The sequence below is a fragment of the Malaya genurostris genome, chromosome 2, assembly GCF_030247185.1.
Source record: "Malaya genurostris strain Urasoe2022 chromosome 2, Malgen_1.1, whole genome shotgun sequence".
NCBI classification, from domain to species: Eukaryota; Metazoa; Arthropoda; class Insecta; order Diptera; family Culicidae; genus Malaya; species Malaya genurostris.
Window position 1 is genome coordinate 46,990,460 of NC_080571.1, and position 128,171 is coordinate 47,118,630.

At 38.1% G+C, this 128,171-nt stretch overlaps 6 protein-coding genes across 16 annotated transcripts; 2 read left to right on the forward strand and 4 right to left on the reverse strand.

Moving 5' to 3' along the window:
* Positions 1-507: 507 nt before the first annotated feature.
* Positions 508-28,074, reverse strand: LOC131427098 (titin-like). 2 transcript variants are annotated; one of them, XM_058590019.1, is made up of 8 exons: positions 27,636-28,074; positions 25,751-27,065; positions 24,320-25,686; positions 17,306-18,695; positions 1,796-1,989; positions 1,585-1,736; positions 1,313-1,522; positions 508-1,251 (listed from the first exon to the last, which is right to left on the reverse strand). In XM_058590019.1, exons 1-8 carry the CDS (start codon positions 27,685-27,687, stop codon positions 790-792), a joined length of 5,142 nt encoding a protein of 1,713 aa, XP_058446002.1. In that variant the 5' UTR covers positions 27,688-28,074; the 3' UTR covers positions 508-789. The 2 variants fall into 2 exon arrangements, with proteins under 2 accessions (XP_058446002.1, XP_058446004.1); XM_058590021.1 differs by lacking the exons at positions 508-1,251; positions 1,313-1,522; positions 1,585-1,736; positions 1,796-1,989 and adding an exon at positions 9,397-11,001.
* Positions 28,075-31,680: 3,606 nt separating this feature from the next.
* On the reverse strand, positions 31,681-106,894 carry LOC131432847 (NPC intracellular cholesterol transporter 1-like). Of its 6 annotated transcripts, none has more exons than XM_058599397.1 (8): positions 106,545-106,894; positions 82,263-82,593; positions 82,062-82,203; positions 57,972-58,631; positions 34,695-34,941; positions 34,552-34,637; positions 33,808-34,492; positions 31,681-33,747 (listed from the first exon to the last, which is right to left on the reverse strand). In XM_058599397.1, the coding sequence occupies exons 4-8, from the start codon at positions 58,229-58,231 to the stop codon at positions 31,945-31,947; spliced, it is 3,081 nt and encodes a 1,026-aa protein (XP_058455380.1). In that variant the 5' UTR covers positions 58,232-58,631; positions 82,062-82,203; positions 82,263-82,593; positions 106,545-106,894; the 3' UTR covers positions 31,681-31,944. The 6 variants fall into 6 exon arrangements, with proteins under 6 accessions (XP_058455380.1, XP_058455379.1, XP_058455381.1 ...); XM_058599396.1 differs by having other exon boundaries at positions 106,497-106,894; XM_058599398.1 differs by lacking the exons at positions 82,062-82,203; positions 82,263-82,593 and having other exon boundaries at positions 57,972-58,628.
* LOC131432848 (uncharacterized) lies at positions 36,092-38,770 on the forward strand. The gene is made up of 8 exons (XM_058599399.1): positions 36,092-36,238; positions 36,300-36,406; positions 36,470-36,589; positions 36,668-36,778; positions 36,841-37,110; positions 37,204-37,563; positions 37,616-37,769; positions 38,184-38,770. Exons 1-8 carry the CDS (start codon positions 36,169-36,171, stop codon positions 38,660-38,662), a joined length of 1,671 nt encoding a protein of 556 aa, XP_058455382.1. The 5' UTR covers positions 36,092-36,168; the 3' UTR covers positions 38,663-38,770.
* Positions 65,026-72,789, reverse strand: LOC131432845 (uncharacterized). 5 transcript variants are annotated; one of them, XR_009229979.1, is made up of 3 exons: positions 65,643-72,789; positions 65,459-65,572; positions 65,026-65,381 (listed from the first exon to the last, which is right to left on the reverse strand). XR_009229979.1 is itself a non-coding variant. In XM_058599390.1 (3 exons), exon 3 carries the CDS (start codon positions 71,923-71,925, stop codon positions 65,773-65,775), a length of 6,153 nt encoding a protein of 2,050 aa, XP_058455373.1. In that variant the 5' UTR covers positions 71,926-72,063; positions 72,141-72,254; positions 72,325-72,789; the 3' UTR covers positions 65,458-65,772. The 5 variants fall into 5 exon arrangements, 3 of the variants coding, with proteins under 3 accessions (XP_058455373.1, XP_058455374.1, XP_058455372.1); XM_058599390.1 differs by lacking the exon at positions 65,026-65,381 and having other exon boundaries at positions 65,458-72,063; positions 72,141-72,254; positions 72,325-72,789; XM_058599391.1 differs by lacking the exon at positions 65,026-65,381 and having other exon boundaries at positions 65,458-72,063; positions 72,141-72,254; positions 72,373-72,399.
* Positions 98,257-106,481, reverse strand: LOC131432849 (uncharacterized). The gene is made up of 2 exons (XM_058599400.1): positions 99,734-106,481; positions 98,257-98,802 (listed from the first exon to the last, which is right to left on the reverse strand). Exon 1 carries the CDS (start codon positions 104,979-104,981, stop codon positions 103,977-103,979), a length of 1,005 nt encoding a protein of 334 aa, XP_058455383.1. The 5' UTR covers positions 104,982-106,481; the 3' UTR covers positions 98,257-98,802; positions 99,734-103,976.
* Positions 106,895-112,137: 5,243 nt separating the features above from the next.
* LOC131428609 (protein patched homolog 1-like) lies at positions 112,138-119,659 on the forward strand. The gene is made up of 6 exons (XM_058592654.1): positions 112,138-112,228; positions 112,526-113,370; positions 113,426-113,722; positions 117,882-118,446; positions 118,504-118,646; positions 118,706-119,659. The coding sequence occupies exons 1-6, from the start codon at positions 112,138-112,140 to the stop codon at positions 119,486-119,488; spliced, it is 2,724 nt and encodes a 907-aa protein (XP_058448637.1). The 3' UTR covers positions 119,489-119,659.
* The last annotated feature ends 8,512 nt before the right edge of the window (positions 119,660-128,171 follow it).

Consider the following 128,171-nt stretch of genomic DNA (forward strand, 5'->3'; position numbering starts at 1 on the left):
TTAAACCCCTTAACTGTCAACTTGTTCATTCTACTCTCGAATATTGCTCTTTAATTATGAACCCCTGCTACCTAAATGATGCTAATAGAAAAGATTTGTTCGCTTCGCTTTTAGCCGAATGCCGATCCTTACCAATACTAATTTATGAAACTCGGGGGTTACTATTCGGTCTAGACACACTGAAACTGCGACGGGAATTATCACGCGCTTTAATAATAGTTGGTACCTTCAACGATAGGGTTAATTGTCCCGCTTTGCTCCATAAAATCAATATTAGTGTGCGAACCAGAGATCTCCGTAACAGTGCTTTCCTTCGATGTCAAACATGACGTACCAACCACGGTACTGTCATAAGTTTGCAGAGATCATTCAGCCGTATGTAGTCTGGATATAGTTTTTATCCATTAGTCTGTGTGTGAAAAGCGTGCAATAACATGAAAATAGACACTTTATGTAAAGGCATTTATTAGATTTATTGGTCGATTAACAGTATTTTCAACAAAAAAAGTCATTGCAGTAAATGTACGTTTAATACTATTTTTAACTATTACACATACGGTATCCATTTACCTCTAATATAAATTATTTCAGTTGTTACAGATAAAACTAGGTTCAGGAACATATTAAATCGCTACGATTTGATTTGCTTCCAGTAGATGTCAAACGAAAATAGGCTTAATAAGCACCCAAAATGAACATTAGAACACATGCTCTAGACGGTTTACAGAACGAGAAATAGTAACAATAACATTAAATTCAATACGAAGCTACAGTCTCGATTCAGGTGCCTTAGTAATCATCGTCCTGGTATATCTGAGTTAGCTTCTCATGACTATCAGGCTGACGAATTTTGCCAACGATCAGACTTTGCACTACCCACACCGTAGATACGATTAGCAACCCGTATCGGGTTGCGCTTAGTTTTATATTCTCTGGGAACTCCTGGTCCGTTAACATGTAACCAGACAAGTTTGGTGTTAGGTCCAGTTCGGACTTGATAATTCTAATGGTAGCACCAGCCAATTTGCATACCCTGCTCCAAAATTCGGTAAAGTCTTTGTTGAGACTTGCAATCTGAATGCAATAACCGGTAAACGGGTTCGCAGAGGATCGTTGATCGATGTTTCGTCCACAATTCCAACGAATGTACCGTTCCTCGATTAGTGACCAGCCGGCTGGCAGTGCGTACGGTTTGAAATCGAGCAGTGTGAGCTTTCGGCAGCACTCGATGATCCACTCATGCGATACGGCCTATGAATCGGGGAGAACAATTATGTTAACGAGATTGTGACTCGAATTTAGCGATACTTACTGGAATGTCGACTGCTAGACATTGCACATATTTTGCAGTTGCTGACGGATGAGGAGCAATCAGCTTGCACTGTTTGTATTTCGTTTTTGGAATGTCCTCGAAATGCACGTAAACTTTGCCTCCTCCAGCTTCGATCTGTTGTCGCAGATGTTCCTTAACGAAGGGCGCCATACTGAAACGGTGATACTTGTTCTTCATGGAGTCTTTGTCCTGAAACCAAATTTTGCCTCAGATAACCCGCCTGTTCACTAAACGAAAACGATAACAATTACCACATTGGTGGAACTTCCTCTGGGTGGAATGGTGCATGTAAGGATGAAATGTTTATTTTTAAACAAAATCTTACTGCCTGGGAGGGGTCCCAACAGCTCTTCCAAACCACGGTCGTGACCATTGCCAAGATATTCTGCTACGAGATACATTTCTGAAATTTGAATCCAAATCATTACTAGATCGAAGAGTATGATTTCAATTAGAGTGTACTTCTAATTTCGGATTCTTTTTCTGTTCGCTGCAGTTCAGGCTGCACTCCATCTACAGCTTCGAGACCAGATTCTGGACTAGGCGGTGCGGGAACATCCACTTCTTCGAGCGTGTCCGAAATGTCGCTGCTTTCGGAAATGGTACTCGCCTGAAGCAAGATCTGTTGTTGTTGCTGCTGCTGTTGTTGCGCTTTACTGGAAAAAGTAGTTTAAAGATTAAGTTTGTATTATTTATAAAAAATTGTCTTTTCCCTGTTCAATGAATGTGACCAGTGCCCATGACCACAGTTGTTGTCTGTCCGGTGAAGATATATACATGTTTATTAAAACGTACTCTTCATTCTCGGCAGCCGGCCCACAGACATAAATTACCTAAAACGTTATTAACGGGTGATTATTTGTGGGTATCTTTTTGGGAACACTGTTTTTGACAGATAACGCGTGAATCATGTCGTGAGCCATTATAAAACTTGTTCAGTTTGTTCTATAATTTAATCATAAATGAGCGCTGGCAAAGTTGGAGAAAGAACCACTTGCTTATCGAAAAATAGTGTTCAGCGACGAAGCCCATTGCTGGTTGAATGGATACGTCAACAAGCAAAATTGTCGCATCTGTAGTGAAGACCAGCCAGAAGCATTGCAAGAGCTACCAATGCATCCCAAAAAAAAATCGCGGTTTGGTGAGGATTGTGGGCCGGTGGCATTATTCGTGAAATACCGGCCGATATGTTGGAGAGAATAGACCATAGTTGGACTTTGAGCATGAAATCATCTTCAAACATTAAATTATATTGATCGTTCTATCGATTCCAATAAAGATTTCATTAATTTCCTCAAATTTTTATACCTTATACCAAGTCTTATACCTCTAAAATATCACCCTTTAATTATCAACGAATACGACCAGGATCAGGAGGTACATTTTGTTGGTTTCTAAAAATCTAAATCAGGGACGTTGATTTTAAATATTTTCACATGTCATCAGCGCGTTCGTCAACGACCAAGACGCTCGATACATTTATTCCTCCCATGCTCAGATGAGCAGGAAACGTCAGATCATTAACGACCAACAGTATTGTTACACTTGATTTTTTTTTCAGGAAATCAATCAACGTCTTTCGTTGAATACAATCACTTTTCAGTAATTGACGTCTTGGAGTCCCAAATAATATCTGGAATTCTACAGGGAAGCCACTTCGGCTACTGATTTTTGCTGTACTTCACACACAGCTGCGAAGATCATTCAATAGGGTATCATTTGGGTCCGACTTCTATTATTCACAGTCAATTACTTGCACTACATCACAGTTTAAGATAACACATAATCTACAATTGTACGCCACAATACTCGGTTTGTGGAAGCCGCTCTTCTTCCTCGATCACGTTCGATGTTCACCAGTTCTTACCCGCTGCGCTCCACACTTTCAGGATCGCAACATTTTTCAGGATCGCAACACAGCGTTCTTCTGCACATCGACGAAAAAACTTTCAGTGCTTGCCGCTCCTCCTCAAGCATGATCCATGTTTCGTATCCGTAGAGGATAACCGATCTTTTGCACATGGTACATTTGGTACGAGGGTGAATCTTTTTAGGCCGCAGTTTCTTTTGGAGCCCCTTGTAGTCACGACTTCCAGGATTCATAGTGTCAGTAGGATCGTAGTACCACAAACGAAATTCCAGACATGACAGTCACGAACTTTTTTTGGCGGACATCTACGGTCCTCCGTGAAACTGGCACCAATGGTGATAAATTGGTTGCACTGCTGAGTTCCCATCATACATTCATAATGCAAACGTCAAACCGTGAGAACCCTTTCGATTCGGTAGCTCATTTGTATATATTAAGATTTTATGGCACACTTTGGTTGAAATGATAACAATGCAATTATTCTCGCGCTCCACCAAGCGGTGAGTGCGGTCATTTCAGAAGGTACCGGGAACGAACCACATTTTTCACAAATATTTATATGCACGTACATGTCTTTATTATTTATCTTTGGTAGTACTAGCCATGCAATGATTCTGTACACTAAAAATCGGCTGCGAAGTCTGTTGAAACAGAAAGGCCAAATTCTACGAAAGGAATGTAATGCCCAGACTTTGCTTTGAACTTAATTTACATACATTGTACTAACTACTGGAGGTTGTTTGGTCTAGGCATTTCTGCTTCACGTCGTCCATGAAAACTTGTACAGTCATATCCGGTACCTCTCATTCATTGATTATTTACACCCTAAGAATTTTATTGTCATCGCTTACTTTCTACTTGCTCTGTCTGAGTTTCTGTTTAATCATGACCCAATAGTTCTCGATTAAGTAGAGTTCAGAACAGTTCAACGTATTAATAGTTTTGGGGACAAAAGGCACCGACTTAGCTTTTATACCGTTCCAGCAAGCTTGTTAATTAATTAGTGGTATGAAGCTGAATCAGATCAAAATAGTGATTTTTTGTGCTGTTCCGCTACCATGGCAAATACATTTAGTGAGCGCTTTAGTCTAGTAAACTAGTGGCGCGATGTAATCTAAATTTATTATTTCCGATGTACAGCCTGTTAAATAGACAAGAAGTCACTGTAGTGAAAATTCGAAAAGAAATAAAACGAAAATTGTTTCAAATTCTATTTCTCGTTTTTTTTACTTTCATTCAATTACGTTAAAATCAGGTGCAATCTCCTACAGCGTCAATATAGGTATGACTGCAACCACCAATTTTTCTCAATTCGACGACAAGCTATTTCAAATTACAGGGACAAAGAACAGACATCCAAGTAGAGATTTCAATCTGTGTAAAAAAGAGAGAGAGAGGCTTTCTTCAAAACCTGTTTCTGTCGGGTTCGCGCTTGTTCGCGACAAAATCTGGACATACCTAAACACGTATATCTCTGGAAATACTTCATCAACGACTAAAATATTTCGCAGATTGGTCTGTTTATCGTGTAAAATAAATTTTTAGTGATTCTTCGAGCTTTCAGATGGCGTCGAAAGAAGAGCAAGCTCTAAAAGTAATTGTGTGCGAAGGTAATGAAAATTCGGTACTGTCAGTAAAAGGCTTGGTTTTCCCTAAGACAATACCTGGTAACTGCAGGCTGTCTTTGTTCCAATTTTATGTCAGAATGTTTTGATAACTCCGTCCAGACAATAAGGAAAATAATAGTCCCGCTATTGAACGAATTTACTTTTATATTCTTAATGTTTATTTATGATTCTGGAAACCCACATTATCACCCCGATTCTGAATTTCGTTCGAATCGGATTATTTCGATCGATTGCAAAATTTTGCATTCTGTATCTTGATTGAGTTCGAGTTTTCCATACAAAATCATCACTCGATCGAATTACAGAATGCAAATTTTAAATCGAAGTAATCCAATGATTAGGATGACGATAAGCAGAACGATGAAGGAAGAATAAGAAGCCAGCTGTCAGGTCTTGTTTTAAGATTTTCCTGCAAGCACTGTCCATAACGTTGTTAAATCTTGCGATACACGTTTGACAACAGCCAGAAAGGCTCAGAGCGGAACAAAAACGGATTTCAGGAACCACCAGAAAAACGCGAAGGTAAAGCAAAAAAAAGGCCAGATCTTTCGGTACGTACTGTGGCTAGAGAAATAAAAAATGTCTCCAGCTCTCTTTCATACTTCCGAACACCGGCAAGGTGACGGCTAAACCTCGGGCCCGCAAGATGTATCGCGATTATTTGAAGTTTTCCTGCGATATAATGGACGATGAAACTTATGCGCTGGTAGACTTTAGGCAGCTTTTCGGAATACATTTTTATACTCCCATGCAACGGAACGGTGTAGAGGAGCATTTCAGTATAGATTACAACGGTATGGTTCCACCCCACACACAGTCAGACCTCCCAATCGTATCGATTTGGACGTGCGGTCGACGCTGAGGCTTCACACGATTGAATCAGTGCAATCAAAGAGAGACGGATATCATCGCAATAACAAAAACCCGGCATGGCTCATTTAACATAGAATCGACAGCAGTGCGAGAGCGAATTTCTCTCGATGACATTTTTGAGAATCAAAGGTTAGCCCGCTGCTGTGGGGATCCTCTCTGAAGCAACAAATGGTCGCTTATTCTCGTTTCGCGATTCGATTCTATACAGGCAGTTGATAATTGCGATAGAATCATTTTACTATTGCCGCTTATTCTAACTATGTGCATATAACCTTTGTATAAGTTGTGTCTATGAAAATGTCTGTGAATGCTCCACACAAGGGTTTTGAAATATTGCAACCTAGTATGGAATCATCAAGTTGAATCATCGACTCGATTTTCTGCGATAGTTGTCAACTTGCGATTCTCTCTTGGGAAATTCCACACAGCAACGATCATTATCAGACTGTACATTTTTTTCAAGGGCGTTAAATATTCAGAGTATGAAGTGGAGCGGAGAAATGTAGCAAAATTCTCTCACGGTGTTGTATACAATATAGATAGCAATATAACAGCTTCTGTCAAATTTTCGGCAATTACCAACACTGATAATGATTTCAATCGAGCGCCATTAAACAATTTTCACTTTCCGGAGCGTGCGACGTCGTTAAGGACACAAGTACCATCTTTGAGTTTTCGAAATCGAGTTTCACAAAAGAATCCGCAACTGTGTTTGATGAGTCATACAATTTCAAAGGCTTTCGCTTTAACAAAAACAAACTGGAAGTCGTTCTGATCACATATGTATGAGACCCTTTTCAATATCCATTTGTACGGCACCACAATTCACAAGGCTTGCGATGATGCGATATGTTTTTAGATAAACTTCCTACACAACTTTAAATGACGATAATTCACTGCATAGACCATTTACGAATAGCATTAGAAGGAACGGTCCGAGGTGGCTCCCTTGTTTCGACTCGTGACAGAAAAACAGAAGAAGTCTTATTAGGGCGCATGAAAACTATTCCAATTTGTAGGTCATATTAGTTAATATTCTCTGCGGTTCCTGGTTTCCGGTTTGAAAAGTAGCGCTCAGAACTCTACAATGAAGTTCACGTGATCCGGCGCATTGTCTCGAAAACACGAATTGTTTCAGATTTCAATCGCTTCAATAATACACACTTACACTTGCTGTTGATGGTGTTTTTCCTTATTCGAAGTAGTCCCCGAAAACTATACCTTGACGTTGCCAAAGAACCGATTTCATGACGTTTCCCTAGACCGCTTTGGAGCACTGTTGGGTAATCTTTCAGTTCTCTGGCGTATAATAATGGATTCGTCAATCGACACCAAACGTTCAACCGAATCTAATCACATATCCGAAAATGCTTGCGAAGTGTGCTCGCGTTCGTCTTTTTAGTTCTGAGTATTAGAGATGATCGGGTTTCGAGTATTTGTACCTGAAACCGGTATTGGTCGGGTACGGGTGACGATTTTTTCATTTTGAACGAGTTTGGGTCGGGTTCGATTGAAGAACAATTGAAGAAGTTTCTGGTATTTGAACCCGTTTTTTCGGGTTCGGGTCGGGTATGGGTCAATTTTAATTTTTTTTATCGGGTACGGATCAGATTCGGGTTTAAGAAATTGAACTCTACTGAGTATGCATGTGCGGCACACAGCAGCAGGATATCTTTTTCATCTGTAAAATCGAAGCCACTACTTCCGGGTGTACTCTGAAGGAGCACTAGCACCAAAACATTCATCCAGCTTTTGTCTCCCAAAAATGTTTTTTGAAGATCGAAAATCTGTTTGTCTTTCTCATATAGAAAGGTTATGCGAAAACCGACTTTAGAACCGTTGTTAGGAGGATCAAGTGTAATATAAATTTCAAATTATCATTTGAGGTAACGATGCTAAAGTTCAAATTATTATCAGTAGTTAGAAAGGTATCATTACACCACTGGGTAGATCAAAACAGGTTTTAATAAAGTTTTATATGTATGAAAACTGAACGTGGAAAAACGAGACTTTATCGAGTTACAGAATGAATGTGCAATCGCCCATTGCAAGCCCTGTCAAAACTTACCTCATAATACTGAAATGGAAGCTATCTCGCCCACAATACAGTCCAGATCTAACACCTTCCGATTGCTATCAGTTCTGACAACTAATACCTTGCTGGCAAACAGTTGTTCTATTAAATGGAAGATACAGGGTCCGGCACTCGAAGTGTAACCAATTAAAAAGGCCATAAATTCAGTTTGGAAAATTACTTTTACTTAATTCAAAGTACAAAATGTGTAAAAATAATACAAAATTCAGAATCAATTCACTTTTGCTCGATATGACAACCTTTTGCCTTGACTTGATGACTTGAGAGAGCGAAGGAGTTGCTTCGTTTGGCCGAAAGCGGTCAATTTCCGAACATTGTATTTTCTGACGAGAAAATTTTTCCAATTAAGCAATTCGTAAACTCTCAAAACGATAGGGTTTACTTGACCGACCGTTCATACGAGAATTTGAGTCATCGATTGGCCACCAGGAGGCAGCACCCGCAACAGATAATGGTTTGGGCCGCTGTAACCGCAGATGGGCGCTCTCCAATCGTTTTCATCGAGCCTGGCGTCAAGGTAAATGCGACATATTATCGAGAAAGTATTCTGGAGGTTGCTTTGAAGCCGTGGGCAGACAAACATTTCGGTGGCAGACCATGGACGTTTCAGCAGGACTCGGCACCGTCTCACAAAGCTCGAGTGAACCAAGAATGGCTGAAAAACAACGTTCCGAACTTCATCACGTCCACACAATGGCTCTCGAATTCACCAGATGCGAATCCAATGGATTATTCTCTTTGGACCATTTTGGAGAGCAAAGTCCGAACTAAAAGATACACCAGTCTCGAGGCGCTGAAAAAAGTTATTGTCCGCGAGTGGGCCAAAATACACCTGCAAGTCACATTCGGCCAAACGAAGCAACTCCTTCGCTCTCTCAAGTCATCAAGTCAAAACAAAAGGTGGTCATATCGAGCAAAAGTGAATTGATTCTGAATTTTGTATTATTTTTACACATTTTGTACTTTGAATTAAGTAAAAGTAATTTTCCAAACTGAATTTATGGCCTTTTTAATTGGTTACACTTCGAGTGCCGGACCCTGTAAAGAAATTGCTCGCAGGCGGGCAAAACTTGTAGAAAGCAATGAGCAGTACTTTCAATGAAATTCGTTCTATCAATTTTCTACAACAAAATCATGGTTTCAGCGGAAAAGGCCTTAAAACCTGATTTTAAACCCAATAGCATTGAAACTCGAAGTTAAACGACCCCCTTTCCTTCGAAGGTATTTTTTTGCGAAACCGTTAGTAAGTCTACGTCCCTTGAAGAATCTGAAAGCCCAACGAAGAATTTTTTTTCTGCCATTTAAACAGGAGAGCGTCGAGACAAGGGTCGGAAAAGAGAATGACTGTTGCCACCGGGAAAATTTTGGAAGTAAACGTACAACAAACTTACAAACGATACTACAAAATAAAAATGGTCAAATGTTTTGGCATTCCCCGTACACCAACGGGATCATAATTCTCTTTTCCTTCCGTCATCTAACTCTCGTCCATTTTTGGTTTTTCTATCCTAGACCATAAACCAGGGAATTGTCGGATAAACGGGTTCTGCATGCAAACAAACTAAAACTAAAACGAATCAGTACACAACGAATATGATTTGTTAAGAATATTTACGTTTTATTTTTGTATTCTTTAATTTTTAAAATTTCTATTTCCAGTATAGTTTCTTGCTCCTTTCAACGCTTATTTAGTTAGCGTTTATTTTTTTTTCTGCTTGTTTGTTTATGTACTGTATATTCTGATTCTACTTAGTGTCCTTTAAATAATACCGATATAGCAGTTGCAAGAGATTTTTCACACCTTTTCACTCGATTTAACGATCATAAACAGCGACCACTGCTGGGACTAATTTAGTTACGTCAATAGAGAGTGTGTACTACGAGAGTGTTTTAACTTTGTAAGCCAATTTTGCATTTGTTTTGGAACGTTTCATATTTTTAGTTCTCCGCTTAGTGCCCAACGAGAAACGAACATCCATCTCTATCTGCTGTTTTATCTGTATACTTTTTTTCTGTTGCTGGTTGCTGTCTCTCGATTACCCTGCTACAATAGAAGATACGTTCATTCTCTTATACGCTATGCTACTAGTCGAATTACGACGGAGATTTGTAGTTTTGTTTTGTTTTTTTTTATATATTATCCTGGTCTATTGAAAAGGAGTCTGGAACATTTACCTCACACTGCGCGTTTTTTTTTTCTCCCGCTTTCCTTACTCGGTGGCTTTGCTAGTAAATACTATGCCCTGTCCAGTGCGGAAGAAATTCTTAGAACCATCGGATCGAGGGAAGAAGAAAAAAAAAGAGACTATCATAGAACACAGATTGTATTGTTTCGTCACAAAACATTTCACTTGTTTAGATTTCTAAAACCTAGTACATTCGCTGTCAAACTATCTCGTCGTAAATGGTACAGTAAGAGACTAAAAGATAGACGAAGATTCACACGCTTTGTCATTGAAATAAATCCGTTTCCGTTAGCGTGCGAACTGATTGTAGAAATGTTAACCTAAATCTACCGTTTAAAAGTAGTAGAAAATTATAAATAAAGTCAATTTGTTCCGACCTAGTTTCTGTTGGTTTGTAGGAATGCCAAAAAATCTGACCAAATTCATTCGCGTGTTTGTCACTGTCGCGGTGTTGGCTTGCGAGTAAAACTAAGCTTTCTGAGGAGCACCGCCTTCCTTCTCTGAATCGCAGTAACACCGAAATGCAAAAATTGGCGAGCCTTCGTTTGATTTTCCTGGATGCTAAAACATGACACATTCGATCTGCCTAAATCACGCCTAGTGCGAAATTTGATATTCTTTATAAGCTGCGCCAAATCGCGACGTTCTCGTTATGTTCAGTATAATTTAGTTAAGTATAGTATTATTTCAATAATACTCTAGAGCATGATTGGTGACTGTTGTGTGGTGGCAGGGTTTTTCTTTATCTAAAAGTTAATTTCCTTTTTTCTTCACTTTTCAGCGACGCTCCCACTGCTTTGTTGCAGTTGTTGTTTGTTTGTTTGTTTTTTTTTTGTCACGGTAGCACTTTCCTCAACTTTGATTATGATTGGAATATAGCTAAAATTTAGTATTTGTTGCTTCTATTGACTATAAATTGTGTTGGTTTTATATCTGCATATTGATGTCATATTACTTATGTAAACTACGTATGCCGGGCTTGAGCATCGCACCGAAATGGGGGCGTTTATGAAAGCCTAGAAGTATAGAAAATTGATTAAACTTTTGTCGGTATGGGTTGCGAGTTGAATGGTGAACGGGGACTGTTGTTTGAGAATATCATTCCGGGAACCATTTTCTGATTCTGAATTTCTGGTAACTGATCGGTTTGCGATCGTGTCTCGTTCAATACAGTCATAACTTGTTTACGACTGGGACGGCAGAAACAAAGAATCAGATAGTGCTGTTATTCATAAGACGATGTAGATATTGGCAAACCTAATGAAAAAAAGACTCCTGCAATGGTGTTCTCGCGACCAGAGTCAATCATCAACATGTCGGTCAATGAATCCCCGGTCCGACAGACAGAAAGTATCACACTTATTTAATCTATCCAGCGTTAAATAGAGACAACGTTCAGATGTCATTTGGCAAAAGTTACTTTTGAAAATTAGAAACAATAGAAAAAAACTCTTCTTAATCCACATTAAAGTGTGATAATGCCTTTCTCTAAGCGTTTAAATAGTTTCATTAAACCATTTATATGATTATAACTTCACTACAAATAGTGTTTGCCATTAGTATTGTTAGGCCTCAAACGCGTCTATAATACCTTATGATCAAAAAAGAACCGGAATTTTCATTTTAAAATTCCCGCGCTTGTCCAATCGGTAAAGTTTTATTCTCTCAACGTTGGCAACACTTTTATACACATTCTGTCAAATTTTGACGCATATCGGACGATTAGTTTTTGTTTGGCGTCTATAACATTTTCAACGTTTCGGAACACTTAAATTCATTTGCAACACAAATTTGATGCACGCACGTTGTTCTAAATTTTCATCCATTATAAAAATCGCCACACGAAAATTTTTCAACTTCTTTGTATAGACGCCAAACAAAAACTAATCGTACGATATGCGTCAAAATTTGACAGAATGTGTGTAAAAGTGTTGCCAACGTTGAGAGAATAAAACTTTACCGATTGGTCAAGCGCGGGAATTTTAAAATGAAAATTCCGGTTCTTTTTTTATCATAAGGTACTTTAGAAATTGATTCATGCATTTCAGAGAAATTTTTTCGGATACGTAACCTATAAGATTACATCTCCCGAATCAGACATGCTTTCATGCACAAAATTCGGTTCAACCTAAGAAATGGCTGCTCCAAGCAAATCAACCATTATTGCATCTCGCTCTGACCGACCAAATGAGGCTGTTGGTCCGGAAGCTTTTTCATAAGTTTATATTACACTGCGGTTTTTTATGCAAATTTTCAGAGTTATGCGAGTTCCCTTCAGCGGTTTTTTTATGCAGATTCAGAGTTATGCGGTTTTTTAATGCAAATTTCAGAGTTATGCGGTTTTTTAATGCAAATTTCAGAGTTCAGCGGTTTTTTTTATGCAGATTCAGAATTATGCGGTTTTTTATGCGAATTTTCAGAGTTTTGCGTTTTTTTATGCGGTACGTGAACTCGCATAAAAAAAGACTTCAATGTATACTACTCTTCTTTTCTTCTTAGGTGTTTTTTGTGCTATTTCTTTAAGGCGTTTTTTATGTTATTTTTTTAGGTGGATTTCCGAACTTACGTGATTTTTATACAGATTTCTGAACTAACACAATTTTTCACATGGATTTTAGAAGTTACGCCTTTTTTACGTAGATTTTTCAAGTTACTTGTTTTTTATGTGTTTTTTGTGTGGATTTCCGAAGTTACGCATTTTTTTTTCACGTGGATTCCCGAAGTTACGTGTTTTTTTACACGGATTTCTTAAGTTACACAATCCATATGCGCGGTTTTTTTTAACGCTGATATCTAAAGTTACACGTTTTTGCAATTTTTGATGTTTTTTTTAACAAATTTTAGATGTTACGCGTTTTATGCGAATCTCCGATTTATTTTTCACGCGGATTTCCAAAGTTATGCCCTTGTTACGTAGATTTGCGTTTTTTTCACATGGATTTTCGAAGTAACACGATTGTTTTGCAGGCGGATTTTCGACTCACGCGTTTTTTACAAGGATTTTCGATGATATGCGTTTTTTTATGCAAATTTTCGATGTTACACTTTTTTCACACGGATTTTCAAAGTAAAGAAATTTTTTATGCGGATTTCTGAAGTTACGCCTTTTTTTCACACGGATTTCTTAAGTTACACAATTCTTATATGCGTTTTTTTAACGCGGATATCTGAAGTTACGCATTTTTTACAATTTTTGATGCTTTTGTAACAAATTTTAGATGTTACGCGATTTATGCGAATCTCCGAAACTACGCGTTTTTTTTTCACGCGGATTTCCAAAGTTATGCCCTTGTTACGTAGATTTGCGTTTTTTTACATGGATTTTCGAAGTAACACGATTTTTTTGCAGGCGGATTTTCGACACACGCGTTTTTTACAAGGATTTTCGATGTTATGCGTTTTTTCATGCAAATTTTCGATGTTACACTTTTTTCACTCGGATTTCCGAAGTAAAAAAATTTTTATGCGGATTTCTGAAGTTACGCCTTTTTTTCACACGGATTTCTTAAGTTACACAATTCTTATATGCGTTTTTTTAACGCGGATATCTAAAGTTACGCATTTTTTACAATTTTTGATGCTTTTGTAACAAATTTTAGATGTTACGCGATTTATGCGAATCTCCGAAACTACGCGTTTTTTTTTCACGCGGATTTCCAAAGTTATGCCCTTGTTACGTAGATTTGCGTTTTTTTACATGGATTTTCGAAGTAACACGATTTTTTTGCAGGCGGATTTTCGACACACGCGTTTTTTACAAGGATTTTCGATGTTATGCGTTTTTTCATGCAAATTTTCGATGTTACACTTTTTTCACACGGATTTCCGAAGTAAAAAAATTTTTATGCGGATTTCTGAAGTTACGCGTTTTTTTTACACGGATTTCCTAAGTTACACAATTCTTATCTGCGGTTTTTTTAACGCGGATATCTAAAGTTACGCATTTTTTACAATTTTTGATGCTTTTTTAACAAATTTTAGATGTTACGCGTTTTATGCGAATCTCCGAAGCTACGCGATTTTTTTTTTCACGCGGATTTCCTAAGTAACACGATTTTTTACGCGGATTTCCAAAGTTACGCCCTTGTTTCGTAGATTTGCGTTTTTTACACGGACTTTCGAAGTAACACGATTTTTTTGCAGGCGGATTTTCGACTTACGCGTTTTTCACTAAGATTTTCGATGTAACGCGTTTTTTTATGCGAATTCCCGAAGTTATACTTTTTTCACACGGATTTCCGAAGTAAAGTGATTTTTTATGCGGATTTCAGAAGTTACGTGACTTTTTTTCACGAGGATTTCCGACGTAACACGATTTTTCCCGTGGATTTCCGAAGTAATGCGTTCGTTCGGGCGGATTACTGAAGTTATTCTTTTTTTGCGCGAACTTCCTAAGTTACGCAATTTTTTTTTCATGCGATTTTCCGAAGTAACACGATTTTTAACGCGGATCTCCGAATTTATGCAAAGTTACGTGAATTTTTTACGCGGATTTTTAAAGTTATTTAGTTTTTTATGCGTTTTTTTACACGGATAACCGAACTTATGCGATTTTTTCATGTGCATTTTAGAAGACGATTTTTTACGCGGATTTTCGGAGCTACACGGTATTTTACAAAGGTATAATGAATATTATGATTAAACATTAGTATTTAGAACAAGAGTAACTACAACACCTATAACTAATAACCAATCGTATGAACAACAAAGATGAAGGGCCAATGGATCAAAACACTTGTAATGTAAAACGTTGATGTACTACACAAAGATAAGATTAAAGAGATATTTTACAAAAAAATTGAATTAGTATATCTTGATAAATAACATCGAAATTTGGGAAAAAGAAATTGTTCTCATTTCTGTAACGTTTCACAGAAAAAAATTATTTATTAAAAAGAAACAAATATTTGTTCGGTTATAAACAAGCATAATCTACAAATCGAAATAGTTTTGATACAAAATTAGAAGTTTTTTACATTTTGCAGTGTCACTCTGAATGACGGTTTAAAATTTCAAACCAGTAGTTCCGGAATACCTTTTATTTGGACCTTAGCATGTGAAAATCGGTTGTGTCATCTCTGTGAATGTGAAATGAGTTTCTTTTCGGAGTTTTTATCTACTATTTCTGGTACTTGCAGAACAGGACCAGTAAATTGAAATAGTTTTGAACCAAATTCTTACATCATGCACATTAGAACAAAATTCTGGAATTGTGCAAAGGATCGTGAAACCTTCCATATGAATCTAAGTTTGAAAAAAAAAAGAACCGATTGAGCCATCACAAAGAAAAGTGAGTGAGCTCCACTTTGTGGGCTTGTATGGTTAGTAACTTACAAGACTTGTGAGCTTGAAGAATTTTACTATTTTAGAGAATTTATCTGTTCTTCAATAAAAGCAAACTGTTGAATGTGCAGTAGTAATTCGGGAACCGGAAGTTAGATACAAATGGAATTCGAAAAAAAAATCTTTGGAAAAATAGTGTCTTTCGTTTGCACCTAAGTTAGTAAAAATCGTTCCAGCCAGCCTTCCCGACTTCGATTCAAAAGTCGGCTTTCACATTAATTGCATAGCTTTTCTTCAAAAGAAAGGCAAAAATGTCGTTTTTTGTCAAACCGGGAACTCTTTGATTGCCATGTGACTTTCAAGCGTTATCTAATATGCCCTGCAGTACAAAAAAAAAACGATTTTTTCAAAGAAGTAAATGAATCTTGATGTAAAGAAAGTAAAGAAATTCAACTTAACAAAGTTTAATGCTCAATTTATATACAATTTTTAGCCTAACAGTAAGCAGCTCGATTCGAAACTGAACATACCAACTAATGTGGAAAATAAAACCATTTGATGCTGCAAGGTAGTGCCCATACATTCAGTAAAGTGAACATATTGAAACTCTTACCAAGTAAAGAGCATCTGCGGGAAGTATTGATTCAAAACTTTGCTTAAAAAACAGTGCTGCTCAGACCCGTCGAATTTCATTGTGTCAAATACAAAGAACAAACAGGTCAACCCAACAAATTTGAAGATACCGAAAGGCAAGGACTATTGCAAGAAGATAATACTCACTCAGAAACAAGTGACGGAGAGGTTAATCATTAGTCGCCCAAGTTTACTATTCGTGCACATGTCATTGGAATGATGTAGAATGGGGTTCTCCATTAGCTGAGCGTTATTCAGCAGGAAAAGCGAAGAACGGTTAGCGAAATCTTGCTTTCTCGCCATCAAAGAAGTGTTCCCTGCATTGGATCGTGGCGGGATCTCATGCGCAAACGAGCACTACGAGCTTTTCGAACCAGGGGAAACTGTAAATTCTCAGACTTGGCTTTCCCTTTCGATCATCATTCACCTCGATTCGGTATTTCATTCGAATCGTATTATATCGTTCGAGTACGAAATTTTGCATTGAGCACCGTTGGCGGTATTCGTAGTGTCAGTAGGATCGTAGCACCAGCCATACAATGGTTCTGTACGCGCTGAATCGGCTGCGAAGTCTGTTGAAACAGAAGGTCAAATTCCACTATAGGAATGTAATACCAAAGCGAGGATCCCAAACGACAGAGCCGTACTCAAGGGTAAAATGCACAAGTGAACAATAATGAAATTGGAACCAGTATATATTAGTAAAATAGTCATTCATTCTCATATACAAATCATACACCCCGAGAAGCTTTGAAAACTATATAGCTTTACGAGAAAAAAAAAACATTAAGGTCTTCAACGCATGTCGTACTATTAAGGATCATTCCAGAAAGTAGCCGGAATGAAAGGTTCCCTTTTCTTGGTAAGCGTAATACGTAATTTACTCGGCCTTTGAATATAACAATAAATATTAACGTCATCAGCACGCAACACTATGGATGAAGACCACCAGAGAAAATATAATGTAGTTAAAGTACAGTAAGAATATTAAAGGCCCAAGATGACTACCTTGCGGAATTCCGGAAGAAACGCAAAACTCATTGGAAACGTAATTGTCGATTCTCGCTGCTAAACGTCGATTCATCGAAGGATGTTTGAACCGAACCTAAGTCTTTTTAATCCAACAATAGTAATATCTTGGGTAATTATATCGAAGACTGAATTTGACAAACCATTACTTAAGTAGGATATAAATTACAATAAAATGCATTGTAGGATGCCACATATAAAATATCTTTTTTGAAGGTCATGATTTGATGTTTTTTTAACGTTGTCAATTTTTGTAACATCTTATACAGATTGGTGCATCAGAAGGAAAAAAAACAATCCCTCTCTGGTTCGATAAATGACCACAAGGCTGAATTCTTTGTAACGATGAGACTTCGTCATTCAAACAAATCTTACCTTCGACCACGCCGTCCCTTCTTGGCGACACCGCCCGAGTAGCCAGCCTCCGGTGTGACCGGTGTCTGCGGTTTGTCCCCACCTCGCTTGCTCCTGGTTGACCGAGATCCCTTCTCGGCACTGGCCACCAACGGTTCGTCCGGAGTTTTGAGAAGTGGAGTGTTGGCAGCGCTTCCACCCCGTTTTCCACTGCTCTGAGGTGATTGCAATTCATCGCCGGTTTCCAGTGCCTTGCACGCCTTGTTTATCGCCTTTGCCTGTTCTTCAGTCAGATACAAATCGGAGGCAGTCACTTCGACGGTTCCCTCATCGAGAAGCACTGCGTACACCACTTCGTTGTCTTCATTTCGCTTGATTTCCTGTACGAAACCGGGCTCGTACGTGTCTCCACCCGTTAATGCATGGACGGAGTGTCCCTTGATTGGCAGTGTGTCTTTATCGCCAATCACAATCACGTCCTTTGAGAGCGCTTTGGAAGCACCATCCTCGAATAGTACCATATATTTGTTGTCACCTTTGAATCCCGTAACCTTTCCAGCGTAATACTTCCGATCGGACCATCGTGCCAGACAGCAGAGGTAGTTCGAGGTGTCCTCCTTGGGGGTTTCGTCGACTTCGGGCGATTCGGTGACGACGGACTTCTGACCCTTTTTCGCTTGCTTTGCCGATTGTTTCGCTTTTGGTTCTTCCTCTTCGGCAACGTCCGAATGTGTCCGCTTTCGTCCGGCAGTGGTCTTCTTCGCAGCAGAAGAAGGTCGACCCTTGGGCGTTTTCATTGCCGTTGACTTGTCCGGTTCAGCATCGGAAAGATCATCGTCTTTGCCGAGGGCTCGTTTAATTTTGGTGAACTCCTCAACCATCAGACTCGCAAGCGCCTTGGCACCTCGTACTGTATGTTTGCTTTTGGACAGTGATGCCTTGAGGTGACTCGTTCCGGAGGAGCTCTCGGTTGTGCTCGAATGTGACATAGCCGAATCTATTGCCGGACGGGGCGGTGGAAGTGAAAACGGACCGAGACTACCGACGCTTCCGTTGGAGGACTGTTTTGAGGAATCGGTTAGGTCATGCGTCGAACCAGTCACTGCCGTTCCAGCAGCAGCACCAACTGGCGGAGATTTGTGTTCCAGTCTTTCGACGGACAAAAATTGCAGCTCTGTTCCTTCGAACCAAACACTAACCTCGTACAAGGCTTCCTCGGATGTCAAAGCCGCAGTAAGGTCCAGCTTGTTGACGGTCGTGGTTGTGGTGGCTGCTGCCGTCGTAATGCTCGTCGATGGGGCGCCCGATTTATCGTCCAGCTCCGAGCCGGAAGTGGAAGAGATGCCGTTGAATTTTCGCGCATTGGTGGCGTACATGTTCGTCTCGTCGGCCGTGTTGAGAGCGGAAGAAGCTGTAATGTAGAAGTAAAAAAAAAGTTGATTATGCATCCATCACTATTATTTTGTATATACGTTTCGTCTTTAACTCGTCAGCACACAGCAGTCCATGTTGAACTGCCACGCCACTCAGTTGATCAGTGTCTTTATAAGAGTTATGGAAATAAATAATGATTTCGAAAATCGCTACTGAAATTTTTCGACCAGAAAATTCACTGAAGCAAAAAATTCACTGATTTTTTTGAATGCGAGATACTCACTGAAACTGATCCTACGTGGGAATGAATCAGTCGTGAAAAGTTCACTAGCGAACATTCTCCTCGATCTTTAAGAAAAAAATTCACACATGAAATAAATCTGAAATGATTTTTGTGCAGAAAATGAATTTTCATATCCGTTATTACTCAACCCTTAGGAGAACACTTGATGAATAAATTCGCCGTTGAACATAAACTGAACTCTTGCACAATGATGCTTTGTTGATTAGTGAAAAAATTGATAATTTCAGGTATTTTTAATAATGTAGGCTGGCCCAATACGAGAAAATGTAATATGTTTGACTATTTGTAATGCTCTATCTATTAATAAATCAATAGCACTTTGTATTTTGAAATTTTAACATTTTTAATAAGCGTAGAGTGACTCAATATGGAAAAATGTAAAATGGTGGTATAAGTCCAAATTGTTTCAACTATCAATTGATCCACTGGTTTCCTGCTCCATGTCGTAAAAGGCCACTAAAACAGGAGCTCGTAAGTCAAGGTGTATCGCCGTGCCGATGACTAATTGGCTGCATGTGCTTAAATAACACAATCGTAAACGGAACATTAGTGGGCTTTGCCCTTGCGGAACTCTAAAATCCCTGTCACAATTTGGCTGACTAATTGACAACTAAGACAGAAAGTATGTCTATTGGTCGGCCTATTTGCCGCAAAATCTTTATCTTTCTTAAACACTGACGATGTCGTTTATCTGGTTCTGCAAAGAAAATAGCTTTTGGTAAGTTGGATGAGCTTGCAAACCTGCGCTGAGACAAAAGCATTTTTACCACATTTGAATCTGGAAATATCAAAACGCCGACCGTATTTTTCCAAGGATCACCGCTACTCTAATCAGAGCTCTGACTGGACATAGCGAACTTCACTATCACATGGCTACTTCTATGGATATCATGTTTTTTTTCTAGATATTGAACTAAACTATTTATTTTTTACAATCTATCAACAGACACAATTTTGTCTTAATGATAATTCCGTCGATCATGCCGTTGTATTGCCTCAATTCTATTAGCACCGTTCAGGCAGCAGGGATTCCAAACTGCCGAGCAATATTCGAGAGTAGAACGAACATGCGAACAATGAAGGGATTTTGGACTGTGTACGTCTGTAAAGTGCATAGAATCCTAAGCTACGGGAAGTTTTAGCTACAATGTAACTGATGTGTTATTTGAATGTATACCGCAGGGTAGTCATCTCGGACCGTTAATAAATTTAATGTACTTCAAGGATGCCAAATTTGTTTTGGGAGGTCCTTGCTTATCGTTTGCTGATGATTTTTTTAGATATTTTTATTCAGGCCTATTTGCGTACAAGCTTTACGTGGCCGAATTAGCCGATTTTTTTAATAAAGAATTTTTTTAAGTGGATCTCGTTGTCACTCTTTTTCTAGGAGAAGAGCTTCCATTTTATTTCTGCGAGGATTGAGGGGCACTTTGTTCGTGGCTCGTTTCGTCATCCATTGCCTCATCGGTTGTATTGTTGTTGGTGTTCGTCTTCGTTTCGTTTTCCTTGTTTGCAGTTGCTGGTTGGTTTGATGGTGAAACATGAGTACTGCGCTCACCAGTTTTCGTTGTTGAACGGTTGACCTTGTCTTTGTTTGAAGATGTCTTTTTCGCAGTTTCAGTGCAAGGTTTACCGTAGTGTGCAGGTTGTTCACAAAACTGACATGTAACCAGCTGATTTTCATAGGTAATCAAAGTTTTACACGGACGTGTCCCACCTTGACCACAAATGATGTAAGATGGAATTGCCTTACGTAGTTACATACGCACAACTCGCACGCCATTCCGGATGCCGGGGAAAAAATTCCGCCACCCTTCGATGGAAAGGATTTCACCGTACTGCGACATATTCTCCCGAACGAACTTATCGGTGGCCTGCGGGGGAAGGTCATGCACGCGTACTTCTATGGCATTGTCTACCATGTGCACAGGGATTTTGTTTTTAATGTTGTCACACTCAACGCTGTGCACCTTGTTGTAAACCGAAGCGAATGCAAGTGCATCGCTTTCACGTTTAAACATAATGTACACACAGTTAGACGCCTTGTTGAATTGAATCTTACTTACATTATTAGCGTCTAGATGCATTCGTTCTTTAAGTAAGATTTCAATTTCATTTGCTGCTGTTCTAACTTTGCAACGCTTGAAACCTATACAAATTGAATTCGGTCTTGCAGGCCAAGTTTCAGGCTTTGTTAAATCGTATTTGACCATTCCGTACACTCTATTGTTCACTGGCGTATTGTCTTTGTTTCTGTTGTTTCGACCGTAAGCGATTTTCGACTATGTCGGGTGAGATGCGAACACGAACTGAGTTTGCTGATGATGTTAAAACCTACCACATCAACCGCAACTTAGAAGACGCAGACTCTTTTCAGTTGTTCATCGAGATGGATGCCAAGATCCTTAACGATAGTCGACCTTCCTATCAAGGATCGTCTATGTAGAAAGTATTCGACATGGAATGGCACTTTCATCCTAGTGAACGTAATGGTCGAGCACTTGTGATTAACTTTCATACGGTTAACTTTACATCACTCTGTAAAGATTAACAATTGCCGCAGCAAGAAGGTAGCGTTTTCTAAGTTGCGGATGATGTGGTAGACCTAGACATCATCAGCAAACGATAAGCGCGAACCTTCCAGGGCAAAATTGAAGTACAGTGAAAATATTAACGGTTCGAGGTGCCTTCCCTGTTGTATCCCGGATGATGCGAGGAATTCTCCGGAAGTGTGATCTTGTCCAATTTGGCAATGTGAGTCTGTCCAATTTCGCAATCGTGATATCGTGGTTGTTTATATCGAAAGCGGAGGAAAGATCTGTACAGATAACTTCCGTTCGTAAACCGTTAGACATTACATCAGTCACATAAGACAAAACCGATAGTTAATCTGTGGTTGTAGAGCGGTTAGGCATGAAACCGTATTGAGTGTCGACGATATATTGCTTGCAGTGATTGAAAATCTGTGTCAGTATAACCTTTTCGAAAAGCTTTGGTTTATTGCTGAGGGAAGTAATACTGTGGTGGTAGGAAGCTTCCTATAAATTGGGGAACACTTCCGTAGCGAGGTGACATTCGAAATAAGGACCTGGAGTAGTCTTCGTCAATATTGATGCAATTCAATGAGTTATAGATATTTAGGCACTTCGGCAGTTTGCCATGGTGGATGCCGGGTCTGCCGAATCGATCGTTTCGGTACAAAGTAGTCGACTGTGTAGCTCATTACATTAGAGAACGTCTGCGCAGCAGTGCCGTCCGTTGTAATGCTGACATTCTGTAAGCAATTAAAATCGAGCGCAGTATGTGATAGATAATGATGTACAAAATTCACCAGAGGGAATGGCGAAGCGCTAATCGTTGATGCAACATTTTCTCTACTTGAAAAGCAAAGATCCAACTTCCGATTATATTCATCGCATACTATTCAACGTGCTGAGTATTATTCGTGTGATTGCGATTATGGTACTTCATATTATCTGATATGTAACCGTCCCGCATTGATGCAATTACGTATCCGGGGTTTTAATTCTTCATACATGGTTGAATCTGTGTATGGAGAGCTAAAATTGAAAGATAATCTATTGTTTCTCACCCAATGTGGTAAGGAGGTACAGTCAGAGGGTTTCAACGTTCTTCCTGGAATGAATGAATTCTTTCTGTTTTTACCCCTAAATGTTTTAGCAGTTTCTCCGGGAATGCAGAGTTGTGTCGAGTCCTTTCACGAGTTGGAGGTTTTATTATTTAAAAGATATTTTTTTTATTCAGGCCTATTTGCGTACAAGCTTTACGTGGCCGATTGAGCCGATTTTTTAAATAATTTTTTTTTTTGAGTTGGATCTCGTTGTCACCCTTTTTCTAGGGGGAGAGGAGCTTCCATTTCCCTCCTGCGAGGATTGAGGGGCACTTCGTTCGTGGTTCGTCTCGTCATCCATTGCCACATCGATGGTATTGTTGTTGGTTTCATTGTTAGTTGCTGGAGATGAGCTTTGTTGTACATTGTTTGCAGTTGCTGGTTGGTTGGATGGTAAGTTGTTCACTGCCGCTAATGCACTTTGTTCTATAGGGGATACGTTGGATGGTTTCGTTGAAGGGGATGCTTCACTGTTGTTGGTGACTGTTACAGGTGTACTGGGGTTGCTTTGGGTTGGTGTGACGGAAGCACTGTTGTCCTTTGGTGTACTTGTCTCCTTGTCCAGTTTATCACATGGCTTACCGTAGTGAACAGCTTTTTGACAATACTGACATGTGGCCATCTGATTGTCATAGGTAACAAGTGATTTGCACGGAATTCTTGTATCTTGACCGAAAATCACATAAGAAGGTATAGGCTTCTTCAAGTGTATGCGTAATAAACGTACGCCATTTATAATACCGGGGAAAAAATTCTTCCACTTTTCTTTTTCGATAGAGAGAATCTCTCCGTATTGGGACATAATTTTGCGAATATAAGAATCGGTGACGCTTGAGTGAAGATCATGCACACGCACTTCTATAGCACTATCATCCATATATACTGGAATGTTGTACCTAATGTTCTCGTGTTCCACATAGTGCACATTATTATTGTCTTTGGCATATTGAATTGCATCCAACTCTTTATAAAACTGGATGTACACAACATTATTCGTCTTATTGCATTGAAGTAAATGCACACGTTTAATGTCCAGCTGCATTTGCTCCTTAAGCAAACCTTCAAGTTCTCGTATCGAAGGTCGAATTTTGCACTGCCTGAAGTCAACAACAATTGTATTCTTTCGTGTCGACGGTAGCTTTTGTTCGTTTGGTTCACTCATTTTCGAGGTCTATTGTTCACTACACAATACTGTACTTGGTTTCTTCTGTTTCCAACGTAAGCGGTTTTGTTTATCGACTGACTTGGATGAGATGTAAAACCGAACTGAGTTGGAGGTTTTATGAAATGTGCACTTTGGCAACTGCAGATTGTTCAGTATTATTTCGAGAATGCAAATCGAGGTTGTTTCTACTTGTTTTGTGTTATTTTCCCATCTCATCCACTACACCTCCCATCAGAAAAATGATGATAAGACATGGAAAATGCCACCGCAATCGAGTGATAATGAAACATTTTTTTTTCTGATCATGATTTTGCCAGCACTAGTATTTACTTTACGTTCTGAACTTCATCAGTAAAGGTACTGTGACTCGGAACAAATTGAAGGCTTGCAAGTAGAGATAGCTTCACGTCTGTTTAGCGATTACACCAATTAGCAGTTCAACATGAAATGTTATGCACGAATGATTCAAAGATGAAACGTAAATGCAAAAACAATAGAAACAGTCATGTTTGAAAACAAACCCTCTAGATCAGTCCCTCTTTCTCTCCCCTCAAGACTTACCGGTACATGAATCCACCTCGGATGATTCCGTTGTCTTCAAACTGCTCTCATCTTTGACAACGGTGACCGTGTCCTTGGTCGCGGTGGATGTTTCCTTTTCCATCTCGGATGAACCGGTAACCCCCGATGTGGACGCAACTGTGGTATCCTTTTCGTCGACGGTGGAATTGTCCGCAACAATAGCGCTGTGTTCGTCTTCCTCCTGCTGACTGTTATCCACCGAGTGGCGGGTAATTTTGCTTACATTTTCCGAACTGATTTCAAACTGCTTCTGAATCGGTGTAGAATTGTAAACATTGCTGGAACTGACGGCAGTATTCGGTGTGCTGCTTCCATTCGAGATCATATCCAAACGTTGCTTCAGCCGATCGGCCAGTTTATCCGAACTGGAAGTTGGTAGTGAACATTCAATACTGTCATCGAGCAGTTTCGCTGTGTCCACTTTGGATTCACTCTCGGATCTAGCCGTTGCATCCAGGTTTTTGTTATGCGCTGATGTTGTAGCAACATCAGCATCACTCTGGCTGTCGGCAACGATGGCTGAGTCGGCCTTGTCAAGAGATTCGAATGCCTCGTCGCTGGTAGTGTTCATACTTTCCGTCACATCTCCATCGCTGGGACCGCTTTGTGTAGGTACTGGATCGGAATCAACCTCCATGGATTCTGCCTTTTCGATTGGGTTCGAAGCGACGGCAGCTGGTTTCGGGGAAGGAACCGACACTACATCGTCTTGTGCTGAAGTCGTTTCCTTGACCTCTTCATCATCCTTATCTGTGCATTCGAAAGCTTGCTTTTTAATGCAAGGAGCTTCGGAAACTGCCACCTGAGAAGGCTCTTCAATCGTGGGTTCCACATCTACTTCCATGGCTTCGTCGGATTCTTCCGGTTGCTTGCCAACAACAGCAGGAACTGCAACCTCCACTTCGGGTGTTGAGTCAACCTCTACGACTGGATCTGCATCCACTGCTGAAGGTTTCTCATCGGAGCTGGTAACCGTGTCGGCTTCGGTAGGCTGTTCAGCTGACTCGATCGTGTCGGTGGAACTTGTTTCAACGGGTTCCTTCGGTTCCGAGGAAGATGTGATGGTGTTTTCATTTTTCAATTCGGATACCGGAAGTGAGCTAGATGGTTGCTCTTCCACCGGAGATAGTTTTGGCTCCGTGTTAGGTTCGGTATCTGGAAGCGACTCGGATTTCGGTTCTACTTCGTTTTCCTGCTGGGGATCGCAGGATGGCTCCGGTTGGGCATCTTCTTTTTCTACCGTTTTAGGAACATCTTCTGGCGGGGGGTTTAATACGGATGTTTCTTCAATGACTGGTGCTTTTTCAGGCTGTACTTCTGCGGCGGTTTCGATGTTGTCCTGTTTGCTGTAATAAAGGATATATGAAATTCAAACCTAACGATTCTATAGTTTATCTGTAAACTACTTACTCTTGGGAAGAATGATCGTTTACTTCTAGTCCATCTTCAACATTTTCGTTGTCAGCAACGTTGGCAGATGTTTGATCTGGTTTTTCGTTGGAAACAACTTCTTTTGATTCCGGATTTTGATCGACAAGTTTTTTCTCTTGTTCAGCCTGTTCTGTTTCTGTTTTTTCCTGTGGTTGATCGACTGCAATTGATTCTGATTCCACTAGTTTTTCGGTCTCAGCCGGAGATGTTAGATCCACGTCGGACTCAGTAGATTTAGAATCACTTTCCAGAAGCTTTTCCTCGTCTATTATTTCTTCCGATTCTGATCGCATACTTGCAGGTGCTACAGAGTCTGTAGTTTCTTTTGGTTCCCTGTCATCAGGCGAAGGAATGTCAACCACACTAGGATTATCGGGAGTTTCCTTAATTTCCGGTGAAGCCAAGTCCACAGGATCCGGACCCGGTGGAGGTACAGATTCTTCTGCAGGGTCATGTGTCTCCGCTTTCGATTTATCATCAGTGATCGATGATTTTTCTTCCACCAAAAGTTCTGGTTCTACAACCGATTTTTCTACTGTTTTATCGGCAATTGCAGATTGCTCATTTTCGGTTGGAGATTCCTCAACTTTCTCTGGTTCAGCAGTTTTATCGCTTTCTACCGTGGGTTCATCGATTTTTTCCGTCGGCTTTTCCGGAACTGGTATGTTTTTTTCTACCGGATTTTCAATGCTATGAGTGGAACTTTCTTCTACATGAAGCTTCTTGCTTGAAGGTTCAACCGCTTCTTCGTCTTCTGAATGTCGTCGCTTGACAGAGCTCGATGGTTCATCCGGTTGCTCATGATCTGGTCCACCGTTCGTTGTCGTTCCTACTGCGGCTGAATCAGACGAAGAAACATCATCCTTTTTCTCCGTACCTCCATCGACGATATCCATTTTGTCATCGTCGATTGCTGGCTTTTCTTCCTCCGATAAAGAATCCGCTTCGTTACTCTTTTCCAGTCCATTCTGATGGGCCACATCAGCAGTCGCATCGTTCATTTTCCCGCTGTTGGAAGCTGTTTCTTCTTCATCACCTTTTTCCATGGCTTCCAGCCGCTGAATCAGATCATCGTTCTCCATATCGACATCGTTGTCGGGATTTGCACCTCCAGCTGCTGGTTTCACAACTTCCGAACTAGCTTCAATACGATCTAGCTGTTCTAGGAGATCATCCTTCTCAGGTGGAGAATCCAACCCGTCTCCACCGCCCTTCATCGTGGCAGCTGATTTTAGCTCATCGGCAACCTTTTCTTTTAGCACAGCCGGATCAATCGGCTCACTCGGTGTGGGATCTAAGGGAAAAATAAATTTGATTATATTAAAAGTTGTTTAATTAGCCTAAAATAAATTCTGTTGGATTTTCAAGATTCGATCGTTAAATTTTCATTTCGATATGCAATTTCATACCATTTGTTTTTGATATTTTTTTAAATAAAAAATGGCAGTTTTGATTTTCAATACTTCAAAAACAGTTTTATCATACTAATCCAATGTGTCAAATGAACCCGAACCAAAAAAAATCCAACTCGCCAACCCCTCGGTGGCATCAGGAAATTTGTAAGCAAAAACACTCGCTTTAAATGCAGCAGCACACATACAAGTGATTAATAAAAAAAAGGAAAGCCACACTAGTGTTGGTGCAGCAGCAAGCAGCGCCACAGTTCGTTGTCAAGATTTTTGCAGAAGCTGCCTCTGAAGCCGAACAGTGGTGAAAAGAAGAACACGAAGAGCCCGTCAAAGAGACAAGGGGAAAATATTACCTGTTGGCCCCGCCATCAACCCAGGGAATATAAATCAATAGTGACATTTTCTCGCCGAAAAGCTGCTCAGCCGAAACATTACCGTCGTAACGTGCAACTTACCACTATTGGAAGAAACGGTGATCTTCTCCGTCAAGTTCGATTCCGCATCCATTTTTCCTTTGCTATAACGCCGAAACTTTTTCTGGTTTACTGCCTCGTCGTCGTTTCGCTCACTCCCGGCAAGTTTTACAATCCGGTATCTCTTTCACACCTACTAAAGCGATGGAACGCTGTCCCCTTATGCCAAGTATTTCACACAGAACGAAGAAAGATGTCCAGCAGCAGCCCAGAAGCTAAATATTTCCCGGCAGTTTTAAACATGTAAATCCACTTCCACCAATCAACTTTCACTGTTTTCACAATCACTATATTGATTTGCGCTCTCTTTTAACTTTTTCGACACTGATTTCAGCGAAAAACACAGTTAATTTTTGTTTAGCCGAGCCCGAACGAGTCGCTTTGCTTTTTCAATGCACGCGAGCCAGCGTTGCCAAGAACGGTGACAACTCAACTTCAGCCAGAGCTGTCAGCTCTAAACTGTAGAATTTCTATTCAGAAACACAAAGTTCCAATAGAACCAGAACCGATTGAATCAAAACGCATAAACGCATTTCATACAGATAATTGAAAAATCAGAGTAAAATTGAAATAAATAGTGTCTTTTGGCACAAGCCACCGAATAAAAATTTATAGCAAAAATGTAAATATTCGAAACCGAACTGGTACCACTGCGGCGAAGCCGCCTTTCAAGATGGAGGTCGGGTTTGCGAATCTTGATGAATGCCGCATGTGGTAGAAATTTTCTTGAAAATTATGATACGTTCGCAATTCGCTTTTGGATGTGTTAGTGCAATGTGTAGCTGTGAAGCCGAATGTGAAGTTTGTCTATACAGTATGTTGAGTTTGACGTTTATCGCACTCACTGTGATAAATGTACAGGTAATGAAATAAGCCGTTTTGGATTGTGTTGATACTTTTCCCAATTGTCGAGTGCTCCACTCATCAGGCAAATTGAGTAGTGAAAATCATAAGGCAAATCTTATGATGCATCAAAAACCACCAAAATCATCATTTCATAAGATTAATATGAAAAATACACCTCTGCAATATACATCTCATCAAACCCTGTCAACTTGAAGCGAAATCAATTTTCAGTTCAGCAACGCCATCGCACGGCATCACATTCAACATATCATGTCAATTGTATGGGTTCGCAATTATGGTGCGCACGAATTTGACATTTATCTCCCTTACTCCTATATACGAGATTCGATGTGAACTCGCCCGAGGGCGCCCTGCTCGCAAAAAAGTTGTTGTCAATGATTTGTTCGGGAAATATGGGAGCTGGATGTCTTGCTAATATGATGTCTTTGACCTCATCTATATTTATTATAGTTTCCATATGAACAAATTATGAATTCCACTGTATATGAGAAAAGTTATGTTTATCATAGAAATTTTGTACAATTTTGCTAAACATTTCGTGTGAATTTCATAAGGCTTTTCATTGGAATTCCAAAATTCGTGGCTTCATACGGTGGTCTTATGATACGCATACGATATTTTTGGGGCTAATACGAAATCAACCGTCGGGAACCGTCTCAGCTAAATCTGCCAAGTAACCCAAGTAAGCTTAAAAAATTCGCGTAAAATTCGATTAAATGCATTGGAGTTACACATGTTTTTACAATGCTATTATAAAGCTGAAAATGGCGATTATTAGACTCTTATAGGATTATTACTCTTATAGTTATTATTAAAGTTTCGTTGCTTCAAAATATAGCATTGAATGTCGATACACAGCCCGGCGGAAGGTTGTTGTAAAATAATGCTCAGTTACGTTTTGAATGCAAAGTGTAATTATACATTAATGAAAGTGTAATTATACATTAACAATGTAAAAATAGAATTGTAAATGTGCAGTGATATAATGCATATGGTTACTTGGGCTTTAATTACTGAGAACCTTGGCCTTATAGAATTTGAACAGTCAATAATTAATTAGTTTTGCAATAGTGTTAGCATGATTAAATTTATCGAAGGCTAATGAAAGATACGTGTAAATAACGTCTGTTTGATAATTATCGACCTAGCATCTATAATACGTTAGCGATATAAGATCGTAAAATCGGTAAAATAATTGCCGAGTACTCGGTAATCATTTCGGCAAAAAATAATATTAGGGAATTTCGACAATCTAAAATTTTACAAACGTCAGTTATTACCGAATTTGTCAGTAAAAAGTTTACTGTCTGTTCGACATAACCTTTACCGAATGTTCGGTAAAAGTAACGATGTCAAATTTATGAATTAGTGAGCCTTCAGTAATTAAAAGTAAACTAAAAACTCGTTTTTTATAGTAAATATTCAACTGGGCATTAAGATTCAATTTTATTTCTTTATAAACATACGAAAAATTTACATTACATGTTTAAGAAAAGTACAAAATATGCAATTTAGACTGTTGTCGAATATATTGATTGACATGTCGTTGATGTTATTTGACATATCCTATAATGACTTCTCGACAGTAAAATCAGCATCAAGCAGGTGATTTCTATTAATAATCAACATCTAGTTTTATACTTACTGGATATATTAAAGACTAAACTAATTCCGGAAATTTGCAACAACTGTTTCTGGCAGAGAATTTCTCCTAGCAGATATTAACGGTTCTGTTTCTACTGGATTCTTGCCATACAAGACTGGCAGAACCGTTTTGAATCGGTTCTACATTTTTAGCACCCTAGTTTTATTTTTTCAATAAAAAGTTCATATGAAGGGCAATAAGTTTTTATATATATACTTACTATGAAAAATGTTATTGCCAATAAGATTGCTTTCTCACTACCAAACATACTCATATGTTATTTCAATCTCATTTACCTCGACTCAAAATGCATTTTTTTGTACGTACATGCAGGATTGACGAATATCAAATGAAGTCGAACAAAAAAAGATGTAAGAACGAAAAAAGCAAGACACGTCCGGAGAGAGAATGACGCAATTTCTCCTGGGCAATTTTGACAGCAACCGGAATGTAGCAATTTCTCCTGGGCAATTTTGACAGCAACCGGAATGTAGCAATTTCTCCTGGGCAATTTTGACAGCAACCGGAATGTAGCCAGGCTTCTGCCGGTTGCCAAAATTCCTCTCAAGCGGGCAGCGCAGCGAAGATTCCGAGCGACGTCAGTTCAATTGTCACCTTGTATTATTGTTGAATTGTCATCTCTTATTAATTACTAACATATGCAGTCTACATAACATTGGAACACTGTGAACTTCGCTGGAGCAACATAACAAAGGGAGAGGGACATCGCTTCCGATTGGCAGAGTAAACAACTAGTAGTGGAAAGTTCAAATGAAACGAAGGATTAAAAGCTCAGATTTTAGCAAAAGTAGTTTATTATGTGTGATCGAACCACCTATTGCACAACAGATCTAACCGCTTTCTCACGGTGTTATTAGGAAGCCGAACGGCAACACAGGGAAAATGATTCTTGAAACAGATCCGGCAGGCACAAGAAAAAGAGAAGTACAGGAGGTAAGGTGGATCGATCAATTGGAAGGTGATTTACGAAGTCTTGAGTGGCTGGCAAAGAGCGATCATGGATCGAGTTACATGGAGACGTTTGCTAGATACATAAAGGAACACGACTAGTTTGATAGCAAAGACATCATATTAACAAGATATCCAGCTCTCACATTTCCCGAACAAATAATTGGCAACATCCTATTTTGCGAGCATGTCGCCCTCAGGTGAGTCCGCATCGAATCTCATATATAGAAGTAGGGGAGAGAAATGTCAAATTCGTACGCGCCAAAATAGCAGGGCTGCGCACCCATACAATTGACATGACATGTTGAATGAGACGCCGTGCGATGGCGTTGCTGAACTGAAGATTGAGATCGCTCCAAGCTGTCAGGGTCTGATGATAGGTAAGGTGATTTCTTGACGCTGAGTTCTAAAATGACCGCATATTTAAAAATGAGTGCGCCTTACTTGTTAATACGACCATATGAAAACGTAGCTCAGAAATTATGAATGCCTACGGAAAAGCTGATAGTAAAATTTCGATATAGTTTTAAGTTAGAAATTAGACTATTAATTTTTCATCATTTATTTTTTTATTCTAGTTGACCTAATACATATAATGACTTCTCCAAAAATTACTTAATACTATTGCATTTTGATTAGAATCACAATGGCTTCGCGTGGCCCGTATGTTGTATTGCCCACCAATACAGCATAAAAATTGTTAGTGCGTAAATTTCTAATTGTGCGGTACTTTGCATGTATCATGCGTGTCTGGTGCGTGTCATAAGTTTTCGTCATGGGTAGCTATTTTGGAAAACGACAACAAAAAAGTTAAGATACACCTGCTTCCTTGATAGGCTGTTTTTCCTCCTCGCTTTGAGCGAGTTTTCCGTTCGTTCGATTGTGCTTTTGACTGTCTGTGAAGGATAGCATTTCTTTTCCGTGCTCACTGGGGAATTTGCTGGGTTCGTCCAGGAACCCATTGTATGGGGGTGGACCTACGATACTGAGAATCACTGGCAATAGCACCAACCCGTGGAATAGACCAAGGAAGATTACGAGAAGGAATATTTTGAAAAATGTCCGATAAGTATACGCTTGAGAGCCAGACAGAACGCTCAAGGCAAGAATTGTGGAGCCTCCTCCGTATAAAACGGCAGCACCGATATGCAGTACAGTATCCAACACCCGTCGATTGCGGTCCCTATGGCTTATCGTAAGGAATGTGTGCCCAATATGAGCAGCGTAATCCACACACAACCCGACGGCGAGCTGCAAGGCGATACAGGATACCAGATCCAACGTTAGTCCCCAGCGTTCCATAAATCCACCGACATTTACAAGAGTCAGAACTACACAGATAAAAATCCAGAAACAGATCTGTGGATTGACGATGAGTACGATCGAACATACCATCACACCAATCATAGCGATGGCAATGTTCCGATAGATTTCTGTATCTATGATTTCGTCGGTAACCCAGTTACCGAAGATCTTTGCCCAGAGAGTATTGAACTGGGTACCAGTGGACATTTCACTACTGGCGAGTAAATTTTCCACCGCATGTTTTGCCGGAAGATACTCTTCGCGTTCTTTGAATGGACGGAACTTAAATTCGATTGTACTGACTGTGATGTTCGGTACAGGAGATCCACACTTTAGCTTAGCATCGAACTTAAAGTTGATTTGATAGCGACCGCCGTCATGGCTGAAGAGAAATTTTGACAGGTAATCTCGGAAGTTTTTATCGCTGAGCACCACTTCTCCGATATCTTTATCATAATATGTGTGAACAAAGTCTTGAAACGGTACAACCCACGAATTGACACTATGCAGAATATCGGTACGGTTTTCCAATTCACTGGTAATCTGGAGTAAATCCTTGAGATGAGCGGTGTAATTGTAGTCGCCGAACAGTAGCATCGCCTCGAAGCCCATGTTTGGATATTGTTCTCTACTTTTGACAAGGAACTGGTTGAAATACGTATCCTCGGGAATAAACCAGTTTGGATCAAATTTCTGGCGAAGATTCAGTAAACTTTGAATGTTTAGTCCAGTCATGACTATGGCGGTTAAAATGACGAAAGTTTTTCCAGGTTTCGTCAGGATGCCTTTAGAATAGACGGCGTTAACAAAGCGATGCATAAGATTATACTGACACCACAGTTTTGTCGATTTTTCATCATGGATTATCCACGGAGCAAACGAATTTCTCCTTGCTGCTATGCGCTGTTCGTCCAAGGTAAAAATGGCAACATGGAAGGTGATTACGAAGAAGTACATCATAAGCACTCCGGCCGCCGCGTAGATGCAGAAGGACTGTAGTGATGGCAACACTGTTATAGAGCCTACCGCGAACGCTACGATGTCGGTGAGGGACGTTACCGTGATGGATGCTCCAGCATGCTTCAACATTAGACCCATCCGTTCCGGTAGTGGCAGATGAGAATGAGTTTCGCGTATCTTCCGGTAACAGGCCATCATAACAAACATATCGTCTACACCGAGTCCCATCAACAAGAACGGAAGGCATGTGTGAACTGGTCCGTATGACACACCTAAAGCAGCAACGATACCGCATCCGGCCACGAATCCCATGCCAATGCTTAGCAAACCGATAGAACCCAACATTATCTACAAGAAAAGAAACAGTTCATGATTTTGTTTACTAGAAATTTTTGACCATAATCCTACCCTAAATTCTGTACAGCTAAATCTGGACAGCACTAGTTGCATATAGATAAACATAATGATGCCTCCGAAAATTAGTTTATCCATATCTTTGAACATAGAATCAGCGCTAATATCTCCATAACTGCGACCAGCCGCGTAGAACAACTCAATATCTCCATGGGTATAATTTTTCTGGATACTTTCCATCTTAGACAAAAAGGCAGCCTCCCAGGCTAACGCTGTCTCGGTAACCCAATCTTCTGTACCGGCCATATTGCCGCTAATGTCGTGATCCACCTCGGTGTAGTTAACGTGAACCATCCAGTTGGACTGAAGTGAGGTTGCCGTAACTATGTGGCCACTCCAGTCCCGCTCGATGCCACCCAAAAGCTCCGAATAATCTACGGTGTGTCCCGTGACGGGACTTATTTTAGTTTTGTTGAGTTTATCTACAATTTGCTCCTTTGTCAACTGAGCAATCACCTCCCGATCAAACTTCCATAATTCTAAAATACTAAATTCCATACAACCGACCGGTAACCTCTCGATCATTGGACAGTACATGAAGGATGGCAAATCAACACTGGGATTGAAGAAAGGCTTCGGTTTCTTCGAGTGCCCGGTACTAGTTCTGCTGGTGTCGGTAGCGATGGCCGAATCTCGTTTGCGACGGCTATTAGCAGTATATTCAGCTATCAAGGGAACGCTGTAAAGAAGAATGATTCGATTATTTAGGGAATTAACGGTAGCGAAACAGTTGCCTACTTGAAACAAACATCGTTCCAGGTAAATGCTTTACCCTTACTGTCGAATGCTTTCTGTGCGACGACTTCCTCAGTGATAGTTACTAGCTAAAATTTCAAATACAATTAGTTGGATACCAAAACTGGACATATGGCGTCGATTACCTGCAACAGAATTTCAGGTGTCAGCACGTCCGGGGCTGTTATCATTACCGTTTCAATTCGATTGCCTTCCTTGAAATGGTCAATCAACCAGTTCGTGTCATACAAGAACTGTGAATTTTGTGGAATCCATAGCTTCATCGGGCTCTTTTCATTGTGGAACCGTAGAAAACCAAGACTACAGCAGGCCACGATGATCCAACTAACCAGAATAGTTTGCCATGGATTTTTCGCGATGTTCCGTCCTAGCCTGTAATAATAAAACGGTAAACAGGTATTATTTTTCATTAACTCCACAAACAAAAGTATATAAAAAAACATTTTATAAGTAAATTTCACATTTAAAATAAAATCAATTTACATTCATTCTAATCAATTGAAGTGAAAATCATGAAAGACTGTACTCGAAAAAAAACGACTTTCATTTGTGTTTAACTTTTTATTGTGTGGGTGAAAATTGATGAGTTTTGTCGTACAACTAGTTTTGAGTGTTACTGATGCAAAATTTGTCAATTTGGCTATTGGCATATTGTCACAAAACTGAAATGAAGAGGCGCTGCTTGTTTAGAGATGATACTTTCAGCAAGAGCTGTCAAATCAATAGGGAAATTTTTAATTTTCTTATAAAAACAAGCAAATTCATTTGAAAAATTATAGTAGAAGTTGAAGAAAAAGTTTTTACTCTGCGGTGGTAATGTTGATCTTAATTCATTGTGCGAATACAGACCCTATCAGCTTGGAGTGAAATCAATCTTTAGTTCAGCAATGCCATCGCACGGCATCACATTCAACTTATCATGTCAATTGTATGGGTGCACAGTACTGCTAGTTTGACGCGCTCGAATTTGACATTTCTCTTCCCTACTTCTCTGTACGAGATTGGATCCCAACTCGCCTGAGGGTGCCATGATCGCAAAAAAGGATGTTGCCAATGATTTATTCGGGAAATGTGAGAGCTAGATATCTTGTTAATAGAATGTCTTTGGCGAAAACTAACGTTTATTTAGAATGGAGCATTAAACTTGATTTAATACCATTTTTCAAATCCCTGGAAATAACAGATAAAGTATCCAAAATAAATGGTACTCGATCGCTATACATTCTAGTACTACACTGCTAAAAATCAACATCTTATTTTAAAGTGTTTCACAAAATACATTTTATGTTTCTAGGTACACTAAGATATCAAGTACTTCTCATTTGTGCTTCAAAAGCGTAAATCATAAATATCAAGTGTGTTGTCACATAACCCAAGTGAGTGTCATCACATTTGAGTTTGAAGTGTGGACATGTTGATATCGAATTTTTGACACATAACCGTCAATTCTGTAAATTCATGATACAGCCCTGTTCCATCACATGTCAATTTGAAGTGTCCGCATATTGATGTATATATGTCTACGCATTGTTCTTTATTTTCGCTGGCAATTGCGGCAATATTAAGTGTCAAACATATAAATGAAAAGTGAAAAACAAAATGGCTACGAAAATAAAAGCTGAGCTGATTGAGCTAGGTTTTCCGCAACGTATTTTGGATATTTTAGACAGTGAATATTTATATAAATTGAAGTTTTTTTCGTGTTTGTTTAATTTGTAACATGTTTCCAGATAACGAATTAGTTGAAGACGATATAAACAAGGCTATTGAGTTCCTCAAAGAAAAGGGGCTTGTGTCTGTTGATGAGAACGCGAATGAAATTTCTTTGATATTTCCGGTAATAGTGCAGCAGAGATTTTTAAGTTTTCAATCTACTAAATTTCTTATTTCTGTTTTATAGGATGAGGAAATCGTTAGGGGTCAAGACAGTGCATCAAATTTAATTGATCCAGAACAAATGCTAGTCCCAGAGCTTGGTGGTTCATCAACTCAGAATTTTACTTCGTTCCAAGTCACACAGGTATGAGACTAGAGGCCCTTCATTCATTTGTAAAATACCCCAAGAGTTGTTACAGCTAAACGTCCGTTTTTTATATAGAATCGAGTACTGCTTTCTCCACACGCATCACCTTTGGAGGAGGTTACAGCTAAGGAAAACGTAATTGTAGTTCATCGTAATATTTCGGCAAAAACAAATAACACACCGGAGGTGTGTATGACTTCGATTTTAGCTATTTACTAATTATCAACCATGTCTATTTTGATTTTCAGAACAACAGTTGTACAGACTACGGGAAAGAGAATACCCTGCATACGAATACAGAACTGACTCACGAAAGTCTATACAAGATACTATCGGAATCCTTAACAGGTAACGATATTCTCAAATTGGCAAAAGTTGGTCCATTATCAGAACGTAGACAACTCGAGTTGGCTGGAATTCTAGCACAATGGCACCTGCAAAATAAGAAAAAGCTTGTCGAAAATGACTTAAGAAAGTATGCGCAAGTAATAACAATTTTATTGAAATACGAAAAAGAGGTACTTTTTAATTTATTTTCATAAAAAAAAACAAACACATGAAATAAACCCGAAATTTTTTTAAATAAATTGTAAACATGTTATATATTATAGGACACATATTTTCTCCCAAGGAACGGCGATAAGAAAAATCCCGGTGGGAAAATTTATAATAAAATTTGCAACTTAAAAACAAAATTTCGAAAACGAAAAATAGATGATTTAAATCATCTACAGAAGTACAGCAATTCCCGTAATATACGACAAGATAATTCATTCGAATTGAATCAGGGCACTGCATGGGAAGCCTTGGAATGGCTTAACCATAATGATGGCCCCTGGAGTACAGTCCTCGACATGTGGAAGGCAAGTTTCTCATTACGGAAAATCTATATTGGCAAACCAAACGCTAAAGAAAATTTAATAGAAGATAACCTGTGGCGATTTCTTCTATCGGAATACGGTTATCAGTTGGTATGCAATATTAATATTCTAGATTAAGAGTTAATTTTTTTTTCATTTTAAGATTGATATTGATTATCAATTTCTCAAATCGAATCGAGCTACGGAAAAGTGGGATCATCTACTAGCGGTGGCAGGAAAATATATCCGGGAAAGGTCAATTGATGACTCATCCTGTGAATTAGTAGATATCTTTAGCAATAGTACTGAGGCAAAGGGTAAGAAATTCAATATAGCGCACTTATTTAAAAAATAATAAGCCACACATAGAAATTTTCTCAAATGTGCAATTTTAGGGTAACGGAGGTATTTTGGCCAGTCTAACACATTTTGGCCCGGCGCCAATAATGCTGGTTCTAATGAAAATGAAGTACATATTTATACTGAATATGTTAACGAGTTGAATAATCTTTTAAATTCTTAGACACGATGTAATTCATTTTGATTACATCCAGCAATATGTACGCCGGACCAGAATACAGTGAGGTCAAAATACATATTTTACCCATACTCAGCCGAGTGCTAATCTCAATGGCAAAAAAGCCTGTGAACCATTTTGATTAGATTTCGGCAAGCAACTGAGTGGCTCCGATGTCTATCATGTCAAATGTTAAATAAATTTCAAATTACAGATTTACGAATTTGTGCTCTATTGCTCTCACTAAACTGCGTACTTCATCCACAAAAGGTTACGGTATCCTACAAACCAACGGTACTGAATGGACAAAACGATACTGTTTTGTTTGCAAATTCTGATGACGAAGCTAAAGTCAAACTTGCTGCTGTTTATACACAATATCAGAGTTATCGGATTCCACTAACTCCAAAACTGATATTTTTCGGAACTCAAGCATCGTTAACTGGAGTGTTCAGAGTATACTACGAAGATTTATTCTACACTTTGCCGTCAGCTTCTCGTGCCATCGATGTGTACATAAAATTATGTGAGGTACTGGCACTGAAGCATTCAAAAATCAGTAAACTGATTTGGCTTTTCGTTCAACACTACATTTATGATTTGGATATACCTGAACGTTACGCGAGTATCGATAGACTTGTGCAGTTTTTAAATCAACCTGCGTTAAGCAACTTGGAACAAGATGATGATTGAATGTTTCATAGAACATTGTGCAGTAAAATTCAAATCGTCCAACGAATATCTTTATCACCTAAATGAGTATCACCAAGTGCCTCGAAATTACAGATTTATTTGCACGTATCCGTCATGTATTTCAATATTTAGTAAATTTTATAGATTTAAAGATCATTTAAATAGACATAAGTTCCGTGTGTCAGAAAGCAAAACCGTACACGATAATCAAATTTTAGAGAGTGTTCACAATAGCTGCATCGATCAAATCACTAAAAGCCCACCCTCTGACAGTGTTGAAAATTCACAGACAGCGAACAGTTTGGAAAATATTTTAGCCTGCATAAATACAGAGACAGTGAAGTTTTCATTAAATTTATATCATAAAAGCAATTTGACTAGAAGTGATGTGAAAATGATTCAGTCAGGATCACAACAAGTGTTCTATAAAATAGCTGAAGAATTCAATAAATTGCCTATTTCTATAAGCGACCCAGGCACAGAATATAAGTTCAAAACTTTAATGAATAAGCTAAAAACAACGTTTGAATTTATCGATACAGATTTTAAATTTTTTAACTATTTGCAAAAAAATAACTTATATAGTCCACCAACTGTAATTACAATTCAGAGCAATAAAATAACCGAGCATTCAGTTGTATCTTCTGAAAATCTATTAACTAACGAATACAGCAAACATCATATTGTTTTACTTGACATACAATTTCAAATAAAGTCGTTTTTTGAAAAACCGGGCATATTTAGGAAAATGATCAACTATTTCGAATGTTTAGAGCAATCTGATCGAATAACAAACTATATTCACGGTACCACATGGAAGAAGATTAAATCAAAATATCCTGCTCAATATGTCATTCCTTTATCATTATACGCAGATGAATTTGAAATTAATGACAACCTATCCTCTCACAGTAAAAAAGATGTCATTTGTGGCATTTATTATAACTTTTTAGTAATTCCTGAAATATTTTCATCTAGATTATGTAATATTTTTGTAGCTGGAATAATTAAAAAGGCAGCTATTAGCGAATTTGGAATGAATGAAATGCTCAAGGAAATAATAGAAAAATTCAAAAGCATGGAGGAAAACGGTATTGAAATTAATGTAAACAACACTAAAACATTGGTAAGATTTCCTCTGGTATTAGTTCAGGGCGACAATTTGGGCGTTCACACTATGCTCATGCTATCTGGAGGTTTTAACGCAAAATTTTATTGTAGGTTTTGCAAAAGACCTAAAGAAATGTTGCAAAAAGATGATCGAGAATACTCAGACAGTCTGCGCGACGAAGTAAATTATTTAAGAGATATTAACTACGGAACCCAAAAAAATACTGGCTTGAGAGGAAACACTTTGTTCAATGAGCTACCATCTTTTAAAGTAACTAATAATAAGTCGGTAGACGCTATGCATGATATATTTAGCAATGGCATATGCAAGTATGGTTTTACGAATGTTTTAAATTATTTAATATATGGCAAAAGATACTTATCCTTGGAATACTTTAACAGTCGTAGAAGAATTATAAGTAAGCATGCTTTAGATGAATCACTGTCAAGAATGCCAGATATCGAAGAATGTTTAATAAACAAATCAAAAACTGTTAAATTACGCATGACAGCATCTGAAATGAGATCGTTTTGTCATTATTTCACATTGATTGTTGAGCAATTTGTACCAGTAAATGATCCTGTATGGAATTATGTAAAGCTTTTAGTAAATTTGATTGATTTTATTTTAATGCCTTCTTTTTCACTCTTAGACTTAGAGCAATTGAAAATTATGACTTCAGATCACCACAAAATGTTTTTAAATTTATTTGACAATCAGCTTTTGAAACCAAAGCATCACCATATTGTTCATTATGCAAATACAATACAAAGTAGTGGGCCTATATGTAATTTGATGTGCTTCCGATTTGAAGCTAAGCATAAAATGTTCAAACAACATGCCCACATAATGTCATCACGGAAAAATATATGTTATACGCTTGGAATTAAAGCTTCTCTTAAATTTAGTGATAATCTGTTAAACAACATCTTTTTTCAAATTGAATCATTGAATGGTTTTAGAAAAGAAGACATTACTGATAAATCTTATTATACAAAAATAGTTTGCTCAGATTTAAAAAAATTCACTCACGATATTTTATTCTCACGTAATTGTCAAATCAATAGAATCACGTACAAAAACGGTTATTTTATATCTGTCACGCAAAATGGAATAACAGAATTGTTTGAGATCGAGGAAATTCTTGTAACATTCGAAGAAAATTATTTTATGGTAGGAAAGTTATGGGAATGTGGACCATACAGTGATCATTTTTTGGCCCACGAAGTTATAAAATGTTAAGAACTTTTTAAAATTATTGAATTAAACGATATTGATGGCCCACCTATTATGATACACTCAATTGCCGACCGTTTGTATTACCGAAGGAAAGTTGATTTTATGAAAGGAGAATGCTTTTTGTAATTAGCTATTAAGTGCAATTGCTTAAGTTCTATGTATAATAAATATTTTTTTTTATAACACACATGGTTTTCGAATTTTTGGTATTCATATATTATTGCATTTGCATTTCAAACTTTTAAAACTTTTACTTTAAAGAGAAAAACAATGTTTGTCAAGTCAGTTGATACTTAAAACTTAATTCAAAACATTTCAATGACAAATGTTCATTTATTAATTTGTATTTATGTATTATATGAAAATTATGTGTAATATGTATTGAAATCGAAGAGTTTTCATATGTTTATTTGTATTTGTCTGTCAATTGAATCAGAAGCTTCAGGCCTATTCAATATTAAGTGTAATACATTTGAAATAAATTAGCTGTTTGGTTTATGCAATTCAAGTGTAATATCCATATGTTTTAACAGGGTTTCATTTTAATGAAATTTGAAGAGTTTTACACTTGCATTTAATGTGTCGTGTCATATGCGGCGAAATTAAGTGTAAAACACTTCAGCCTAACGTGTCGATTTTTATCAGTGTAGAAATTACACTGGTTTCTGTTTAAAAAAAATGTTGATCCGAAAAAACTTAACCTTACCCAATTTCACCCATTTTTGAAGATTTTCCATGTTTAATCATAGTTTACACTAAAAAATTGTATTAATCACTTTGAAGTTGATTTTCTTCTACTCCAAGTGTATTTTTATTGCTGATATCTATTTGTGCTATCGAATAAATGATGAAAATGTTGCACATCACTACCACAGACTAACAGACATGACAGTATGAGTAAATTCTTATAAAAATAATTTTCCGTGATGCACTAGTTCCACCTATATTGTACTGCGCGAACTATTTACTATCTGTACACCCCTTGTGTTATGTACAAGTTTTTTTGCTAGTTGGTTTCCCCTCGTTTGTCAACACCGATCAGCTGTTTGCAGGGATGCCTGATTTCATCCAAATATTTGAAAATGAATAGTCACAATAAATTATTGGATTACGTTGATAATACATTTAACTTTTTTAGCGATGTTGGAAGGTAGCCATTTATTTGACTCAGCGTTGTTCATCTAGTTTATTTTATTGTAAGGACCTACTTTCACTTCACTTGTTTTTCACCGTGAAATGATACCGGTAATAAGGGCAACTACCTCAAACCCGTCGGCTCGGGTACGAGAAAGGCAAGCAAGCGTTATCAGTTTTCCTCATTGTTTCCAAAAATTTGAGAAAACCTAATTTTTGAGTATTTTATGTTATCTCACACTGTTTAAAATTTTATCATAAATTACTAATCATATCTGATGGCATACACACTTATTTTCGGATTTTCAGTTCGGTAATGTTTTTGCGGAAAACATCATCACTTTGGTCCAAATAACCGAATTGTCCGCTATTCTTATAAAAATTGACGTATTCCGCATAATTTTTTCCCGAAATTCGGTTGTCTAAAATACATGTACCGAAAACTTGAAACTATAAATGCAGAAATCTACCGATCTGAGTGTCTCCAGAAGAGATTGCTGTCTTTATATAAGAAGCATAGTACACCTGAACTAATTGCGGTACGTTCAGCTGAGTAAAAGTCGGTAAAAATGTTGCTGAGTTCGGTAAAAAAATTTAGTACGTGGAGAAAGAATTTTGTTTTTGCGTTCAGTTTAACTCGAAATATTCACGATGAAGTCCTGCCCATTCTTCCACAGGGCCAATTTTGAAAAGGCATCCCACAGTGAAGTAAGACATCAAAACACGCGTGATATTCGTAACCTGAATGCTTATGAGTAGCCACAAAGAAATACGTAAATATGTTAATCATCAATACATCGATTTGCAACAACCCGCGTGTGAGAAATTCTGGTAACCGACAGAAGCCTGGTTGCATTCCGGCTGCTGTAAAAATTTCCCCGGGCGAAATTGCGTCATTCTCTCGTCGTACGTGTCTTGCTTATTTCGCTTTTTCTTCTTTTTTTGTTCGATTTTTTTTGATATTCGTTAATCCCGTATGTACATACAACAAAAAACGAATCTTGAGACAAGTCAGGAACATATCAGTACGAGTATAAAAAGTAAACTATGTTTGAAAATCGGAATTCATGGAAATCCGAAAGAAAATTTCTCGCCGATTCGGATTTAATAATGTGGGTGCAATTGCATTCATGTCCAATTCGATGACATTCACATAATACGAAAAATCTTCTAAATGTTACTTCTTTGGATCGAAAACTTCGAAAACGCAAACATATAAATAGCAAGTCCAATCGCCTTTAGCGTCAATAATGGTTTGACACTTTGCACCCTGTTAGTTTAGAGAGAAATCAGTCTTCAGTTCAGCTACGCCATCGCACGGTATCACATTGAATATATCATGTTAATTGTACACGTGCACGAATTTGACATTTATCTCACTTATTTCTGTGTAATAAATAAATATTTATCTACTGCTTGATAATGGAGGATGAAACTTATGTGCTGGAAGACATTAAGCAGCTTCCCGGAATGTCAACAAAACGGCGTAGATAGGCGTTCTAGAACGAAGAAAAATGCCAAGTGTCGAAAAAAATATTTAGTTTGGCAGGCAATATGCAGTTATGGTCGAGCAAGCAAAAGATCAATCACTACCGGAAAGCTAAACAAGGAAATATACCGTGACCAATGCCTTATAGAAACGATTGTAACCATTCCTACGCAGCCATGTCAATACCTCGCTATTTTGGTCTGATTCTTGTCACTATGCCAAAGATGTTTTGGATTTATATAAAGCGACTACATGTTGCTTCAAGCCAGACGAATTCATCTATCTACCCGGAATTGCGGCCTATCGAGAGGTATTGAGCTTTCGTGAAGGGAGAGCTCTCTCAATATAAACAACAAGCTACACACTACAGAAACATTTCTAAAATCTTGCACAAAAGCAGCTAAATCGGTTGTAGAGAGGTCTGCAAAAACTCTAATGGCTGGAGTAAACTCAAAAGCTTTTTTTTAAAGAAAATTTTTGAATTTTCGGACTCATAGAATCTTTTGCGCAATCGTTATTTATAAAGTTTATACACATGAAGTTGAATTTTGTCAATAAAATTAATTAATATTACATGTGTCAGCTGAAGTGAAATAAAATGGTGTACGTCACACTCTCAAAAGATAAGCAACAATTCAACGATATTCAAAATGTTGATGTCAAATGCTTTCATCAATCGAGTGAAATGGACAATCGAGTAATAATTAGTCGTCCGTCTGGAAAGCAATGTGTAGAGATAAATTACGATATTTTTTGTTAGAATAGTGGCAGTGTCATTTGAAGTTTGATTTAAACAATCACACTCCAACTTGAAACAACCGAATTCTGGTTTTGAATCCATTACTTCCAGACTTGAAACAACGCCATTCCGGTTTTAACCTATAGTATCTTGGTTCGGAATTCTGGGATGGTTAGACGGCTAGTCATTTTATTAATTTACATAAAAGTCGTGTAGAAGAGAAACGATTTTACGTAAACGACCAAAATCACAAAAATAAGAATTTGAAGGAATCTATGCAAATTTTTTGAAACAACCAAAAAAAAATGGGAAACTTTTAGATTACGCGAATCTTACTGTTTACATTCTGAGCCATCAACAATGTTTGCTTACATCAATATCGGGTTTGCTTTTGTCGGGTTTCCCTAAAACTCTATTTGCTCTGCACAAATTACTGTTTGATGATCACTCTTTGTCCGCTCCCGCATTTAACCGGTGTCGAAATAATGTCTCATTTTAGTTTGCGTCATAATTCCTGATTTTCCGCTGAGACACAGAGAACAAAACTGTGGTTGGTTTTGTGTTTGTTACCTAGGTATGCTCAACTTAAATTTTGACGGTTGTTCGGTTTTTCATGGTGTAACCGTGGTAAGTTGGCGTTATTCGGTGACGTATTGAAGAGTTCAGATTCTGCTCGATTCAACATGATGAAATAGCGGGGAAAAATAATGGAAATTAGTGAATAATTAAAAACATTTTGTTACAAAAGTTTCCTACTCGAATTACTGAGCAGTGTTAGAAAACAAAATTCGCTCTGCGACAATCACCTATGCACCTTTTTCTTACTGTGCCTATTAAACAACTTGTCCTTGACTTTCAAACCCAATAAAAAAAATCTTTTACGAGCGAGAAACGTGACTTCAGCATTACGAGCCGGTAATGAAATTCCACCCAATCCTAATCTCATGGAACGTCTTTTTCTCGTTTTTTCTTCTTATTCGTAAAATGATTGACGCGCCGTAAGCCGGTTTGCGTTTTTTTGTAACCGGCTTTCAAATCGCAGTTACGGGGGATGGGAGCACGGCATAGGTGTGTTATTTCGCGGTTGATCTTTTCATCTTTTGTTGTGATTCATCATATGGCAGCCTCGTAAGCTAGTTACATTTATTTCCGCATGGGTCATTCACCTACTGTAGCGTTGAATGCATTTGGATGTTTATTTAAAATTTTAACTAATTTTAGAATGTGTACTACAGTTTAGTAGTACTGTTTTAAAATTTGAATCCGAGAATTATAGCAACAGAAACTGGCAACTCCAGCAGCATTAGAACGACATTGTACACCAGATTTCAATTTGACAGTGGAACTGTTCGAACAAACAAAATGTTTTTTTTTGCATTCCCAAATACCTAAACGGGTTTTTCAAACTGAGTTGCACTTGTCCGACTTTAGTATTCAGTTGTTCTTCTTTTTCCGTTGCTCATTTTATTTTGTGCGAATGTTTGTGACATTTTGGCTTCGGATGTTGGCACGGAAACTATATTCAAATATGAATTCACGTTCGATTCACTTGAAAAATCACGTAAACACTAATGTCAAATGTCAAATTGAATGTTTTACGTGACGAAAATGAATGTTACACGAACATCCCCTAAAATGAATAGTCATCACATAAGATTTACGTGAATTGACCAAACGTCAAACATTCTACGTAAATTTCCAGTGTGAAAAACACGATTTTGAAAATGGCGAACAGTGACCCTCAAAGTGTGAGTAGTGGGAATATTTGCAAGAAATGTTAATTAATTACAATTTTTTACTACATGGACCGGACCATTCCAGTATGAAAGTTTCCATGTGTTCGACTGGACCGAGTGCCTGCGTGAGTCTCCTTCATGCTTCAAACAGGCCGTTGGTCCACCGAAAAACGAGTTCAAAATCGGTATGAAGCTAGAGACACTGGACCCATGTAATGCGAACTCAACCTGCATCGGTACTGTTGTGGGAGTTCTCGGATCTCAACTTCAGGGGAATTTTTTGGATGGCAGAGTGATAATAAAACGATTTCTGGAGGCTTGTCGGTTCGAGATCCCACGATGTTATTAGTTGCTTTTTATTTTCAGCCGTTAACATTCTATGCTAATTTTCTGACATAAATGTTTTATTTTTCATGGCATTTTTCATTTTTCAGATTTATATAAAAATCTGAAATCTCCCTTTTGACTTCAACCAGTATATAAAATAGTAATTTTCTGGTATCTAAATTTTATATGAACTGATAGATAAATGTGATATGAGCAGTACATTATATTTTACCTATGAAACACGTAGCTTCTACTGGATTATGCATTAAACAGTTTTTAAATGCTAGTCCATTAAAACCTACGTGAAAAGAAGGGTGAAAAATATTCACATAAATTTTCACGTAACTATAACATGATTATTTTTTTGAGTGTTGAAAAATCGAATCGACCGTCCCACGACAAAAGGGCCTAACTGCAAATGACAGTTTCACTTTGTTTACTTTTTCTTTCACGATTTACTGAACTGATTTTATATTTAACGCTTTATTCTTCGCAAAACTTTTAAGGTAAAACTACAATCTTTCGATTCATATTGAAAACTTTAGAGAATTTGCAATAATGGCTCCGTAATAATCAAAAGAGAAAGTAAACAAAGAGAGGCTCTCATTTGCAGTTAGGCTCTTTTGTCGTGGGACTATCGGAATGTAAAATCGTGTGATATCATTCCCTATTTTCTATTGCTCAAATTTCGTACGTGTGCTTAACTTCGTTGGTAATTTTGTGAAAATATCTTTGGCAGCTACTATTGAGGCAGAATACGGAATACAGAATAATTGATGAAATTGACACTGAAATGGCGAAGAAATTGCGAAATAAGGATTTAGCATAAATGCTACACAATTGTAGAATAATTCAAAATGAAATTTAATTCAAATTTGAGTGTTTATTACTCAATTTTTGACTTATGTACAAATTCAGTTCAGCAAAGCCATCGCACGGCATCACATTTAACATGTCATGTAAATTGTACACGCAGAGAAAAAAGTTGTAAAAATAAATAAATTTTTGTTTCATGCAACGAATTTTTTTAATGAAATAGTGACAAAAGAAAATCTGATTTGATATAGCAAATATTACTGCTTGAAACTGAAAAACATGATAATTATTATTTCACAGTGAATTAGTTCGTTTCAATCAATATTTTGATAAAAATTACAAATATTTTACTGGTCAATTTCTGGACAAACAATTTCACAGTGCATTGAATTCGAAACATTGTTTTCAAATGAACTAACTATAGATCAAGTTAATAATAGTAGCGCTTTGAACTTACAAATATTTTAGTGGAAATAAATGAACTTGAATTTAGGGATGTGGAACTGTCTTGTTGTAATCACATGTCAGGCATGTCCAATTCTTTCATTTTGGCCAAAAACACGCCAACCATCACACGGTAGCGCTCGCCATTCACAGTAACGTTCCGCCCATCGTCGTCTTTGAAGAAGTACGGCCCGATGATGCCACCGGCCCATAATCCACACCAAACAGTGACTTTTTTGGGATGCGTTGGTAGGTATTGCAATGCTTCTGGTTGATCTTCTCTCCAGATGCGGTAATTTTGCTTGTTGACGTATCCATTCAACCAGAAATGAGATTCGTCACTGAACACAATTTAAAAAAATGTGGATCTTCCTACAACTTTGTCAGTGCCCATTCACCAAATATTAGATGTTGTAAGTCGATTCATGATTAAATTATAGACCAAACTGAACAAGTTTGACAATGACACAAGACACGATTTACGCGTGAGCCATTTTGGTTTTCGATTACCAGTGAAGGTTATATGATAACAAATTGAGATTAATTTTCATTGATTATTTCTGTGGTTCAATATATATTGGACATTTCAGTTCAAGAGAACATGCATATTCTACGGAAAATCCCATAGTTATATACATATTTTAGATTAAGGCATAATTACATAATTAAATAATCAATAAATTTTACGTCACGACAGACCTAACCTAAATAATTTCTCATCTAGAAATGATTCAGAAATAAATGTATGAGCCGATTTCAACAAGATCAATTTGAATGGACCAAGCTTTCAAAACTTTCGTTAATAAACCCGCTATGTATCATAGCAACAAACGAAAAAAATGCGCACTTGTTTATTCGTACTGTAACACAGGGATCAATAAGTCCCGAGACTAAAGCAGAGATGGCGCTCGTAGTAAACCGGTAACCAAGCAGTTTATCGCTATTTACTCGCAACAAAAAAGATTTCTTGCGTCGTTACGTGACCATGGACGAAACATGGATACATCACTACACTCCAGAGTCGAAGCGGCAGTCATCTGAGTAGCGCACAGCTGGCGAAAGCCGTCCGAAGCGTCCGAAAACGCAGTAGTCAGCTGGCGTCAGTTTTTTGGGATACGCATGGCGTGATTTTTATTGACTACCTCGAAAAAGGTAAATCGATCAACAGTGATTATTATATTGACTTACTGGTGCGTTTGAAGGAGGAAATCGCAAAAAAACGACCGCACATGCAGAGAAAAAAAATCCTTTTTCATGAAGACAATGCACTCCGCCTCAAGTCGATGAAAACAATGGCGAAATTGAACGAATTGGGCTTTGATCTGCTTCCTCACCCCCCATACTAGCCAGATTTCGCCCCCAGTGACTACTGGCTCTTTGCTGATCTTAAAAAAATGCTCCAGGGAAAAAGATTTGGCTCAAATGAGGAGGGCATCGCTGAAACTGAAGCTTATTTTGAAGCGAAAGATAATTTTTTTTATAAACATGGTATTGAAAAATTGGAAAAACGTTGGAACCATTGTATCACCCTAAAAGGTGATTATGTTGACGAATAAAAAAAAATCTTGCAAAAAAAAATGTTGTTTCCGTTGTTAGTCTCGGGACTTATTGATCCATGTGTTATCTATAATTATGGTTATGTTAAGCTTTAGATTTAAAATTAGTTCTAGACTCCCTTTACCGAATTTCAATGCAATGTTTTAGTTTAGATACATTTCACGTAGATAAATCAATGATTTTAACTATGACTATCTTACTCGCAAATCAGTATCTCAGTGACTTGAAATTTTAGTTTTTTTTTGCTTTCTACTGTTATTGTCAATCCTCCGGAAGGGTCAGAGGTGTGACCTAACGTTATTTATATGACGAGGGGTTCGCTGACTTGCTTGACCCTATTGACAAGCTGTATGCTAGCTGATTTCAATTAAGTTAATAACATGGCGGGTGTCCGACGTAAATACTCCGAATACGTCGCCAGCCATTAATTCTTGGTCGAATAATCAGATAAAACAAATGCAGAGAGTAGAATAATGAGTTGACTGTTGAACCCGTTGCCCTATATTAGCTTTGTTCTCCAATTCACTGTAGATTAACTCAAAATCAAGTGAAAATTTTTGTCATCCGACCTGCCTTTAAGTTTTCCAACGAAATCGAATTGACGGTTATGTCAACCTTGAAATAACCATCACAACAAGAAAGACAGCATTAATGACCAAATCACCAAAGCTACAAAAACTGCTGAAGTGATTTATAGCACTCCGCCACTTGGCCGATAGTAACGTGCTGGTGGTTTTTTATGGGGATCGATGCCGGTTGATGTCACACCTGAATCACGCGCGGTCGGTGGTGCGTCACGGTATGTTACCTACCCCGGGGCAGTTGGTAAACTGTGTTTTGGCTGGTGTTACTAGCCACAATGATGAATGGTTTTTTCTTCTCTCCGGATGCCCTTGAAATTGAACTTGAAAGTCACGTTATAGCATAGGGGAATTTTTGTTCTTCCGAAAGCACCAAGCTTTGCACCAAATAAACTCACGGGCTACTTCGTTTGAGTTGCACGTTGAAGCTTCAGTTACCATAATATACCGCCACAGTGTTAATCTACATTAGGCAACATCATTTCCGAACGGATTGACGTAGATCATCAAAGACCATTGCGTGTCATTCGTCGTAGTCCTTCGTTCTTAAGAGCAGCAGGAAAGGTTGGTAGGATGCATTGATTTGACAATGGTTTCTGTCGGATCAAGATTGAAGCTGAGTAATAATGACTAGGCATATTTCATATGTATATTGTGCGGTTGTGCCTAATGTTCGCGAATCGATCAACAGAGCAGAAAACACTTAGGAGCACACCATTGTCCTCGATTCTTCCTCTACTGAACCATAGAACTGCTCTACCAGTTTTTTCGCTCCCAAGGGTGTTAGTCAGTGCTGTTTCGTCTTCTTAAACGGTTTAAACTGGTTTTGGCAAGAAGCATCCGAAAAAAAGTTCGAATCAAGCTGATTTTATCTAGTCTGGGGCTCATGAACCACGCTTCTTGTTCCTGCCCATGGGTCATAAATAAGAAGATCCTCATTTGCTTTGGAATTCTTCGCCAGATCTCGTAGTGCCTGGGTGGATTGATTAATCGATATATGGAAATTGGCGAATCTAAGGTTTAAACTTTTCACCACAAGGAGAGTTAGAGCGAAACAGCTTAAAAACTGCGTAGTACAACGGTTCCAATGCTTGAAATCAGCAAATTTTCAAGCGCGTAGATACCAAAGTAAAGCAGATTCTAAGGCTGTGAACCATTTCGCGGTTAATTTTAACTTTTGGTTAAAATCTGACACTCGAGTGGTTAATTTGATGTTGTCAAAAATAACCCTGCACGCTTAAAAATAGTTACTCAAAAATGAGTAAGATCTCACTCATCTACAGAAAAAGTGGAACAACTCTTATTTTGAGTAACTCCGAAGTTACTCAAATTTGAGTTCTTTCACTGGAAAAAAACTGGGTAAAATCTACTCATTTACTGAGTAATACTTTATTTGTACATGTGCCAAAAAATAGAGTAACTATCACTCAAATTTTGAGTGAAATTTAATTTCACATATACCAAAACCAAACTCCTTTTCTGAGTGTATTGTATTAAAATATTAAGTAATTGAACTCAATACTATATCAAGTGGTGGTCGCTAGGAGTAGTGTGTCAATCGCAAATTAACATACATGTTAGTTATGCTCAGGCACCAATCAGACACTTATTCCTCATAAATGACATTTGAGCATATTCGTTTCCAGTCTAAAGCACAGCACGGAGTTTATCATTCCGGTTTTTGCAGACACAACACCGTTTGTGTTGAGCGACTCACCCTCGAAAAACGCGATCTCATTAACAAAAAATACAACCTGTTGCTACAAATAGTTATTACAACTTTTAGACTGATCTTGCGAATAGTAACAAAAAAACGAGTTCTTGCGTTAAACTCAAACTTAGAGTAGGAGTTACTCAATATCATTGATGATAACTACTCAATTTTTGACGTTTCCATGTATCATTTGAAAATGAGTAACTAGTACTCAAACTTTGAGTAAATTTTTCTAAGCGTGTGCTCGAGAGCATGGTTATTTTTGACAGATCGATAGTTATTTTCCATCACTGAAAAAAATGTTGCAATGAAAATTCTAATACTAATTCTTTAGTTGAAATTGTTTCCAGTGGAAAATAAATCCAAATAACTTTTCGTCCGTCAAATTTTGAAATGGGCCACAGTTTAAGTCAAATTTAACTACTCGACACCAAATAACCACTCAAGTGTCAGATTTTAACCAAAAGTTAAAATTAACCGCGAAATGGTTCACAGCCTAAGAAATGTTGCTTGATTGTATTCTCTTAGTTTTAGTTTATGATTTATACATTCCTATACGTTTCGGGTACATCAACTTACTAAATAAATTGAAAATATTAGGTTTCATTTGATTGTTAACATGTTGGTCGTCGATATCATTTTACTTACAAATCATGAAAAATGCAATTATTAAAAATTTTTGGTGAGACTCGACATAAATGTATTTCTGTTATATTTGTTTCCCTTTCTATAATACATAGGTAAAGAATTCGCTCAAACTTAAGAGAAAAGTTCCCGAAGTGTGAAAAAGCAAGACACTTTTATTCGTATTCACGTCATCCAGTTATGTGGCCCACTCCGATCCTATAAAGTTTGTCAGTTTGAAATAAAATCTCGGTCGGTTTTTTTTTTATTTTCAATCGGCTACCGTCGAACTCCGGGTGGTGATATTTTTTTTAATCGGGTACGTGTTGGGTTCGGGTTTGAGAATTTGCATATCCGACCTTCTCTAGTTGCAAGAAAACTTCGCCCGTTCCACAGTTCTTCGGGCTTATTTTGGCTGTTTTTCGAGTACAAATTTATAATTTGTTATCGATAGCGATCCTTCTTAGCCGTTTCACCGGGTCTTCACACTTTTGTACTAACGAGGCACAAAGTAAAAGTCAATCTTATTTGAAACGAAATCGTAAGATCCGCGACGTTTCGTCCGATGTAATCTTGTCTGTCAAAATACTGGGGCAGCGAATTCGAAATTGTGTGAATCAATTAAATTTTCATTTATTATGCAAAGCCCATTGTTCTACCTCTACAGGGTAGATCCTTTCTCAACATTGAATAATTCCACCAGTTTCAACCGATTTCGACAGATAGTCATAATTCTGACGTTTCAGTGCAATTTCAGCCCTGAGTCGACACCAGAGATGCCATTTATACAGATTTATCTGTATTATACAGATTTTTAAATACGCATACAGATTTAATACAGAATACAGATATTATACAGATTTTCTAAATTTTATACAGATTTATACAGATTTCACAAAAAGTAAGAAAGAAAAAAATAAACTATTTCGCCTGAGCTATCTATTAGTTTCTATTTCTTCGCGTTTCGTCTTCGGCTTGTCAGTGCTTAAAGCAGTTCAAATTGAACTGCCATCTCGCGCTTAGCAGATCAATCTATACCGTTAAGCATACGTAAAGTTGGCACTATTTATGCAATCCTCAAATGATATTGTACAAGTGCCATATTATTTCTGACGTCTCAGGCGTAAACGAGTGACGGCTTAATACTGGCCGTCGCAAAATGTGAACATTTAAGAGTTTTATTGGTTTGTGCAAAAAGCACATATTTTGTTTCTATTTTTTCGCGTCAGTGCTCAAGGCAGTTCACATTTTCTGCACAAACCAACAAAAACTCCTAAATGTATCTATTTGTATTTGATTACAGTGACGAGATAAAAATTTATCAGTCAACGGACTAAAATACATGTATAATTTGATACCAATTAGAACTGATATTAAAGGAAGTCATGGCATCATGGAACTTTGTCAGACTGAGAGTCGTATGACCTGACTTCCATGTCACTTATGAAGTCAACATTTTCAAACTATTAATTTCGTCGATGAATTGTAAGCGCGGCAATGACTTACGAAGATATGAAGAATGAATACTCATTAAATCTGTTATTCTTTAATCATAATCTATTGGAACAACATCTTCTAGCATTATTTTATTGAAGAAATTTCATTTTATAAGTGTATACAGATAAATACAGATTTTTCCGCAAAGCAATACAGATTTTCTATGAAAATATCTGGCATCTCTGGTCGACACCCACAAAAATCCCGCTGTACATTGAAAACTATGCGTGCCTATCGTAAAAAATATGGCAGGCGTTCCTGAACTTAAGATCGTTAAAATTAATTTTAAGCGGATTTCCGAAATTTTGCGGATTTCCGAAGTTATTCTATTTTTTTCATGTTTCTCGTATTCATGGCTCAAAAGTTCTTCACTGTTTACAAAAAATAGAACGGCAGCGTGTAAAAGTTTAAAATTTGACATTAGAACTGTTCAAATAACTAAAACCAAAAGGATTTGCTGAGAACTTGCTTCAGAGTATTTATGCTAGTTTTAAAATATGAAAAACTGGCCACCCCATGAGCGTTTTATTCGTGTTTCTAATATAGAAAAACAAAAAACTGCCAGCTTATGCCAGTTGCACACTTGACAGTAAAAATGTTCTAATGTATAAAACTAAAACTGTTTGCTGGAGATATGTTTGTTCCAGTTTCAGTTCTATTGTACATCTCCTATATTATATTTGCAGCTGTTGAACTTGCTCTAACATTCGGTATTATCCACCCGAATCGGTGAGCAATTTTCATTCGGAACTCCACGTGGAAATCATAATGAATTCCGGACAAATTCCTACTCCAGTGCAACAACCGATTCCGAGTGAGAAGATGCGGACTGAATAGTCAATTCGTTTTCTTTTTATGCTTTCCCGCTTTTGCATGTTTTCGTGCTGATTTTCAGTTTATTTCTAAATAAAAACTTTATATAATTGAAAATATAAATTTAAATCTTCAAGTTCTTCGGATATACAGATCTCGTACATAACTAGCTCTTCTTAGGATGTGAACAGAGATGCCAGATCTGCAGATTTCGTGTGTAGTGCTGCAGACATTTTTTGTTGTGCAGACTTTTGAAAATCGAGAGTTTTACAGACTTTCGGCAAAATTTACAGACTTTTGAAATTTCCGCGAACTTTTTTTTTTTGCTCGCCAAGTCAGTTTTGCGTATCTTACTTTATAGAGAAACTGCTGCCAGCAAGACATACTTGCTGAAAGAAGATTTTTTTTTTGTATCAATTATAAAGGTTTTAACCTTAAGGTCATTCACCTCTTCGGGCCAGAAAAGCTTTCTGACCCTATGTGCGGGGTTGGGGATCGAACCCAGGTGGGCTGCGTGATAGGCATCGACTTACCCATCACGCTATACCCGTCCCCCTGAAAGAAGATTATTTTTCGGATTTACAGACTTTTTCTACCCAGTCTCCAGATATTCGAAATTTTTACTTGTCATCTCTGGCTGTGAACCATTTCGCGGTTAATTTTAAATTTTGGTTGAAATCTGACACACTAGCGGTTATTATGATGTTGTCAAAAATAACCCTGTTCGAAAGCATGGTTATTTTTGACAGATCAATGGTTATTTTCCGACACTAAAAAAAATCTTGCAAAGAAAATTCTTTAGTAAAAATTATTTTCAGTACAAAATAAACTCAAATAACTTTCCATCCGTCCAACTTTGAAATGGGCCGCAGTTTTAATTAAATTCAACTACTCAACACAAAATAAACGCTCAAGTGTCAGATTTTAACCAAAAGTTAAAATTTGCCGCGGAATGGTTCACAGCTTTAGTATTCCAGCATAAACTATTGAAAAGCCTAATTTAGTCAGCATCATCAATTTCTCTAGCTAGAGTGTAATGAAATTATAATCGGGTTGATCAGGCACTCAACTCAGGCGAAAACTCTAGCAATGAACCGATCGAACAAAGAAAAATCATGCAGTCGAGTAAGAATTCATTGGGCGGCCCTTGAACGATCATTAAAAAGTGATGTCATTTTTAGTGAACGTGTAAGGCTAAGTAATGATGAATTCTCCATACAAATTTGAAATGTCATTACTTTAGTTGTCATTAAAAATGACAATGTTAATTCTCGTGTGAGGGCCGCTTAACTCATTCCGTCTTTTCGATAATGTGAGGCAGATTCAAGCAAACCCGCTTGTGATAAATTCTGGGGGCCGGCAGAAGCCTGGCAAGATTTCGGTAGCTGTCAAAATTTTGCAAGCGGAATTGCGTCTTCCTCTTTTATTCGTTTCGACTTCATTTGATGTTCGTCAATCCTGTATGTACATCCAAATATTTTGAGACAAGCTAAATGGAATGAAAATATGATTATATATCGAGAATAAAACCCAGGGTACTAAAAGTATAGAACTGATTCAAAACGGTTCTAGCAGTCTTGTAAGGCAAGAATCTGGCAGAAGCAGAACCGTTATTAATCACTAGGAGAAATGCTCAACCGGAAACGGTTGTTACATTGTTGCAGACTTTTGTCGGAATTCTGGCAGAATGCCGGCGAAAATCTCTGGCAGATATAGCTCGTCATCTGGGGGGAAATCTGCCAGCAGCGTACAAGTGAGAAATTCTGGCAATCGGCAGAAGCCTGGCTGCATTCCGGCTGCTGTCAAAATTGACCAGATGATATTGCGTCACGATGCGTCTTGGTTATTCGCTCTTCCTTATTTTTTTTGTTTGATTTCATTCGATCTTCGTCAATCCTGCAAGTCACGTGGCGAGAGAATGGCGTCATTTCGCCTGCAAATTTTTGAAAGTTGAAATCTTGCCAGGCTTCTGCCAGCTGCCAAAATTTCTCACAAGTGGGTAATAACATAGCTTTCTCACTACCAAACATGATACGTAATTTTTCATCTCTCAACATACCCATATTTCAATCGCATTTATCTCATCTCGACACGTTTTTATTTTTGTATGTACATGAGCAATAAGCAAGACACGTCCTTTGAGAGAATGACGCAATTTCGCCAGGGCAATTTCGACAGCAGCCAGAATGCGTCAGGCTTATGCCGGTTCCCAGAATTCTTTACAAGCGGGAATCATTTCGTTCAACGATTTATTAATTTTTAGTTGGTTTGACGTAAACTCGCCATAACTAAGTTCAGTTTTTGCAATGAATTAGTGAAAATATATATTGGAGAAGCCAAATGAATGAGAAACTCACAGAAAAGACGATATTTTGGAGAAGATACGCTCTGAAACAGGACTCGAACGACTCGAAATGATAACGCGTATGCACGGAATCCATAAGAACGCAGGTTCGAGTCCTGTCTCTGAGCGTATCTTTTTCCAAAAAAACATCTTTTCTGTGAGTTACTCATCAATTTGGCTTCCCCAATATATGTTTCCACTCAGTCATAGCAAAAACTGATTTCGTTCATCACTAAGAGACAATTTACAACCTCACAAAAACAGCTCTTGTCGCAAAACGATAGTTTTCTCCGTTGTTGTTGAGTAGGAACTTAAAAGAGAAACATCAATTCTTTTAGTTCGATTATCTGAATAAAAGATATTTTTCACGAAGATTTATCAAGCGAAAGCGGGAAAAACTACTTTTCTTTTTTTCAATGATTATTGTTTCTCTTATGTCGTTTTCGTTTGATGCCAAACCTAACCCAGTTTCCACCCTAACTGCTGTCAAACCGTTTGTTTGAAGCTAGTTTCCGACGTTGTTGAACTTAAAATCGAGTCAGTTTCAAACTTGGTTTTTATATCACGTTTGCTTAAACCCCCGTTGCTAAGTGCGAACCCAGCAACAGTTTCGTGAAAAGTGTTTGTTTGATGAAACTACCCTGGGCCAGTTTCAGTTTTCTCAAGCGAAAACAACATTAGATTGTGAGTAGAACCTTATGGCATATACAGTAGTATTCTAGTTCTAGATGCATAATTTATACCAGTTTTAAAATTTAAATCTGGATTTTATAACAAGAAAAACTGGCAGCCTCAGCAGTGTTTAAACTCGTTTTAAATATAGAAAAAATGGAACGGCATCGTATGCCAGTTTTAAATTTTACAGAAGAGATGTTCGAATAAACAAAACTAAAACGGCTTGCTGGGGATACTTTGTTCCAGTTTCAGTTCTATTATAGATCTTCCATATAAAACTTCTAGCTGCTGAATTTGCTCTTAAGCTAATGAAACACGTCTGACTACAATTGATTAGCGTGTAAAGCGAACACCGAAGGAGATATTCACAAAAAAAAACTATTTTTTATCACTGAACCTGGAATGGACTCCGAAAAGTTTCACCGTACTTTTTCATCGATTTTAAGAGAGAATAGATAAAACGACTTACCTGTAGAAAACCTGTCCGATGGCGATGGAAACGTTGTAGGACAATCGTGCGAGGAAACCGAGTTTCTGTTGGTCCACGTTGCCGGAAGTTTGCATGTCACTTTCCATTTCCACAGCGGACGGTGGCTTCCGAAAGTCTTCGTATGCGTCAAAACCATTATGATGCCCTTTCCCGTTTATTACACTGCTGGAAAACACCACACTAGGCCTTTTTCCGCGATGGCTTTCCGTCAGAGGCACGGTTGGCTCAGTAGGAGGCATTCTGGCTGCGGGATTCAATATTTTTTTTTCGTAACAAGAACTCAATAACGATTCTGCCGTATCACTGTCTACGAGATCGCCCTATCTGCACTGAAACTTCGCGGCGATGGACAAGCACTTCTGGAAGCCACACTCATGAAGACTGACGGCGAACGCGTGCCAGAGTAGCCGAGCTAAAGTCTATATCGCAGTTTCGATTCGCTGACCGCCACTCGAGGCCAGATGGGCATAATCACCGGTATTGTTGGACGTTGAACTGTTTCACTTTCGGCAGGCGTTAGAATGTGACGTTGGGTAGCGCATGTTTTGATGAGTCAGTCCTGAGTGCTATTATTTTGACGCGATTTGAACACCACTTCGGGTAATTTATTCAGTTCCGATTGTTTGTGTACTTGTGCTACTGTATATAGAGGGACAGAAAAAAAAGAAACCTTTTTAGAATGACAAATTGCTAGTTATTTGATAGTTTTAGTTGGCAATCGTTCATCGCGGACATTGATTGCAAAGATTGGAGAAAAGGGCATTTGAATTTGTTTCAAATATTAAAATAGTGTACAGTGAAAATAAAAATTTAAATAACTCAGAGCTTAACCTTCGTATTAACCGGTAAGAAACAGAAAAGTATGGTTATTATTTCGCATAATCTGCGTTCTTGCAGGCATTTGAAATTTAGATTTGTTCCAGAAGAAGCCTCGTTGCGTCACATCCACATATGGCTTACCAGAACAGTATTTTTTTGCAAATTTAGACAGTTTTTTTTTCTGAACGGGTTAAGGCAGGGGTTCCCAAAGTGGTCGGTATAGACCCCCTGGGGTCGATATACTTTTTGCGGGGGTCGACGTAAACGAAACCTGACTATGGGGGTCGACGAGGTCTAGAAATCGACCCCCTATTGCTTGATATAAGTTGTTATTTGAAATATTTACGCTAAAAAAGTTGTGTATAAATATACACAACTTATTTAGCCATCCGCAAAAATTGGTATTTTACATCAATATTAAAAAGCAAGAAATTGTATTTTCAAAGGAATTTGTTGATGGGGGTCTGAGGCCTAAATTAATTTTAGTCAAGGGGTCCATGACCCAAAATAGTTTGGGAACCCCTGGGTTAAGGAATAGTTTATTTGTTCAAAGTTATTGTAGTGTATATCAGAATGGTTATAAAAGCTATAAGAATGAATGTGGAATGCTTAGTATGCTTACGATCGAGAAAACTTGACAGCTGGACTGTGTTCGATTGAGAGAATCGAAGTAAGCTAAACTTGGAAACAATGACAGAGATATTAGAAATATGGAAAATAAAAATCGAGAAGTGATTCAAGAACAGTTGCCGAAGAAAGACGTCTTGTGCGATTGAGACGAACTGAAAAGGATACGACAATGGCGCAGCAGCTCCCGTTATTTTGTAGATATTCGAAAATTATTTGATAAAATATTGCCTGGCTTTGGAACTTCTTGCTAACAGCTAGTGTAATGTTGTGGTCAGCTTATTATTCCGGTTTGTGCTAGAAAACACATAAAAAACATGATTGTGCGATAAAACACAAATTACAGAGGACACAATTCGTGTGGATTCATATCTGGCAGGTTTCGTGCGAGAGGACACGAATGGAAATGTTTTTTTTTATTCGTGCGAGAGGAAACGAATCGAACGGATTCACGCCTGAACTCGATCGAGAAAACGTGAAACTGATGACTTATGTTTGAGTTCATGTGAAAAACAACAATTTATTTGAAATTACTCCGATTCTAGTGGGAGCTCTCAAGTTACTATAAGTTCGAATCAAAGGAACGAGTTGGCTCAGGCAGGCTACGAGGTTCAAGAATAACATTATAATTACCTTTTTTTGAATAACACTTGAAAGTTCACGCGACGCGATTGAACGAACTTCTAAGTTTCTGGAATAGATTATTCAGTTAGTTCCATGCATACTGTTTAGCAGCAGTTCATTTTGAACTTCTTCTGTACTTCTAAATTGTCGAATATTTTAAGCACCGAGTTCTGGCATAACTTTACATATTCGTATTGTCAAGTTGTTCGATTTTCCACCTGTACCTTTAGGCAACAAAAAGTTTGCACCGAAATCAAGTGAACTTTTAATGGATTTGAAAGTGGATCATTTCAGATACTCTGAAGCTTTTGATCGACGACTTTTTAGTTGCTTGGGTTGTTGGTATCTATAAAACAATGTATGTTCCAAATATTAATTTTCATGTAAGATTTGATTACAAAAATATGTATCATATGTATATTTACTAATAGAGTAGAGGTGAGAAGATATGTAGTGTATATCAGAATGGTTATAAAAGCTATAAGAATGAATGTGGAATGCTTAGTATGCTTACGATCGAGAAAACTTGACAGCTGGACTGTGTTCGATTGAGAGAATCGAAGTAAGCTAAACTTGGAAACAATGACAGAGATATTAGAAATATGGAAAATAAAAATCGAGAAGTGATTCAAGAACAGTTGCCGAAGAAAGACGTCTTGTGCGATTGAGACGAACTGAAAAGGATACGACAGTTATCATAGTTATCTTCACTTTTCCTTCCATGTAGTGCAGGCAATATAATGAGTGAGCCTAAATAACAAAAGTTAACAATGCCATTGTTCGTTGTTGGATTTAAGTGGCGTCAAGTTCGACCTTCGAAACAAGATATTAATTTTGCTCAGTAAGTAAATACATCTTAATCTAGAGACATTCTGTACATAATTTTCATAACGGCTTAAGTGAAAATGACAGATTCTCTTTGTTTACTTTCTATCTCAATTATTACGGAATAGTTCTGTATTTTTCGATTTCTTCAGTACGGATTAAATAATGATAGTTTTAGTTTTTTTTTTTTGCATAAATATCTGTTTATTAATCTTATTTTTGTGTATTACATCAACATTTTACAGTACATTTGTTTTGACCCTTTGGCTTGTCATCTTTGTTGTTCATACGATTCGTTATTAATAATAGGTGTTTTAGTTACTCTTGTTTTACATACTAATGTTTAATCATAATATTTATTTTAATTATTAATAAAATATCTACCTACTTATAACTATCACTAACCTAATACGTACAAATTTTGATTTATTTGTATTTCAGAGATTGAGCACCTCTCTTCAAATTTTGTGCAGCATTGTTCCAATTTTTGTTCTAGTATATCCAGGGAGGCCATCTCATGTACTTCACTAGTCCTTGTCCAAGGGGGTAGATTTAGAATCATCTTTAAGATCTTACTTTGAATGCGCTGGAGCCTAAGTTTGTGTGTTCATGCACAGCCCCGCCAAACAGAGACTGCGTATTCAATTGCGGGGTAGATGATTTGTTTATAGACAGCCATCTGGTTCTTCAGGCACAGTTTAGATGTTCTACAAATCAGCGGATACAGAGACCTAATGAGTATGCTGCATTTTTGAACGATTTTGTCAACATGTGACTTGAATATCAGATGTCTGTCAAAGGTGAGTCCTAGATAGATAACTTCGTCGGACCATTGGATGACCTCAATACCGAATCGTATTCGGCATTCGTCTGATGGAACAAGTTTTGGAGATCTTGAACGTGGAAACAAGATGACCTGAGTTTTTGCTGCATTGATCACAATTTTGCAGCTTGTAAAATATTCCGTTAAAGCGTCCAGACCTGTCTGTAGTTTATTCTTCAGAGCATTAATGACACAACCTTTGTAAAGAATGGCAGTATCATCAGCAAATTGTGACAGAACACCACCACCCGGAAGAGGTGGGATGTCTGATGTAAAAATGTTGTATAGGATGGGACCTAGGATACTTCCTTGGGGTACACCAGCAGGAATAGTAAATCTTTCTGAAAGTGCATTATTCAGAGAAACCTGGAATGCTCTATCTGCAAGATAATTTTTGATAATTTTAATAAGATACATGGGAAAATTATACCGATGCAGTTTAAACACCAGGCCATCGTGCCACACATTATCGAATGCTTTTTAAATATCCAATATTGCCATGGCAGTCGTTTTGGGCACTGATTTGTTTTGCTGAATGACGTTGTTAACCCTTGTGAGTTGGTGGATGGTGGATCTTCCTTTCCGGAACCCAAACTGTTCCTCCAGAAATATATCCTGTTCATCTGCGAAAGCAACAATTCGCCTTTGTATGGACTTTTCAAACAGCTTGGATAGGGAAGAGAGTAAGCTGATGGGCCGATAGCTCTTGGAAAAGGAAGGATCTTTCCCCGGTTTCAAAACTGGGATAACTTTAGCTAACTTCCACTTTGAAGGGAAGTAACCAAGCTCACAGCACCTGTTAAAAATTTTAGCTAAGAAGACAATTGAGAGAATACTCAAATAATTCAGCTCAATGTTGAATGTGTTGTCGAAACCTGTGGCCTTCATATTTTTGGATTTTTTCGCAATAGCCATCAGCTCATTCGCAGTGACTCTATTTTCCTCAGGAACCAAGCTGTCTGATTGGTCAACCTCAGCTACTCTATCTGCAACGGCTCTTTCATGTGGACTGACAATGTTGAGTCCTAAATTGTGAGAACACAGAAACTGCTGGCCTAACGCATTTGCCTTCTCTACTGGTGTGATTAAAGGTATTCCTTCAGCTGCGTCCTGGGGTGACATCAGAGGAGGAATAGGCTTCGGTTTTTTCTTAAGCACCTTCGTTAAGGACCAGAAGGGCTTTGAATGTGGGAGAATTTCTCGAAGCTTTTGCTGGAAGTTCCTGTTGCGAAGCTCAGATATCTTTTCCTGGATTATCCTAGTTAAGTTGTTATAAGAAGTCTTCCTATCTAGGATGCCAGTTCGTTGATACTGCCTCCGGTAGATATTTCGAAGTCGGATGAGTTTCTTGGTGACACTGTCAATTTGAAGAGAGGAACTCGGCATATGTTGTACTGGAACCGTCCTATCACGAGCGACTGTGATTGAATGCTGGAAGGAAGATAGGGCCGCATCGATTTCCATCGGGGAATCAAGTGACAAATCGATATTGATAAGTTGATCGGCGATTTGTTGAAATTGGACTCAGTCGGTGCGATAATAGTTCCTCCGAGGTCGAATAGGCACTGTTTCTGGTGAAGATCCCAACGTCAATATTACTGGAAAGTGGTCAGAAGAGAGCTCGTTGAAGACAACCGGAGAGCTGTCTATGGCGATGTTGCTGATGAATATATCCAAAATGGAATGAACTCCCGATCTAGAAAGTCACGTTGGTTGATCCGGAGCGAGGATGTAGTATTGTCCAGTTTCGTAATCTTCGGCAAGTACGAATCCGTTTCGATTCTGTCTTTTGTTTCCATAGCTCATGCCGTGCGTTCAGGTCCACAGCAATGATGAATTTGTTCTGTCGTCGAGTGAGCATAGCTAGATCTCGCTTCAATGATGCACACATACCATCTCGAAGATTGGTTTGTTTGGGGCAGTACGCTGCAATGATGATGATGGGTCCCATGGTCGTTGTAATCTTAATTCCGATGGCTTCTATAAGTTGCAATTTTAAGGCTGACAGAAGCCTGTGCTGAATGGATCGTTTATTGGCAATGGCAACTCCCCCTCCTCTGGTAGTTGTCCTGTCGAGCCTGTGAATCCTGTAATTAGAATAAAAATAGAAATTTCAGGTTTGAGATGAGTTTCAGTTAAAATAGCAATATCGGCATTCTTCTCTTGAAGAAAGTCGGATAACTCAGCAGTTTTGCTCCTGAGTGAGCAAGCATTCCAATTTACTATAACCAACTCATTATATTGCATATTCGATGATGAATTTGCCTAAGGTGTTGATTTGATCTAACCGCGTTTTGCAGTTTTGTAGTTTTGTTGTCATTGTTTCAAAAATGACGATCAGTTGTTCAGCAAAGAATAAATCACCAGAGTCATCCTTCGCTTGTGGTTGATTATTGCCCCATCCAGGAGGGATTTTTGAGGAAGATTCTTTTTGTGATCCAGCGGCTGAATCTTTTGGATTGCTGCGAGGAAGTGGCGGCAAATTCGGAATATCCCTCTTCGGTGGGAGCCGTGGGAAATTAATTTCATCTTTCTGTGGAACATTCTTGCTCGTTGATTGTTTTCGGGACGCCTGTTGTCGAATTTTTGTGAACTCAGCACGTTTGGGACACGATTTGCTAGTAGATGGATGGTCGCCATCACAGTTCACACATTTTACAGCGATGTCATCTAGTAGGCAATCGTTAGTATTGTGTGAATCGGGACATTTCCCGCACCGACTTTTCATGTGGCAATTCCTCGCTCCATGGCCGTAGTTCAAACAGTTCGTGCACTGTGTGACATCCCGATGTACCGGTTTATAAAAATCGGTAATCATTATCAGTAGGCAACTAAACAAACCGATTTCGGCTATCCTGGTTCCCGGTATCCGGTTCCGGAAGTACCGGAAATAGTGGTCATATATACCAAAATGGATCTCACTTACTTTTCTCAGCGATGGTTTGACCGATTTCCACAAACTTAGATTCAAATGAAAGGTCTCCTGGTCCCATACGGAAGTCCTGAATTTCATCCGGATCCGACTTCCGGTTCCGGAGTTATAGGGTAAAGTGTGCTCAATATTGTACACCGTCACTTAAACCGGCGAAACAAAACACGTAAAAAAATTTCTAAACTGGTCTCAAAACTACACAAATCGATAGTCATTATCAGTAGGCAACTAAACAAACCGATTCCGGCTATCCTGGTTCCCGGTATCCGGTTCCGGAAGTACCGGAAATAGTGGTCATATATACCAAAATGGATCTCACTCACTTTTCTCAGCGATGGTTTGACCGATTTTCACAAAATTAGATTCAAATGAAAGGTCTCCCGGTCCCATACGGAATTACTGAACTTCATCCGGATCCGACTTCCGGTTCCGGAGTTATAGGGTAAAGTGTGTTCAGTATTGTACACCGTCACTTAAACTGGCGGAACGAAAACCGTAAAAAATGTTATAAACTGGACTCTAAACCGTTATTCCCAATCTTAGGGTCAATTGAATCGTCTTATGGTCCTACCAAAAATTACTGCATATTTTCGGATGTGACAAACATTTAAATCGTAATTTAGAGTGTGTTCCCGAGACGGCAACAAGACGGAATTTCCGAAAATTTAAACTACTTTATTGACTACGCCGAACTTTGTTTGACAATGTTGGTTTATTGTAGAATGATGTTAAATTTTTCCTGTTGGTATATAATGAACAATAACTCATCAATTATTTGTAATTAGTGTATAATTCAATTATGTTTTCTTCACTCACGTTTACTGTCTACTTGTGATTTTCGTTCTGTCCGGTAAGCGGTATCGTACGGTAGTTAAATTACTAATAACTGCAATAACTAGTTGCTAATACCACCAACTGTGATGCTCCGACCTGTGATAAGTTAGGTTTGTAAACTAGTTAGTAATAGTATTTTTAATCTAGGTTTCTAATTAATTTTTACCTCTTAATAATACAATTTTAAACTAGGCACTAAGCAATTAATTTTTACCTCTTACTAATATAATTTTAAACTAGGCACTACGCAAATTCACAATTTAGAAATTTTCAGAAGTAATTTAGAAATAAGCTATTCACTGATTCTTTCTCTTCCTTTTTTTTTTTTTTTTTTCTTTTTGACGTTTCTCTACCAACCCGCTTTGTGATAGTGGTCGTGCGTCCCGTATGCGGTTCGTTGGTAGCGGAGGTGCGTTCGCAGATTGCGTAACATTCCCCCCCAGTACACAGGCTCGATGTCCCTGAGTACTTTCCGATGCGCCGACGTCCAGAACCGCAAGCTTGACCGCTGGACGTTCGTAGATGTTGAATCGCGTTTGTACTGTTGCACTACGTACTTGCCCGTTCCTTTTATTTACGTCTATCACCCGTCCCAATGGCCACGAGTTTCTAGGTAAGTCCGGGTCCACGACTAGGACGACATCGCCGACCTGGATGGGTTTCACTGGATAGTGCCATTTCGTTCGTCGGCTGATTGTCGGCAGATATTCGCGTAACCACCGTTTCCAGAAGATATTCGCGTAGATCTGGGAAGCTTTCCAACTATTTTTAAGCGTGGCGAGGCTATCATCATAAGGCACCAAGGGTTTTGTGCCACCGGAAGAGCCCAATAAAAAGTGGTTGGGCGTCAGTGCTTCACTTTCGGAATCTTCGACAGGAACGTAGGTGAGGGGGCGAGAGTTTACGATGTTTTCAGCTTCTAGCAGGAAATTACGGAGAACTTCATCGGTAGGGGTTCTTGGAAGCTGCATGTTGTTCAACACCTTCTTAACGGATTGCACCATTCTCTCCCAACATCCTCCCATGTGAGGACTACTTGGAGGAAGAAAAGTCCACTTGGTATCCGGTGTTACGAATTCTTTCATGAGCTGATTCTGGTTCAGATTCTGAACCGCTTCGGTGAGTTCCCGATTGGCTCCGACAAAATTCGTCCCCCTATCGCTGTATAATTCTAAGGGAGTACCTCTTCTGGCCATGAAGTTCCGTAGGGCCATAACACAGGAACTGGTGTTTAGTGAGTGCGCGAGTTCTATGTGGATAGCGCGTATCACCAGACAGGTGATTAGCACACCCCATCTCTTCTCAGTCCGTCTACCCACAACAACTTGCATCGGTCCAAAGTAGTCGATGCCTGCGTAGGAAAATGGTCGCGTATAAGCGGCTAGGCGAGCAGGCGGAAGATCGGCCATAACAGGCGGCTGAGGTCGGGCTCTGGAGTTCTTGCAGTACTGGCATGAACGGCGAACTTTGTTGCAGATGGTCCTCAGCTTTGCAATGCGATACTTTTGACGCAGTTCGTTAACTGTAGTTTCGTGGTTGAGATGATGGTAGCGCTCGTGAACGTACTGTATGATAAGGGAGGTAACCGGATGATCCTTTGGCAACAGGATAGTATGCCCAGCGTTATCATTGATAAACTGACATCCGGCAGTACGTCCCCGCATTCGAAGCACCCCATGTGTGTCAAGGAACGGAGAAAGTTTGTAGAGCGAGCTGCTTTTGGGCAGCTGGATTATGTTCTGCCTTGTTATATCGTCAGTACACTTTAACAGTGATACTTCCTCACTGAATGCATCGAGTTGAACCTGACGATAAATGCAACATTCCGCTTCTAACAGCTCCGGTTGCTCGAGGGCTCCCGTAGATTGTGTATGCTGCTTTACCCTAGCTCGAACGTTGCGCACAAATCGTAGCACATAGGCAGTGACCCGTAGGAGTTTCCGCCAGTTGGAATATCTGACAAAGCTGATGACAGGTTCGCAAGTTGCGTGGACGTTGACCGAAGCGATTATTTCGTTCGTAGCGACGCCGTGATTTGCCGGTTGAACTGGCCAGTCCCTCTGCTGCTGCCACAAAAATGCTGGACCCTTAAACCATCGACTTGATGGAGAGAGATCAGGGATCTTCTGCCACTTTGTGCCCTCATCAGCCACATTCTCCTTTGTTGGAACCCATAGCCACTCTGACTGTTCCGTGCTTTCCAGGATTTCACCTACTCTAGCACCGACGAATTTGCTGTACTTCCTGTGATCCGAACGTAGCCAGCAGAGCACGTCCCTCGAATCGGTCCACAGGAACCGTTTCCGTACGGGAACCTTATGAGTTTCGCAAACTGAATTTGCCAGGCGGGTTCCGATCACGGCAGCTTGAAGCTCCAGCCGAGGAATCGAGACGTACTTTAGGGGAGCGACACGAGTTTTCGCCGTAACGAAGGCGCATTCAATAGATTTTTTTTCTTCGAACCGGAAATAGGCGACTGCTGCGTAGCCCTTTTCGCTGGCGTCGACAAACACGTGCAGCTGAGTATCGTTGGTTTTGCTTGAGCAGCTGGTTATCATTCGATAGCATCGCGGGATGGAGACTTGTTCCACGGTATGCAACACGCCAAGCCACGTTTTCCATTGTACGAATTGCTGATCGGTTATCGGTTCGTCCCATCCTATGCATGATCGCCAAATCTCTTGCAGAAGAACTTTGAGAAACATCATCACGTTTGCCAGGAGTCCAAGTGGATCATACACCGACATTAGGACTCGAAGTACTTCCCTTTTCGTAGGAACTTGCTCCCCGAATAGCAGTCTCTGCTCGCATCGCTTAGGTATCTTGAATGTGAAGGTATCGTTGGTTGTATCCCACCACATTCCCAGGACTTTCTCGGTTGCTAGCTCTCCGGTTTTGTTTAGATCCTTTTGTTCAATCCTCTGCTCACCCATGGCATCTAGCACCTTCTTCGAATTGGACAACCATCCTCGGATCTCGAAGCCACCCTTCGCGTGTATGTTTCGTACATCCTGCGCAAGTTTCACCGCTTCATCTTCAGTTTCGACGCTGTACAGCATATCATCGACATACGTCCCTTCGCCTATCGCCTCGACTGCTTCCGGATATTCATCTTTGAATCGTTCTGCGTTAAGGTTCTTGACATACTGTGCGCTGCTTGGCGAGCAGCTTGCACCAAATGTCATTACCTCCATCACGTAGGTCGATGGAACACTCCCGGATACACCATCATTCCACAGGAAGCGCTGGCAATGCTGATCGTTGGGGTTGATCCGTACTTGGTGGAACATCTCCCGTATGTCTCCCGAGACTGCAGTACGATGTTCGCGAAACCGCTGCAGAACTTGTTGAAGAGGTGTAACTTGGTCGGGACCTTTGAGCAGAAACGAATTGAGGGAGAGGTTCCCTACTTTCGCGGCAGCGTCCCAAACTATTCGCAGCTTACCAGGTTTGTTAGGGTTTACTACCGGAAAGATCGGAAGGTACCACGAGCGCCCCTTGTGTACTGCTTCCTCCTCTGTCGTTAGCATTCGGATATATCCCTTTGTCCGATAATCGAGAATTTTCTCCTGCAGGGCTTTCGCGAGCTGTGGTTCTCGAGCCATTCGTTTGCTCAAACATTCGTGCCGTCTTAAGGCCATGGCTTTGCTTTCTGGAAGCCGGACTTCGTCGTATCGCCATAGTAGACCGGTTTCATACCTTCCGTTCTTGAACAATGTCTTGGTCTGCAACAGCTGAATCGCACGTTCATCGTCCTTCGACATCAGTGGCTTCCCGGTGAGTTGAATACCGAGACCGTCAATTGAAAAGTAGTTCTTGACGGCTGAGTGTAACCCATCGCATTGGCAGATATGGTAACTGTATGAAACGTCCGTCGGTTTTGGTCGTCCAGACATCGAGCACGGACCGTAGACTACCCATCCTAGTCGGGTCAACACCGCCGTTGGCTGATTTTCGCTACCTTCTCTAGAGTCGAGTGGATACTCTAGTCTGGAGTTGTCAACTCCTAGCAGAATTCGAGGTTTCACATCGGCGTACGACTCAATTGGAATATCTGAGAGATATCCGAAATGCTCGGCTAACTCTGTTGCTGACATTGACTGTGATGGAAGATCCAGACTTCGCACGGTATGTACATCTTGAAGATTGAAGCGTAATCCTGGAGTTCGTTCACCGGTAACCTCCACCGAAAATACTACCGAATCATCTTCATATCTTCCTTGTCCGCCAGTCCACGAAATACACAGCGGAGCTCTTTCACCGTCAAGGTTTAGTTCCTCCCATAGGCTATGCTCCATAAGTGTAGAAGTCGATCCCGCATCGAGGAAGGCGTAGGTAGAAATCGAGCTCCCTTTTCCGTGAACTGTAACGCTAATATACTTCAAAAACGTGCGTTCCAGTGAACTGTGGTGCGCATTAATCGAAGCAGCTTGTGTAGAATGGCTAATTGACGGCTTATTATGTTTGCTGTCGTTATGCAACAGCCGGTGATGTAGAAAGGCACATCCCTGAACACCGCAGGGAACTTTCCTTTCGCAGGTTTTGAAGTGCTTGTTCAAACACTTGCGACAAACCTTCTTCACGTTCACTAACGCCCATCGTGCACTTGGAGACATCTTGAGAAAACTGCCGCACTTGTCGAGAGAACTGCACTCGTTTCCGCAAGCCAAACATCCTTTGCGATCTACTTGATCCGACGAATGCGTTGTATGCGTGTGAAGATATACTTCTTCCTTTCGCACCCTCCGCTCCGTTTTCTGCTCAGCTTTCTGTGGCTTGGTCCATACAGTGGGCCTTATCACCTGACTCAGGGTTTCTACCATCTCACCCAGCCATTCATTGAACTCTAACAGAGTAGCAGTTCTAATCTCCTTCCGATAGAAGGCCCATTTCATTTTCAATGCCGACGGCAGACTGTCAACAAGCTCCTGAAGAAGTGCGACATTATATAACCGTTCATCCATCTGGCACACCTGGATAGTTGCGCACAGGTTCTGAACTGCAACACCGAAGTCGACAATCGTCTCCATCTTATCTGCTTTCGGCGGTGGCATCATGCGAATCCGCCGAACCATGGTCTCTACTATCAATTCTGGATTCCCGAAGAGAGTTTTCAGCCTGTTCATGATCACTGGAACGTTATCGGGATGCAGCAGTAGGCTTTTGACAGTGCAGAGTGCCTTGTCTTGCAGACTTCTTTCCAGCCGATCGAGCAGCTCATCATTCCGAAAGGCGCACATTCTGGAAGTTCGCTCGTAGGCTGCAATGAATCTAGGCCAATCTTCCGGATCTCCTCCGAACTTTGGCAAGTCCTTTACCGTTTGTCTGGCCGCTAGGTGGCCGCTGTTAAGCGGTAACTGATCGTTGCTTAGTTGCCGTTGTGCCTGTGGACGATAGATGGCCGGATTTGGCCGCGAAGCCGACGTAGCCACTCGGGGTTGTGCGATGTTTCTGCTATCTGGAACGTAGCTCTCGCCCTCTTGTTGCGATGCGATATACGGAAACGGGAAGTGACCAGCTCCAAACCGTATATTAGATGGCCTGATTGGACCCCAATCGCCATGAAGATTGATCGGCTTTGTAGGTGCCACCGATTTCCGTAGAAGTTCGCTGTAAACCGGCAGTGGAGTATCCTGGTTCGATTTTCCAAGATTCTTTCCGATATTGTCGGTCGTCTCTATCCATTCGCTGATTTTACTGAAACTCGCGGCTGATTCCGACTCGGAGTCACTAGTCTCCAACATCTCGCGTTCCAATTCCAGCCGCTCTTCTAGCTGCTTTTTCTCCAACGCTTGTCTCGCCGCCAGGGCCTTCAGTTGCAATTCTCGTCGCTTCGTAGAATGCTTTGACGACTTTGAGCATGCTTTCTCACTTTCGTTGTTGACGGTAGAGTTCGCCAACGGTTTCGCACGACCTTGTCTCGTCGACTCGACATTATCCATACACTGGACTTGCTGCTGTTGCTTCGGAATAGCACCAAGCGATATTTGAGGTACTCCCGTTGCCATTTCTGACGGCAAATTCTGCTGTTGCAACTGCAACTTCCCTATCTGCGACTGATCGAACTGCTCATGCATCCGCTGCTGCAGCTCCGGCTGCTTCTGCCGCTGTGCATGCTCCTGCTGTTCCTCTATCTGCCTTGGGGGATTCTGTTGCCCTTGTTGCCACTGCTTCATTCGCTGTTCAAAATGTTCGAACTGCTCTCTCAATATACGCTGCTGCTTCTCCAGAGATTTCCTCATGCATCTATTACAGCTCCAGTCACGATCCCCGATATGGTCGTCTACGTCTACACAATCATAGTGAAACCACACGTCACATTCGTCACACTGCACCATTCGACTAGTATCGACACGGCGACACGCTCCACAACTCGCCCCCTCCCCACCAGGAGAATTATCATCATTCTGGGGACGTTTCCCAGCACTCGCTACGCTACCACTTGACATTCCGAAATTAAACGAAAAATTTAATTTGTTCCCGAGACGGCAACAAGACGGAATTTCCGAAAATTTAAACTACTTTATTGACTACGCCGAACTTTGTTTGACAATGTTGGTTTATTGTAGAATGATGTTAAATTTTTCCTGTTGGTATATAATGAACAATAACTCATCAATTATTTGTAATTAGTGTATAATTCAATTATGTTTTCTTCACTCACGTTTACTGTCTACTTGTGATTTTCGTTCTGTCCGGTAAGCGGTATCGTACGGTAGTTAAATTACTAATAACTGCAATAACTAGTTGCTAATACCACCAACTGTGATGCTCCGACCTGTGATAAGTTAGGTTTGTAAACTAGTTAGTAATAGTATTTTTAATCTAGGTTTCTAATTAATTTTTACCTCTTAATAATACAATTTTAAACTAGGCACTAAGCAATTAATTTTTACCTCTTACTAATATAATTTTAAACTAGGCACTACGCAAATTCACAATTTAGAAATTTTCAGAAGTAATTTAGAAATAAGCTATTCACTGATTCTTTCTCTTCCTTTTTTTTTTTTTTTTTTCTTTTTGACGTTTCTCTACCAACCCGCTTTGTGATAGTGGTCGTGCGTCCCGTATGCGGTTCGTTGGTAGCGGAGGTGCGTTCGCAGATTGCGTAACAGAGTGCGTATTAGTAGAGTTTGTATGTCATGTTAGTTGGTGGCCGTACGAACCGACTTTGATTATACCGGTTCTCGGGTTCCGGTGCCGGAAGTGCGGATGACTTACGCAATCAAAGCACTGTTTTATTCTGTATGTTATGTACAAACAATCTCTTGGTTTCTTTCAAAAATCGAAGAAAAATTTTTTGAATAGGATACCACAATATTATACATGATAAAGGCATCATTACACCACTAGGTGGATTAAACAGGTTTTTAATCATGAAATCATGAACCATGCCTTCTCATGAAATGTCATGAGTAAAATGATTGATATAATGAAAATATTCATGCAAGATGTGTTATTGTTCATGTTATCAATCATTTTGTTCATGAAATCATGACTTATTATTCATGATAGACATGATTCATGATTTCATGATTTTTAATCATGGTACCGCATGGGATTTCCCCCGTGTACCCATGCAGTACTAGTAACTCTAAACATTGGCAGCTTTGTGAGTAAATTTCTGTTTGAGCTGTTAGTAGAATGTTCTCACTAATAGTACTGTTGTTGTACCGTTGAATTCCACTATATCACGTCATTACACTCTCACAAAGTCACTATTTTCACAGTCACTATTTTTCCGAATGTGTATCGAACATTATAATACAGATACGTATTTCGGAATGCTATTTGCATCCTTCTTCAGTGTATCGGTTTTATAAGTTTATTATAAACTTATAAAACCGATACACTGAAGAAGGATGCAAATAGCATTCCGAAATACGTATCTATATTATAACGTTTGATACACTTTCAGAAAAATAGTGACTGTGAAAATAGTGACTTTGTGAGAGTGTAATGACGTGATATAGTGGAATTCAACGGTACAACAACAGTACTATTAGTGAGCTTTGTAAGCTTTACATAGTTTTGACAGGTTGCTTACTCGTTTGAAATCGGATTTCTCACATTACTCGATTATTCAATAATCGAGTATAATTTTCAAACTATTCGATTGAATTTTAATTAATGATCTGAGTTATTAATGGATTTCTCGATTAATTATACGATTATTGTTATAGAATTTTCCGAAGTATTCGATTAGCTTTCATTTACCTAAGCTTTGAGGTCATCACTTGTTACCTAAAATTGGGGAGATGAACTTTAGTTGATTTTGGGTAGGTTTTGATAAAAATTAGGTAACGGTTGGTAAGAGTGTGCATTTTAATTCATATTTAGGTTATATTGCTTCTGCTGATATATTCTGCCAGTAACATCACTTTGGGTAATTTGATTTCATTTTCTCAAGTCATTAGGCAACGGAAACCCCGGAGTGCAGCTAATAAGTAGGTTATGTTAATTTTTAACGATTTATTAGAACCGACTTAATTCATCACTAATGGAAGCATTGTTCAAACATACTATGGGAACCTTTCAATGATCCTGTCACATAAAAATAAACAGCTAAGTTAGTTTAGCTAAGCTTTTTCGTCGTCAGCGTCGTAGTTTTGGCATTGGAATCTGTTTGTTCCGCTGTGAACCGGAACAATACAGTAAAAAATTGCTCCATTTTTGGATAATGGTCTCAAGATCAACAAACACTGCGCTTCCGAATGCATTCAGCCGCGAACGAGTATCTCATTGAATCAGCTCAAAGAACTGCAAAGTCCAGCGAAACGAAGTTCAATAGGCGGCCGTCACCCTACGCACACAGCCATACAAGGCACAATTAGTTTCGTGTTCATGAAAGGCTGGTCGGGGGTATCCGGTTGTAGCACCGGAGAGATTTTCCATTGTCAAATTAAAACCAAACCGGCTTCAATAGGTTCAGTGCGGAATTCAATTAGTTAGTCGAACTGAACTGCAGTCACGACCTTCACGGTCACCGCATCAGACCCCGTCGATTCGTGGTGTTAGACGGCGCTCAGGTTGAAGGATCTGTCGTTTAATCGTACCCAAAAGCCGACTCTGTGGAGTTTGTCTAGTTTTGCAATTTGAATCGCAATTAAGTCCCGATTCTGATGATATTGCTGCTAGTTGATTTCGTACTTGAAGGGTCTCCGCTGTTACACGCACACGCCGTCGAACCTCGACGCGATCGTGTTAATTGTCGTGGAGATGTCGTGGAACGAACACTAATTGACCACGGCGACCATTCAGTATTTGCTACTGCCAAAGGACGTTTCTTTGACGAACGCATCCAATCGTCGCGCGCCATGAACACTTAGCTTAGCTGTGCTAGTTTGGATTATAATTGAACACTAATTAAGCTTTGGGTGATGGCTAGTTTCAAGCGGAAGAACGGTGTGGTATTACGGTTATTGCTAATCATCAAGGAGATAGCATCGAAGACATTCTGTAGTACCCATAGTCAACGTTCAGATCGATCCTTTCACTTGAAACTGTAATTTGCTCAAATATTTGTATGCTACCTGGCGTCATAATATTTACCAAAGCATTACTCAACTCGGTGTGTTTAATTTCCGCATATTTTAGCATTTGTTGATGAATGGATGTGAGCCTACCACAAGGTGGGCGTAAAATTTGACATTCGATGGGGTAATGCTTGCCACTCTTTAGCACATGCCGGGTCACCAAAATTCAAGTTCAAGTCAAACAACATCGGGAGAGTGAGTTGGTTGGTCACCGGCGGTGGCTAGTCAGTGTCTTGTGTGTGTGATTGTGCTGGCAATTTGAACCATTACTGCATGACACCGGTAGGTTGATGGTAGGTCGCCAATGGCCATCTGCGTCATTGAAGTTTGATTGCCGCTTGGTTTAATGTGTTTTGTTTTGCTTTAACTGGTTTTTATATTGTTTTAATTTGGCGCGACTAAGACTTGGTTTGGGTGACCCGCATTAGTTTGCGTCCAATGTTCAACTGACGAAAGAAGAATCTGTATAGAAAAAAAAGTTTCGAATGCTTCCCAATGTGTTTCCTTTGGAATAGACCTGTGCGCCGTCGTACCACGCCGCCGTCGACGACAGTTCCTTACGCCGTTGATTAAAAAAAATGTTAGCGCGTCGGCAGTCTATATTTTTTCGCGTCACTGGATTTATTTATTTTACTAGATGTAAAATATTATTGTCATTGGTATTAATTTTAATGTATCGATTTTTATAACGATTTATTAATTTTTAGTTGACTTGACGGAAACTAATTTGTGTCAGTCGTCAGCGACATACCCTATGAAGGCTGTTTAATAGTCTACCCTTTCCTACCAGAAGCACAATCTTGTTACGGAAAATCAACCGTATTTTTTTTACCGATTTATCAAAGTCGTCATAACTAAGTTCAGTTTAGACCATGTTCGATGTACGGTCACCAAACCCAGTCTTGTGGTAGAGCCGTGTCTACCATAGCTCAGGGTGGCGTAAATGGTAGCGCGTATGCACGGATTGCATAAGAACGCAGGTTCGAGTCCTGTCTCTGAGCGTATCTTTTTCCAAAAACTACAAGGATCAGCCCCATGGGGTTGTTCGAGCCATTGATGTGGAACAAGGCAACTAAAATTTCTAATGATCTACTATCAAAAAGTTCAATCAATCGTCACACTTTTGAATCTGCAATTGCACGAGAGTCAGCTTGGATTGATCTTGATTAGGAACCAACACCGTACACTGTTTGTTTTATAGCCGACGAAATTACACCAATATCCCGAATGTATGCAATTATATCTTTGTACATACTTGCGATACTATTTTTATATTGAAGCTTCTCTTCGCCCAGCTTGTGTTCAAGTTTTGTATGTAAGAAGTTAGTTTTATAGCGTTAAGTTTCTCTACCATTCTGCGATTTCGGTTGAAGCGATAAACTTTTTCTCATTATCAATCGAGTTCATCTTATATAAATTAGAAATTAATCTTAAGCACTCAAAATTTACCCTGGGGTAGTTGTCAATTTCTCAGGTGGAACGACATAACATGGAATTTCATCCGAGCTTGCATGACACAAGATCAGAGCATACCAATTAAAGCTTCAAATCGTTTTATGGCACTTTTTGTCTTGCTGTCTAGCAACAACCTACCTCTAGCATGCTACGCGTGGAACTGAAACGTAAGCTACAATTTTGCTTCTATTTATAGATTCGCGTGCTTCCAACAGATTTGCTTTTGCATCGATGGACCAATCAGAGCGATGCTTTCCCTTTGATATATCGCTTACTCCGTCGTCTATGGCAGGGAAATCCGATATGACGGAGATTTTTAGTACACAAAATAGGACACTACTCGCTACTAATGAAAATTTCAATCATTTATAATTGAAAATACGTGGCTTGATACATTCAAATCGAATCTTAGAAATATTTCCTATCAAATAATGAAATATTATAAATAATTGATACAAAATATACTAAGCTGTAAGTGTTTGAAACCTGACCACATTTCTACGTGTATTTTTCCTTGAGTTTCTAATTTGCACCCCTATATAGAAAATAAAGATGTGTTCCACATCAAAAATCATCTTTTCTGCGAGTTTCTCATTATTTTGGCTTCTCCAATATATGTTTCCACTCAGTGATTGCAAAAACTGATTTTTATAAGCTTTTCTTTTTCCACAACTCCCCAAGATTTAGGTAATATTTTTCGGTAATTTTACCTACTTAATGCATAAGATGAATGAAAGTAATTTTACTTAAACCGGATGAAAACCTTTACTATTTTTCCGGATTTTAGTTTTAAGTGTAACTACCGGATACGGTTTTTGGTCGTTTTAAAATATCATCAGTGTAAGAACCGGCTGGCATTGAATTATATCCGGATCTAAGTTTAGTGTTTAGAAATTAGCATGACATAATTTGTGCATGATACCTTAGACAACCATTTCACTTTAGAATTTGTAGAGTAAAGTTCGATATTATTGTTTTGTAGCCAGACGTGTAGGTTGGTAGTTCAGAGTATAAACTACTGGTCCTGCAAGCTTATTGTCGTATCTTAAGGCCCTGACCAGGAAGGATTCTTAGTATCAGTAGGCTTTTGTCACTATCCATGCAAATCGGCTGCAAAGCCTATTGAAAGAGAAGGTTTAATTCCGCATCGGAATAAAACTCCCTGACTTTACTTTGTCGCTTGATTGTCTTACTATTTTATATCAAAATTAAGAATTTAGGATACGGAAACGCGTTTTGTTCATAATTCATAATAGCTGGTCGGAATAATTTTGATGAGCAAAAATAAAAACAACCGCTCCTCTGTACCTTTTTACTCAACCGCTCTGTACTTTTTGGTGCTAAAATGTGATCGATTTCAAAAATCTGTGAAAATCTGTGATCATTTCCAGAAATCTGTGCCATTTTTAAAATCTGTGCAGAATGTTGAAAATCTGTGAAACACAATTTGCAATTTGGCAGCCATGTCAAATGACCTTGACAGCAGGGTTGCCACAGTTAAATCTGCATTTTGCAGGAGAAAAATCTGTAAATTACAGACTCTCATAGTAGCAGACCGGCGAATACTTCTTTGGGAGCCAAACGAACCGTCAAATTCCTATGCTAGAGTAACGAAAACTTTCGTTTTCTTGCCACAGCTGCAAATGCCCTGCCAAATCATAAATTTTCTTGCAAATTTGTCGCAAAAACCAATTTAAATTTGGCTGGAACATCCCCCGAGCCGTTGCCAAGTAAAATTTTGACCTGGGATTTGCCCGAAGTCAGCCTTGACATAGGTTTCAGCGTCCATCAGAAGACACCCGTCGAACTTGGTCAGCACCTGGTCATATAGTTTCCGAGCATGAATCTCGACCACACTATTCTGTTTTATGGTCCGATTTGGCTGTTTGCTAGCTCGAAATGACTTGATTCCTTCCCGCAGTCGAGTTCTCCTCACGGTACTACGGGCAGCACCGAATTTTCTGACCAAATCACGGTCCGACAAATTAGGATTCCTCCAGGCGTACCGAGGAAATTTGGCGCTCGGGGCAAAATAGTAAAATAAGAGATTTTGCCGCCCCCATCGTTGGTTTTTGTGACCATCTCCGGATGGATTAGGCGAGCAAAAAAAAAAGGTCCCAAGGATTGATTTGCCACCCCCCTAAACCGTTGCGCTCGGGGCGAGTGCCCCCTTCGCACCTCACACCACCGATGCGGGTAGCAATTTTTTCATTTTTAATGCATACGGGTCGGGCTCGGATTAAAAAAATTTGTTCGGGTTTGGGTTTGGAAGAAAAGTTAATTTCGGATTCGGGCAAAAGTTTATTATTTTCCATTGGGTACGAGTCGGGTTCGGGTTTGAAAAAGTTCTTACCCGACCATCTCTAGTAACCATGTGATGAGTAGTGAATTCTTTAAATTGGATAATAAATTTTACTAGTTTTCAGATCAAGATAGTCTAGGACCAAATAAACTCATATCAGATTTTCATAAAATCAAACTCAAATTAACAGAACTGATAGTTCCGACTTCTGTTTCTAACAAGATGATAAATTTTCAAAATTTCAATATCGTAAAACATCTTCTAAGTTGCACTCAAATGTGTTCCAATTTTCAGGTCTTGTTTGTGAATGGCCAAACGAACTGCTTTTAGTTATACTCGACTCGTAGGTGCTAAAAAATTTGGAAATTATTTTAAATTGGACTTGAAACCGTTTTAGTTTATAGTTCTGATGGTTTAATGATCCGAAATTCCAGAATTTTCGGTACCAGAAATTCTGGAAATATTGGTAAGCAAAAAATTAAAATGCAGCTCACTTCTTTTTACCAAATATGGTTGAATCGGTTTTCACTAACTTAAATTCAAATGCAGTGTTGAAATGTGGTAGTATTATATAAAAGAGGCCTTCAAAACTGGGTTCTAACCGTTTTTTAATTCGTAAGATTTTGATTAATCTTGGTGTATTACATTTGAGATAATGATTAATCTGAGAAATGTATCATTACACCACTAGATGGATTAAACAAGGTTTTATTCTGTTTGCATCCAGAGCAAAAAATTGCAACAGAGCGAATTTTTCTAAGGTCATAAATCAATCTGAAAAAATCAATGAAGATAGTATTTTTTCTGAATTAAGCATTCGCAAATTAAGTCTACGTAACGGGCGGAAACACTATCATCTCTTAATTTTTCTTTATTTTAAATAAATTCCAATTCGATAATCAGACAATTGTACGATTCGACGAAATGGATCTTTCGCTACAAATAACCCTATTCCTTATGCATAGAGCTGTCAACGAAACAAAGAAAAATTGAACAGAATGAAGCATAGAATTGCCTACACTGTATGGATCGACTCGGTCTGTGCTAAAAGGAAGAAAAAAAAAATAACAGCCTACTGCGTATATACAAATCTTGAATCCTTTACATTTTTTCATAGTTTAAAAGTGACATTTGGCTCATCAATGCAATTGTCTCGTGACGATTTTCAGAAAAGACTACGTAGATATTTTGAATGCAAAAGAATAACCCTCGAACCTTTCGGATCGGGATGAAGTATGGAAGGCCGACAACTCATAGTTGTCTGATTTTAAATTATTAGGGAAAATAATACGATTCGAAGCCAGACCCATTGATCATTGTTCGATGAACGTTAGAGAGGGCGTTAATTTGTCCTTAAGGTAGCGCTTCGCCGTGGTCACGGGAGTTCGCTGCCTATCCCGGGGTTTCACGCACTTTACCCAAAATTGTGAGAAAACGGAGCAGAAAACAGAAATTCCAAGAACATACGATTCTAGATAATTAATTTTTCTATCGATTCGTATATAAATTGTGCCTGATAAACGTTTTTATCGAAAGATTTCGTGTGAGTTTTTAAAATTAAATGAGTTTTTCCTTATTCTTTCGCACGCACACAATGTCAACGCATGCATTGGGGTGTGTAAAATGCCACATGCGGTAGACGCTAAGAACATTTCTTTTGTTTTCGTTGTCCGTTCTCTCTGCGTGAACGTTGAATATAGATGAGTAGAAAATGTAACTAAGTGTTACTACTTTCTAAAATAATTTCTGTTCATGTTTCAGTAGAACCAGAAATCAGTAATGATTTTCATCGCTACTAGCTTTGACGCTTTGTTGAAAACGTAGCACATCCCTACATATGCGAGTTGTTTATAGCGAGAAAAGGAAAAAAGAAAACAAAATGTTTAACAAAACTCGCACGAAATCTCGCGAAAGAAAAGCTTTCTAGCTGGTATTTTTCGCCAAATGCATAGTAAGATCATTTACCTACAATCGTATGTTTTTGATTTTTCGTGAATCGGGCTAGTATTGGAGAAATTTACAATTTTGCGTGAAATTTCGGCGACAAAGCAAGAGGAAGCAGTGAGTTGTCTCGCTTCGACCTGACCACGGCGAAGCGCTACCTTAAGTACAAGTTTTCAACCACCGAAAGGTGAAGTGTAATTAATGACGCTTTTCATTAACAAAAAACTCGTGTCGTAGTTTACTCTGGTTATGCACTTTCTTGCAAAAAAATTGACGTTTGTTGATTGTCCAACAGTTGTAAATTATAGAACCAGAGCCATTCACGACACCAGTGATATTTCATAACGAAAAACGGCATAAATGACGTACGTCACTCAACTTTTACCCTAACAAAGACAAAACGTGAGCCAAGCAAACTTGAACGTCAATGTATCTGAAAAATCAAAATGTAAAAAACGAGGGATGATGGGTTCAAAATGCCACATTTTGATCTTCATGGTTCATCGACGCCTCCTGCATTCGTTCGTAAGTTAATGATTGAGCAAGGCATTTCCAATTGGTGAACACAAACGAAATTTCCTACAAAAGGAAATATCACCAGAAAAGAAATTCAAGATTTATTCAATATGAGTCTCTTGAATTCATTCAAGCCTAAATAGGGATGCTAATTTTGAGTTTTTCAGTTCCTGATTGGGAATGAAATCAACATTTTCTAAGCCGGCCTTAAATATAGTTTTGCATTCTGAACAACACCGATTTTTTTCAACTTTGAAAGTTGATTTAAAGTGTCGACATTTCAAACTAGACAACGTTATCTTGAAAGGGCAAAACTGACTTACCTATTTAAAATAATCGAAAACCGAATAGTAATACTAATCATCGGAAATGATTACTGGAAAACATCGTTGCCATTTGTCGCTCTTGTTAATGATTCGATCACAGGTACTTTCCTTTAAATAAAATCTTCGAATCTTTGCGCTGGTACAGTGACCATGTAATCATACGGCAATTAATTACTAGACTATGATTCGACTTATTTTTAATTACAAAGTGCACTATTCATTCATGTCTATTAAATAACAATTACTTTTGTTTTTTGATACGATCAGAGTTAGTGTGCTTTCCTTCACGAACGCCCCGTTCCAAGATACATTCACTCACAAGTTTTCCTTGAATTTTAATTTTTATATTACTGTACAATGAAATAAAGATTATTTGCATAGTCGCTGAGAAGCTGCAGTTTCTATGCTTGTTTGAGAAACGCATAATGCTAGATTCACTGATTTTTTATCCGAAGGAAGATTTAGACAAACATACAATTTTTAAATCAGGGTTGAACAAAACGTACTACAGAAGTTGGTATTTTTCAATGGAAGTTTATGTCCGTTGAAACAGACTAACTAGAAGCTCGAACTTTGACGCCAACCACTACAAATTCCTTTCTATTTTGCGCAACAAAACCATCCGTAATAGTTTCAGCAGAGGTCGTGCTAAAATTGGAAATTCAAATCAGTTTCAATAAATTACCGGATTGTGGTTCAATTCTTACTATTAACGCGCTGCTTCCTACAGTCCGCGGACCATCCGATAAACCAGTTTTATGCTGCGGGTGCAAAAATGCGATAAATTACGGTTATTCAAACGTAGAAACGTTGTCCCGATCCGAGAGCCGTCTGTTGTTTCGTTAGTTCTTGGTAAGATGACGCTGATCATGATGTGATAGTACTGGCTTCTCGATCTCGTATGCTCGATCAATTTTCAACTAAAGCTGTTGGTCCTCACGTCAGCTAATTATGCGGTTCATGATGACGATGTTTTCTGTTTTGCATTTCATCGAACGAATTTGAGTGATATCGGAGATGATTCAATCAGGCACGTGGCTAAAAAACAAAGCAAGTCTTGCTGAGTTTCAAATGTTCGACTTGACTCTGCTCGTCGGAACAGGAAAATATATGTGTGTATTTGTGTTCATGTTTCTCAAAGATTGCTAGATCGAACAAATGGCTGCATAAAATCGGATAAATGCTCTAGAGAGCCCGTTTAAGTAATTTTGAATGCAAATATCGAGGGAAAACATTGAGTGTGCAAATCAATTTTAAATTTTTCTGTGCAAATGTAGTTCAAGCTAAACCTTTCTTCGGCGACAATCCCTCTTAGAAAATAAAAAGTTCAACGGTGGTCCTTCGTTGGTCTAATACGTTGGATCATTGGTCCAATGAAAGTCCAATCAATCGTTCAACGGGAGGCCAACACGGGGCCTTCGTTTGCCGATTTTGAAACAGACCGTTGTACTGAATGCCATTTTTTTCGTTCAACAAACCCGGCAGACAGAGGTCCATTGTTGAGCCATTTTTAATATGAGGAATTGGAGCCCCGTTGGACTGGTTTTACTGGAAAATGTCTGAAGATTTTTCCATTTATTTTTACCTTTTATATATATATATATATATATATATATATATATATATATATATATATATATATATATATATATATATATATATATATATATATATATATATATATGTATATATATATATATATATATATATATATATATATATATATATATATATATATATATATATATATATATATATATATATATATATATATATATATATATATATTTATATATATAAAATAGGTATAGAATTCGCTCAAACTTTAGAAAAAATTTCCGAGGCCGAATGTCATATACCAATCGATTCAGTTTGACGAACTGAGCAAACGTCCGTGTGTGTGTGTGTGTGTGTGTGTGTGTGTGTGTGTGTGTGTGTGTGTGTGTGTGTGTGTGTGTGTGTGTGTGTGTGTGTGTGTGTGTGTGTGTGTGTGTGTGTGTGTGTGTGTGTATGTGTGTGTCAGAGATGGCTGAACCGATTTTGATCAAACTAGTCGCAAATGAAAAGTCTCTCCGTCACCCAGAACGCTATTGAATTGTTTTGAAATCGAATGCTTACTTTTTGAGTTATACGAAGTTTTATGTCAAAATTTTCAGTTTTTTTGACAATTGACCTTGAAAACAGGATTTGTTTTTAGACTTAAATTTCGCTCAAAAATAGCTATCCAACAAGGCATAGATTGTTAAAATCGGTCCAGTTTTAACGGAGATATCGACATTTTTGTGTAAGCGACTTTTCCCCCTATTCCAGCAGTAGGAGTTTTGAGCGGTGTATGACAAAGCAATGCTTGGGAGCTACGTGAAACATGATTTTTTATACTGTTACATCCTATTGTTACTAAGTACCAAAAAGACTGTGTTTAGCATCCTTTTTCATTTTAGCACGGTTCGTTTTTTGGAAAATAATCGTTCGAATATGACATATGTAAACCAGATGATGGCAGCATTTTTGAGTTGAAAGCAATTCCATAATTATATTGATTTCAAATACTTACAGCAATGAATGCTGGAAGAACGTAACACGCATATACCATTCGAATCAGTTCGTTGAGATCAGCAAATGCATGTGTGACAAATAATTTCACTCAATTTTCTCGGAGATGACTCAACTGTTTTCTACAAACTCAGATTCATATGAAAAGTCGTATGCTCCCAATCAGGGTTCCTGAATTATGTTTGGATCCGACTTCTGGTTCCGGAGCTACAGGATGATATGGAAATCTAAGAATCATCTAAGATTCAAAGGAAAAGTTTTATGATCCTACCACACATCTTGCTTTTCAGTAAGATTTTCCGGTTTAGGGTACTCGAGATGATTATTATAAAAATGATTTTTCACATAAATTAAGTTTTAGTGGTATTCAGTTTTCGATTCGGATTTAATTCGCACTACGATTTTTCAAAGATGTCTACACTGATTTTCAAACATTTTGAAATAGATGTATACTATACAGCTCCTCAGGTAAATTTATCTGACTTCGACTAAACCGATTTTCGAATTCTGGTTCCAGTAACGAATCGTTTCTCAAAGCTTAATCGGTTTCTCAAAAAAGCCGACAAAGACAAAATTATTCACTGTAGCTTGATACGCTCAACTCTAGAGTATGCATCATTTTTACCTTCAAGACATTCAACGCCTTGAATCAATCCAACGCAAATTCGTCCGTTTTGAACTTCGTCGTCTTTCGTGGACCTTCCGAGCTACGAAGATCGTTGCAAGCTGATTGACCTAGATTTGCTCTCTGTTCGACGTGGCGTCTGTAAGGTCATTTTTGTCACTGATTTACTACAAGTTCGTATAGACTGTTCAGATCTTCTACAATTGTTACACTTAGATAGTCATCGCCGTACTCTTCGTTTCCAACCATTTCTTAGAATACTCTCATCTAGAACTAACTACGGTTATTACGAGCCTTTAATAATTGCTCCAATGTATTTGACCTTCATCATTCTCGTAATGCTCTGAAAAAGCTGTTTCTCAGTTATCTGTCTCGATAGGTTCTAGTAACTAGAATACTATATTTAGTATTAGTTTTCTCTCATCATTGTATAATTTCTAAGTTTTAGTTTTAAGTTATTATGTATTATGTATTATTTGGATCATTCTAATCTGTTGATACAAAAGATGAGGAGGTTTTATGCCTGTTGGAAAGAAAGTTTAAACTAAACTAGCTCCACTGGGCTTTTCCCTGCTTCACAATTACAGAATGGTTAATTTTTAAAATTCAAACGGATATAGAAGATGACAATAGCGAAAAGCTTTAAAGTTGGACTCAAAACTATTGCAATTTATTCGTCATATGGCCATACGAATCGGTTCCTGAATACCGGCTGGTTCCTGAAGTACCTTAAATAATCGTAAACTCATTGTACCATAAACCGATTGTCAACGATTGCCGCTTAGAACGACGGTCAATAAAATAATGAAATGAGAGCTAAAACACCGAAATATATTCATGCAAAAACACATGCGGTTTGATAAAAAAAGGTATCATCTAACAAGAGCTTCAAATTGTTAAAAAAGCGTTTTGCTTAACATCTGACAGTCAGATGGTGTAACTAATTAAAAAACTGCCCAAGCAAAGAAATGACGTGGTAAACACTCTGCTTTAAGGAAATGAACCATTTTTGACTGGAACGCTGAATTGAAACGTGGTCTTTTACAGATTGATGTTACACTACGCTCTGGTTGTATAAACGAGGCTGTTGTTCCGAAAATCATCTCGAAAAATTCATTCCATCGTTATGGAAAATCGAATAAAGAAGTTTCCGGAGAAGGCTGAAACCGGAAAGATATCAAAATGAATATGAATATTACTTGAATATGTAAAAATAGTTTACAAAATGGTTGCCACGTTTCCCACAGCTGATCAAATGCACCTGGTCGATCGTAATGATGGTTAAATTACTTGAATCGAAATTCAAACTGCTACCGCATCCACCATATCGGCCAGATTTAGCTCCTAGCGACTGTTTAATGTGTACGGATTTAAAAAATAAGCTTGCTGGAAAGATTTGCATTGAATGATGCGGTTGTTGTTGAAACTAAAGCGTTTTTGGGGCTAAAGAGAAATCGTGATATTAAAGTGGCGTAGAAATGCTCGATCGCCGTTGCAACAATTGTGCTACTCTTCATTCTTCTTGATCTTTGTGATCGGTGTGTTACGGCTGAAGGTGTGTTAAGCCTACCTTTGAGACTTCCTAAGTGAATCCTCAGAAAGGGGGAGGGGGGGGGGGGGTTTGGTTATAACATGATGGGTAAGTAGACGTCTGCCATTCTGCTTGCACAGATTCTATTCCTAATTCCGCTTGTAGACTCAGAAAATGCGAGTGTCCAGCGAGAAAGTATTGATTCATACAAAAACAAAATATAATACCGTTTCATGTCATCAGCTAACTTGATGATTTAATGATCCGAAATTCCGGTTTGCTGTACCGGTAATAGTAATCAAAATCTTTAAAACGGAGCTCACTTCATTTTCTCAAATATGGTTGAATAAAATTTCACTAACTTAAATTGAAATTTAATATTCAAATGTGGTAGTATTAAGCAAAAGAACCCAAGTAACCATATGCATTATATCAATGCACATTTACCACTCTATTTTTACATTGTTAATGTATATGTTAATTCCACTAATTCTATATTCTTTAAAGCAATGTGCATTAAATTTGCATTCAAAACGTAACTGAGCATTATTTAAAAACAATCTTTCGCCGTGCTATATATCGACATTCAATGCTATATTTTGCAGCAACGAAACATTAATAATAACTATAAGAGTAATAATCCTATAAGAGTCTAATAATCGCCCTTTTTAGCTTTATAAAAGCATTGTAAAAACATGTATAACTTCGCTGCATTCAATAAAATTTTACACGAATTTTTAAAGCTGAATTAATGTAAAGTTATAATGCGTCGTGGTTACTTGGGAAGCATTCATAACTGAGTTCTAAACTTTTTTAATTTATAGAATTTTGATTATTCTTCAGTCAATTAAAACAGTTTTTTTTTCTATAATTTTCGAGTCTTGGAACATGAAAAACTTTTTTTCTAAGTAAGTAATTATCTTTCCCTACTAATCACACTAACATAAATCCAAATATTTTATTTCGACTTATTATTTTATAATTATGATGTCCTAGAAAAATAACAATAAAATCCTTTACTGGCATCGTAGAGTGTCATTTTTTGGATCAACAACATTTTATCACGACAAAATAAAAAAGGAGAAAATCGCAGGGAAAAAAAGAACATGTACAAGCCAAGAAAACAGTGCGTGAAAAAAAATACTAATAAAGAAAGTTATAGAGAAAATCCTGTTCTAATCCATCTAGTGGTGTGATGATGCCTTTCTCATATGATCATTTTCTCCTACATATTACAGCAGAAATTCATCGAAATACTACAATTGAAAAAAGTTTAGATAAGAGCTTTGACGATTTCTGTTGCATAATACTACTACATTTGAATTTAGGTTGGTGAACATCTATTCAATCATTTGTGAAAAAGTGAAGTGGGCTCCATTTTATCACATTTGATTACTATTGTCCGTACTTTTGGAACCGAAAATAGTGTACGATTATTTATGACGATTCTAGTTTTGGAGTAAAATGTAGTAAAATGTGGTAGTCAGACTTGGATAAAATTCAGCATATCATTGATGGAACTATCAATGGTTTATTTGGATACATACTGTCATGACCTGGAGGATTTCACTAGCCAATATAAGAAACTTTTACACTAAGCACCCTATCTCTGGAACCAGGGATTTGATCAGAATGAAAATTGGGATATTCTTATAACGGCTTAAGACCTTTCAGTTGAATCTAAGATGATGAAAATCGGTTCCACTTCTACTGTCGAGTTGACTCAATTTCTTGTTGAAAGCAGCATATTTGCAAAAGAGAATTCACATTTTTTATCAAGATCAAATTAGAGATGTCGGAAAATCCATCGATAAATCGAGTAATCGTATAATTCTTATAATCGACTGAAATTATATCGATTAGTTGTAAAATTATAATCGATTATTGAATAATCGAATAGTTCGAAAAATTATATGTAGGGTTCTCATATTACTTTTTCATATGCAGGTAATAGCTGCAACAACGAAATGGAATGCAACATGTCACACTCGTTAAGAGTGTGTGACCACATGCTGGGTTACAGTTTATATGCTCGGTATGACCTTTGAACGAACCTTTCACGTGGTAGAGCAAATTTTTCGTACCCTTCATGGCTTTTGATTAACTGAAGGAAAAATTATTTTCATAAAAAAAACAGTCCTTCTACAAGGTGAATTCTTTTTGCGGTCGATCAACTTTTGAATGTGTTATGGTTCGATGATTTTTTTTTCGAAATTCGTCTTGACTGACATTCTCCTCAATCCTGTGGTGGTCAATATCTCGAAGGAAACATACCGAAACAAACTGGTTCAGCAGATAGAGAGTTTTGTTGAGGGGGAAGGATGCCCCGAGGGGCATTTAAGTCGACTGTCAAATGTTTCGCAATAAACTTAGAAAAATGGTCTCTGGTTTTTAAGGAAGATGGGAGCGAAGTACGTTGAAACGTAGATCAATTAGCAATGTTCGAATTAGCCGATTAAGACTGGCAAAATTATGATACTAGATTGGAATCTTTTTTAGAAAACGTATATGTCGTTGAGTATTATATACACAGAATGTGTTCCTCCACTGGGGGAATTCCGAGCAGCTGCGTTGTGAAACCTGAAAATTGATGACATCATGTCGGAGATTGTAATCTTTTGCTATTTGAATTCTTAAAACGATCATTGTAAATTGAATACTAAGCAGAATGAAATGATCGTGCAGCTTCTACTAGTGGTATTTATGCATATTATAATTTGATTAATAGGGTAAGGGCTCCCTATTTCATCTCATTTGTAAGGACATTACCTTAAAAACCTGATTCAGCCACCAAAATCACTACGATTTTTCATATTTCTGCTTAATTCGCCTTGCTCCACATTGGGAATTGATTCACATTCCTTGGAAATTAAAATAATAATTAAAAAATCAGCTAAAAACACTTCTGTGCTCCTAATTTCATCTCAAAGGTTTTATATTCATCCTATCGTTGGTCCTTTATTCATCCCATAAATTAGCAATGGCCAATGCAATGGCCTAATGCCAACTATGGCACAACACACGATATTTTAAAAAACAGTTAGGAATCATTTCGACGTTTAAAATTTTTTGGATCGTTTTTATTACCTTTCGTTTTAAATTTAAAATTTTACTCTGCAGTTAATTTGGAGAACTTAAAAAAAAACAAAAAAAGAATTGTTACTATTTAGGCATTAGCCCTTTTTAAAACAAAATGCAGAATCAGAGATGATTTTAATAAAGATTTATCTGTATTGTATAGATTTTTGCGTTCGCGTTCGTTGAATCAGATTACAGATTTTCTAAATTTAATACAGATTTGTAAAGGTTCATAAGAGGTGAGATGTAAAACGTTAGACTTTTCTCTCTGAGTATCTATTAGTATTTGATTGCAGTACTTCTTTAAAAGTTTAATCAACGGAAAAATCACATGTTAAAATGGAAATCTTTTGTGCAAATGTTTGATGATGAACACTGATAAACATTTATATTAAAATTTAAAACCAATTTGAATTTGATTTGAATTTGATTCAATTTATTAGTGAAAACAGATAGAGCAGATACATATTGGGCCGTATGAATAAAATGTAGTAAAGTCTGTTGTTTATAGTATCTTTTCAAATTCCACAGAGTATAACGCGGTTTGGTATGAATAAAAAAATTAGAGGGTTGTATGCAAGACACGACCGATCACGATTACATTAAAAATGAAATAATTCTTAGGTACCCATAATAAATACAAAAATAAAGATGATGATGGATGCACAAAAAGTCACAAATTACAAACTTACTCTTACTTACAATTTGATTCTTTCAGAACAATTGATTCTACTCTATTTTGATGCCTTCAATAAATTTTTACATTTGAAAATTTTTGGAAAATATCCTTTAAATGAAAGTCAATTATGATGATTTCAAAGGTACTTAAAAGATCAATTTTGGATACGAACAAGTACTAATTATAAATCTGGACAAATGAAACGATTTTATATCATAATAATTTTCAAGACAGAGAACGTACAAACTTAATCATTTTATAAACAGCGATTAGAGATGACTTTAAATATTTTGATCGAAAAATGTGAATGTGAAAAATTTGAATAACCGTCAACCAATAAACTCAGTAATAGTGTAATTTTAATGATCCTTCGTTAAAAAGCATCGATAATCTTCGGAAAGTGTCTGAACATAGAATGGCAGCAATACAAGGAAGAAAATATGTGACACAGTCCGCAGAACATATTTTGTTACTTTGATTGATTTTCACTTTTGCATATTAAGGAACCAATGCATACGCAACCAAATTCCTTAATTTTGTTCATATTGTAACTTGATTTTATTAATACATGAACGAACATTATCATTGTAAATGATGTAAATGATAATTTTATTGAAACTGGCGGTAACCCGAATTTAGTAAGGATTTAAATGATACATGTAAAATCGCAGATCAGCTTGACTTGAGTTTATCTCTAATACTGTATTTTATTGCATCTGATAATTCTATATATGTGAGTCGGTCCAACTTATTTGTACTAAGTTCCGAATCTTTTGATTTTTATTCCTGGTAGGGCAACAGCTTGTTCAAATCGATACTGCATAACGATTGGTATTGCATTATTTTTGCTACACTTAGTCTGGATCCCTTGTATAAGATTCTTGGAAGCAAGATTACATCAAAATATTATGCTTTATACTAGTAAATCAATTTCTAACTATTCAATTAGGTTACACGATTATTGTTTGGTTTAATAATAGGGTCTGAGGGATTATGCTGAGAGATAGGTCTTTGTATTTAGCCACATTTAATGCAAAATAATTATCTATGATTATCATCGTAACACAACTTTATACTGAATTTATTTGCGCGCCACCGTGTTGTTCGTATGTAAATGGAGATTTCAGTATGCAAACTACCCGTTGACAAATTAAAACATTTTTAAACTTTTTCGAATCAATTTAAATGAGGAAAATTTATCAATAAATCACAGAGATACAAGCGCTTCAAATTAGGTTCGAAAAATCTATCGCCGATAATTCTAAGTTGGCCTGCTAGTTACCGGAGAATCAAGATAAGCCATGGGTAAACTAAAGCAGAAATGTATTCGGGCATATATTTATAGATTCCCTTTTGTGCTATAGTTCAAATCGGACGAGAGTTTGACATCATTCACTGAGACTGTCATTGGCTCGTGAAAACATAGGTCAACTCAATCCATTTTTTCAATGGTATGCAATTAAAATAATATAATGTCGTTATCATATAAGTTTAAGTTAAATATTTTCGAATCGATTGGTAGTTAAATTATTTAAATTCATCAACAAATGACTGAGTTATAAGCGTTCAAAATTATGACAGAAAAAAGGTTACGGTTTTGCATTTTTTTAAGTTGACACCCAGCCTCGTACAGTGAAGAGTTAGCAAAAGCGACAATCCAACGAACGATTGCATATACAATCTAGTCATCACCTCACTGGACGAGCTACTTGTTTCATTCACAGTCAAGCATCAACTGAAATCAAGAAATGATTTGCAGCATATATTTATAGATTTCTCTTCATACTACGCATAACAATGCGGTGTTCTTTATGCATGACGCAAAGCCTCCTATGCCGAACAAGAAAATGACGTCAATTTCCACAGCTGGGATTGGTAGATGAAAACATAGGTCAATTCTAACCATTTTTTCAATAGTATGCTATTGAAATACTGAAACGACGTTGCTATACATGTTTAAGTTAAAAGTTTCCGAATCGATTGGTTGTTAAATTATATCAATCCATCAACAAATGACTGAGCTATTAACGTTTAAAATTATGACACAAAAAGGTTACGCGGCTATTTTTGAAATTTTTAATTGACACCCGGCCCCGTATAGCGAAGAGTAAGGCATTTTTAATGCCAAAACAAGCTCGAACATGTAGTTAATGCTACTTCCGAATTTAAGCATTTACTGCATACCGTATCGACACAGAGCCGGAAAAGCTGGCATAAGCATGCACAAAGCAAGAAACGTACTTACATCTGTAAAAATGCCACTTTTTTAATTTCTGTTTTTCACTTTATCAGCAAACACACGAGTAGCAACCTCTAGAGCTATCTACCGAAAACTTGTAGTAAATACTACAATTTGTAGCATGTTTTGACAGGAACGTGATCCACACGTAGCATTCACTACCGAAATTCAAGCATGCTACGTTTTATTCATACGGCTCATTATCTATGAAAATATCTGGCATCTCTGTGCACAGCCGATGAAACACACACATTTAACAGTGTTATGGTGACGTATAGCGGAAAGAAACCAGTGCTACTAGATTTGCCACAATGGCTATTTGATTAGTATTTAACACGCTCTATTTGGTAATATTAGAATCCGAAACAGTTTTATTTATATATAAATATCAATGATATAATTAAACTAATGTCACGGAAACCAAAAAATACTTGTTGATGATAATTTAAAAAAGAAAAAATATTTTTTTTTATTTAACATTATGAGAAAACTTGGCAACCTTGCGATACGAAATGAGATGAAAACAAAGCGCAATCAAGTGAATTAAGTGCAAATTTTCATCTCATATTTTTCATTGCTTTTATTACTTATCGGGTAATTTCAGCTTTAATCGTTGAATAAACAAGTGGAAAGTGAACATTACTAACTATAAAGTCATCCAAAATTGAATAGTGGTGTAACTATGTGAAATAGTGATCATGTTTCGAAACGAATCGATTAGTAAATATCATACAGAAACATGATAAATTGTAAAACTTCAGACGAAAGTGGTTCCTAAATCAAAAAGTGAGTTTATTTTAAATGAAAAAAGCGATCGTTGAAGGTTTTTTAACTATTTTTTTCAATTGGAAAGTGTGGCAAAACCTAGAATAAATGTTTTAACACGTTCCACAGTTTCGTTCAGGTACGTTTAAAGATATGATTAATGTTCAAAGTTATGAGGTGAAGGAATGAGATGGAAATTGGAGCTGAGATGAAATAGGGCGCCCTTGCCCTATGTAGTAAAAATAATTCCTGAAACATATCATTTATGTCGTTTTCGTTTTTAAATTGCACTACACCGGTGTAGCGAAAGCTGCACCTAAACCGTTCGTTTTTTACCAATTGCACTACACCAGTGCTACACTTTTTCTGCACCGATACCACTGGTGTAGCACTCATCAAAAGTTTGGTGTAGCTCTGTGCAATGGAATCGTTAATTTTAGTCAATGGTTACTGTTTATGTTTTCGTCATTTTTGTTCGTTTATTCATGCCTCAGCGTAGCACTGGACCGGTGTAGTGCAAATTAAAAACGAAAACGCCATTAGACACTAATATCATATTCGAATCGGGCTGCCGAATTTTTACGAGTGGACGTTCAAGTTTAAAGGACTCTCGATTATTCCTAATTTTTCAGGTAAATGTTGGAATCTCAAGGCTGTTAAATTATTCGGAGAATTTATTTAAAAAAAATCGAATCTTACTGTCGATAGTTTGGCCTAATTCATAGAAACTGAGCTTTGAGCTAGGGCCAGATGAAAAATCTATTTTATTTCAACTAGCCCTTGGGATGCGGAGCGAAGATACCAGGTCATTTTTTCAAAAATCTGTGATGAAGCCAAAACAACAGTCTGTGCAAAATCTGTACACGTTTTCCGTAACATAATAGCTGATCGGAATCAAGGTCTCGTTACTTACAATCGCTCTGTCGGATATTTATTCTCTCTCAGTTTTCCCTAGAAAATTGCTAACTTTTTGGTGCTCATTGCAGTCTGTGATCGATTTCAGAAATCTGTGGCATTTTTTAAATCTGTCCAGAAAATTGAAAATCTGTGCAACACAGATTAATCTGTGAACCTGGCATCCCTGCTGCGGAGTTTCCCAACAATTCTAATTTAATGGACGACACTTGACTGTACGCAGCTACACACTTAAAATACATTCTCGAGCTCGGCCCCACATTATCGAAATGACGGAATGAGAAATGAAATCTTACTCGACTGCATGATTTTTCAATGCTCGATCAGTTCAGTACTAGAATTTTCGCCTGAGTTGGGTGCTCGATCAACCTGATTGACAGTGACATTATAAATGTTATTGAATATTCGATCATTTTATGAATGTGTTAGTATAAAAGTTAGCCATTTCATTGCACTTCAGCTAGAGGAATGGATGATGCTGACTAAGGTAGGCCGTTTTGTTAATTTCTAACGAATTTCAACTGTTTTTGCTGTAGTTCAAAGAAGAACTGGTTATTTACTTGTTCTGTATATCCGAAAAACTCGAAGATTTAAATTTATATATTCAGCTATATACTGTTTTTATTTGAAACTAAACCTAAAACCAGAACGAAAACGTGCAAATCGGGAAAGAATAAGAAGAAGACGAATTGACAATTCAGTCCGCATCTTCTCACTCTCCGACAGGTTTCCGAATCAACCGGTTGTAGGCGAAATTCATTCGGAACCGGTTGTTGCACTGCAGTTGGAATTGATTCGGAATTCATTATGATTTACACATGGAATTCCGAATGAATATTTCTCGACGATTTGGAACCCATTCGGATCTGATAATGTGGGGTATAGTAAAATGCCGAGACAGATCGGCAACACAAAATTCGTTTAGTAGATTTATTGATTTTTCAGCAAATTGCGTCCTTTTTGTTGAGATTTCTCGGCAGAATTCAGCGTCGAGATTAGATTTTAAAACTGAATTTAGTTCCTTTATTTATTCAGGTTTTGAGTTCAAGTTCAGAATCCACGCAAATTCACAAAAAAATTAACATTGTTATATTTTGCTACTCTAATTTGTTCCATGTCATTTCATTGCATAGTAGAATATGTTACAGATCAGGAAGCGAAAAGGTACAAGTTGCTAAATTCACACAATTAACTAATATGAACGAACGATTATCGGTTGTGTGGAAGAAGCATGCCAGTTTTATTCGTATTTTCGCCCTCCAGTTATGTCTTTAAAATTACCCACCCACCTTTTTTCGAACAGTTCTACTGTCAAATTTTAAAATGGCGTAAGCTGCGGTTCTATTTTATTCTACATTTTTCGATTGATTTTTCCGGTAACCGTAAGAGCAAGTGGCAGTTTCTCTTTGTGTAATTTCGCTTCTATTAATTACTGAGCGGTTCCACGTTTACCAATCAACCATTTGTATAAAATGATACCCGAAATCTTCAACTTCCAAACAGAATTGTAAAATCTACGAAAACCTTTATATTCGCGTCACTATAATCGAAAGAAAAAGCAAACAAAGAGGAACTGTCATTTGCTCATACGGCCGATCATTCAACCTAGATTTGAAACACGAGTAAAACGGTTGCCAGTTTTTCTTGTCATAATATCCAGATTTAAATTTTAAAACACACATAAATTATGCATATAGAACACTTCTGAACATGCCCTTAGATCAAATTCAGCAACTGGAAGTTTTCTATGGGAGATTTGTTTTCTATGGGAGATGTTTTGATGTTGTTTTGTGGAGAACTGAAACTGAAACAAATGTATCCCCAGCATGCCGTTTTCGTATACTTTATTCTAACAACTCTACCGACAATGTTCTACAAAGGGTAAACTGAAGATAGAGTAGTGTGCAATTTCCTACGTATCGTTTGACTAGGACCTCTCGATGAGCTCGGTTCACTATCAGTTTCAATATTTTGAAGCAAAACAACAAGCGTCTGATCGATAGATGCACCGTGCCTATGACAATCGTTGTTTGTGCTTGACACAATATCAAGTTACAGTTTGAAAGATATTGATCAATTTTGTTTCATATCCAGTGATTCTTAAAATAAGAAAATAAAAACTATTTCTAACTATTGCTTAGAATTTATTTAGTTTGTTATTGTCTCATATCACGAAGCATTAAAGTCAATTGAAGCAAGTAATCATTATGTACTGAATGTAAACATATGTTTGCTTCCTTTCTAACTTGTATTATTTCCATGGCATTTTGTGCCGTTAGTTAAGTCATGTCGGCATCATCCTCCACTCTTGATTACGATACCTGAATATACCCCCACTGCCTTCGAAGTAGTTGCAGATTCCACTTATTACGATTTCAAAAATGGGAATTATGATGCTATGAACCAGTTCTTACTCTCGTTGAACTGGGAGAGATTATTTTCTAAAAGTGATTGCAATTCCGTTGCAATGTTATGGTCTCATATATTATCCTATTCTATTGAACAATTCGTACCCAAGAAAGCACTACGCGCACCGGTGCACCCTCCATGGTCAAACAAAACTTTGAAACGCTATAAACGAGCTAAGCGATCGGCATTGAAAAAGTTTACAAATCGTCGCTCATACCAGCTGCGATCTTATTATCTGCACCTCAATAGCCGCTACAAACGACTGAACAAAATATTATACAATAATCACTTGCTTCGTGTTCAAAACAATTTAAAAAACAACCCGAAAAGCTTCTGGAATCACGTAAACGAACAGAGAAAAGAGTCAGGGCTACCAACTCACATGTTTCTAGGAGATGTCCAATCATCAACGCAACATGATATATGCAATCTCTTCCGGAAACACTTCAGCAGTGTTTTCTCCGACGAAACTCTATCTAATCATCAAATCTCTGAAGCCATCAACAATGTTCCGCACCGCTCTCCTATCGGCTCTCACCCTATCATATCGACTTCTATGATCGAGTTAGCGTGCGTCAAGCTGAAGTCATCTTCGAACGCTGGACCAGATGGTATTCCTTCAATAGTGCTAAAAAAGTGTTCGAGTAGCCTTTTAGTCCCACTCTCACTGCTATTCAACTCATCACTCACCTCAGGAACGTTTCCTGATATTTGGAAGAGTTCATTTATCTTTCCAGTATTCAAGAAAGGAAATAAGTCTGACGCTTCCAATTATCGTGGGATTGCGGCATTATGCGCAGTTTCCAAGTTACTCGAAATTATCGTCCTGGATTTTATCACTCACAATTGCAGTAACTACATCTCCGAAACTCAGCATGGTTTTATGCCCAATCGTTCAACTTCAACGAATTTACTCTCCTACACATCTTTTATCATCCGTTCTCTTGAAGCACGTCTCCAAGTTGATGCAATCTATACTGATTTCTCCGCAGCTTTCGACAAGATAAATCATCAAATAACAGTAGCTAAGCTCGATAGGCTTGGTTTCAATGGATCCTTACTGAACTGGCTCCATTCATATTTAACTGGCCGCAAAATGTCTGTAAAAATTGGAAACTGCTCGACGACACCCTTCGCCGTTAGCTCTGGAGTACCCCAGGGCAGTCATTTGGGACCATTTATATTTTTACTATACCTTAATGATCTTAATTTTTTGCTGAAATGCTGTAAGCTGTCCTTTGCTGACGATTTCAAGCTATATCACCAGGTTAAATCTCAAGAAGACACAATATTTCTACAATCACAGCTTGATTCATTCGCCAATTGGTGTCAAATAAACAGAATGGCATTAAACGCCTCTAAATGCTCTGTTATTTCCTTTTCTCGCAAACACTCGTTTATAAGATACGAATACAACATTACGGGAAAAGTGCTGAAACGCGAATCATTTGTAAAGGACTTAGGAATTATTCTTGATGCCAAGTTAAACTTCAAAAATCACATCGATTATATAATTTCCAAGGCTTCAAAGCTTCTAGGATTTATTTTTCGCGTAACCAAAAACTTTGTCAATGTACACTGCCTTAAGGCATTATATTGTGCACTAGTCCGTTCGACGCTTGAATATGGCGCTATTATTTGGTCACCCTACTATCAAATCGACGATGAGCGCGTCGAAGCTATCCAGCGAAAATTTGTTCGGTTTGCTCTACGCAATCTACCATGGAACGACTCTGCAAATCTACCTAGTTACGAAGATCGCTGTAAACTTATAGGCTTGGATCTATTATCTGTTCGTAGGAATGTCTCAAAAGCAGTTTTTATAGCCGATTTGTTACAATCACGTATCGATTGTCCCGAACTCTTACAATTAATTAATTTCGACATTCATCGTCGTAGTCTGCGTTATCACCCTTTTTTAAGATTACCTTCCGCCAGAACAAACTATGGATTCAATGAACCGTTTACTAGTATGTGTCGTTTATTCGTTAACTTATATAATGTCTTCGATTTTCATGTATCTCGAAATGTAATGAAACGGTTGCTTCTTAGTCACTTATCATGTTAGTTTTAGAATCAAAGATTGGTACAAAGATGAGGAAGTTTTATGCCTACTGGAGGCAGAGGTTTAAAAATGCTCAACTCCAGTGGGCTTTTCCCTGCCCCACATACATGCATACATACATTATTGTATTTTCGTTCAACCCTACTCCTCTCCATCATTCTCCATTGGAAACTAACTAGATTCGCCCGCCGAAAATAACCCGGTCGTCATTTCTTCTTTCTCTCTGTCTTCCACCATGCTTTCTTCGATCACTAATTAGATCTACATGCCGATTCTAAACCCGTCGTTTTCTCTGCCTTCCACCATCTTTTTGGTCACTAATTAGATCTTCATGCCGATTCTAACACAGTTGCTAGCCCACGCTCGTCTACCACCTTCTCCACAAACCCTTGTAAAGGGTGATTTTTTAAGAGCTTGAGAACTTTTTTAAACAATAAAACGCATAAAATTTGCAAAATCTCATCGGTTCTTTATTTTAAACGTTAGATTGGTACATGACATTTACTTTTTGAAGATAATTTCATTTAAATGTTGACCGCGGCTGCGTCTTAGGTGGTCCATTCGGAAAGTCCAATTTTGGGCAACTTTTTCGAGCATTTCGGCCGGAATAGCCCGAATTTCTTCGGAAATGTTGTCTTCCAAAGCTGGAATAGTTACTGGCTTATTTCTGTAGACTTTAGACTTGACGTAGCCCCACAAAAAATAGTCTAAAGGCGTCAAATCGCATGATCTTGGTGGCCAACTTACCGGTCCATTTCTTGAGATGAATTGTTCTCCGAAGTTTTCCCTCAAAATGGCCATAGAATCGCGAGCTGTGTGGCATGTAGCGCCATCTTGTTGAAACCACATGTCAACCAAGTTCAGTTCTTCCATTTTTGGCAACAAAAAGTTTGTTAGCATCGAACGATAGCGATCGCCATTCACTGTAACGTTGCGTCCAACAGCATCTTTGAAAAAATACGGTCCAATGATTCCACCAGCGTACAAACCACACCAAACAGTGCATTTTTCGGGATGCATGGGCAGTTCTTGAACGGCTTCTGGTTGCTCTTCACTCCAAATGCGGCAATTTTGCTTATTTACGTAGCCATTCAACCAGAAATGAGCCTCATCGCTGAACAAAATTTGTCGATAAAAAAGCGGATTTTCTGCCAACTTTTCTAGGGCCCATTCACTGAAAATTCGACGTTGTGGCAGATCGTTCGGCTTCATGATAAAATGTCAGAGCATACTGAGCAAATAATAATGCATGAAAATCATAACCTCAAAAAATCTGAGCAAATACTAATGCATGAAAATCCTAACCTCAAAAAAATCACCTTTTATATATTCCCACCCTTGCATATATTCCCACTCTCTTCTCTCTCTCTTCTCACTCACTTTTAAGCAAGAGTACTATTACTGCCATGTAAGGCTTAGCGTCATCAATTAGTTATAGGGTTATAGATTTAGTTTTAATTGTTAGTTTTAATTGTTAGTTTCAATTGTTAGTAATAAGTCCAAATGTATCTGTTGGATCATTGTAATCTGTTGATACAAATAATGAGAAGGTTTTATGCCTGCTGGAGAGAGAGATTACCAAATTTCATCTCCATCGGGCTTTTCCCTTGCTCCATAAATAAATAAATAAATAAATAAATAAACTAAGGAGTGTATCGAAAATAAGCTATCCACATACATTTGTCTTGTACGCATGTATTTGTGATGGTTTTTTATGCTCAGATCACAGCATGCTGTGCGTTTGGCTGTCAGCTTTTGTTTGTTCACTTGTTTGTGCGGTTAAAATTCTGCAATTTCAAAATGTCGCGTATTGAAAGTTCTAGACACAAGGCTAAGTTAGAAGGGTATTACTACGCGAAAATTGGCGTATCGGTTTAGAATTCATCATTCCAGTGTTAAAACCATCATTAATAAGTTTGGGGAACACTATTCTTTGGATGAGCTACCAGGAATAGGCAGAAAACCCGAAACTGGACCAGAAAGTGGTATCTCTGTTCATGAAGAACCAATCAATGTCAAAAAGTGATTAAACCAAAAAAATAGAAACGAGTGTCGCAATGATTCAGCGTATCAAGAGGCGAAATCACCTGAAGACCTACAAGAAGCAGAAAATCTCGAAACGAAGTGTAGAACAGAAGAAAAGAGCGGGAACAAGGGCCCGGAAGTTGTGATCGCGTCTTTTGCAGTGTCCGGATGCATGCGTTTCGATAGACGATGAGACTTAAAGCTTGCTTAATTTAGAATTGGAACAAACTTTAGATCATATTGTGGCGCTCCTGGTAGACGGATTTGGAAGTTCTTGGCGCAAACGTGTCGGGAATTTTGTCAGCTTCACGTATGATTTTTGACATTCCGCAAATCGACTGTACTTTGTAAGAAATCAACATGGAAGCCGAAAGAAGGAAAAAATTGTGCACAGTTATTTGTAAAATCCATTGTGGTTTGCAGCTAGGCTAGCTAAACAGCTGAAATTGCCCAGAAATACCGCATGGCGCGTTATCAAACGGTATAAGAAACATTGACGACGATTCGGAAGCCTCAAGCCAATCGTCGGAGTGGAATTGTCGACCGGAAATTGCGTGGTAAGAATTTGAAGACGATTAAGAGGAATCCTAATCTGTCGGACCGTGATTTGGCCAGAAAATTCGGTGCTGCCCAGAGTACCGTGAGGAGAACTCGACTCCGGGAAGGAATCAAGTCGTGTCGAGCTAGCAAACAGCCAAATCGAACCATAAAACAGAATAGTGTGGTCAAAATTCGTGCTCGGAAACTATCTGACCAGGTGCTGACTAAGTTCGACGGGTGTCTTCTGATGGACGATGAAACCTATGTCAAGGCTGACTTCGGGCAAATCCCAGGTCAAAAATTTTACTTGGCAACGGCTCGGGAGGATGTTCCAGCCAAATATAAATTTGTTTTTGCCGACAAATTTGCAAGAAAATTTATGATTTGGCAGGGCTTTCGCAGCTGTGGCAAATAACGAAAGTTTTCGTTACAAATAAGACAATGACATCGGAACTATATTAAAAAGAGTGTCTCCAAAAACGAATTTTGCCGCTCATCGATCCCACGACCATCCCGTAATGTTTTGGCCAGATTTGGCAAGCTGTCATTACAGCAAAGTCGTTCAAGAATGGTATGCAGAGAAAGGGGTCCAGTTTGTTCCGAAAAACCTTAACCCACCCAACTGCTCCCAGTCCCGCCCTATTGAGAAATACTGGGCAATCATGATAAGGAGACTCAAGGCAAAGGAAAAGGTTGTCAAATACATCAATCAGATGACGACCTGGTGGAACAAGATAGCTAAAACGATGGACGAAGAAGGTGTGCGCCTCCTAATGAGCCAGAATTACAGGAAAAATTCGAGAATTCCTTCGAAACCGTAACGAATAATTTTATCCGTATTTTTTCTTAAAAGTATGAAGAAAACGCTACATTTGTATAAAAAAAGATCTTGAATTCAATAATAAATAACTGAAATACAGGCAATTGTCTTTGTTCCTATTCTATCTGAAGCAAGCTTTATGTAAAGGAGGACTCAAAAACCCTTCCAGGTCCACAAAATTTTACTATTGTCGTTGGGGAGGATGTGAAGTCAACCATTTTTTACACTACCGGAACTATAAATGCAGAAATCTATCTATCTGAGTGTCTCCAGAAGCGATTGCTGCCTTTATATAAGAAGCATTGTACATATCCACTGTTTTGGCTGGATTTACCGTCGGCTCACTATGCCAAAACCACTCTCAGTTGGCTTGCGGAAAAGGGTATAAATTTCGTTGAGAAAAAAAATATCAATTCACCAAATTGCACTCAGCTTCGACCCATCGAACGTTACTGGGCAATCGTAAAGAGGGTCTCCAAGAAGACTGGTAAGGCAGCTGGGAACATGCAGTTCAAAAAAATTGGGCTCAACCGTCCAAAAAATACGATGCAACACTTGTCCGGAACTTGATGAAGAGCGTTCGATCAAAAGATCGAAAATTCGTGAAGGAATAACTTAAATTTCATCCGGTTTTCATTATGCTCAAGTTCAACCTCGTACAATAACAGATCAATTTTTAGTTTAAATAAAATATCGTTTTTTATCATAATTTAAAAGAAAAATTTGGGGATAGCTTATTTTCGAGACACTCCTTAGTCGACGCTTATTAACAAAGGATCAATAAAATTACATTTTTACTGAGCCAACTGGTTCATGGTTACTGACCCAACTGTCAAATTTGAAACCTCTGTACGCTACACAGATGGTAAAATTTCATTTTTCACTTTACTGCGGGGTTCCGTTCAATGACCTAATTTTAGGTAAAGTGGTTCTTATTGTTATTTTATATCGTTTATTTATTCCCTGCTTCAACCTAGATACGTTCGTTCACCGGGTAGGTAGCCTTAAGTTGTTTCCATAAGGCAAAAGTATAAGTAAATTAATGGGTAGATTTTATTTTTCGTATATTTTTGAAACACGATTGAAACGCTTTACCCACCCTGCTATAGAAGCTGGTACCTGAAACCAACGTATTTTGCTTTGGTGGCGTTGTTGTTAACAATATGTTAAGCTACGTTCAAACCATTTTGATGCGCACAGTATATAGTTATAGAATTTCGGACCTATACTGAAAATCTCAAAATTTTCAATCCGGAGAAGAGAATTTAAAAGTCGAAGAGTTTTTTTTATCGGCAGCCGATGGGTAATATTATGTTATTGTTGTGTTGTAAAAAAGTGTTTAGTTGCACTTATATCGTATCACAGTAGTCATCTAATTAGTGTCATATTTTGGGTACTACTTGACTTTCAATCAGTGAATTGTGAACTCAATAAAGAAAAGATCACTACTGATTTTTTGCAAACGCGTTTACTGTGAAAATCTTCTAGAATTGGTGGCGTTCGCTTTGAATACAATGGACTCTGCAACCACGTAGAAACTCTTTACACTGACTTTCGATAGTATTGGCATACCATTACTTCTATATAAACTACAAATATATGACACAAATATAGACTGTCCCAGAAAGTATGGACGCAACCAAAAACCGCTGCCATTTCGCAATGGTTCAGAATCTGTCCTTTTTATGGCTGTTTCCTGTAGTTTACACTCTTCTCTAACCACTTGTGCAGTTGTTTATTCGTTTTCATTAGTTTGTTTCGAAATGCGTGGACTTTCAGCAGAACAACGTCGAAAAATTGTGTACAAATGGTGCACAGAACGCGGACTGTCACTGAGAAAGACAGCAAAAAAGGAAGGAGTAGGTGAAAAAGCTGTACGAAATGCAATCAGGAAGTTCGGTGAGGATAACACCTTTGAGGATAAACCGAAAACGAGTCGGAAAAAAGGTCCTGCTAACCCTCAGTTGGATAAACGTATACTGAAGGCGTTCGAGCAAAACAAGGAGGTTTCAGTTCGGGATGTGGCCAAAAAAGTGAGCACTTCGAAGTCAAATGTTCTTCGTGCTAAAGAACGTTTGAATTTCAAACCTATAAGAAACCGAAACAACCAAAACGTAGTCTGAAACAAGAAGCATCGATCAGACCTAGGGTTCGAAAACTGTACAATATTTTTTTTTTTATAAAATTTTTTTATTCAGGCCAATTTGCGTACAAGCTTTACGTGGCCGAATGAGCCATTTTTTTATTAGATAAAATAATTTTTTATCGTTGGATCTCGTTGGCACCCTTTTTCTAGGGGGAGAGGAGCTTCCATTTTTATCTTGCGATGAGTGAGGGGCACTTTGTTCGTCGCTCGTCTCGTTCTCCATTCCCGCATCGGTGGTATCGTTGTTGGTTTCCGTTTTTTCTTCGTTTTCCTTGTAATTCGCATTCTTGGGTTGGTTGTTAGTTGCTGTAGACGCGCCTTGTTGTGCATTAATTGCAGGTGGGTTTGATGGTACAACAGGAGTACTGCGCTCACTAGTTTCCGTTGTTGGGCGGTTGTCCTTATTTTTGTTTGAAGATGTCCTTTTTGCAGTTTCAGTGCAAGGTTTGCCGTAGTGTGCAGGTTGTTCACAAAACTGACACGTAACCAGTTGATTTTCATATGTAATCAGCGTTTTACACGGATGTATCCCGTCTTGATCACAAATGATGTAAGATGGAATTGCTTTACGTAGTTGCATACGTACCACTCGCACGCCATTCCGGATACCCGGAAAAAAATTCCGCCATACTTCCCTTTCGATGGAAAGAACTTCACCGTACTGCGACATACTCTTCCGAACATACCCATCGCTGGTCTGCGGGGGAAGGTCATGCACGCGTACTTCTATGGCATTGTCCACCATGTACACAGGGATTTTATATTCAACATTGTCATGATCAATACTGTGCATTCCGTTATTAACCGAAGCAAATGCAATAGCATCTTTTTCACGTTTGAACATAATGTACACACAGTTAGACGCCTTGTTGAATTGAATCTCACTTACATCATTAACGTTTAGATGCATTCGTTCCTTAAGCAAGGTTTCAATTTCGGTTGCTGCTGGTCTAACTTTGCAGCGCTTGAAATCAATACAAATTGAATTTGGCCTTGTAGGCCAACTTTCAGGCTTTGTTAAAGCGTATTTGCCCATTTCGTACACTCTATTGTTCACTACACTGTATTGTCTTTGTTTTTATCGTCTCGACCGTAAGCAATTGTCGACTGCGTCTTATGGGATGCGAGCCAACTGTACAATATGATTCTTGCTGGAAATTTGAACTGCATAATCATGGACGACGAAACCTACGTGAAACTCGATTATAAATCCTTGTCGGGACCACAATATTATACGGTGCGAGAAGGGCAAGTGTTAAACCAGTCCGAGACATCGATTGAAGTCGATAAATTTGGTAAGAAAGCTATGGTCTGGCAAGCAATTTGTAGCTGCGGTAAGATTTCGAAACTCTTCATCACCACTGCTTCAATGAACAAGCGAAATATACATCAAGGAATGTTTACAAAAACGACTTCTACCCATGATTCGAAGCCACAAGGATCCTGTTGTCTTCTGGCCAGATCTTGCTTCTTGCCACTACTCGAAATCAACGGTAGAATGGTATACTACCAAAAATGTCACTTTCGTCCCAAAAGACATGAATCCACCAAATTGCCCACAACTTCGACCAATTGAGGAATTTTGGGAATCAACAGTTCGAAAAAGATTGGAAAAAAGTGTCAAAACTTGTCGCCAAGAAGTCTGTACGGAATTTAATGAGGAACGTTTGCAAGAAGGTGCGCCAGCTAGTCTACAATAGCTAAGTAGTACATGTTGAGAATAATATTCTGTTGTTGTAGTCTAATATTATCAGTATATTGAATAAAATTTGAATATCTAACACTTGTGAATTATTTACAGCGAAATCAAAGTGCGTCCATACTTTCTTGGACAGTCAATTTGGAACATAGGCTTCTGGAATGGCTCAAATCATACTTCACGAATCGTGTAGAAGTAGTTCGCTTCCAAAATATGTGTAACATCTGACGTACCTCAGGGCTGTCACTTATGGCCTCTTCTTTTCATTTTACATATAAGCGACATTTCCTTCATAATCAAAAATCTATATGTAGACACTATGGAAATTGAAAATGTCAACGACGCTGTAATATTCTAGAACGAAATCAATTTGGTGCAGCAAAAGTTATGTTTCAACTGTCTCAGGCTTCACACGCGAATCTAGCCGACGAGTTTGAATCAAATTAAAGCGTGTAATGTCATCACAAGTGCACTGCTTTGTGATGGTTTGACGATTGAATCGTTATCTTTCAATGTCTCGATGTGAACTGATAAGATGAACGTAAATAGTCGCCGTGTACAATTAAATAATACTTTTCATAAGTTATTCTTCAATATGAAACAATATATTTAGTATCCGGAAATGACGAAACAAGCATTACAGAATCTGCTTAGGTTAAAGATCTAAAGATGTTGCAATCGCAAGGTGAAGGCTGACTACAAATTATGTTCTTTTCTCCAATCTTTTTCTTTGTTGTCTGTGTTCTTGGTCGCATGAAACTGCTACACCGTTTTCTAGGGCAACAACAAACAGCAACTGCATAGTCTGTTGATACAATCACCAGTGTCGCATTATGATTGCCATATACTAACCTAGCATGAATGTAATTGCACTTGTTTGTCACGTTACATAACACTTACAAGAGTTGTTCCGTATTAATCGAGCATGATTTTTTCACGAAGTAGCAACAACCGGTTGCGTTTTTCGCACATCACAACGGTACATTAATTGATCAGATGATTCATTCACCACACAACGAGAGCAACGGCAGAAAAAAAACACCCAGCAGTAGCAGCAGCTGATTCGCATATATAGGAAAAAAGCATTCACTTCTGTCCACACAACTCGGAATTGAGCTTCTGCGAGAAAATGTTTTTTTGTATGCTCACACCAGAACTAACGCGCAACCGCAAAAGAACGTACTGACTATGCGTGACAACGCGAGAACACGTCTGATTCTGACGAGAGCCACTCAGCGACTGTCGCGCTAGCATATATTACCGGCTAGCGTTGCACTTCCCCCTGCAATGCAGCGATAAAATGCGATAGACGAATTAAAAACAGCTCCGGTGAGTTCCGTTCTTTCCGGCAGCAAAACAAAACCACCTCCTCCTCGCGAGTTATAAAGTATGTATATGTACAAATGTGGAACCAAAGGGGGCAGTTTTCCGTCTGTGCGCGCTTCTCGTTTTCCTCATTCACTTCGACGTGGTTTGTGCTTACCTACGTGATCTGTTTTCTCAGCGCTAACGCTAACGTTCATTCGAAGAAAATATATGTTGGTTGGTGTCACGGGAAACGCAAACGTAACGCTAACTAGATCTACGCGTTATTCGACAAAGATTGCATCCACGTTGTTTTTAGAAGCGACATCGTTGTCGGAGTAGTGAAATTGCAACGATGACACTATAAAAATAAAATTAATTTTTGGTCAATTAATTATATCTGGTCGAATCGAAAATGGAATACATATCTAAATTTGAGAAGGATTGTACTAACCAGTGCTATCACTGGTGGTTCACGATTATACCACTTACAGACATGTGATTTCTGTACAATGCTGTACGCGTACAACGATAAAGTGACAGACATGTTTTGCGCACAGAAAGAACATACAGTGAAACGAAATAACTCAAAACTTTGCTTAATTTCCCAGCTCCGATGATCGATAATATAGAAACCTATAATTTTTGCGGTTTGAAGTGTATTCGTAGTAACTGATTTATGACAGATATAATCAATGCCTCTCTGAATTAAAACTAATTTTGTGTGTGAGCGTTCTTCGGATGACAATTTCACTCATATCAAATTTTATGGTTTTAAGGTGGCATTTTTGACACCTTTGTTCTGGGATACATGATTTTTACCTTCACTATTTAAATGTAATTAGCATTAGGGAAAATTTGATGTCCACAATTTTGATGTTCTACCCTAAAACCAAATAAAAATAGAAAATGGAGGAAGTATGAAACGCTGATTTGTACCGAAAAGGTGATTAATCACCGAATTTTGTTTGTAAATCATGCCGACTTTTGCAAAATCCGCAAAAATTTCAAGTTGTTCAGTAATAATTCCTTTTTACCCGCATATTCACAATAAAAATAAGAGCGCATGAATTTTTAACATTAAGCCTCAAAATAGTAAATAATTCTAAGATATTTTTATTATGTAACCAATAAAAACGGCAAGGCACACACATTTAAAAATAAATGCTTTCAACGAAACATTTTGTTAATTACGAAATTTTCATTAAAAGGATTACGTTTATCATAAAGCTGATTTTAAAACCTTCTTGAATTTGAAATCATTCCGAAATAGATTTGATGCTTCGTTTTACTTCATAACGCTTATGAAATATATTACTAGGCTGGAATATGATCTCATAATGGTTTTATTAGGATTTTGAGGAGTTTAAAGTTGTGACTACTAAATTGGTTTATTGATGTTGTGTATATTTATCGTTTATTATTACCACATGTGCATTCAAAATATGAATCATTATGTGTTCTAAATCCATTTCAACAATAAATTTACATATTATTGAATAGAAAACAATAACTCAATAGTACTGATTTTATGTACAAATATGAATATATTGTTTTCCTTATTTGTATTTAAAAACTTCACCAAATTTATGAACATTTCTTGGTTTGACTGCATTTTGAAAATAAGCTACAACGTTGATAAAGTGTACAAGTTTTATGCTACTGGTTAGCATTTTACAGAGATTTTTTTTTCAAAATAAAACAAACGTTGTTCATTATTTGATACTCAGAAGAAGGAAATACTTTCGTGAGTTCACCATTGCTCGTCAATGGCGCTGGTAGCAGTAAACAGTGATGTGATTTTGCACAGTACAACGATAAATGACCGTAGTACGGAAATCACCGTTGTATCATGATGCTCGCGTGATACCACCGTAATTTAGGGTGACAGACATGTGATTTAACGGTGTACAGTGATTCCGATATCACATGTCTGTCATAAGCATTACGGACAGTATGTTTTAGAGCCCTATTTACTAGATACAAATCAACTTTTTCGGAATTCAAGAGAATGTGAAATTTTCATAAAAATTTATTGACTGCTGCGCTCGCAATAGCATACCTCAATTTCAATCTGCTGCGCTCAAAATTGCATACCATAATAAATATGATCCCATAAGAAAACATGTTTCATGATTTTCATAATTTCTTAATCATGGTACCGGCAATGCATTTCTAACCGTGTACTATTATATCTCCGGAACTAGAAATGACATCCATTTGATTTTCGAACTCAATCAATGGTCGTAACAGTGGATTCCAAATGGATTCAGGCTTGTTAAAATCGGCTCAGCCATCTCTAAGAAAATTGAGTGTTAAAATAACAACGTTTGTCGGTTACGTTACTTATTCCATTACATCTCCGGAACCAGAAGTCACAGCCATTTGATCTACGAACTTGATCAATGACCTAACTATAGCTTTCAAACGGGTCTATACTTGTTAAAATCTTCAAAAGTGTTTTTTTCTTATGGAAATAAAAAAAATCTTACATTTAGGGTTAATATGGTTATAACGGACACTATTTCTGCTATTTTTTTGAGTCATAATAAAAAAACATAAACTTATACATTTTGCAAAACAAAAAGCATCATTTTAACAACATTTAGAAATTTTTCGTGGGAAAATATTGAGAAATAAGGTGGTGAAGGAGTATTTTTGAGGAAGATTCTTAGAAATCATGATTTGTGGTACCCACTGTATTCCAGCGGAGACTAATCAGATGTGAACAAATTAAAGCAAAATAGTTGTAGTAGATATTTTTCTAGACCCCAACGTTTTTGTTTGATTTTTTTTAATTTTTGGTGGTTGCTTAAAGTCAAAACTACGATTTTTCATATAAAAATCCGCCATTTTGTAGCTGTAATAAAACCTCCCTAAAGTAACAAAACACGAAAAGGAAAACGTTTCGGTCTAGTGTTTTACTTGTAGAAAGTGTGTACAAAATTTGAAAACACTTGGTGAAGTAGTTTTCGAATGACGATGGCCACGGACTTTTAAAACTTACTTTCAAGAAAAACGCGGTTCAAAGTTCTTTGTTTATAAAATCTGAGGAAACAATTTAATCATATATTTTATTTTGTATTTTTTTTATAAAATATTTCAAGAATGTCTTTAAATCAATCGAAGTAGAAATTTTGGGCCTGTGCACCGAGTTCTTGCTTCTTCGCAGAATGAGATAAACTTCCAGAGTTTTGTTCCGATAGGTTTGAAAATTTCACAGAACATCCTTGAAATGTTTTACTATAAGAAAATACAGAGAAAAAAATAAATGATACAAAAGTGTTAGACACTACTTGCCCCATAACCAAACATGTTTTGCCTTTCTCATATAGAAAGGTGATGCAATCATTTGAAAAACCGAATAGTAAATATTGTATCACATAGCTTTCGACTCAGTTTGTCGAGCTGAGAAAATTGTTGAAAATTTTATACCGCCACCTAAAGCAGTACACCAATCGGCAGCAATTATCAGTAAGAAGCCAAACAAACCGATTCCGGATATTCTGGTTCCAGATATTCGAGCAACGATGGGAGATAATAGCAATATACTCAAAAATGGATCTTAGTCACTTTTCTCAGAGATGGCTGAACCGATACTCCCAAAGGTTAGGATCAAGAGAAAAATTTTATGCTCCTACCAAAAATTATGCATATCTTTTGGATTCAACTATAATTTACATTCGTTTTACTTATTATGACCTAAGCGATCAAAGCACTGATTCATTCTGTAAGTTATATTAGTTAATGCACAAACAATCTCTTTGGTTTCTTTCAAGAATCGAAAAGAAATATTTTGAATTGAATGAGAATATGATTGATATGAGAAAGGCATCAATACACCACTAGGTGGATTGAAACCAGCATCAAAAAATCTTCCTTTATTGATCCGCACCATTATCCTTTTTTACCTTCCAACAAGATCGATGGCTATTCAAAGTTTTAGGATTTTAAGTATGTCGAAACACAATTGCCACACTAATGCCTATTTAGCTATTGGCAACACCAAAATAAAGTTTGACATTTTTTTAATATAAACTTACTCAGAACGTTTTGATGTACAAGCGCTATTTGTGTTGTTTACAGCTAGTTGAAAAAATCAATTTGGCAAAGAAATGGAAATTTCAAGAGAACGATTTCGTTGAATTATTTTCCACAACTTTCGACCTAGATTATCTCAACAAGAATGGGTCGATGAACTTAGTTCTTCGTATGGCGATGAAGCATCATAAAAACACACTGTATATCGCTGCTATAGTGAATTCAATCGTGGTCGTAGTTCGGTCGTCGACGAATTTCGTGAAGATCGTCCAAAATCAGTTGTTTTGCCAGAAACCATCGATGCTGTGCTTGAACTGATAATGCAAGATCGTCATGTGACATACCGTGAGATAGAGGCATCCTTGGGTACACGTGAATTAAATATTGAATGAACATCTGGCTGTAAAAAAGGGTTTGTTCTCGTTGGATCCCGCACAATATGACAATCGCTCAAAAATAGGCTCGTGTCGATTGGTGCAAGGAAATGTTAAAAAATGTCGAATTGATGGGTCATCCACCGTAGAGCCCTGACTTGGCACCCAATTATTTTTTTTTATTCCCGCATATCAAGAAAAAATTGCGTGGTCAACGATTTTCGACGTCAGAAGATGCTGTTGAAGCATTCAAAAACCATGTTTTTGAGGTAAAATCTTCACAGTGGCAAAAATGCTTTTCTGATTGGTTCGAACGCATGCAAAAATGTATTGTTCTTCATGGAAAATACTTTGAAAAACAATTTTCACTTTTCACTTGAAAATGTTTGTTCTTATTCGCTATTCCCGAAATATAAGTAGTGGCCCTCGTAGTAACTGTCAAAACACACACATTGTAGAAGTAGACGATAAAACTGGTAATATTAAAAAAAGGTGTACTGCAATATCCTGATGTCTTACCCATAAAAACCATGTATGATAGATTCCGATAGTACATTCAACGTACTTTCCACTAGACATGAAAGAATAAGCCAAATTTTGAAGCAGTCTATCGATCCAATCATAAAGAGTCAATAAACCGATCAAATATTCATCAGGATTGAAATTTAAAATTTTTGTATGACAATGGAATCAATCCGATTGTCTCAGTAGCAATAGCGCCGTTCCGTAGTATACACAAAATCTCCAGTGTCCGACAGGATACTCATTCCAATATGAATACGAGGTGTCAGGTGAGTATTTCCCACGCGATAAACCCGCAGCCGGAAGGAAATCAACCGAAACCCAAAGGATGTCTAGTGGGAAGTACGTTAGATGTATTATCGGAATCTATCAGACATGGGTTTTATGCGTAAGACATCAGAATTGCTATACATTTTTTTAAACTTACCAGTTTTATCATCAACTTCCTAGATTGGGACTCAAAGTAGCAGAAAATCCGTGGAAAACGATTATCATTAGCTGGTTATTTGTGGCTTTTTGCTCATGTGGTATGTTTCGCGCATGTATTGAGGGTGATCCCAAACGGATGTGGGTTTCGGAGAGTACGTATTTACTTCAGTTCTGAAACATAATAAACATGACATTGAATTCTGCCATTAGGTAGTAATTTTCTGCGTGATATTCAGTGGCTGAAAAATACCTTCCAAGTCGGTCAGCGAGTGGAGAATGCTCTGATAACAGCACCTGACGTTCTAACTAGCACTGTTTTTCAAAAAACTGATGAAATTTTAACGCAAATTAATACACTTTCCGTACCGAAGCGAACCTGCGGAAGTCAACCGTTTACGTTTCAGAACGTTTGTATGAAGGTTCCATTGATTAATGGCGAAATTTTACAGTATTTAGATTTAGTGGACAATCGAAACAGTAACTCTGTACTTGGAAGCAGTTTTGATTTCAAAGGTAAACTGAAATGTTTGCTCGTAGAAAAGGTTCCACGAGAATGTTTGAGCACTAGTGTGCTAAGCCTTTGGCAAAACGACCTAAATGCAACCGCAACCCTCACGAAGGAAGACATTCTGGAAGTAATCAATGATGAAACATGGCTTACTACGTTCGGTTTGGATCCCGCAACAATGCTAGGAGGAATCGAGCGGAACTCAAGTGGAAAGATAACCAAAGCGACCGGCTTGCTGATAAGCTGGTTCACTTCAGTGAACTATAGTGCAGCCGACTTGAACCAAAATGGGGACACTGCCAGCACGGATGGTGGAATCTCGGAGGATACGTTACGCTGGGAGGGTGCCTTCCTGGATCGGATGCAAAATTTGAGCGATGCGTTTGAAAATGCGACCTTCCGAATTGACTACGCCTCGGCACGTAGTTTCAACGATATGACATCGAAAGCTTCCTTACAAGGATTTGATATGGTCCACGTGGGATGCGTGCTGATGTTTGTTTATATGCAACTGGTGCTGTCCAAGTTCAGTTGGATCGAAATACGTGTAATATTTTCTGTTGAATGTAGAGAATGAGTTGTGCTTAGTTTAAACATTTCAGGTTTTACTCAGCACGGCAGGATTGTTAGGAGTGGGGATGGCCCTCGTGATAGCATTTGGAATCTACTCCGCATCGGGTCGGACTTTTATATCCTCACATTCAGCGGTACCATACGTGGTGATAGGGCTTGGTATTGACGATATGTTTGTCATGATAACGGGTCTACGGAAGGTTCAGAAAGGATTCCCCACGGCCACTCCACCACAGCAGATTGCTCTTATGCTACAAAATACAGGTGTTGCTATTTCGGTCACCTCTCTCACCAATATTGCTGCTTTTGGAACTGGAATTATCTCGGTGAGTTATTGATAATTGGAAAAAATTGACTTGTGCCCTGCTACGAAAAATTATAGAATACTGAAAAACGTATAATTTATTTTAGTTGTATTACTAAATGTGGATTATCTTATGCGGATGTGCATTTTTCATCTCAATTTTAAAATTATTTTCTATCTTTGCGTTGGGTTAACTTAAGTTCATCAGCCATATTTCGAAAAAGTGAACTTCTACGTTGAACAGTTTAAAAATTCTGTTCTCGTTACCTTTAAGAAGAAAGGCATGACTAATCCACGTGGAATGCCTCGAACATGCATACTTGCAAATAGTGCTTTTGATGTATATCTTATATCTAAGCTCACAGATATTTGTTGACGGCATAGACAGGATATATTTCTATTGTTCCGCATAACCAAACTTTCTCGTGTAAAGCCTTTGAAAAAGCTATATTATACTTCTTTTCATCATTTAATGTAACTCAGGTATACATTTGAGTGCTTGGTAAATTGGCTTTTAACCGTAATCTTAAATCTACAAACTGGGACTTCTATGAAAATGGCTTGCTGACTTGATTTTACAAGTAACGTTGAATAATTTATTTTTAAAATTTATTTTCCTGGATGAATCAAGCCATTGCCGACAGCTGTTCTTGATACTTTTTCAGTTAGTTACAATTTTTGGATACTGGATCAAAGACTAGTGACGTTTGAATCGGTCAACTAGACAGTTGAGAGTCTAACTTTCTGGCGCGATCCCGCTGAAGGCCATTCCTGTGATTTGATGTGACAAGACCGGAAACAGAGTCTTCTTAGCAATATGTCTAATAAAAAAAATGTCGATTTTTTACCGTGAAAACTTTTATTCTTTAGTATAATCTCCACCTAGAGCGATACACTTGACCATCGGTCCTCCAACATTTCGATGCCTTTTGAAAAATAATTTGTCGAGGCCTTCAAAATCGGATTCTATTTCTGCAATGTCATTAACATTCGACGAAAATTTCATTCTCTGGAGATACCTTTTCAGGTTTGGAAATAGATAACAGTCGCTGGAGGCCAGATCTGGAGAATACGGGGATGGTGGACCAATCCGTACCGCAAATCATTCAATTTTAAAGTTGCTTTTATGCATGACTGCGCTGGTGCGTCTTTTTCCATAGCTTGATGAAAACTAGAACTCGTCTGACACGATCAGCTGTTATTCAAACACTAGTGGATAGATTGTCATGTAATTTGCTATTAGGCCATCTAGGGGCTTGTTATAAACAAAGCAATACACGGTTCGAAACTATTCACATCTTTTCTGTAAGAGATCCGGGACTTTTCATTCCATGTAGTATGTTCTTTTCAAATATACTTGTCCTTGACATTAGCAATGATTAGGTTCATTGTATATCAGATCAGATTTCATAATATACTCGTTACCATGGTAATTGCCACAAAAAATATTTTTTTGCGCATCGAAGTCTATAAACAGAAAAGATTTAGGCCTTCCTGAAGACAATAAAAGCAGCAATGGAGGAGGAGATAAATGAAACGCAAAACGTAAACGCGGTGGAGGAAAAGGTAGAATTGAGGTCAAAAAAGTTCACTAATTCTGTCGAAATTATGTTTAAAATAATGAAAATTACAGAGTAAGGAGAGGATTTTTTTCGTACCTACATCATAGAACATGGTGCACAACTTTTTCTCACTTAATAAACGATTTTCATTGATGAATTTGATGTGTTTCACATGATCTTTCGACCTCTGCCAACCTACTTCGGCTCTAGGGTTGGTAGGACGATTTTTTTCCGCATTCGATTGTTAATAACTATTTCACTGATTTTTATTCAGGAATAATAAAAAACATGTATACTCAAAAGTTGTACTTTATGACAGAACAATACATTTATCAAACAGCCTATTAGAAAGAGTACAGCAATTCCGAAAGTAAAACTCGGTCAACTAGCCCCGAACTCCCCTACATTCAGAAGTAAATTTTCATACGTCTTAGCTCATAACAAGGAATTACACTGTTTTATGCGACAAAACAGAATTTTTGATTTTCTTCGTTATGACGTAGAGTAGTGATCAACCTTTCAATAAATTGATTGAAATTGAATTTAGAACTAAATTTATGAACTGATTTATTGATCTGGATTCCAAATTTGAACCAGTTCAAGATTTCTTTCCTGGCCCAGAATTTTGGTTGTAAACAAATCTGCAAATCAGTTCTTTTAGAACCAATAAACTTTTGCCAAAAGACTATGAAAAGTTTACTTCTACTATCTAAATTTACGAAAAAAGTTATTTTTTCCGTGTTGTTTAATTTGTATTTAAGTATAAAGCTTGCTTGCATTTAGAATTGGAATAAACTTTTACTCATTTACTTTTACACTGGTGGACGGATTTGGAAGTTCTTGGCGCCCACGTGTCGGGAATTTTCTCATGTATGATGTATGATTTTTGACATTTCGCAAATCGACTGTACTTTATAAACAATCAACATGGAAGCCGAAAGAAGGGAAAAAATTGTGCACAGTTATTTGGAAAATCCATTGTGGTCTGCATCTAGGCTAGCTAAATAGCTGAAATTGCCCAGAAATACCGTATGGCGCGTTATCAAATGGTATAAGGAAACATTGACGACGATTCGGAAGCCTCAAGCCAATCGTCGGAGTGGAACTGTCGACCGGAAACTGCGTGGTAAGATTTTGAAGACGATTAAGAGAAATCCAAATCTGTCGGACCGTGATTTGGCCAGAAAATTCAATGCTGCCATAGTACCGTGAGGAGAACTCGACTCCGGGAAGGAATCAAGTCGTATCGAGCTAGCAAACAGCCAAATCGGACCATAAAACAGAATAGTGTGCTCGGAAACTATATGACCAGGTGCTGACCAAGTTCGACGGGTGTCTTCTGATGGACGATGAAATCTATGTCAAGGCTGACTTCGGGCAAATCCCAGGTCAAAAAATTTACTTGGCAACGACTCGGGGGGATGATCCAGGAAAATTTAAACTTGTTTTTGCCGACAAACTTGCAAGAAAATTTATGATTTGCAGGGCATTTGCAGCTGTGGCAAAAAAAATGAAAGTTTTCGTTACAAATAAGACAATGATATCGGAACTATACCAAAAAGAGTGTCTCCAAAAACGAATTTTGCCGTTCATTCGATCCCACGACCATCCCGTAATGTTTTGGCCAGATTTGGCAAGCTGTCATTACAGCAAAGTCGTTCAAGAAAGGTATGCAGAGAAAGGGGACAAGTTTGTTCCGAAAAACCTTAACCCACCCAACTACCCCCAGTTCCGCCCTATTGAGAAATACTGGGCAATCTTGAAGAGGAGACTCAAGGCAAAGGGAAAGGTTGTCAAAGACATCAATCAGATAACGACCTGGTGGAATAAGATAGCCTAATGAGCCGTGTTACAGGAAAAATTCGAGAATTCCTTCGAAACCGTGACGAATAATTTTATCCGTATTTTTTCTTAAAAGTATGAAGAAAACGCTAAATTTGTATAAAAACAGATCTTGAATTCAATAATAAATAACTGAAATACAGGCAATTGTCTTTGTTCCAATTATATCTGAAGCAAGCTTTAAGTGCACCGTTACAATTCTGGAAGTTATTAAGGTTGCAAAATTCCCACAATCTATTAACACGAACGATTATCTATATTCGGAACTGCGAAAGAAGCATGTCAGTTTTATTCGTATTCACGTCTTTCAGTTATGCCTGTGACATTATCCACCCGTCTTTTTGGCTTTCATACTTCCTACATTCGTGTTGCATAGTTCCAAGTGAAACTGAGCATTTTTGGCAATGTTTCGGAGAGAAAAACCGGTTTCTCGATCATGAATCATAAATTTCATCAAACGAAATCCGTTGTTTGCACATTATACGCTGTGACTACAGCTGTCAACACAGCAGTGCTGCCAAAGTATTGAAACTCATGTCATAGAAAAATCCGATTTTTGAAGTTCAAGATTTATTTTGTACCTATCGATTTTAAAATGAAAACTATTCTGGAAAAAAAGAATTATTTATGTTTGGGCCTCTGCAATTGATCTTGTAATATAGCTGGAACTAATAATTGATAAGAACTTTATTGGACCATCCTATTAATCATTGCCGCAGAGTCACTCAGAGCACAATGGTTACACATTGTTGTACAGTTTTTTCCTCACTTTTTCAGCCCTTTCCTGCCATGCGAATGTTCTGTCTGCTTGGTGCTATCAGCGTTCTGATGACGTACGGTCTTGTTATCAGCTATTTTGTGGCCACTCTAACACTGGACGAACGGCGGCTTTCCGCTCGACGGAATGGTATATTTCCTTGGATCGTACACGGTGACCCGGGGTCAAAGCTATGCTGTAATCCCCGTTTGATGGACCGTTTTCTGGAAATTGTTTACCGGAAATTTGTGATGACAAGTCCGGGCAAGAGCGTGGTCATCGGTGCGACACTGCTGCTCACGCTGTGGAATGCAACCAATTGTCCGAGACTTCGCGCCAAGTACGACCCCAGTTGGCATCTGTCGAAAGATAACTATTTCCTGGAGTATCGCAGCCAGTTCGAGCGAGCATTCCCGGATAGCGGCACGGAAACGTTTATTTTCTTTGGAGAACTCAACTATTCAGTGGATGTCCGAAGTTTGATTTTACTTTCGCGGCAGCTCAGCATGCGTCGAGATATCATACAACAAGTCACATTTTGGCCTACTGCTTTTCATCAATTTGTTCAGAAATTCCATGACATAGGTTAGAGATTGTTTGTTTTTGAATCTTAAATATCGATTGTATTTGTAAATATTTCAGATTTGACAACAACACAACTCGAGGAAAACGAATTTAATCAGCTTCTGTCAACGTTTTTATACAGCGTAGATGGATTTCGATTTCAAAACAGTTTTAAATTTACTGATTCTTTGCGATGTGGAGAAATTGTGCCAACAATTAAGGTAACTCATTTCTATTAAATGTCAAAACAACTAACCTAACGAAAATGATATCCATCTAGGCAACCTACTTAAAATTTGAGTTCAAACCATTCAAAGAGCCCGAGGAATACATTCCGGCTAAGGTAACCATTGAACGCATAGTTCAGCGGCTTCCTCTGACAAATGTCGACGCGTTCCGGTCTGTTTGGTCTAAAGATTTTATCTTCTGGGAAGCCGAAGCCATTGTAGCTTCAGAAACGTACAAAAACATTGCTCTTACGTTGCTTGTCGTGATGTTATGCACTGCCGTTGTACTGTTGAACCTACGAGCATGTTTTTGGATCCTTGTTTGTGTTTTGATCACCCTCATCAACGTGGGAGGTTTCCTACATCTCTGGGGAGTAACCTTGAATCTTACAACCACGCTAGCAGTACAACTTGCTATCGGTTTCAGTGTCGATTACGCTTCCCATGTGGTTCAAACATTCATTGTTGCACCGGGCCTAGATCGACAACAACGTGCACTGGATACAGTTCTTCACATCGGACCACCAATTTTCTACGGGGGCTTTACAACATTCCTCTCCGTTTCGATGCTAAGCTTCACCGGTCTGTATTCGTACATTCTGTTCGCACGGGTTTTCTTTCTCTTCGTGGTGTTCGGTCTATTCACCGGTCTGATTCTGCTTCCTGTTGTTCTGAGCTTGGTTGGTCCCGTCGCAAAGAGTTCAACGGTGGCATTCGCCGCCACAGCCACAGCCACTACCTCAGGAAGCGATAAGCCCGGTCCAGCAGTGATGCAAGTAACCGAAAGCTACGTGACACGGCAAGGCTATTCCAGCGGAGCTTATCAACCCGAATGAGCTGAGACGCGGATTCGTACTTGCCGGTCACTGAGCCGTGAAGAAAATGCTAACTGGCTAATGCTGGCCATGGGCGCGGAACTGTTTTCGGTTTGAATTATTCTTTAAATGTGGCCTCCATTCTTAAAATTAGAGTCCGTCGTTATCAGTCACTTGAGTGACTTGAGTTGTTTGCCGCTTGATACAGTGTTAACATTCATGAATATGAAAGAAAGCATAACCAGCGCAGCCGTGATAATGAGAGGTTCTTATCAGTACGCATTCAGTTTCTCGGACTATCGTACAGCTTTGGAGAAAGAATATGTTCAACCACGGTTCTTAATATAATTTAAATAAAATATAACTTTGTACAGATATGCATTTGCTTTATAATGTTTATTGTATGACTGGCCCTGTTACGAATATGTGTTCGATTATAATTTGATACTTTGACCAATAGATAAAAGATTCTAAACTTTGTATCATCGTAGAGAAAGTTTATTACATACATTTGACATTTCAGACGACTAATCAAAAATCTTAAAGTGATCTCACGACAACTGCTCTTATTAAGATGTTTCATAAATTTGTTAACCTTGAACTTGTTTCGATTCGAGTCCTCACCTTATGCTTTGAATAAGAAGAAGAAAGAAGATTCAATGCACATCAGTTACAGTCTTTAAAAATAGAATTCAAGCTTATTTCAACCCAGTATATCTGTTACGGTGTATAAATCCAACCTCACAAGTTCTTCTATACTTACCGGCAACCCTGCCAATGACAGCGATATATAAGATGGACGGGTACTGTCAAACGGCGCAGTGAAAGACAGGTCGTTTCCGTAAAACCACATGGCAACTATCAGTTTAGTGTGAAGCAGTTCGGATAGAGTTCAGAGATGTCTATCTCCTCTGTGTGACGAAGAGCAAGCAAAATTTCTCCCCTCGCACTGACAACTGCAACGAGAGCTCTTCTCTTTCACATTTATACACCGCTGTTGTGTAAGTGTGCACGCATCATGAGTGCGTTTGTTTATTTCCTTTTACCTCTTCCACTGAATCGCACCAAAGTGCTAGATCATTAGCTAATAAATTCTCTGAGGAGGATGCAGATACTTTCACAGAGGTGTACACGCCGGTGAGCACTCTGCTGTATGGTTTTCGTAGATGAAGCGTGGACACGCAAAATCAGCAAAATAAAACAATTTATCGTAAAATTTTCGGTTTTCCTTGCAAATTTTTCATAGCAAGGCCAGATCTACTCTCTATTAATTGAAGTTCACAGAAGTGTTCGCTCACAATCACGCGCCAGTGGTCACTTGGGTGTATTTAGACGAGAGCGCGTGTGAGCGATTCATGCGAAGAGAATGTGTTTCACTCGCGCCAGCTGCTTTAACCACAAGCACACACTCAAATGCTGTCTATTCGACACTGAGAAGAAGTGCGCTTTCCGCTTTGTGCGGTGCTTCGTTTTTTTCATCCTTGGTGTGGCAAAAATCTGACTCTAGCGTGTATAACTCTGGTGAAATGCCATCTCTGATAGAGTTATTGAAATAGTTGAACTATATGGGTAAACAATACTGTAAGTAATACACACTGCCAAAGTAGTACATTTACTGAGATACAAATGTTGTATTTTGAACAGGTCTAGTACGGTATAATTTAAAATAGAGATAATTGTAGGAGTAAGAAGATATTAGAGGTTAACAGATGTAAGTTGAATTAAAATTGAATTGTCGAATTTATAATAAAATATTAGTATTTGTCAACGCAAAATAGAATGAGTTTGCTCAAAAGAACCGAAAATTCCCTCTCCAACATAACCTATTCGAAATCTGCGTGTCATTCGATATTAATGTTGTAGTTGATGATTGTACTTACATTGTACATACATGTGCACCATCGATATATTGGGTTTTAAAATATCGACATGGATTCAATATTTACACTTATTTAACTTCCATCAAATGCAATTTGGAGCGTAAATCTTAAAACGTGTTCAGAATGATCGTTTGCTTTTCTCTATAGAAAAGTAATAGAACTGCTGAAAAAACTGAATGCACCAAACAATCATTTTTTGACATCCGAAATTACAAGGAAATATGTGCAAATATATGAGAAAATGCCCACTCAATTTTCTCAGAAATTTTTCAACCGATTTTCATAAACTAAAATGCAAATGAAAGGTCTTGAAATTCTTAAAAAAAAGTCCCCGAAAAGATGATCCCGACTCACCCGACTCAAAAGCTCCAAAAACAGAACTTGCTTCGATTTCTCAGTAACGGTCGAACCAATTTTCACAATTCATGATTCAAATTATCTTGAAAGATACTGTGCAATTTCATCAAGATTCGAAACTCAAACCGTTATACAAAATGACGATACAAAATCGGTACGGAAGAAGAAAACACCATCGTCTTTGCTCCGTTAGACGCGTGCTTTGTTCAATTTCGAATAGCGTGCAGGGCTGCCATATTTAAATCTATATTTTCCAGGAGAAATATCTATCGGGGGATCAAAATTCTATATTTAACATCTGTAAACATGGAACATGTAACATGGAAGAAAAAAAAACAAATAAAACCTTTCTCCGAAGCTAGACAAAAATTGATAGGTTGAATGAAGAGATAATTTAGTAAAATAGAGTAATCAGAAGTTAAACATTGAAAATATCTGATAACTGAAAGGAAAAAGAAACTCCTGCAATTGTCGCCTTTTACGACGTGGAAGCAGGAACCCAGTGAATCTATTCTTGGTTCATTTTTTTTCCGCCGGAGTCCACACGGCATCTAGGCTAGTACTGTCCGTAGAGAGATAATAGGTACTATCAATCTCCTACAGGGTCCGGCACTCGAAGTGTAACCAATTAAAAAAGCCATAAATTCAGTTTGGAAAATTACTTTTACTTAATTCAAAGTACAAAATGTGTAAAAATAATACAAAATTCAGAATCAATTCACTTTTGCTCGATATGACAACCTTTTGCCTTGACTTGATGACTTGAGAGAGCGAAGGAGTTGCTTCGTTTGGCCGAAAGCGGTCAATTTCCGAACATTGTATTTTCTGACGAGAAAATTTTTCCAATTGAGCAATTCGTAAACTCTCAAAACGATAGGGTGTACTTGACCGACCGTTCATACGAGAATTTGAGTCATCGATTGGCCACCAGGAGGCAGCACCCGCAACAGATAATGGTTTGGGCCGCTGTAACCGCAGATGGGCGCTTTCCAATCGTTTTCATCGAGCCTGGCGTCAAGGTAAATGCGACATATTATCGGGAAAGTATTCTGGAGGTTGCTTTGAAGCCGTGGGCAGACAAACATCTCGGTGGCAGACCATGGACGTTTCAGCAGGACTCGGCACCGTCTCACAAAGCTCGAGTGAACCAAGAATGGCTGAAAAACAACGTTCCGAACTTCATCACGTCCACACAATGGCTCTCGAATTCACCAGATGCGAATCCAATGGATTATTCTCTTTGGACCATTTTGGAGAGCAAAGTCCGAACTAAAAGATACACCAGTCTCGAGGCGCTGAAAAAAGTTATTGTCCGCGAGTGGGCCAAAATACCTGCAAGTCACATTCGGCCAAACGATGCAACTTCTTCGCTCTCTCAAGTCATTAAGTCAAGGCAAAAGGTTGTCATATCGAGCAAAAGTGAATTGATTCTGAATTTTGTATTATTTTTACACATTTTGTACTTTGAATTAAGTAAAAGTAATTTTCCAAACTGAATTTATGGCCTTTTTAATTGGTTACATTTCGAGTGCCGGACCCTGTAGTGGACCCTAGCCCCTTTAGAAATTTGTTCGCAATGAATAAAGTAGTCATTAAATCGAATCTGAAAATCACTGCTATACTTTTTCTTTAGAGGTAGCATATTGTAATATAATTGGCAATCATTTCTTTTTACTATCTTACATTATGGCCTAGGCCACCATCTTTCAATCTCATTAGAAGAAATTTTAGAAAATATAAAGAGTTACACTAAAATAATTGCAAGTAAAGTTAATATAGATAAAGCGTCATTATCAGATGGTCCATTTGTTGTGTTTCCCATCCTTGATGTTCTCTTTTATTCAATTTGTACCCACTTGTTAGTATTATCACAAAATCATGATAACAATTCTATTCTATAAAAGTATACCTTTTGCCTTTCGCATATACAAAGTTTGTGCAAGTTTGAAAAATTTACTAGTAATAATTGGCCCGGCAGGCCAAGCGTCCTATACCATTCTACACAGTTAATCGAGCTTAGCAATGACTGTGTAAGTATGAATGTATGTGAGCATGTGTCAAATAATGTCATTCATTTTTCTCGGAGATGGTTCGACCGATTTTCACAAATTTAGGCTCAAATAAAAAATCATAGTCCTATAGGTTACTTTTGAATTTCAACTGAGTCCGACTTCCGGTTTCGGAACTATAGAATAAAGTGTGTTTAAAATTTCCAACTGTCATTTAGTGCGACGATGCAAAATAAAAAAAAATTCTTATTAACTTGACATAACTATTTACAAATTGAAAAGGTTATGTTAGTTTATACCCAAGGAAAGTTTCTTTTTTTTTTATTCAAATTTGAACAAAAAGTACCGTTTTTGGAAGTACCATGAATAATGACAAAAGCTTTAAAGAGGAACTCACTTCTACATCTCATGGAATGACAAGTTTTGATTGAAAGGAATATTTTTAAGGTTTCATACATTTTCTATTTTCTGTAGTCTAGAAGTTCCAAAATTACAAGGTCATCAGTGATTGAAATTTCAAATTAAAACGACGGTCAGAATTTCATGAAAATTGAAACATCGATGAATATTCACGCAAAAAAACTCATGCCATCTCACTGCTAGGCTAAAAACTTCGTTATAATGGATGCTTTTTGTTTATTTCCTAAAATGTTTGGCTTAGTCCCGGACTCCCCTAATATACGAAAGGCATCATGGCACCACTAGGTGGATTCATCAATCGATTCTACGGTCTTTTTTGCATAAGATATAGCCAGTTTGATAATATTTACATAGATTTGTATGAAATGATTAAGCACGGCCGGTGAAACATGTTAAGCTTAGGTGGGTAATTTTTCGTACCGGGAGTAAGGACCCACTATTTTCAAGTATACCTCCCTCAATTCTAATGGAAATGTTATTTATCCCTTAAAAAAGCAAGATCGATTTTTTCAAATATTTTGTTTCGATATAACTTTGCGTGAAATGCGTAAATTCGAAGTTCGAAACGTTTTCGATTTTTTGTTTCAAAACAAAATTGCGCATTTAAGTGTTAAATACGATATAAAACTACTATGGGGTTGTTCGAATTTTTGACGTAGGACAACTCAACTAGTGTCATTTGTTTGATTTTTATGCAGCAGTCTTTTGTGTCCCGTATAAACTTATTTGTGTCTGTGAATTTTCGCAATTAACTTTTTGAGTATTTTGATTACTCTGACCGTTTTGATGTGTCTCGTGCGATTCGAACGGTGCACAAAATAAATCCCCAAACGGTCCAGCCTCTAATGTGCATACCACTTTAGTCAAAAAGTCCCGGACTGATCCAAAGATGACGTTTGAAATGTCAAATTAACCTCACTTTTCGAAAGTACCAAACTTAAGATGACAGGTATCAATCGGACTACAAACACTAAGCCTACCGACATATAAGTGAGGTTACTTATTCATTTATGAAAAATGAAAATAACGATTTCTGTTTATAGACAAAACATTGCTTTTAAAGGCGTAGAACCGCGCAAGTCCATCAGGTTTGAGAAGTGTTATCCGTACTAAGAAACAGTGGACAAAACATGGATCTACTTTTTTTCTCCGGAGTCATATCAACATTCAAACGGAAAAAGCTGTGCAAAAAGCAACTAGTAGCTGGAACAATCATGAGGTCAGTGTTTAGATGCTCGAGGTACATTTAACATTGACTATTTTGAAAATGAAAGTACCATCAAAAGTGATTATTACATTGAGTTATTGATGCGTTTGAAGTGCGAAATCTAAAAAATGACCGAGTGAAAATGAAAATATAACATCTTTAACCAAGACAATGCACCGTGCCACAAATCAATGAACACAATTGCCAAATTTACCGAGTTGGGCTCCGATCTGTTTCTTCACCCACCATATTCTCAAGAACCTAGCCCCCAGCTCCTATGCTGATCTCAAAAAGATACCCCAGGGAAAAATATTTGGTTCGAATAAGAGAGTCATCGCCGCAAATGAAGCCTATTTTGAGGCCATGGACAAATCTTTCTATAAGCATGGTATCGAAAAGTTAGAAAAGTGCTAGAATGATTGTTTTGCATTTGAAGGTGAGTATGTTGAGGAATAAAAAACATTCTTACACAAGGAATGTTTCCTGGTTAGTTCCTCGACTTTTTGAACGATGTTTTAGCAATCTTTTCTACGGCAGTATCGAACCGCACAGAGTGCAAGTCGATTCGATACTGAGTTTTGTATGAGCGATTTTCTTAAATGCGAACGCACTCATTCAAGAGCAGAAATCTTATAGAAACCACGAACTTAACAGATCGGCTGAAAAGTTCGTATCGTTTCTATGAGAGGGCGCTACTAGAATTAAATCCATACCATTTTCAGTTAGTAGCAACCTTCAAAAGATACGTGTATAAATTTGACAGCTGTCTGATTATTAGTTTGTGAGATATTGCATTTTGAGTGAAGCTACTTTTGTTATTGTGAAAAAAATGGAAAAAAAGGAATTTCGTGTGTTGATGAAACACTACTTTTTGATGAAAAAAGTGCCGCCGATACCAAAAAATGGCTTGATGAGTGTTATCCAGGCTCTGCACCGGGCGAAGCAACAATTCGTAAGTGGTTTGCAAAATTTTGTACTGGTCATATGAGCACCGAAGACGATGAACGCAGTGGACGTCCAAAAGAGGCTGTTACCGATGAAAACGTGAAAAAAATCCACAAAATGATTTTCAATGACCGTAAAGTGAAGTTGATCGAGATAGCTGACACCCTAAAGATATCAAAGGAACGTGTTGGACATATTATTCACGAATATTTGGATATGAGAAAGCTTTGTGCAAAATGGGTGCCGCGTGAGCTCACAATCGATCAAAAACAACAACGAATTGATGATTCTGAGCAGTGTTTGGAGCTGTTATATCGAAATAAAGCCGATTTTTTTCGTCGATATATAACAATGGACGAAACATGGCTCCATCACCTCACTCCGCAGTCCAATCGACAGTCAGCTGAGTGGACTGCACGCGATGAACCGAACCCAAAGCGTGGAAAGACTCAACAATCGGCCGGTAAGGTTATGGCGTCTGTATTTTGGGATTCTCATGGTATAATTTTCATCGACTACCTTGAAAAGGGAAAAACCATCAACAGTGACTATTATATAGCGTTATTAGAGCGTTTGAAGGACGAAATTTTAAAAAAAAACGGCCTCATTTGAAGAAGAAAAAAGTTTTGTTTCATCAAGACAATGCACCGTCTCACAAGTCGATGAAAACCATGCTGAAATTGAACGAATTGCTCCCTCATCCACCGTATTCTCCAGATTTGGCCCACAGTGACTTTTTCCTGTTCTCAGACCTCAAGAGAATGCTCGCTGGTAAAAAATTTAGAAGCAATGAAGAGGTAATCGCTGAAACTGAGGCCTATTTTGAGGCAAAGGACAAATCGTACTACAAAAATGGTATCGAAAAGTTGGAAGATCGCTATAATCGCTGTATCGCCTCTGATGGCAATTATGTTGAATAATAAAAACGAATTTTGGCAAAAAAACATGTGTTTCTATTAAACAATACGAACTTTTCAGCCGAACTGTTATGTATACGAAACTGTCGTATCCATTGGAGGAAATCATGACAATGGTTTGAGAAATTGGGAAAATTTGAAATAGTTCGTTACTATTCGAAGATTCGATCATCAATTATCTAAAATACGTGATATGATATCGAATATCAGTTAAAGATGTGGATGTTCACAATCTCACCGCTGTTTGTATGGTCTTATTTTCTGTATTTTGAATTTGCACCCAGTATAGAAAACAAAACGCAATTCTACGCCGATTTTTTTTATTTATGAGAAGATATAGCACGGAAAGGTGAGTTGTAAAGGTTCATTTGAGCGAACAGAAATCTTTAAGGAACTTAACTTTTACTTCCTTTCAGAATAGTAAAAAGTGCCAACTTCTGGTAAATTTACCGGTTTGGATAGTAAATGGTTAAAGATCTTTATCGGTACTTTTCGGCATAGCAGAGACTCGAGTGATTTGCGTTGATTAGTTGATTAAGCTCGACTCCTATGGTAAAAGGTGAAAATTAAGCTACTAAAAGATTTCTGCTTGCTCAAGTGACCCTTGTCACATCTCACCTCTCTGTTGTATATCTTCACATCCTTCCTTTATTATTTATTATTTATTAGTTACAAATATTCTAATTATGAATAATACTAATATTAACATTGTTTATCGATCGAAATTTTAAGTGGGTAATTACCCACCTTTGGAATTTTCGGGTGGGTAGTACTATCCACCGTACCCACCTCTTTCACCGGCCCTGTGATTGAGTAAAGTCGCGTTTTGTATCCTTTTTTTCCCAATGTGCAATATATTGAAGAAAAATATCAGATATCATAACGCATTAAAAATAATACTAACTAATGATATTAAAATGTATGTCACGGTCAAAAGGTTCGTGTTTTGCAACGAATGGCAGTCTCTGA

What these genes read in the sequence shown, in the direction of transcription:
- LOC131427098 (XM_058590019.1), bottom strand. Translation starts at nt 27,687, where the DNA reads ATGGATGCGGAATCGAACTTGACGGAGAAGATCACCGTTTCTTCCAAT. An exon ending in AAGGGACGGCGTGGTCGAAG is followed by an intron (nt 1,990 to 17,305) that starts GTAAGATTTGTT and finishes TACTTTTTCCAG; the next exon opens with TAAAGCGCAACAACAGCAGC. An exon ending in GAGGAAGTTCCACCAATGTG is followed by an intron (nt 1,523 to 1,584) that starts GTAATTGTTATC and finishes ATTTGGTTTCAG; the next exon opens with GACAAAGACTCCATGAAGAA.
- LOC131432848 (XM_058599399.1), top strand. Translation starts at nt 36,169, where the DNA reads ATGGCTACGAAAATAAAAGCTGAGCTGATTGAGCTAGGTTTTCCGCAA. An exon ending in TATTTTGGATATTTTAGACA is followed by an intron (nt 36,239 to 36,299) that starts GTGAATATTTAT and finishes ACATGTTTCCAG; the next exon opens with ATAACGAATTAGTTGAAGAC. An exon ending in CTTCGTTCCAAGTCACACAG is followed by an intron (nt 36,590 to 36,667) that starts GTATGAGACTAG and finishes TTTTTTATATAG; the next exon opens with AATCGAGTACTGCTTTCTCC.
- LOC131432847 (XM_058599398.1), bottom strand. Translation starts at nt 58,231, where the DNA reads ATGCCTCCTACTGAGCCAACCGTGCCTCTGACGGAAAGCCATCGCGGA. An exon ending in TGGAACGATGTTTGTTTCAA is followed by an intron (nt 34,493 to 34,551) that starts GTAGGCAACTGT and finishes TCTTCTTTACAG; the next exon opens with CGTTCCCTTGATAGCTGAAT. An exon ending in TTAGCTGTACAGAATTTAGG is followed by an intron (nt 33,748 to 33,807) that starts GTAGGATTATGG and finishes CTTTTCTTGTAG; the next exon opens with ATAATGTTGGGTTCTATCGG.
- LOC131432845 (XM_058599390.1), bottom strand. Translation starts at nt 71,925, where the DNA reads ATGTCAAGTGGTAGCGTAGCGAGTGCTGGGAAACGTCCCCAGAATGAT.
- LOC131432849 (XM_058599400.1), bottom strand. Translation starts at nt 104,981, where the DNA reads ATGGGCAAATACGCTTTAACAAAGCCTGAAAGTTGGCCTACAAGGCCA.
- LOC131428609 (XM_058592654.1), top strand. Translation starts at nt 112,138, where the DNA reads ATGAATACGAGGTGTCAGGTGAGTATTTCCCACGCGATAAACCCGCAG. An exon ending in CAAAGGATGTCTAGTGGGAA is followed by an intron (nt 112,229 to 112,525) that starts GTACGTTAGATG and finishes TTCTGCCATTAG; the next exon opens with GTAGTAATTTTCTGCGTGAT. An exon ending in TCAGTTGGATCGAAATACGT is followed by an intron (nt 113,371 to 113,425) that starts GTAATATTTTCT and finishes TAAACATTTCAG; the next exon opens with GTTTTACTCAGCACGGCAGG.